This window comes from Bos mutus, chromosome 21 (assembly GCF_027580195.1).
Source record: "Bos mutus isolate GX-2022 chromosome 21, NWIPB_WYAK_1.1, whole genome shotgun sequence".
Lineage (NCBI taxonomy): Eukaryota > Metazoa > Chordata > Mammalia > Artiodactyla > Bovidae > Bos > Bos mutus.
This window is the reverse complement of record NC_091637.1, coordinates 26634730-26742392: the sequence shown is the minus strand read 5'-3', so window position 1 is coordinate 26742392 and position 107663 is coordinate 26634730. Positions and strand designations below refer to the sequence as shown.

The 107663-nt window shown below is 44.2% G+C and overlaps 4 protein-coding genes across 8 annotated transcripts; 2 read left to right on the top strand and 2 right to left on the bottom strand.

Moving 5' to 3' along the window:
* Nucleotides 1-5373: 5373 nt before the first annotated feature.
* On the top strand, nt 5374-44203 carry MTMR10 (myotubularin related protein 10). Its single transcript, XM_005896346.3, has 16 exons — nt 5374-5770; nt 6312-6372; nt 18219-18355; nt 20830-20902; nt 21358-21500; nt 27320-27410; nt 33091-33250; nt 33719-33806; nt 33887-33975; nt 34376-34506; nt 35543-35612; nt 36221-36291; nt 37778-37947; nt 39010-39180; nt 40272-40454; nt 41210-44203. The coding sequence occupies exons 1-16, from the start codon at nt 5711-5713 to the stop codon at nt 41804-41806; spliced, it is 2295 nt and encodes a 764-aa protein (XP_005896408.1). The 5' UTR covers nt 5374-5710; the 3' UTR covers nt 41807-44203.
* On the bottom strand, nt 25162-68022 carry FAN1 (FANCD2 and FANCI associated nuclease 1). 5 transcript variants are annotated; one of them, XM_070358454.1, is made up of 14 exons: nt 67876-68022; nt 65857-67404; nt 63497-63637; nt 62898-63099; nt 58976-59209; nt 57317-57448; nt 54628-54736; nt 53551-53670; nt 51593-51757; nt 51004-51151; nt 49992-50095; nt 49044-49238; nt 48280-48408; nt 25162-25224 (listed from the first exon to the last, which is right to left on the bottom strand). In XM_070358454.1, exons 2-14 carry the CDS (start codon nt 67109-67111, stop codon nt 25177-25179), a joined length of 2982 nt encoding a protein of 993 aa, XP_070214555.1. In that variant the 5' UTR covers nt 67112-67404; nt 67876-68022; the 3' UTR covers nt 25162-25176. The 5 variants fall into 5 exon arrangements, with proteins under 5 accessions (XP_070214555.1, XP_070214553.1, XP_070214554.1 ...); XM_070358452.1 differs by having other exon boundaries at nt 25182-25224; nt 49948-50095; XM_070358453.1 differs by lacking the exon at nt 25162-25224 and adding an exon at nt 45359-45604 and having other exon boundaries at nt 49948-50095.
* Nucleotides 68023-71177: 3155 nt separating this feature from the next.
* Nucleotides 71178-83864, bottom strand: MPHOSPH10 (M-phase phosphoprotein 10). Its single transcript, XM_014478408.2, has 11 exons — nt 83349-83864; nt 80342-81041; nt 79367-79518; nt 78732-78903; nt 76337-76478; nt 75481-75548; nt 74514-74651; nt 73681-73791; nt 73074-73181; nt 71812-72042; nt 71178-71429 (listed from the first exon to the last, which is right to left on the bottom strand). Exons 1-11 carry the CDS (start codon nt 83435-83437, stop codon nt 71280-71282), a joined length of 2061 nt encoding a protein of 686 aa, XP_014333894.2. The 5' UTR covers nt 83438-83864; the 3' UTR covers nt 71178-71279.
* A 147-nt stretch (nt 83865-84011) lies between these two features.
* On the top strand, nt 84012-92168 carry MCEE (methylmalonyl-CoA epimerase). Its single transcript, XM_005896348.3, has 3 exons — nt 84012-84171; nt 88833-89167; nt 91727-92168. Exons 1-3 carry the CDS (start codon nt 84120-84122, stop codon nt 91877-91879), a joined length of 540 nt encoding a protein of 179 aa, XP_005896410.2. The 5' UTR covers nt 84012-84119; the 3' UTR covers nt 91880-92168.
* The last annotated feature ends 15495 nt before the right edge of the window (nt 92169-107663 follow it).

Here is a 107663-nt window from a genome sequence, read left to right as displayed (position 1 = left end):
ATAGCACAGGCAGCTCTGACAGTCATCTTGAAATTGGTCATCAGTGGTCTGACCAGTGTCATCTTGATCATTTTGGGTACAATTAATCTTCAGTCCTGGAGTTGGTTTGTTCCCAGTTCTCAGAATTGTGGCAACTTAGGTCATGAACACAGTCTGGTTGTCATGTATTGATAGTTAACCTCTTCCGCCTCGTGGGGGTTTTAGTACCTGTAAGACAGTTAAAGCATTTGAGCAAGCTCTAGGAGTTAGTGATGGACAGGGAAGCCTGGCATGCTGCAGTCCATGGGGTCACAAAGAGTCAGACACGACTGAGTGACTGAACTGACTGACTGAAGACAGTTCACAGGATATGGCTCAGAGTATTACCTATAGCCCCTGAGGATGAACTAAAGGTCTTTGACTGAGCTTAATGACTAAACTGTTATTATTTTGTCCTGTTTGACTGTTTTCCTTTGCTTCTGAATTTTCTCACTTCTCTGATTAAATATATTCTTTGACTCAAGTTTTTCTACAGGAAAGAGGCAGGTTTAGGGCATGGGAGGTCGGGGAGAAGCAATGTAGGGTCCTTTTCTATTCAGTCTCACAGCTTCTACCATTATGTACCTCTACAGTAGGGTGTGTGTGTGTGTGTGATTATTTTAAAGTGTTAGATCAAGTCATTCTCAACTCAAAGCATCACAAAAGCACCTAAACTTTCAGAACCTATGTGATCTGGCTCGTTGATTTTCTCTGACCTCTTCTCCCACTGGATTAGGCTGCTCTGAACACACCAGGCAGGATCTCAACCCCGGGCATTTGCATGACTCTCTCCTCTTCCTTCTGATTTCCACCTGGCTTGCTCCTTCACTCCCTTCAGTTTCTGTCTGCTCAAATGTCATCTGATCAGAAAGGCTTCCCTGATCACACTCCATCTCCCATTGAAAAAAAAGCCCTCATCCTCTTTCCATATTTTTCAATTCATGGCACTTGTTATACATTAATTTTGTGTATCTTTTCACCTGTAATGAAAGTGCCAGGAAAGTAGAAACTGTCTTCTTAGTGACCCAAGTAGTTTTTAACACAGAGTTAGCAATCAATAGGGCTTCCTTGGTAGCTCAGATGGTAGAGAATCTGCCAGCCAATGCAGGAGACCCAGGTTTGATCCCTGGGTCGGGAAGATACCCTGGAGAAGGGAGTGGCACCCCACTTGCCTGGGAAATCCCACAGACAGAGAAGTCTGGTGGGCTACAGTCCATAGGGTCAAAAAGAGTCAGACATGACTGAGTGAATAAAGCGCATACACATGTAGCAATCAATACAAATTTGGTAACTGACTGAATGAATATATAAATTACCTAGTACATAATAGGTATTCAAAAAGTGTTAAGTGCTTTTTTCTTCCCCTCTTCACAGGGAAAAGGAAATGGTCTGTAGGGAATACCACTATCCCCCACCATTTCTGTTCAGTCACTCAGTCATATTCAACTCTTTGCGACCCCATAGACTGCAGCATGCCAGGCTTCTCTGTCTTTCACTATCTTCTGGAATTTGCTCAAATTCAAGTCCATTGAGTCAATGATGCCATCCGACCTTCTCATCCACTGTCACCCTCTTTTCCTGCCCTCTATCCTCCTATCCTGCACAATAGAAGAACCAATACAAGAAACAGAGTCAGAAAAACAGGAGGACAAAAGAGTGACATTAGAGACAAAGAAGGAGATAGGCAGCTATTTCAAAGGTACGGAGTATCAAGGAGACCAAGACTAGTGCTTGGAATTGCACTGATTCTCCCAAAATTCAGACACTAAAGCTGAAATTCAATGAGTGTATTTGGAGGTAGGAGATACATCTTTGCGAGGTAATTAATGTTAAATGAGTTCATAAAGGCTGGGATCCTAATCCAACAGGATTAATGAATGTCCCTATAAGATGAGGCACCAGGAACAAAATTAGGTCATTTGCAGACGTGGATGGACTTAGGGTCTGTTATAGAGTGAAGTAAGTCAGAAAAACAAACATTGTATATTAATGCATATATGTGGAATCTAGAAAGAAGGTACAGATGAACCCATTGCAGGGCAGGAATAGAGACGCAGACATAGAAAATGGACATGTGGACACAATGGAGGGGTGGGCTGCATTGCGAGGGTAGCACTGACACATATATACTACAATGTGTAAAACAGATAGCTAGTGGGAAGCTGGTGTGTAGCACAGGGAGCTCAACTCAGTGCTCTGTGATGACTTAGGGGGTAGGATGGGGAAGGTGGGAGGGAGGCCCACCTCAACAGGGAGGGGATATATGTAAACATATGGCTGATTTGATTCATGTGCGGCAGAAACTAACACACTGTAAAGCAACTATACCCCCCAATAAAAAATTAACTTGAATAAAGAAGAGGCACCAGAGTGAGTTCTGACACCCTGCACCCACCCACCACCCACCTCCCACCACTCAGCTCTCTTCATTGTCTGCAAGCCCAGAGTGCTCTCACCAGAATTCCATCTTTCCTACTTGATCTTGGGCTTCCCAGCCTCCAGAACTGTGAGAAATAAATTGCTGTTTAAGCCGCCTAGTCTGTGATGTTTTCTTAGGGCAACCCAAACACACTAACACAATTAGGTATCTGAAAAGGTCCTAACATTTAGGGTAGGTCAAGAAAAATCTGGAAATCAGTTTTTCAGTTTTTTAATTGTATGGTCACTTAATAGAGTTGTAGATCCTAAAACTTGTATGGCAAGGCCCAAGTCACAGTAAGCCATTTCAGCATAAAGAAAGATCCATACATTCCTTGCAGAGCGTGTGTGGGAAAACAATCCATTTTGTCCAGTTTTATTAAAGTATAATTGATATATATCACTGCACAAGTTTAAGGTGTACAGTCTAATGATTTGACTCGCATATATTGTAGAATGATTACTGCAGTGAATTTAATTGGCATTCATCATCTTATATGAATACAGTAAAGAGAGAGAAAAAAACATTTTTTCCCCATGTGATGAGAACTCTTAGGATTTACTCCCTTAACTTTCCCATATAACATACGCTACGCTAAGTCACTTTAGTCGTGTCCGACTCTGTGTGACCCCATAGACGGTAGCCCACCAGGCTCCCCCGTCCCTGGGATTCTCCAGGCAAGAACACTGGAGTGGGTTGCCATTTCCTTCTCCAACGCATGAAAGTGAAAAGTGAAAGTGAAGTCGCTCAGTCGCGTCCGACTCTTAGCAACCCCATGGACTGTAGCCTACCAGGCTCCTCCGTCCATGGGATTTTCCAGGCAAGAGTACTGGAGTGGGGTGCCATTGCCTTCTCTGATAACATACAGCAGTATTATATTATTTCCCTAGTACTTACTTTTCTTATAACTGGAAGTTTGCAGCTTTTAACCACCTCTCTCCAGTTCCTCTCTCCCACCTCCTGCCTCTGGGAACCGCAAATATGATCTCTTTTTTCTGAGTTTAGTTTTTTTTTTTTAATCTATTTAATGCAGATGAATCACAGATAATTCATAAAAAGGTGTTAAATGTATGTGTACAGCAGTATCTGTAATACCTATAATTCAATGGACTTGATATTTTAAAGTACAGTTGTAGTACCCAAGCAAAATGGAATCGTATGTCACTTAAACAAGTTAACCAGAAAGATCACTGGGGTTCTGGATCCAAGATAAATTTTTTTTTTAAAAAGGTAAATTTTGAAGTCTTATTTAAATTTTGTTGTTTAGTCGATAAGTCTGTCCAGTTCCTTTCGACTCCATGGACTGTGCCCCATCAGGCTCCTCTCTCCATGGGATTTCCCAGGTAAGAATATCAGAATAGGTAGCACTTTCTTCTCCAGGGGATTGTCCCGACCCAGGGATTGAACCCACATTTCCTGCATCACAGATGGATTCTTTACTACTGACCCACCAGGTTGTTGTTCAGTTGCTAAGTCATGCCCAGCTCTTTGCCATACCAGACTTCCCTGTTCTGCATTATCTCCCTGAGTTTGCTCAAACTAATGTCTATGAAGTCGGTGATGCCATCCAACCATCACATCCTGTCATCACCTTCTCCTCTTGCCCTCAATCTTTTCCAGCATCAGGGTCTTTTCCAATAAGTTGTCTTTTCCCATCAGGGAGCCAAAGTATTAGAACTTCAGCTTCAGCATCAGTCCCTCCAGTGAATATTCTGGGTTGATTTCCTTTAGGATTGACTGATTTGCTGTTCAAGTGACTCTCAAGAGTCTTCTCCTGCACCAAAACTTGAAAGCATCAATTCTTCACGCTCAGCCTTTTTTATGGTCCAACTCTCACATCCAGTACATGACTATTGTAAAAACCATAGCTTTTAATATACAGACATTTGAGCCACAAGGGAAGCCCCTTAAATTTTTTAGTATTTCCATTAGGGACACTTGTCAGAATGATTGTGACTCAGATGGCCTCATTGGAGCTTCCCTATGGCATTAATTATAAAATGCTAGATTAGGGATTTATTCTTTAAAACATAAGAAAAACCTAGTTTCAATTAATAATTTATCAAAATGTAACATCACCAGTCGCCTTCCACCCAAGGCGGCTCCGGTTCGGAAACATGCTAGAGTTCAGAAATGCCCTGGGCTTCATAAGCTGAAGGTAGCTGATTCTTTGCAGCTATTGGGTCCATAGCCTATTTGGTCCAAACAGTTAAGGTCTGCCTCTCGCTGGGCTTTTTGATCATTTATCTGCTCACTGTTATTTTTACACGTGAGGATAGCCAAGAAAAGAAAGGAAGGTAACTTGCTTAATATGGAGTTTGATAAAGAGGGTAGAAGTTAAAGTAAACGGAGGCGTTCAGGTTGCCTGGCAACGTCCTCTGTCAACAGCCTCAGCATTCCACGCAATTCAGCAGGACACCTCAGGCTCATGGCTCCGTGCACGGACAGACACACTGGGTGATGGGAGATGATCTCCCCCACTGTGCACCTTGAAGGCATTGCGCTGACCGTCTGATCCCGGTCACTGCCCGCTGCCCCGGGCCGCCTCCCCGGTGCCCGATCCTCACAGGCTGGCCGCAGACGGCGTGACCGGCAGATCTCGGGCTACAGGATCCCCTTTCCCCGCTCTGGGATCCTCCTGACTACGGAAAACACCGATCGCGCGAGCTGGGGAAGTAGCGAGCGGCGTCCAGGGACCTGTCGTGACCCCCGCCGGCCTCCGTACGTCCCCGTGACCCCCACGGATGGCGTCCGTGACACATGCCGGCCGCCGTACGTCCCCGCGAGCCGCCGTGACCCCCGCGGGTCGCCCCCGTGACCCCAGGCGGCCGCCGTACGTCCCCCTGGCCTCCGTGGACCCTGCCGGCCGCCGTAGGAGCGCCCCCAGCCCCGCCCGGGCCGCGCTCTCAAGATGGCTCCCGGGCCTCACTCCCCCGCGGCGCACTCGCTGAGGGCAGGGCAGCGGCGCTCGGCACAAGCCTCGCATTCCGGCGCCCGCGCAGCCTAGAGGCCGGGAGCGGCCGGCCGCCGGCCCTGCGCGCGCCGTCTCGCGGGGCGGGGCGGGGCGGGGCGCGGCGCCGGGCCCCTTCCGGGGATGGGCCCGGGCTCCTCCCCGCTCGGGCGGGCGCTCCGCCGTGTCCCCGCCCGTCAGCCCGCCCGGCCCGGCTGGCTGCAGACCGAGCCCGGGCAGTCGCACCGGGAGCTCTCAGCCCGCGGGCGTCGGGAGGCGGGTCCCGGGCCGCGACCGGGCCGGACCGAGCAGGCGGCCGCATCATGTTCTCGCTCAAGCCGCCCAGACCCACCTTCAGGTCCTACCTCCTGCCGCCGCCCCAGGTAAACAGCCGTCTCCCCACTGCCGCCCTCTCATCGCGCTTCCGGGGAGCCGCGCGCGGGCCGGCCCGGGAGGCTGTCCCGGACTCCGGACCCCGGCCCCGGATTCCGTTGCGGGGAAGCCACCTTCCAGCGAGCCCCGCCGGCTCGGTGGAAACTTGCAAAACTCCGCCGCAGCCGTTGTCTGCTCGGAGACGGAACCCCAGGGAGCGATCGAACCGGGATTTATTTAGCCCTTTGCCCAGCGGCTGTCCACGCTGTGACCGCCGGCGGGATTGCATCGCCTGCGGGCTTCTGGAGGGAGGGGTCACCTACCTGTTGTAAATGTGAACACCTGGAGGCGCCTCAGGGGGTTGTACAATAGTGCTTTTTAGGTCCGACTCCCAATACCTTCACGAACAGGAGTTTAGTAAAAATATGAAAGAATTTAAGTGGGGGGATACGTGCCTGTCGCGTGTGTCATCACTTAGGAAAAAAATTTGCCTTCTCTCACGGAGTGGGGGCGGAATTTTTATTTTGATTTGTTTTTGCTAATGTGTTTCAGACTGACGATAAGATTAATTCGGAACCGAAAATTAAAAAACTGGAGCCCGTTCTTTTGCCAGGTAAGCATGAGAGTTCTGGCAGATACTTTATTTGACAGATACTGGCCTAAGATTATTTTACCAACAAGTATCATGTGGTTAACTTTACTCATTTACTTTAAACTTTAGCGAGTTAAACATCTAACAACCGTGGAGGGGGGAAAAGTTGGTTAGAACTAAAGGACAGCAACAAAAAGTAATGATTAATTGATGTTTGTCCTTGAAAATTGAAGCATCATAGAAAACTGTCAAGAATGTCATTACCTCATTTTCTTTTTGTCTCCTGAAATGTTCTTTTTTTAAGCACTCATGAATTGCTTAGGTAGTGAGAGGGCACTGCCCTTCATACCCATCTGCAACTTCATGCGTTTGTGGTTAATAGTCAGGTCATTTCAATAGAATGAAAAGCAACTTTTATTATGTCTGAGTCTCTGTACTAATAACAAAGCTTAGTGCACTTTGAATCACTTACTTGGCAATTGTTTTTTTGAAGGTGTCAGCTGGCTGTGTTTGCAAATCTCCTTGTTCCAATTTAGAATGGAGTTTCCCAACAGAGACACTCCAGACATTTTGGGCCTGGTCATTCTTTGTTTTAGGGTTGTCTTGTGCATTGCGTGATGCGTATTCAGCATCATCCCTGGCCTTTACCCCCAGATGCTAGGAGCACCCCCTCCTCTACCTTTTGTGAGAACCAGAATGTCTTGCCAAACTGTTTTGTCAGGGGAGCTCTTAGTGCAAAACTTTCTCCCTTTGGAGAAGCACTGGTGTAGAGCAAAATTGACCTTAAATGACCTTAGAGGTATCACTAAGAATTGATGGTAAATTGTTATATGCTTTAGTTTTAACGCATATAAGATATTTATCTGACTGGTAGTTTGAAGTGTATAGTCATTATATGATAGTTAGGAAAAGTCAGTTGTTTAACTCGATTATTGGGGAAAGTAACCAGGAAAGCCCATTTTAAACCTGAAATGCAATCAAATACCAGTCTGTGTGGCTACTATCAACATTTTAAAATCTCAGTCATTACTTAATGCTAAATCTGGTAAAATGACTAGAGCTCTATAAGTAGTAACTGAACAAATATGGAAACTTTAAATTTTGTGCTGTAAAATTTTAAATGTTAAGTGAAAAGTGAAAGTTGCTCAGTCGTGTCCAACTCTTTGCAACCCCATGGACTATATAGTCCATGGAATTCTCCAGGCCAGAATACTGGAGTGGGTAGCCTTTCCCTTCTCCAGGTGATCTTCCCAACCTAAGGATTGAACGCAGATCTCCCACATTGCAGGCGGATTCTTTACCAGCTGAGCCACAATGTTAAGTAGAACAAACAACTTTAAAACATCAACCTTTGGTAACATGTTACAGATGTTAACTTTTAAAATTGTTTCAACTTAATTATGGAAGTTAGTTTTAAATATTTTCTCTTTATTTTGTTAATGCTTTTTAGCCAAACTGCATGTACTAAATAATCCTTTGCACTTGTCCCCAGAGTGAAGAATAGAATTAATAAGTATTCTTTGCTCCTTGTGCGTGATCTGTTTTGGGTTTAGTCACTCTGGTCTTTTAAATGTCCCTGCAGCAAGCAGTGCTCATCCTGAATGAGAGCCTGTGAGCTACTGAACTTTGGCTCCTTTTGCTCTGACTGAGCAGGCCCTGTTCTTTGATTCCCTGCTTCCAATACTTGATTTGATTTGACACTAATAAACCACATGGTCTTAGCTACAAATGATAGAGCTTGATTTTCAGTAATTAACTTATGTGTTTAAGATATGCTTGTGAATGTGTTGATACATATCAGTAAGCTCTAAGAACTTTGTGTGCTTAGTCACTCAGTCGTGAGCAACTCTTTGTGACCCCATGGACTGTAGCCTGCCAGGCTCCTCTGTCCATGGGCATTTTCCAGGCAAGAATATTGGAGTGGGTTGCCATGCCGTCCTCCAGGAAATCTTCCCAACCCAGGCATCAAACCCAGGTCTCCCGCATTTCAGGCAGATTCTTTACTGTCTGAGCCACCAGGGAAGGCCAAGAATACTGGAGTGGGTAGCCTATCCCTCCTCCAGGGGAACTTCCCAACCTAGGAATCGAACTGGGGTCTCCTGCATTGCAGGAGGATTCTTTACCAGCTGAGTTCAACTAAAAACTGGTTCAGGCACTAAGTCTTGTCCAACTCTTTACGACCCTATGGACTGCAGCACACCAGGCTTCCCTGTCCATCACCAACTCCTGGAGCGTGCTCAAACTCATGTCCGTTGAGTTGATGATGCCATCCAACCATCTCATCCTCTGTTGTCCCCTTCTCCTGCCCTCAGTCTTTCCCAGAATCAGGGTCTTTTCCAATGAGTTGGCTCTTTGCATCAGGTGGCCATAGTATTGGAGCTTCAGCCAGCATCAGTCCATCCAGTGAATATTCAGGGTTGATTTCCTTTAGGATTGAGTGATTTAATCTCCTTGTAGTCCAAGAGACTTACCTTCCTGTTAAAAAGTCAGAGTTTTATGGGGAAGATGGAAACCTGTTTCCTAACTGTCAGTGGTTTACTTGTCTTAGAGATCGCAGCTCAATCTGGATCCTCTTAGCCATGGTAGCGTTTTTTTCTTTGGCTCTGTGTGTGCACACATGATGGCTTGACACCCAGCCTTCTGTCCGCACCTAACCTGTTCTTCTCAGAACACTTAGTCCTAAATTAGCATGTCTTTCGCCCTCCTTCCCCCTCCTGTTCATACCTTCTCCTGGCCTTCCCACACCTCACTAGCTACCCCACCCTGCTTCACCTCTCAGGTTGCATCTCTGACTCCCGCTAGAACCTCTGCGGCTCTGTTTCTGGCCGCCCTGCCCTCCACCTGTGAATCCTGGGAGACACATGGAAAGTAACTGCAGCATTGGTAATCTAAAGACCTGGGCTAGCTTAGGGCTTTTACTAAGAGAGCTTAATAATACAGTTCTAGCCTTCATTATAGTTTAAAAGAGGAAACTTGGCCAAGTCACCTGTGGCTTTGCATAGGCACAAGAAACAAGGAAGTAATTGTTCAGAGATGTAGTATTGGACATTACGCTTTGGCGTGGTGCCTTGGGTTCAAGGATATCCTACTTCAGCTGCCCAAAGTTTGAACTTTTAATTCAATAAGCAGATGAAAATTGGAACACGCAATCAATTGTTTATTTGTGTGTAGTTACCGAGTGCTCTGTTGAACTTAATGAGGCTATACTAAAATGATCTTCAGCTTTTATTAAGCATAGGAAACAGAAGAAACTGACTAGAAATTTAATTTTAGATGGTGGTTTATGTAAATAATTCCCAGCTTGCCCAGTTTATGAAACTCCTTGAGGTGAAGATTGTACCTAATTCAGCTTTGTGGCCCCGATGTCCAGATACATCATTACCTGAATCTCATCCTTAATGCGGAGAAGGCAATGGCAACCCACTGTAGTGTTCTTGCCTGGAGAATCCCAGGGATGGGGGAGCCTGGTGGGCTGCTGTCTATGGGGTCGCACAGAGTTGGACACGACTGAAGGGACTTAGCAGCAGCAGCAGCAGCATCCTTAATGACTGTATTGTGTGTGTAAAATCATGCCAATCTTTTGAAAACGGAGAGTATGAATTTTAAACTGCATGTGTGCTTGTGTATGTGTGTGTGTGTGTGTATGTGTGTGTGTGTTCCAGCGTATATAAGTTGTGTCTGTTTGTTAGCTGCTGGGCTGGCGGATGCCCTCTCTGAGCTCCTCCTGGGAGCCAGGCACCCAGGCTGCAATGATGGGGGAGGAGAGGCATGAATTGCAGCAGGGCTGGGGTGAGTTCCACACAGCCTGTGGACAAGGCCGAAGATGACCTGGGCCAGTGATTCCCAGATTCTCATCAGGGCCTGACTGGCATTATATCTGGATGGAGTTTTTATCCGCCCCTGGTCAAACTGAGATAATGAGGGAAAATGGGGCTTTTTTCCATAAAGCTAAATTGATGTGATTAAAAGGATTGTCCTTTATTCTGAGATTATGTCTTTCCAGCTTCTTTGGTGTAGATATGTTCTTCTGTTAGCAGCTGTCACTTTAATTTTTTTGAGTTTTTAAGTAAGCTCTTGTGTCACTTCCCCAAATTATTTTTGTAGTGTACCTGTTTTGTGGAATTTGAGCTGGAGATCATTCTGTAAAATTATTGTTATGTTAAAGGTGCAGTTTAATGAGCACCCACCCAAAGGCAATGGCACCCCACTCCAGTACTCGTGCCTGGAAAATCCCATGGATGCTGGAGCCTGGTAGGCTGCAGTCTATGGGGTCGCGAAGAGTTGGACACGACTGAGCGACTTCCCTTTCACCCAAAGAACATCTCTTACTTTGTCTGCCTGGAGTCTTTCCACTATTTTCTGAAAAACATACCTTTTCTCTTTTGACAAATTCTCCTTCCACAACTCCATGCAGCCTGGCGTTCTTGTGTGGCCAGTGAGGGTGATACCCCAACCCTAGACTGGCTGGCAGGAGCACAGGTTTGCCTCTGGGTATCTTCAGATGGGCACTTAGGGAAGAGCTCCCTTTTGGTCGTGCTGCCTGTAGCTGAGGCTCCAGAGGACCTGCGCAAAAGAGTGATGTCACATCGAGAACTTCAGAGGCAGAGCACCAAGGTGGGGGAGGGGGGCAGTCTGGTGGTTCCCTTCTCCTTGAAGTCCAGCCGACACCAGAGACAGAATTCTTCTTCTTGCCAAGCCAGTTCCATGCGTGTTTCTGACAGTTTCGATTAAGATCCTTAACTCATACATGATGTAGCCTGCAGGTTGCTCTTCAGAGCCACCCCGTCAAAAAGGCGCCAACTTCTCTTCCTTCGACTGATGAGAAAACTCCACAAGTTGTGGAGGATAAGTAACTTGCCCAGTGATGCCAGCAAGAATAAGGTCAGGGTGATGAGCCGGACTCCAGGCTGTGCCATAACCACTAAGCAGCGGGACCTGTCCGACTGAGCTGCTGACACCAAGTTCCAGATTTATGCTCTAGACTTGGATGTTATCCTAGGGGGAGTGCTCTGGTGAGGTATAAAGAGTTCTATCCTCAGCTCTGCCCTTGCTGGCATGACTGATTTTGAGCCACTTTGACAAGCAGCTTTCAGATGGTTTCAGCTGCCAGTAAAGGGGATGCCTGGGGAGTCAGTGGGCTTCCTGTTGCTGGCCGAGCTGAGCTGAGGCTGGTGAATCACCATCGGTTTCATCGTGGGGGGTGATTGAAAGGAGTGGGGCCTGGTGAGTTCTCTCTCCTCTGTGTCTGAGATGTGGTCTTGTTAAGGATCTGCAGACTGGGAACAAGGAAAGCCTGAAGTGTGTAGCCTTCAGCAGGGAGTGAACTGTGTAGCCGGTGCTGCATGTGTGCTCCCTATAGAGGAGGACCAAGCAGAGAGGGGGTCCTTCCCTGAGCCTCATTCCACTGAGGAGGGGCTTCAGTGGAGGGAGTGGAGGTGGTGGGGGCTCAGAGGAAGGGCACCTGAGCTGGACTGGGGAGGCCTGGGCTTTGGAGAGCACGTGCTCTGTGCACAGGCCAGGGATCAGCTCCACTACCCCTTCTCTCTGCAGTGCCAGCAGCACTTCCACTAGAAGATTAACCAGTAGATCGATAATGAATGTGTGGATTGTCAGAGTCCTTTATAATCAGATCAGAAAAGGGTACAACCTTGGGCCATCCGGAAATGAAAATAGCCATTGTTGGACAGCTGTCTGGTTTACTTGCTTTTTTTTTTTTAAAACATATTCACTGCTTGGACCGTTCATGTATTGCTGTTCTTTGCCTCACTATAGGTATTATTTCCTCTATCGAATTGTGAATCCCTTAAAACAAAGACTGTCTGTTTCAGGTGTCGTTTGTTTTGTTTTGTTGTAGCTAGGATTTAGAGTTCACTGTAGACTGAATTTCATAGTATTTTAATTTTTAGATACCCTGCTCTTGAGAGACAAAGACCTTTACTTGTTCCTCGGAACCATGAGCAGCGTAATGAGCTGCGGTGTCTCCCGTTGGGTCTGTTCCTCACTGGGACAGCCTCCTGAGGATTTGGAGCCGGCCACTCCTTGGCTCCTGCTGCAGGACCTCAGGCCACCTTGGCATTCCTGACCCTGCAGCTCCCGCTCAGAAACTCTTCATGAACTTCCACAAGAAAAGTCCTGCTCAAGCAGGAGACCATCCCAAGTCTTCAATCTCTGTAATTTGCTGACCTCTGCTCTGCTTCCCAATATTGATACCTGTCTCTCTCCAACCCAGATGACTTTTTCCTTATCCAGTCCTTGGTGACTGTGATCACGTGTTCTCTCTGTCTTGACTGTCATCTGCCGTCAAGATTTGCCTCTTCCTGAGGCCTGCCCTGCTGCCCTTCTCCAACCCCCATCATGGGCAGCGCTTGCTGGGTTTGGTGCTTGATTCTGTGCTTGTTTGTGTCGTGTGTGACCCTGTGAGAACCAGGGGCAGCCTCAGATGGCTGGTGCAGAGTTTCAGCTTTCCTTTGTAACTGGTAGGCCACTTTAATTCCAGGACCTGAATTTCTCTGTGGCTCAGGACCCTCAGGTCCTGGCTTTAGTGTTCAAAGTCCCACACCCAGGGATCCTCAGCCCCAGGCCATCTGGAACAGTCACTCACCAGATGTAAGGCCATGGACTGGAGTTTTGCCTTGGGCCTCTGCACATTCCATAGGTTAATTAGCTTCTGTATATAGTGAGGCTTTGTCATAAGCTATTTTTCAAACTAAAATTTATGGGAAAATTATTTTAATTCATCAAATATGTATTGACTTTCTAAACCTGTAAGATATTATGAAAGATAATGTGATATGATTTTTTGGTTCTCAGGGAGTTAAAAGCTTTCCTAGCTGTACCATTTGGAGACTTACTAATTTTAATTATATTTCCTTATTTATCTTTACAGATGAAAAGGTCTTGAGAAAACAAACTTTGATGATTTCTTGATCCCTTACCAGGTTGTAGTAGAACGTCTTGGCCTGTCATCTTCTGGTTCGGATTTTTCTTTGGTGCTTTTCACATACTGCACCGAAGCTCATTTCCTACTTTTTCTTTCCTGCGGCCCCTGTCCTGCGGCCCCTGTAGCTTCCTGCCCGTGGTGTGCTGGCAAGTGCCTGAGGCCGAGGATCCTCCCACATGGCTGGCAGCACTCCGGCCTCCCTCCTCAGGGAAAGCCCAGGAGGACAGTCTCTGGGAAACCATCGAGGTTCTCAGGAGCTTTGAAGCTTTTGTTGTGAGTTTCCTCTTCAAGGTCACTAATTTAAAATGTAGCAAGAACAGTCAGGTGGCTCTTGTGTGTCTGTATCTGACCCCTCTGGGAAGAGGGCTTTGTGTTCCCTATTTCTCTCCTGTCTGTGAGCTGGTTTCCTGGCCTACAACTGCAGGACATGGCTGGCAGCCACTGAGGATAGCTCCTATCCAGGGTCCCCTCTTGTTTATAAAGTGTGAGCAGAAGACTGTTCTGCGAGCAGAGAGCTGGCTGTGTGATCCTTGTACTATAAAGCCTGGTTCTATGTGAACAGAACTTAGTGTTATCAGCTAAGCCTCCAGCCAGGTTAACTTGGCGCTTATTTTATGACGTGCTCACAAGAAGAAGCTCCTACTCTGCATCTCCCCATGAAAGTGCCCTCCTGTTCTTCTACCTCCCTCCTGCCCTCTTGCCTTTTCTGCCAGGGGCGTTTCCACTCCACGCTTGAAAAGTTGTGGCACAGTTTTCCTTGAAGGACCACAGCCCAGCAGATCCCTAGTTTATTTTGTTTGTTTTTTTTTTTTTTGGCTTGTATTGTGTATTTCTTGTCCATTTTCTTTTCTTTGATAGTTTTATTTTAAAGTAAACATTGTAAAAGCGTACAGATAGTTAACACATAGTCTTCACCCAGCATCCCCTAATGTTACTATCTTATAACTTCAATAAATTTAGCTGAACTAAGAAATTAAGCTAATTAGTCAGCCAGGTGACTCAGTGGTAAAGAATCTGCCTGCAATGAGAGAGACGCAGGTTTGATCCCTGGGTCAGGAAGATCCCTTAGAGAAGGAAATGGCAAGCCACTCCATTATTCTGCCCTGGGAAATCCCATGGACAGAGGAGCCTTGCAGGCTATAGTCCATGGGATTGCAAAGAGTTGGACATGACTTAGCAACTAAACAACAAGAAATTAACAGCACTATTAACTAAGCTGCAAGTTTTATTCACATTTCCCTAGTTTTTTTTTTTTTCCCCCACTAATGGCTATTATCTGTTTTAGAGTTCTAGTCAGGACACCATAGTACACTTGGTTATCCTGGCTCCCTAGCCTCAGTCTGTGACCATTTCTCCATCTTTACTGATGGATCATGAATTCTTTCATCTTGGCTCCTATGTCCTTTTGAAATATCCTCTCCTCCTTCTTCTCCTTCTCTCTCCCCCCCTTTCTCTCCCTCTCTCTGTTCCCTGCCCACCCCCCACCTCCACCCCACCCCCCAGCTGTGGCAGACACATCCAAGGGAAGTTGTGAATCTTCAGCACTGCTTAGTGGGCCTCCTGAGCCCCCTGAGGTCACTGCACCATTGCAGGTTCAAAGTGCCTGTCTTCTGACGGGACGTGCCCAAGTGCTTTTTCCAAGCCTCATTTCACTAATGTTAAGAATTGTCACTTAAGTGACTATCTTCTAGCACAGAGCTGGGCAAGCATCTTCTGTGAAGTCCCAGTCAGTGTTTGAGACTTTGCAAGCCATGAGGTCTCTGGTTGCAAGTACTTAGCTCTGCCTTTGTCCTGTGGAAGCAGTCCTGATAGTACACACATGAATGAACATGGCTACATTTCAATAAAACTTTATTTACAAAAACCGGGGGCTGCCTTCTGGGTTGGCCCACCTTGAACCCATTAAAGGCCTTCTGCTCCTTTCATGTTTGTCTCATTTTTGGTGTCTTGGTGAACTGCGTCTATTGTATTTGTGCCCATGGTAGGAGAGTGCAGATGTCATCAGCACGGTTGGCTAGCAGCACTACTGTGGTCATGTGTCCTGTCCCACAGGCCCACCATCTCTTCCTTTCCGTGATCATCCCTGCTCTGCTTCGCAGGATCTTGAAATCCTGTGGTGAGGCTTTTTTTTTTTAAAGCAAACTTTTATCTGAGTATAACATACCCCCAAAATGTGTATGAATTATGTGTGTTAACCAGGTGTGTTTTTGTAGCATTGTTTTGAGACTCTGAGTGAATTGGCTCCTTGAGGAAAGTGGTAGAGCATGAAGTGGTGTGGGCTCTGCTTAGTGAGCCAGGAGTTTGTGTAAAGAGCTCAGTGTTACAGGAGTGCCACCTCGAACTGTCTGAGCTCTCTCTTGGTCCAGGTCACTCATCTGACTCTCTCAGCTGATGAGTTGCTGAGAGAATCACATAGGAAATGACTCTTGTAGTTTTGGGGTTTTTTTTCCCCTCCAGGTTAACTGCCCTCTTATGATTGGTAGCTATGATTTTCTAGTGGAGAGAAAAGGTTGAGCGTTCCTTTGCTAGATTCTGATATGGCATTTGGTAAACATTGTGTCCAGGGGGTTATGGAAGATTTAAATTTTATGTATTTGAGTTATTTGGTGAGAATCAATGTATACTGATGGCTAGCACTTTGAATCTGTAGTTCTGTTTGGTGCCTCCTGCTATGTCTCGATACAGAGCATGTAATTCTGTGTCAGACAGTAAAGAATCAGCCTGCAATGCAGGACACCTGGGTTTGATCCCCGGGTTGGGGAGATCTTCTTAGAGAAGGGAGCAGCTACCCACTCCAATATTCTTGCCTGGAGAATTCTGTGGACAGAGGAGCCTGGCAGTCTGTAGTCCATGGGGTTGCAAAGAGTCAGACATGAATGAGCAACTAATACTTTTCATAAAGAAACAAGTTGAAATCAGAACACTTGTTTGTAAGTTCCAAGTATACTGCTTACTTAAGATCTTGGTCTCTCTCTTGGTCCAGGTCACTCATCTGACTCTCTCAGCTGATGAGTTGCTGAGAGAACCACATAGGAAAACATTGTGAACCTCCCACCAGAGGATTTTGCAGCTCTCTGTGGTGTGGTAGGCGAGCAGGATGGCCTGGGGCAGTTTTCCAAATTTGTGGTTACTGCTAGCACTTATCTCCTGACCCTCTTGGCACATGGCCCTATTACATCACTGGTTTCTGTCTGGTTGGAACCATGCCTACCCCATTTGTGGTGCTGGTCTGGTGAACCCGGAGCAGTGAAATGGTTCATTCACTTGTGTTAGCACTCATTGACTGGGCCCCAGCACCGTGCTCAGTCTTCAGCTCACAGCTACACTGTCAGCAGTGGAGAAAAATCAATCTGTGCTCTGCCTCCAGGGGCATGTGGTCCTGAGGGTGAGACAGGCACTGACTGACTTTATGTAGAGTGTACATCATTGTGCAGTAGCTGTGATCAGGGCTGAGAATTACAAGTAGATGATGCTGTGATTGAGGGAGTTAATCTCTGTAGAGGTTTTTCTCAGGCATTCCTGAGAAAGCGATTGGACTGATGGAGAAGGAAAGAGTATTCCAGGGAATGGGCACAGGGTACGAAGACCCCATGGATGAAAGTAGTCCAGCCCCTGAGAGTGACTAGAAGCCCACTGAGGCTGGAGAGGAGGGAGGGTGTGAGAACAATGTGGGGGCACGAGGGGCCTGGCAGGCCACGTGGAAGAGGCTTATCTGCTTAGAAGGAACAGTTACTCCACTGGTCCAAGCCAAGAATTGGACATGAGCACATTTAAATTTAATCCTCAAGTAAATGTTAGGGTTCTGTTCTTAAAACTTGCCTTGTGCATTTTAAGAATTTTGAAAGTTGTCTTTGCAATTCAAATTTATTTAAGAGAGAAGATTGTTTTGAGACAAGTTGTGCTTTGTGAATTGGTGGGTGTTTGGGTCTTGTCAGCAAACAGTTCTGTCCATCATTGTTAGAGGGTTTAACAGGCAAAGTGGATCAGCACCCTAACCTTTTCACCAAGGACTCTAGACACGGATTACTTAAACATATCCCTGGGTCTGATTGTATTTTAGAACTTGAAGGATTAATGATGACCATGGTTTAAATCAGTTACAGAAAATCACTCTTTTCAAAGAACGTTATAACTTTTGTTTTGGTTTCTTAATTTCTTTTAACTCTTTTAATTCAAAAGTATATTTTAAAGTTTTGTTGCCAACTAAGTTATCATGTGAGTGCAGAGGGAAACTCGATTTGGCTTTGTGGGTTTATTTTAGGTTAAATGGGCTTCCCTGCTGGCTCAAGCAGTATAGAATCTGCCTGCCATGCAGGAGACCCAGGTTTGATCCCTGGGTCTAAAAGATCCCCTGGAGAAGGAAATGGCAACCCACTCCAGTATTCTTGCCTGGAGAAACCTATGGACAGAGGAGCTTGGCAGGCTACAGCCCATGAGGTCGCAGAGTTGGACATGACTGAGCAACTAACATTTTAGGATAAATAGATTGCATTCTTAATCTTGAGATTAACACTGAACTGTTTCTCATCCCTTATGAAAGGAATCGAAGACATGGGCCTTGGAGATCAAGTCACATGTTAATAGAACACAACTATCCCATCAAGTAATACTCTGCAGGAGACTGGGGAGGTCATTTCTTCTCTGGGACGCCTTTCAATAAATAATGAGAGGCAGTGTAGCACAGTAGACAGTGCAGACTCCAGCTCAGCCCCTCTGGTGGAACATCTCAGACCCCAAGGTCTTTGTGCCTCAGGTTCTGTATCTCACAAATGTAGCACAGCGCCCCACTGCGGCTGTTACTGTTGTGGAGTCCTGGCTCAGTGTTTCTTAGTGTCATCAGGAAATTTTCCTTCTAGGTTACACAGCAACTGTTGACATTTTATGGTGTGTTTGTAGTTTGCACAATGATATGTTTCTTTTTGTAAAGGAGAAATTGTTGTAAATGAAGTCAATTTTGTGAGAAAATGCATCGCGTCGGACACAAGCCAGTACGATTTGTGGGGAAAACTGATATGCAGTAACTTCAAAATTTCCTTCATTACGGATGATCCAATGCCATTACAGGTGCGTTTGATTTGTATGCTGTTTAATTGTATCAAGGCTTTATACTCTTATACCTTATACCTGGAGAAGGAAATGGCAACCCACTCCAATATTCTTGCCTGGAAAATCCTGTGGACGGAGGAACCTGGTAAGCTACAGTCCATGGAGTCACAAAAAGTCAGGCACGACTGAGTGACTTCACTTTTATACTCTTAAGCAATACATATTCTTACACAAAGCACAGATATGGAAAAACTACAATAAAATTATTAAGTGAGTAATGTAAGGTTGGATCTCCTTGCAGTTCAAGTGACTTTCAAGAGTCTTCTCCAACACCACAGTTCAAAAGGATCAATTCGTCGCTCAGCTTTCTTTAGAGTCCAACTCTTACATCCGTAAAAGAAAGCTGAGCACCGAAGAATTGATGCTTTTGAACTGTGGTGTTGGAGACTCCGACTCTTGAGAGTCTCTTGGGCTACAAGGAGATCCAACCAATCCGTCCTAAAGAAAATCAGTCTTGAATATTCATTGGAAGGACTGATGCTGAAGCTGAAACTCCAATACTTTGGCCACCTGATGTGAAGAACCAACTCATTGGAAAAGACCCTGATTCTGGGAAAGGTTGAAGGCAGGAGGAGAAGGGGATGACAGAGGATGAGATGGTTGGATGGTGTCACCAACTCACTCAATGGACATGAGTTTGAGCAAGCTCCAGGGGTTGGTGATGGACAGGGAAGCCTGGTGTGCTGCAGTCCATGGAGTTGCAAAGAGTCAGACACGACTGAGATGAACTGAACTGAACTGAATGTAAGGTTAGGAATGTATTACATTAAAATTCAAAGTAAAGTTTAAGGAGAATGTTGAGACGGGTGCAATTAGTGAAATGGTTTTAAGTCACATTGCTATATTTATCCTCTGTGATCTTTGCTTATGTAACCTTTTTAATAAGGGAGCTATTATTTCCTTCTAAATCTTTTAACCTACATATAAAAACAAAGAGATCCTTTTTGACTGGTCATAAAGAGAAAAAAGTATACAGCAAATAATCTCATAAATGCTGCATGTTTTATGTATTTCATAGTATCTTTAACTGGCATTTTTCAAAAGTCAAATTCTTATTTCAAATTTCTAGTAAGAATGAAGAAAAATATTGATAAAGTTTTTCCTTAATAACCTCTTGCTATTTTATTTTCTAACTGGATAAGAGTAGCTCCATATAATTTGAGTTCTCAAAAGTTCAGTCATTTGACTAACTTAATAATTCTGGACTTTTCCTCAATTCTCATTTTCTATTTTGATTTTTAAAGTGTTATATACTTCACCCCCTAGACCTTTATTTGTGATAGTTGTATTTGGATGTAATTCTAAACTTTTGACTGAAGTGTGTAACTATGGATAAGTATATTTCAATCTATTGCAGTGTGTAGGTATATTTAAATTTAAGGCATTTAGAGATACCTACTATGTAGAGACACTAGCTTATTAGACTGTAAACTTGGGTTTTTCCTTTTGTTTTTAGCTTTATTTCTATCTTTGGCCCCAGATTTCACTGTAAATGAGACCAATATACCTGGAAGAGCTTAAATCCAGTACTACTCATAGAAAAAAATTAGCCAGTGCCCCACCAACAGAAGGTTAATCGCATCAGCTATGTCCTTAGTTTGAAAGTGTGTTTAAAAAGTGAGTTTAACAAACAAGCAGTAGTTTGACTAAAGATTTTTATTTCTGGTAGAACTTCTGCTCTAAAATCTCCATTGTGAAAATCAGGCCATGACTTTACCCATTAAAATCTGATGACTTTGAAGGCCCACTTCTTTACTATTTTAGTGACAGTTTTACCTGAACTAGACATGCATGTGTTTGCTGTGAAGTGATTGACAGGATACTGTGACATATCCTATAAGTTATAGTGACACTGTAGTGTGTAATCTGCCCTAATTTTATTGTTTAAAGCGTGGGAGAAAGGTGGAGAGAATGTGATCGAAGCAGGCATGTCATGTCTCTCTTCCTCCCCTGATTCCTACTAGAACACGTTCTGTGCTGCTACAGTGCCAGCACTGTCATAGCTGCTGCTGCTGCTGCTGCTGCTAAGTCGCTTCAGTCGTGTCCGACTCTGTGCGACCCCGTAGATGGCAGCCCACCAGGCTTCCCCATCCCTGGGATTCTCCAGGCAAGAATACTGGAGTGGGTTGCCATTTCCTTCTCCAGTGCATGAAAGTGAAAAGTGAAAGTGAAGTCACTCAGTCGTTCCGACTCCTACCGACCCCATAGACTTGCAGCCTACCAGGTCTCTTCATCCATGGGATTTTCCAGGCAAGAGTACTGGAGTGGGGTGCCATTGCCTTCTCCAACTGTCATAGCTACACACAGGCAAGAGCTTTCTGTTCTTTTCAGAGAGCGTCCTTGCAGCTTATCACACCTAACAGTAAGGCTTGTTATTACCATTGGGAAGTGATTGCTAACAGAATTAACATGAACGTACTTTTTTATTTCAGAAATTCCATTACAGAAACCTCCTACTTGGCGAACATGATGTGCCTTTAACATGTATTGAGCAAATAGTCACACGTATGTATTATTCTTCACTCAGTTGCTAAATTCTCACTTGAAGAATTATATCCCTCAAGTACTTTGGTTGGAATTTTATTTCTGTAGGTTTTTTCCTTTTTTATTTTTATTTTTTGGGTCCCAGGAAAATTAATTAAAAAGTAATCCGTAAATTATTTTAAAATAGAGATATAAAATATATGGCTTTTTATATTTTCTGGTATTTGTCCTCTTTTTAATTAAAACCTTAATCATTAAGTATAGATGGTAGTGATTTTGTGTAAAGAGATATCTTTGGTATCATCAGAAGCAGGGTTAAAACTGACCCCCCAAAGTTCTCAGAATCATATTTGAACAGGAAAGATTCCAGAGAAGCAGTACCCAAGTGGTGGGTGATCTTTCAGTTGTTCTCAGCAAGAGTTTGTTAAAGTATACTAAAGAGTAAGTATCAAGAAAGAAATTTTTTTCCTTTTCAGTAAATGACCACAAGAGGAAGCAGAAAGTTCTGGGTCCAAACCAGAAGCTGAAATTTAATCCAACAGAGTTAATTATTTACTGTAAAGATTTCAGAATTGTCAGATTTCGCTTTGATGAATCCGGTCCTGAAAGTGCCAAAAAGGTAATCCTGTTAAGTTCTGTCACGACTTTTGCACTGTGTTCACCAGTTGCAGTTCCTTATGGAAGTTCTCATTTCTCAGCTGCTCAGTTTTTTTTTTTTTTTAGGGGAAGTTATTAGATGTCTCCTTATGTTAAAGTGAAAGTCAGGAATGTTTCTAGAACTGTTTCCTTGGACTAGTTTATGGCTACTTTAAGCTATTCTCTGGAGAAGGAAATGGCAACCCATTCCTGTACTCTTGCCTGGAAAATTCCATGGACAGAGGAGCCTTGTAAGCTACAGTCCATGGGGTCGCAAAGAGTTGGACACGACTGAGCGACTTCACTTCCTTTCACTTCTAAGCTATTCTACATAATTTTTTTAATCAACTTCTAAAATACAAAAAACTTTCATGTACCTTTTACATTAAGATCATTGCCATCTGGTTTTTTTCTCGTTAAAAAGATTGAAAAGATGATGCTGTATGCTGTATTGTAATTGAGGTTTGGTAAGACTTTTAATTCAGAACCTCAGAGCTTTATTATCAAACTAAAAGCTTGACTGAGGTTACATAAGGTTAGGTAAATATGTAGTTGTAGAGGGGTCTAATATTAGTACAATAAAGAAATTTTAATGAATTTAAATGATATTCCACAGGGGCAACTAAAAGCTAAGGGCTTTTTAATTGCCTTGTTTTTCCCCTGCCTTCCAGGAAATGTTTACTGCAAACTCATGGAGTGAGATTCAAGGGCAGAAATTCCTTCTTTGAGTCCATATTTTGGCTTTAGTAGAGGAGTGAAGCTGGTCCTAAGCAACCTCCCACCTCAGCTAGTCTGTGGTGCAGCAAGTGTAGGATCTACTAACAGAATCTCCAGGGGAGCCTTGCTCTCGTGTACTGAGAATAGAGGAGTGATGAGGGAGTTTTGGGCCACAAGAAATGGGTGCATTTGTTCTCCATGGTCAGTAAACTTAATGCAGTTAATTTTCTGTTGATATCAGTGAGGCTATCGGAAGAATCTTATGGCAGCTGTCTTCATGTACTTTGGTGGGGAGGTGATAAGTTTATTTTTAGAACCAGAGTCAACAGATTCTTTACAGGAGGGCAAACATGAAATGAATATCTGAAGATGCCTGGCCATTGCAGCTCGATTAGGTAGCAGAAGTGGTGGTGGGTCTGTGGCTGACCAGTTTTCAGAGAGAGTGTGTTAAGACCATCTTTCTGCATGCTGCAGGATGGGAAATTCAGCCAGATAACTTTTATGGCTGCTGTTAGCCATTCAGTTCTGCAGTTTGTGATTTTGGCATTTTACTAGTTTGAGGTACCTGTTCTTATGTAGAAAGACCTCAGAATTAATTAGGTGGTAGATTGCATATAAAATAGTTGAACCAAGTTAATTTTTAAAATTCCTCTATAGTTGTTGTTTAATCAAAGCACCAGGAATCTGCTTATGGAAACATTACCTTCAGGATGTATAGCATGTCAAGAGTAGGGACACCATTGGAACTGAGGGAATGGAGTTACAACAGGATTTTTTTTTTTTTTAAGTAAGAAATTGATACAGTGGCCCAACAGTCTTCCAGGAAGTTTACGTTTCTCCCATCCTCTATTCTGTGTTTCAGATGACACTGTGTCAGTCATTGAAAATCATAATTATCTGACTTCTTCTTGCAAGATCTAGGATACTTGTTGCTAAGTATAATTGAGGCAATAAAGCATGAACAAATTAAAATTAAATTTAACAGTACAAAGTAGAAGCATGAAACATATTTCCACATAAATGATTAGTTTCCAAATGAATGAAACAGAAATTCACAATATCCCTTATCTGTTGTTGCTGCTTGCAAGTGCTTCAGGGGCCTCACTGAATAATCTACACAAAACTGACCAGGCGGCTCCAGTTTTTTATGCCCTTTCTGCAGACCAGATTGCTGGCAAAAATCCTTTCCCCACTGTCTTAAAATATAAAAAGCAGTTACCTCACATACAAAAGAAATACTGTTTTTGTCTTTGTATAATCATAAGAGGGGAAATACAGGAAAGAAACATAGGCATTAAGAATATAAATGGAGGGACTTCCCTAGCAGTCCAGTGGTTAAGAGTCCGCACTTCCACTGCAGGGGACTCAGGTTCATCCCTGGTCAGGGACTCACATGCTATGTGGTACGGCCAGAAGAAAAGAATACAAGTGGAGAATTTTTTCCCTGATTTACATATCTTCAAACACAGAGGTTAAATCATGTATGGCTGCCAAAGCTTAATGTCTTCATGAATTTAAAACAAAAATTCTAGTATACTCTTTTATTTCATGTGAAAATTTTCGTTTGAAACTAGGTCACAGTTGGGAAGTTACAGCTTGATTCTACCTCCTGGAAACTTTGAATACTGTTTTCTCTGGAAGTACTCTGATTTTTGTAAATTGTTTTAAAATGACCAAATCCGTGTTCACAGTTCTCTGATGTGTGAACCATTGATAATTTTTGGAAATACAGCAGTTATATTTCTGTTTGAATTACAAAATCTTGAAATGTTAAATTGGTTCACATATTGTTAAATATTGCTCCAAAGCCTTCTGGTAGTCTATTTGTTATTGCCTAAATATCAATCAATAGTATTACAAAAAATTACAATTTCCTACAATAGCCAGGGCAAATGAACTATTTCAGAAGCAGTTTTCAAAGGTGTAGAGTTTTTCTGAAAATTTTTTAATACTTAGGGAGTACATTGTACATTATTCCTAAGATTGGAATAATTGTACATGAAAATGAGACCTACTTTTTTGAGTCTCTTATTACACTCTTAGTGATAGAGCCTAGGAACATGGACGTAGGCTTTTTAGGTAGTGTGTGTGGAAAGGCTGAAGGAAGAGGACTCCTGGCTTTCCTGCTCTTCTCAGAGTGTCCTGCAGTGACAGTGGGAGTGTGACACAGTTGTGTGTGCCTTTGTCTGGGTTCCCAAAGGTAGCCCGGACTGAGGTTACCTGAGCAGAGTCATGTGCACTTGTGGTTACACTGCTCACCAACAGCTTAGATCCAGCTGTGTCTCCTTCCCCCAGAATCAACTGTAGAGCAGGAGATTAAACTGAGTCAGTGTCACAGTATTATTTTTGTAGTCTTCTTTAAATGCGAATGCTTTTAAAGGCTTGTTTCCTAACCTTTGTAAATGTGATGTGCTATTTTTAAGGGCTTTTTAGAAATGGGCTGCGCTGGGTTTTGCCTAGCAGATAGGCTTGGTGGCCATAAAAAACATATTCCATCATCAGTGATCTGTGGATTTCTTTTGTGTAAACACGGCCCCTGACTGCTTTCTAAAGGTCTCAGACAAAGTGATAACTAGTATGATGGGCTTGGAGTACTTCCTGACTACATTAGGAACTCATTCTGTAAACTAGTATTTTCAGTGCAGCTGTTCTGAAGTGCAGAGTGCCCCCAGAAAGTACTAAGGAGATGGCAGAAGTGTGGAGTCTCCTGGGCTTCCTCAGATGTGCACGGAGGCCTTGCCTGGTCTTTACTAAAGAACTAACGTGCTTTCTCCTTCCCTCACTCTATCACCTCACATCTTCTTCCCTGCTCGTTTTACTTTCCCCTTTAGCACTCACACTTGTCTCTTTTACTATAGACTTTCCTGTTGATCTGGTTCAGTGTCTGTCTTCCCCGCTAGAATGTAAGCTCAGGGTGAGCACAGGGTTTGTGTTTGTTTTGTTCATTCTGAGTCCCCAGGGCTTAGGACAGGTGGCTGCTCCGACAGTACCTGTTGAAGGAAGGAGACATGGTGTTTGCCCTGGAGGAATTGAACTTCATAGTAGAAGTAAAACAGAGAACCCGGTATCCTCCTCCTTATTCATGCTAATGACTAGTATGTGAAGCCCTGGAAAGGACCACTTCTTTAACTACAGAGCAAGCTCAGTTAACTACAGAGCACTGACCAGAGATGACAGCTTCAGAGAAAGAGTGGTTGGTTGATCAGTGGGGAAGGGCTTCTTGAACAAAGTGTGGAGAAGGAGGTGGCTGGGACTGAGTCAGACGGACCATATTCAGACAGGTGCTTCCAGACCAGAGACTACTGAGGGATGGGGTGGGAGGTGGGGGTAGGTACAGGAGGGCTGGTAGAGCCTGCCTGATGGGGGAGATTTAATTCAGCATGCAGGTATCTGGTAACTGCAGCAGATAATCCAGAGAACAGAGTCGTTGCTCAAAAGTTCATCTTTAGAAGAGAATCCTTAAGTGTTATTTAATTTTTTTTAGAATATAGGGAAGCCCACAGAGATGCCATAAGGCAGGTATGGCTTAAGATTGTAGCTCTGATAATGCTGAAAAATGGGACGAAAATGCAAAAGAATCTTGAGAAAAGTGCAACAAAGCTTATAAACTAAACACGGTGTCCAGAGGAGTAGGAAGTGACAAGGACTTTTTCAACGTGTAGATTCTGTAGTTTGCTCCTAGAAGAAGTGCTCTAAGGACTGGTGAGCAGGCAGGGGATGGAAATGCAGGTCATTGTCTCCTAAACTTCCCAAGTGGGATGGACTCTCAGAAAAGGCTCTCCCACAGGTGTTAAGAACAGCAAGGTATTTCGTAAGTTTGAAGGAGCCATTATTATTGTCGTTTTTTGTCAAAACTGAAACTAATGATAACCATTCCCCTAGCTTTATGTTTTAATTTAGTAAGACAGGAAGCATTTATTCTGTAGAAGTCTGCTAAAATATATTTCTAACAACTGACACATACTTACCAGTGAATAGAATCTGCATCAGCCCACCACAGACATGGCTAATTTGACAAGGACTAACAATTAACTAAACTTCTTGCTTGCTCACTGTCAAAAGCATATCATTCTGGCTTAATGCTTTTTCTTCTAAAGGATAACTTTTTAAGTAAGATGGTCTGTTGTTCTCTCCTTGCGTCTGTCTTCATTTTCCTCTGTCTGCTCATGTGAGATTGTATTCTCCCATCTCCCGTCACTAGTCCAGGGCTCTGTGAGCTTATTCTGTAAGCTGGAATACCATCCTTCAGTCCAGCAGCAGTTGAGGTTGATCGCAGCCGTATCCCCCGTGTGCAGCTGCTCCTGAGGTTGGGCATGTGCTCGAGTTACCCATCCTCAGTGCAGCCTCGATTTCATCTTCATGGTTCACATGCCCAGACTGAGGCTCCAGGCAATGAGTTGACTTCACACAGGTTCCTGGCAGGTGCTTGGTGGGGCTGGGTTCAAGCCCTGAGCATTGGGTTACAAAGACCATGCTTTTCCCAGCACAGGCAGAGTCTCAACCATTTTACTTACACAGTTGTTTGTTGTTTTTTTTTAATGTATCTCTTTTAACCACCCATGAACTTTTGGGTTTCTTACTAATTTTTATTTTTTGTAAGAAAAAAATTGTAGCTTTTCTGTTTTTAGATTTTTCTGAAATCTAAAATGAGTATGAACATTAAAAGGCATCCCTTATACTGAGCCTTCCGAATTGCTGGTATTAAATAATTATTGTCCATAAAAAATGAAAATTTCTCTTTTTTTTAGGCGTGGATATGTCACTGCCTTTTTTGAGAATGCTTCATTTACTTTCCAAGTTTTGTTTATCTGAGTAAAATTATTTCCCTGTTAAAATTCAGCTCAGCAAACACGTACTGAACACTTAGCGTGTAGTCACTGAAGATTGAACAGTGTCTGGGGGCACAGCAGTGAATGAGGTCCCTGGCCTGAGAGAGCCCATTCCAGCTCTGGGTCAGCAGGAAAACATGGAAACATGTGTCCATAGACCTTGCCTAAGATGATGCTCCCCACACCCAAGGCCTCGTTGTACGTTTCATTTAACCACGTGTGTTGAAATCAATTCTAAATGTAGAATTTTTCCTAGGTATGCCTTGCAATAGCTCATTATTCCCAGCCAACAGACCTCCAGCTACTCTTTGCATTTGAATATGTTGGGAAAAAATACCACAATTCAGGTAAATATGAAAATATTAACTACTGTGACTAACTTTACATTGTCTTAAATTTTATTCTTATGTTTTATGAGAAGCCTCCAAGTACCTGAGCCTTAATGATTGTTCAATTATTACCTTCATAACTATAAGAGAATTAAGCACTCTGTGCTAAAAGAGATAATATTTGTCAGATTATTTCCTTTAAAAGTGAGGAACCTATAAGCAACTGTAACGAAGGCTTATGGGAAGCGTGTCAAGTGTTTTACCTGCAGTCAGTGGCTTGTGTTTCATGATGAAGGAAGATAACTCTCCCTCTCCACCATTAATTGGTAGCTTGAGTTAAAGTAATCTTTTAAGAAAACTGGAGGAAATTAAACGACATCTGAAATTCATAATCTTTTTTGGAAAGGTGATTTCATGCAAAAGCTGAAGTGGCTGAACTCTTTAATGGACTTCATTAAGTCATAATATTGACTTTATAATTATGAATAAGATTCATGAAAGGAAGATGAGCATTCATCCAAAGGACAAAAAACAGTGTATTTTAAACCATTTTTACAAAAGTGAATAGTTCTGTTCACATAGATGTCAGTGATGACACCACCAAAGAAAATTGTAAGTGATCATATAATTCTGAGTTCTTTTATATACAAATGTAATTTTGATCAACCGGTTTCCTTTTTTTAACCTCATAAAAGGCTAGAGGAAAATCAATGAGGTCATGTGTTACTTCATCCCGTCGTAGGTTAGTGACCATCTGTCTATTGCTTGCTGAGTCTCATGCTTGCCCTGTCTTTAAGGGAGCAGGATGACTCAGCTGCATGTTTGTAGTGAAAGGTCCCTTCACCTAGCCAGCATGGTCCTGATGGGGAGCTTGTAAGTTACTAATTTTACTGGCCTTTTACATTTTGTTAGAACATGTATAGTAATCTAAGTAATGTGTGTAATAAAAGTGTATTCCAGTATCATGTTGTAACTGCATTAAGACGCAGGAGCAGCACGTAGCACCCACAGATGCATGTGGTGTCAGTGTACTTCACTGCTTTAGACGATGCTCCTAAACACTGCAGAGATGACAGGTGGAAGTCATAGTTTTTGTCTTATGGTACTGTACTAGAAGAAATCGGATAACAAAATGTTTGTAACTTAATTTTTTGCATCAAAATATAACTGTTTTTAACTTAGGCTTGAACAATACAAATAATTTTTTCATTTCTTAACATAAAGAAAATCCACTTATTGTCTGAAGATGAGGTGCTATAAGTCTGCACTAGGAGGTAGACAGATGGCCCTCTGACCCATCATCAGGCTGCAGATGCAATCCTCAGGGTTAGCCCCAATCACACTCTCACCTCTCCTAGGAGGGCCTTTGATTCCCACGGTTCATGATACAGACCAGCTGCCTTTTTTCTGGTAGGAACGAGTCCAATGTAGGGACCTGCAAGTTCTGCACAGTGTGATGCCTGGAACTCAGCCAGGACAGTGAACTGTCTGATGCATTTGATGACCTGAGGCCTGATTCCCTGACTGCTCACGGTTGTGTCCATCCACTCCTTGTGGGCATGTTTGGGATGTTAATATTTTAAATAGTTTATTCAGTCCATAGCCCTTCTACCACTGGGTTTCCTTATTCCCATCCATCACTTCTGTATCTTCTCACTTGTCGAGAAAGTAATGATTGACGATTAACCTGTAAAATATCTAGGAGCACTTTATATTGCATCCTTCAGACTCCTCCTCCTTGGCAGGCACTTCATACATGTAGTGCTCAGCCAGAGTTCTAGGAAGATTCCTCTTAGGGTAACATCCTTTCATACCCTCCCTGCTGTTGCAGAAGGTACACTGCATCTGTAAGATCAAAGGAGGCCTGAAATTTCCACACACTGCAGTCAGAATCCATTAAACTGTGAGTGGAATACCCAGTAACCCACCCTTGACCTTCAGGATGACACCTTGATTCAGCAGCTGGATTAAAGAAGCTGTTACTACAGGCAGGCAGGCAACAAAGCTGTTCTCACAGCCGGGACGAGCAGCAGGAGGATGTGCCCAGCAGTTATCTAAAAGCCTTTTAGCTGGCCTTAGTCGTTCTGAGGTTTTCTCTTGTGTTCAGCATCACTTGAATACTTCTGGGAGAATTCTGATATTTGGGAAGATGCCCGGCACCTGCGGGTGGGACATCCCTTGGGACAACCCCCACGCTGACACTGTGGGAGGCATAGGCACAAACAGAAACAGTAGTTCTGTTTTTCCTCTTCTAACCTGAAAGCAACCACAAGGATGCTGTTTTCACCAGTCAGTGTATAATTGGACAAATAACGTCCAAAAGATACAGGTCCATCTTTGTTATGAAATTGACAAGAGGTCAGATTGTGCTTCTGGACTAAAGATTGAGAACCCCGGGTTCCTGACAGGCCCAGGGTCAGCAGTTCCACCCTGTGATAGACCCCTGCTTACAGATGGGACAAGAACATCTCGGGGTGCAGTGTAAACTCTGCAAGAAAGTCAAGTCTGTGACGTCGTTTTGTTTTGCAATCTTATCCTCCTTTTATAAGCATTGGATGTTCCTTTAGGTGCTTATTGAAAAACCACTTGCCAGAGAACGAACTCCATTCAGAACTGTAGAAAGTTTTAGTTTGTTGTTTGTCAGTTCTTCTAACATTCACGTGTAGCTGTGAATGGTTGTGACTGGTACTCTGTCTCTGCAGTAGGAATGCGTCAGCCTATACACCAGAATCCCTTTTGGGAGAGCTTTTAAAAGACAGTAACACTGGCGCCACCCAGCCCATGAGGTCTGAATGTTGCATCCGAACCACTTTGTTGACTCAGCTCTCTGGAACTTCTTCATGATCACGGTTCTGTTCTTCCCTTCCTCGCCCTCTGTGTGACCCTGATTTCTGCAGTGTCAATGAAGTGATGGGCTTTGTTTTCCTGTGTTGACTGCTTTATGGTCTTTACTGTTGCTTGAGGCCATTCTGACTATGGAGGGGCTGGTTACATGGAAACTCCAGAGTCTGGGATAAGACCTGTGAACGGTGTCACAGGAGCTAGTGAAGGTCAGGATTGCTCCCTGTCCTGTCCCTGTCAGCTGGCTGAGGACGGCTATCCTGAGACCTAAGTCAGCAACGTCAGGGTGGCTGGCTCTTCTAGAGGACCAACCCAGCCAGCCTTCCCTGGGCACCTGTACACAGGCATGGGCTTCGGGCCTTGGGACTTCCTGGAAAGCATAAAAATTGCCAGACTCGCTAGTGACAGAGTACCTGCTGCACATCCCATAATAAGCTCTCGCTGGAGAAGATGTCGAGTGTCCAAGATCCCTGATCCTGGCGGCTGAGACGTGGACAGTGAGTGTGTTCTCAGCCCAGCTTCCTAGTCTTCGACCTCAGGACACTGAGAAGCATGCAGTCCTGGCTCCCTGCTAGGGCAGAGCTGCTATAGTATTTACAAGCTCCTGGCGAAAGTCCACGGTATTCTTTTAGCTACTCTGTGGTGGTGGTCTCAGTGCTTGGCGGGGACCTCTGTGCGGTGGTGGTAAAGGCAGCATTTCTTTTCTTGGTTTGAATGTGGATGATGTTTGGTGTTTGTTTCTGATAAATAGCCTTTATCGAGTTAAGGAAATCCCCTTTTATTCCTAATTTGCTAAAATTTGCTATTTTTAAAATCACGAGCACGTGTCGAACTCTGTCAAATGTTTTTCTGTTCTTGGAAGGGTTTTCCCCCCTTTAATTTGGTCATATGATGAAATTCTTAGGTTTTCTAACATTGGCTAGCTTGTTGTGGGTTTTGGTGTTTTGGAACACTGAGTAAAGCAGGAATTGCCTGGGAGTTCCATGTGGGTTCTGAGTTCTAGAGCAGTCATGGGTCCCAGCATGTTCCTGTGGCTGTCACTCTTAAGAGCAGGTGCTGAGACGGAGCAGCATGCCAGGATGTGGGCTTAGAAGGAGCATTTTAACTTTTAACAAGCTCTGTTAGAATCATGATCATCATAATTCTGATGCCACTTAAAGGATAAAATCCGAAATTCCTATTCTGGCACCTGAGACCCTTCCTGATCTAGAGTCATGAGTGCTGTCCAGTGGTGGCGTGTCCTGTGCCCTGCACTGTCTAGTAGTGAAGTCACTGGCCGTATGTGGCTGTTGAGCACTGGAATGTGCCTAATGCAGCTGAGGAACTGAATTTAAAATCTAGGTTAAACTTAAATTTCAGTTGAAATGTAAAGAGCATGTGTGGCTGGTGCTTGCTCTTTGGTACAGCATACCTGTGCATCTGGGCATTCTCCAACCTCCCTGCCGCCACCTCTGGCACCCTTACTGCACTTAAGGTAGTTCAGTACTCAATGGTGTACAAATTGGCCACATTTCTTAAGTCCAGCTCTGCCCAGCATGCCCCTCTCCTTTTCATCAGCCACTGGGCAGCGCTTGCTTTGGCTGGTTCCTTAGGACTCTGCTCAGAGCATCTCGGGTCAGAAGCCTTCCTGCCCCACCCAGCCTGTGGCCCCAGCAACAGCGCAGGGCTTCCTGTTTCTCATCACTCACGTCCACCCAGTGCACTGACAAGCACCTTGAAGTAGGGGTGAAATCTTACTCGTTTTTCCATTTTCAGGCCTTAGCCTGTGGTCACATCTCAGAAAATACCTGTTTTACAGCAGGTTTAGTAAGTAGTCCATGGGAACGGGCATGTCATGTTCACTGGATGGAGAAGGGTCTTCACAGCTACAGGGGGATGGGAGTTGGAGAGCACTCGGCAACAAGGGTCAGGGCAGGCCTGCGAGGGCACTTCAAGAGAATGCAGTTGGAGATGTTGGGGCAAGGGCAGCATCCTGAAAGCCTGTTTCTCAGGAAGCGTGTCTTGTGGCAGCAATTGGCTGGGCTGAGTCCAGCTCAAGTAGGGAGAGCCCAGGCTGAGAGGGGTGCCCTGTGTCACCCAGAGTGGACCCTTCTTTCCCTCTGGTCCCTCTGAGGCCCTCCTGAGGCTATGCACATGCTCCTAGCAGGTTGCAGCCACTTCTCAAGTGGAAAGATTCCTTGCTTGGGAAGGTCAGGTCCTGGCCTCTCTAACCCTCCATTGCACTGGCCCTCTAGTGGAGTGTGAGGAGTCCACATGAGCTTATCATCAGAGGAAAGCTGAGTAGAGACCAAGAGTGTCACAGTGAGTCACAGTAGGAAAGGGCTGAGAAGTCAGTAGCCGGCAGATGAAAGGTCCGGACGGCTCAAGAGTGCAGGTGCTGGTGGATGCATTCTCTCTCTAGGCAAAACCAGCAGTGACCTGGGTTCATGCTTCAGACTGGGGCAAGGGGTTAAGAGTGACCACAAACAGTTGAAAGTTGAGGAGGAGATGACTGGAGAGGAAATGTGGAAGCAGCATTGTTCATGCCCTGAGAAGGTAGTCAGTGAATGTAACGGGCAGTGTGTGATGTAGAGTGAGAGTGGTCCAGGTGGCCATGTGAGAGCCTTCTCTAGTGCCGGAAGGCACTGCAGGCAGAGCCAGTGGGTGGACAGGGCGTGGAGGTGCTGCAGGAATGGACGTGGGGGCTGTCCTGAGAGGAGGGTCTGCCTCTTGGCCAGGACAGGTGAGGACAGGCCAGGACAGGTGAGGTGGTCTTGGAGAGACTGGAGACAAACAGGGATGCTACATCACAGTGTGTTGGCGACAGGAGGCAGGAGGGGATTCAGAGCTGGCTTAATACTGTTGCTTTTTCTTGTAGCCAGCAAAGCTAATGGAGCACCCTTGGGAGCTGGGGGCGGCGGCAGCCAGAAGACGCCACTGTTCGAGACGTACTCAGACTGGGACAGGGAGGTGAAGAGGACAGGTGCCTCGGGCTGGAGGGTCTGCTCCATCAACGAGGGCTACATGATCTCCACCTGGTGAGTTCGCTCTGGCAGGGTGCTCACTGCCGGGGCGCTTTTAGGGGTAGTTGTCAGACTCTACCGTCATTGGTAACTGGATGGGAAACAGACAAGAGGGAGAGAGAAGGAGTTGATGCTTCTCGGTAGACTTGAGGGTCAGGTTGGGTTGGTGTGACTGGTGTTTCCTATCCCATAGCCTGTTGAGAGGACCAGGGTAGATTTTTTTTTTAAGAAATTGCATACATGTTTGATTAGTAGTCATTCTAGACAATATTTCAAACGCTTCCTTTGGATTCTTTCTCTGCTATAATATAGCTTTTGGGATAACTGACCACGTCGCATCTGTTTTCGACTGTGTCTAGGCTCATCAGTGTACCCACAGTGCTCACCAGGTGGGGTGCACATTAGTTAAAGTGGGGTCTGCAGAGCATGCTTGTCCCACTGGAAGCCAAGCTCTCACATCATGATTTGTGTTTTCATCTGCAGCCTTCCAGAGTACTTCGTGGTGCCGAGCTCGCTAGCAGATCAAGACCTGAAGGTCTTCTCCCATTCTTTTGTTGGAAGACGGATGCCAGTAAGTGAGGCCTGCTGGGTCTCTCCAATACTGTGTTCCACTTTCCAGCCGGTTAAGTAAAGACCCTGCTTCTCTCCTAGTTCTGGTGCTGGAGCCACTCGAATGGCAGTGCCCTCGTGCGCACAGCCCTCATAAGAGATGTGCTGCAGCAGAGGAAGATTGAGCAGAGGTAAGTGGGCCACCACCCTCAGAGCTTGGGGTATCTTTGTCATTCTAGCTAGAGTCAGAAAGCACCATGTACTTCATACAAGCATTACCACTGTGGAGAGGATATGAACGTATTAAAATTAACTCTCAGGTTATACTAAACGTAGTTTAGTTCTTTGGCATACAAGGATCTTTTGTTGCTGACATCTTGCTGTAGTGTTGCCTCTAAAGAACTTTCAGAGTGCAGTGATTCCCAGGCAAGACACTGCAGAATGAATCAAGTTTTTCTTATAGTTCAATGCGCCTAGGTTTATCAAGTCACACCAACTAAGACGGTGGCATAGTTAGCTCATAGTAGGTGCTCAAAACATATATGTTGAATAAAAGAATGAATAGTGACTCAAAGGTTTTGTCTTTATTAGGATTTGTAATGCAATAACTAAAAGTCATCCACAGAGAAATGATGTCTACAAGTCAGATTTGGACAAGACCTTACCCAACATCCAAGATATTCAGGTGGCTTTTGTAAAACTTAAACAACTGTGTGTTAATGGTAATTTTATTTTTATTATATATATGCATATGTAAACAGTGACTGGGTGATTCTGTGAGGCATTGTATGAGGCATGTCAGGAAAAATGACATTACCTAAAAATTTAGAAATAGTTAATAAGTAGAGGCTCATTGAGATACCTGTACAAATTAATATTATATGAGAATGTCAGAAGCTCTTAGAAAATGAAGTTTAAGTTGCATTTAGTTTTGGAGGAAAAGTGTCTGCTAGTAGAACAGTGTGTAACCTCACAAACAAACAAAGACCCTAATGTGCTGAGTTATGTTTTGAGCCACATGAGAATGTGTGCAGCCTCAGAGTTAGTTCACGTATGTTTGCTGGAGCACATGCTCATGGGGTGCTTCGATGTGCCCCTGGATGGCTGACTCACAGGAAAGGGCCCTTGGTGTGAAGGGTGCGCAGAGAACCCCTCGTCACTGGGTGTGGAGAGGCAGCAGGACTGGAAGGCGAGCTGGGGTGGGAGTGTGTGTTTGGAAACACAGCAACTGTATCTTTCAGCCGTCCAGTCCTCGGGGTGGCTAGGGATGGGGTTTGTGAGCCGAGGGGCTTGAGATGAGCCAGGACAGGCCCTGCCAGGAAGCTGCCCCCTTCCCTGCAGGGGTTGCCACCAAGGCCATGTCAGCCAGGCACTGGCAGCAGGGAGGGATGGGAGGCAGGGAGGGCCAGGCCGGTGGTGAGGAGGCTGGGGAGGGAAGGCCAGAGTCAGGGAAGGCCAGGTCAGCAGCTCTAGGAGGCAGAGGTGGTTGGAGTCTCCGAGATTTCCCCGAAAGAGTCAGAGAGGAGACGGAGGCCTGGGGAGTGCTTGGTTCCATTCCTTATAGAACTGTAGTGCGACCTCTTAAATGTTTTTATTATTAAATGCAAATGTATTACACTTCTTGAAGCCAACTTTTAAGTATTAGAAACTGTGATGTATCATCTAACTCTCAATTGATCATGTTAAGAAGCCCGGAAGTAGTATATTGAATATATATACAAGTGTATAGAATTACATATGTAATTATATTAATTGCAGAACCGTTTGAAGAAACTGAAGAGAAATGGCTGTCTTCACTGGAGAATACACGGTGGTTGGAATATGTAAGGTTTGTACAACTGCTTTCTTTTTCTCCTAACTCTTTATTTTGAAATAATTATATATTCGCAGGAGGTGCAAAAATATTACAGAGCCATGCACTCCTCACCTGCTTCCCAGTGGTAACAGCTCACATAACTGGATGATGGTTGTGGAGCCGAGAAGCTGACAGTGGTGTAAGCTAGGCCCTGTTCAGCATTTATAATCAGGTGTTCTCGTGTGTTTATGTGTGGTTTCATCACATTTGTAGACCCACGTGACCACCAACAGAGTCAGGATGCAGACTGCCCCATCACTACATCTCCCTCCTGCCACCCCTGGAGGGCTGCGCCCCCATCCCCTACAGCTCCACCCCTGCCCCCTGGGAGCCACTCATCTCTTCTTCGTCTCTGTAGTTGGGTGATTTCAAGAAGGTCATGTAAATCAGCAAAGGTTAATGAATTCCCTGATTCAAAAACCAAACTGTATTCATATAAATACTGAAGAAACTCAGAAAGGTTACAGAGACTACAAATGGGTATGGTGAGAGATTAGATTTGCTTGACATCAAGTACTTTAAACAATATATCTGTAATGGAAGTTTAGTTTTTAACATTGTGTTTCCCTTTCTGTTTCCAGGGCATTTCTTAAACATGCAGCAGAACTCGTGTATGTGCTAGAGAGCAAGCGTCTGTCTGTAGTGCTGCAAGGTAACCACTTCTGGCCACTGTGGTCCCTGGGCCACAGTATCTTGGGTGCTGTAGCTTTAGGGTACACTTTGAAATTAAGACATGTAAGTCCTCCAACCTTGTTACCAAAATTGTCTTGGTTATTCTAGGTCCTTTGCATTTCTGTGTAACTTTTAGGATCAGCAAAAAGCCTACTGGGTTTTGGATAGGACTATGTTGAACCAGAGACTGGGAGAATACTGTCTTAACATGGAATCTACCGATCCAGGAAATGAATGTCTCTCCATTTATGTGGGTTTTCTCTCATGTCATGTCAGCTTTATAGTTTTTAGTGTAGAACCCTAGAACTTATTTAGTTAAATCTGTGTTTTATTTTTGATGCTGTTGTGAATAGTTGCTTTTTAAATTTCATTTTCAGATGTATTGTGTACTCATTGTGTATAAAATCCCTACAACCTTACTAAATTAATTCATTAGTTTTAGTAGTGGTTTATGGATTCTTCAGGGGTTTTATTTTACATATGGACACTCATTGTCTGCAAATACAGTTATAGCTTGTTCCTCTCTAGTTTGAAATGCCTTGGATTCCTCTCTCTTGCCTGACTTCTCTGTGTAGAGCTTCCCGGACACTATACAGTAGAAGTGACAGAACAGACATCCTTGTCCTGCTGCCCATCTTAGGAGGAAAGTGTCCAGGATTTCACTGGCAAGAGTGATTTAGTTGTAGGTTTTTGTGGATTCCACTTGTCAGGTTGAATCTCTTCTTAGATTGCTGAGAGTTTTTATCCAGAATAAATGTTGAATTTTAATCAGACAGATGCTTTTTTATATCTAATGAGATGATCACGTAATTTTTGTCCTTTAATTTTTTATTATGGTGTGTTACTTTGTCGGGTGTTAAACCAACCTTGCATTTCTAGGATAAATTCTTGCATTCCTGAGATAATTTGGTTTGTTAATACTTTGTTGATGACGTTACATATAATGGATACTATATGATAGTTTTCTTCTGATTTTTGTGGCTGACTTTGATATCAGAGTATTCCTGGTCTTATTATTAAAGGACATCAGATATGAAAGATGGGAGCGAAGCATTTGCCATCTTGTCAGATGATGGTGGATAGTTCCCTTTCTCTCGTTCACCTCTGAGTCACCCTGTCAAGCTATCAGTGGAAAGATTGTGGGATATTTAATACTGTTGCCAAAACAGGAATAGAATGGACTCTTGGGAGATTTTTACCACAGATCATTGAAATGTAAAAAGAGTGAGGGCTACACTTCTGATATCTAGAAAACATTCATATGTAAAAGTCCATCTCCATTAAACATGAGTGTAAATGATCTGTAGGTAATATTTAGAGTTGCTGGCCTGAATGAAATGTCCTAACAAGGATGATCTCGAAGGCCGCCGCATACAGAACACCAAAGTGTATGCTCTACCTCCCATTCCGTCCTTCTCTGAGCATTCTGCTGTGTACTGAGTGTTGTCTTTCCGTTTCACTGACAGAGGAGGAGGGAAGAGACCTGAGCTGCATCATAGCTTCTCTGGTCCAAGTGATGCTGGACCCCTATTTCAGGACCATCACTGGGTTTCAGAGTCTGATACAGAAGGAGTGGGTCATGGCCGGATATCCATTCCTGGACAGATGCAACCACCTGAAGAGATCGGAGAAGGAGGTAACAAAGCCTTCATGCTTATCATCAGTCCTTCAGCGTGCACAGGGTAAAACCCCGTCATCATGGGGAGAGAGATTCTGTGCAGAAGGGGACAAGGAGGCTTTTAAAACATTGCCTTCACTACATCCTAGCTTCTTAGTCCAAGACTGACCCATGGATTAGAGTTCAAGTTGAGGTGTTTATGAAGACTATCGTAACTGTATGATAGGCAACACTCTAATCTGTTGAGTTTCTCTTAGTTGAAAACTGCTTGAAGAAATGCCAATAATACGGCAGGTCTTCTGTAAGCAGACAATAGGCATGTTAGGTATTTTGGAAAACCAGCTTTGGAGTATCATAATTTCTTAAAATGGGGTACATGTGTTAAGGGAGAGAGGCTGGGGGGCACATGTAAGAGCTGCGAGGCTGGCACGGCCTCGAGTCCTTGTGGGACTGTGAGCCCTGCAGTGTCCCATGTCAGGGAGGCTCCTAAGAGCACTGCTGACTCGCTGTCCCGTGTAACAGTCCCTGCCATCTGAGGAAGCCCCAGCAGTGAATGCTTCCCGTGTTGACTCTGACTCATCAAGACACACTGGGTGGGTGCCGGGGCTGCTGCCAGCTGCTGCATTGAGGGTGTGCCCCAGGACCCCGAGGCCACACGAGCCAGTCTCTGAAACCCAGGAATGTCTCTGGATGCTGACTGCAGGGTCAGCCAAAAGTTGTTACAGAAGCTGCTTTTTGGTTTGGATGTTTTTCGTTTTAAATGTTCTGAAGAACTGTTTCCAGGTTTAGCTTAAACACTTATTTCCCTGTTCCCCCTTCACAGGGCGATTCCCTGCCTCTCTTTCTAGTTCGCCACTTCAGCGTGGTGGACTTGTTGGGCAGAGAGGTGCTGAGACATGTCCCAGGCCAGCCTTGGTTTTAGGGTGCCATGGCCGTCTAGTCTACTCATGTACGCTGAGCTCAGCTTTGGGGCCACGCACACAGGCCTCACTGTCTACTAATCTCTCCATCATGTCAGTGAGAAGTTTGGGGGTAGACATGGGCCCTGCGGGTAATCTCATTTCCTTGTGTGTATGCCAGGCTCCTGTGTTCCTGCTCTTCCTGGACACCACGTGGCAGCTGCTGGAGCAGTGCCCAGCGGCCTTCGAGTTCTCTGAGACTTACCTGGCGGTGCTGCACGACAGCACCCGTGTGGCCCTGTTCGGCACCTTCCTGTTCAACTCTCCACACCAGCGTGTGCAACAGAGCACGGTGAGCACCCACCATGGCAATGTGCAGTAGCTGTGTTCCTATTAAACTGTCTCAGTTATGAATACCATTTTAAGCTGTAATTTCAGATGAATAACAGTCCAGGAACTTGAACCTGTTGCATTTGTATGAGTGCGCATTCTAGGTCTTTTTCTCTGACATTTATTGAAAGATGCAGCTTATTTTAACCACCGTAAATATACTTTTGTATTTATACGTTCACGTTTGAGCTGTCTGAATGGGTAATTGGTAAGATCCTGTTTGAAAACATTTATTTCCTAGGACAGTAGAATAAAAGGGGTATAAAGCAAATGACTTTTCTTTGGGAATTCTATGGGGAAGGAATTTGAGAGGAAACATAGGCATGATGCAAGACTGGAACTCTCACTGGGCACTGCTTCCCGAGTGTCCTCAGACCCTGATGCCATGGGGCAAGTCACTTTTACGTAGGCCTGTCAGCTTCCAGTCCCAGCTCTTAACCCAGAGGAAGAACCATGACTAGGGAGGGACTTGAAACCAGCTTCTGGTTGCCCTGGTGGAGCCTTCTGGAACCACGAGTTCTGTCTTATCCATGTCTGGAGCAGTGGGTGTAGCCACAGAGGCTGCAGTGCCCAGAAGGACGCTCTCATGGGTCTTCAGGAAAGACTGCAAGAGGGGCTGCCTTCACAGTGAGCTGTGGTCATAGCCAGGGCTGGGACTCTGCTGAGTCTTGAGTTCCTCATCTGTGAAGCTGCTGCCTCAAACCAGCAGCTGAGCGTCCTGAAGACGCATGCTGTTCAAGACTGGGTGTGAGCGTGTAAGGGGAGGGTTTGTTCAGGCCACTGCTCCAGGGTGAGCTCCCTCCACGAGTTCACACTCATGAACATGCTCACTGCCCAGGGGCCCCCTCCTCCTCATGCAAGGGCCATGCCCTCCTCGTGCCGGGTGCCAGCAACGTCTGGGGAGCAGAGTGTGCTGCTCCAGAGGGGTGGGAATCGCCCTCATTCAGAAAATTTCACTCGTATAACGATGAACAATTCATCAAAAAGGAAGTTACCAAGAGAAAATCTTGAGTTTGGCATTTTTCACAAATGTTCAAATATTTTATTTTGCAGGAATTTGCTATAAGCAAAAATATCCAGCTGGGTGATGAGAAGGGTTTAAAATTCCCCTCCGTTTGGGACTGGTCTCTCCAGTTTACACCAAAGGATCGTACCCTTTTCCACAACCCCTTCTACATTGGAAAGAGCACGCCCTGTGTGCAGAATGGTTCTGTGAAGTCCTTTAAAAGGACAAAGGTAAACTACAAAAACGCACTAATGGTGGAAACCTGGTGTTGGCACACACATAACCAAAAACATCTTTTTCAGAACAGGGTATTGAAAGTCCAGGCACGTCCCATGACAGCATTGCTAATGCAGGTTTGAGGGGTCATTTGCTTTGTTTCTTTTATGGCTGTGCCGTGCAGCTCAGGAGATCTTAGTTCCCTAACCAGGGATTAAACCTGTACCCTTGGCAATGAGTGGGAGGAGTCTTAGCCAAAGTTTTTTTCATTATCATTATATTTGTGATGGTGATCTGTGACCAGTGATCTCTGATGTCACTATTGCAGAAAGATTACAACTCGCTTAGGTCTCAGATGAGGGTTAGCATTTTTAGCAGTAAAGTATTTAAGGTGTACACATTTTGTCTTTTTAGACATAATGCTGTTGCACACTTAATAAATTACCATATACTGGAAACATAACTTATATGTGCCGGGAAACCAAAAACCTGGTGTGACTTGCTTTATCGCGAATCCACTGTCTCCCAGAGGTCTGCCTATGACGGAGAGAATATATCAGCTCCACCCTCATACAGGCCACAGCCTGGCAAAGTCAAGGCCCAAGTGTCCAACTCCAGTGGAGGAGGACTGGAGCAAGTATTACCAAGGGAGGGACAAAATGTCCTTTAAGGTTGAAATTCTACCTGAGTGTATGTTCACCATCACACTTTTATCATCTCTCTGAAAGGGGAAGCTCCAGGAGAATAATGCTAGAATCTCTCTGTACAGAAAAGCTACAGCTCCACACTGAGAGGAATGCCAGCCTCCTTAAAGAATGGCATCATCAGTGAGGAGGAGTTACGGCCAAGGAGAAACTCACTAATCCTGCAGGTGAAGCCAGCGCCTCTAGAAACGAGGGACAGCCAGGACTGGGGCGCGGAGCGGTTCTTCCAAGAACGGGCCTCCAGGCCGGCCGACCTGCATGGGACCATCCTGCCACATCTCTCAGGGGCGCACATCAAGCTGTGGAAACTCTGCTACTTCCGCTGGGTCCCCGAGGCCCAGATCCAGCACGGGGGCTTCATTACGGCCTTCCACAAGCTCTCACTGCTGGCCGATGAGGTGGATGTCTTGAGCAGAGCGCTCCGACAGCCCCGGGGTGGCCCCATGCCAGCCCCCGGCCCCGAGCTGGCCCCAAGCAGGCTGTACTTCTGTGCCGGCGGCCCACACGATGCCCCAGGCACGCCGGACTTCCTCTCGTCCTCCTTCCCCTTCTCCCCGGTGGGCAATCTGTGCAGGCGGAGCATTTCGGGGACACCGCTGAGCAAGTTTCTCAGTGGGGCCAAGATATGGCTATCCACTGAGACCCTCGCCAATGAAGACTGACCATCCTGAGGGACGAGCGGGACTGCCGATCCATGTGGGGCCAAGATATGGCTGTCCACTGAGACCCTCAAACGTGGAGACCAAGGGGGTCTTCCTGCACGTCCTGAGGGGTGAGCAGAACTGCTGCCCTAGAGGTCGGACACACTCATCATTTATCTGTAACAACTGAAATTTGCACTAATTCTTAAAAACATGTTGAATTATGTTTTCTTCACAGTTTTTTAAAAGACAGGCCTAACTTTTGTTATTTATGTTCTCTCTCTGTCATGCTGGGTCAGGCTCGTTTTTAGGTCATTTGCAGGCAGACATTCCCATGATTTTATTACTGTGATCAGATTAATCAGGTTTTGTGTGTGGCATCTGTCTTTCTAACCACCTACTAAAGCTTCCCTGATCCTTGGTCGGATTAGCAGCCCAAGCAGCAACCATCAGGGGAGTCAAGAACTAGTGTCTGGTGTATTTTCAAGAAGCATCCAGAAGACCCCAGTGGGTAGTCATGGGTATATGTGCATTTTTCTGGTCACTTTCATTATCTCTAGTTGAACTCACCTGAGAGTTGTGTGTTCCCACACTGTAATTTGTTTTAGATTGCTGTCTGGGACCGTAGATCACTGTGTTTTAAAATCATGAGTTTGCTTAGGGCTAACTTTAAAATGATGTGCACTGTTGACTTCAAAAGCATTTGCTGTAGATAATATAATTAAACTTAGAAGTGCCTTCGATTATTAACTATTAAGATATGAATAGCACAGAGTAAAACAATTTGAGTTAGGATATCAGAGTCCCATCACACATCAGAAGGAGGCTAGTCATGAAGCCTCCAGCTGAGAGTCACCTGGACACCCCAGGTCTGGGGGTCGGAGGGGAGCAGAGCCAGCACTGGCAGTATTACTGAGACCCAGCCACTCTGGGCACCTGCCCATGGAAAGGGGTGGTGAGCTCCCGAGTCAGGTCACCTGCAGGGAAGGACAGAGTGCCTGGCACTTGGGGAGGAAGGGCAGGTGAGTAGAGGTGGACTTCTCTCAGGGTATTGCCATTGTAACCAAGAGCGCTTGCCCTGCCCTGCCTGTGACAGCAGTGCTGAGGAGCCGGACGAAGACAGGTGTGCTCTTGTCTGAGCTCCTGATGGCAGGTGCTATGCCGGTTAGAGCCACCACAGCCTTCACTTTTGGGAAAAGATGGATGTTTGAAATATAGCTGTCATATCGTTGTCTTAAACTGCCATCTTATGCTTTTCAAAAAATGTTTTAAAGTGTGCAGTTAGATTATGTCCTTTTCTAAAACAGGTTTTTTTCAAAACAGTGCTTTACTTTCATATGTAACAAACAGGTATTTCTGTTTGAATTACTTGCCTTTAAAAAATTGTTGGATAATGTCTCTGGATTTAAAAGGATGGAAGTTCCTATGCAGTGTCTAAGGAAGTCCATCTTGTGGATAAACCCAGTGTTTCTCCCAACCTGCCTAGAAAATAAGGGCTTTTTTAGTTATATAAGTTTATATAAGTAGCACTGTTGCCACAAGGACTTTTATAGTCCTTGACTGGAACCAGCTCCAGCCCCCTGAAAACCCCAAATCCCATCTTGCCACTGAAAGTGTAACAGTTCTTCCCCATTTTTCATTAGGCTGCTTTTTAATTATTACAAATTGTCCTAATTTGTTACTGTTTTTTCGGGTTGAGCATTTATTTCTCTATAGCTTTCTTCCCTATCACATTTATTTCAACCGTTGTAGTAAATGTTTTTAACTTGCAAGTTTTAAAATGATTAGGTACTCTTAATGCTGTTTTAAAGTAGAAAATATGCATATTTTTGTATGATAATCAAATGTAAAATACAGTATTTTATTTTTGCTGAACAGTTGTTATATCATGATTATTGTGCCACAGTTTATCGTGCATAATATGAACAACAACTATCCTAGCATTAAGTCCTGGCCCCTGCAGAGCCACCGGCCCCGTTGCTGGCCGAGGATGTGGGGACACGGTCTGAGGGCAGCACCGGACATGGATGCCCAGCTTCTGCTGACAGGGCCACACGGGCAGACTCTCGGATCGGACTTCAAGGTGTAAAGTGTCTCACTGTTGTTCGTGATGGAAACCAACTTTAAAACCAAAAGTGTCTAACTTTATTTAAGAAAGTATATTAATTTGTGCTAACAGAGGGTGAAAACTGTTCAACACGTACTTCAACAAACTCTTCTTGCTATAGCAGTAACCTCAAGTAGCTGAAACTTGATTTTGAAAGAAAATGAAAACCTTTGTGCCTAAAATTGATTGTGACTTGCATTAAAGTAGGATGGGCAGGAAGGTGAGAGATTCTGTTTTCCAGCAGTGATGAATGTGAAGGAAGTGCTGAGTGCTAATAAAATGTCCATAGAAATGGTTGCCTTTGTTATTGATGTGAGAGGTGGGATGTTCTCTTCTAGCTGTGCTTGTGTCTCATCCCTGCTGCTCTGCCTGCTCTAAACCTCAGTTCACAACTGGCTGTCATCACAGCCATGGGGGTTCATGGACCAGGCCCTAACTCGGCCTTGCACTGTATACATTAAAAAGCCGGTGAGTGATATTTCCTTAAGAAGATCAGGGATCAGGTCTGTGGGAGCAGGATCCTGGCCAAGCTGCCCAGGCCTCCCATCCTGACCAGTCCCTTCCTGTGTCCATCCCCTCCCCACCCTGCCCAGGGCTCTGCACACCTTGGAGACACTGCAGGTTGGTTCCACATAACCACAGTAAAGTGAGTGTCATCACAGTCTGCAAGTCATGTGAATTTTCTGGTTTCTGAGTACATGTAAAAGTAATGCTTCCAGTACACTATAGTCTGTTAAACGTGCATTATATCTAGAAGTGTACAAACCTTTAAATATTTTAAAATACTTTGCTGCTGAAATATACTAACCATCATCTGAACCTTCTGCAAGTCAAACCATAACAAATATAATAACAGAGAAGTCTGAAATCTGTGAGAATCACTGGAATGCGACTGAGACCCAAAGTGAGCACTGCTGGAAGGATGGTGCTGACAGACCTGCTCGACCCAGGGCTGCTCCAGACCTTGCATCTGCACTAAACAGTAGTGCTAAAGCGCGTTCTGCCAGTGTGTTCTCACATTAAAGCAAGTTCTGCCAGTGTGGGAGACTGCCTCAGTCATCGGGGACATACCCAAGGGTCAAGACAGAAAGGGACAGCTAAATGCCTTTGGTAGCAAGTGTCCCTCTCCATGGTGATAGGCCCAAAAGGCACTTGATGACAATGTGTTTCTTAATTCTTAAAGAAATCAGAGAAATCAGAAAACATATATAAATTCAAGAATCTAATATATTTTTTAGAAAGAAACATTGTGTATGCTGCTTTCATAAAAGACTGAAAGCTGTGAATCATCTTGTTTTGCAGTTTTCCAGTTTTCTGTAAATATAACTTAATAACATAATGCATCCAGCTCCTGAAATAGCCACGAAGGTTCTGACCTTTTTGGAAGTTCTTTACTAATGTGTGGGATTGGTAAGTGTCCTGAAGCCAATCACTGAGGTTGGTGATACAGACACTGTACGATGATGAATCCTTAAGGTGCCAGGTTTATTATGACAATAACAAAACCAAAATTAAATAGGATGTAGTGACATTCTACGCTCTAATGGTCTTAGATGCCTCCGAGCCCTCGGCTCTCAGTCGGGACCCCTGCTCCTGGCCCCGACTGCAGCCACGTGGCAAACCTCCACATCCGCCCCCAGCCGGCGCAGCTCATCCAGCCAGATCATCTGCTTCTGCGACAGCCGGTCGTGGGGTCCCTTCACTTCCACCAGCTGGGAGACAGAAGGGCTATTCAGGTGGGCTGTGGCAGTTCCCACTAAGGACCATTTATTTAGAAGGCTTGCCCAGCTGCACTGCTGTACTTACATGTCTGTAACAACTAAACATGTACATATGAATTCAGTGAGAAAGTCCCCTATTCTTAGAAACCAGACTGTCCTCCACAGAGAATTAGGAAATGGATTCATACGTAATATGGCAGCTGAAATAGTTTTCCAGCACACACAGCACTGTTACTCTCCTGCTCAGCACCCCTCAATCACTTTTTTGTTGTGTCTGCAATTAGACCCAAGCTCCTTGCCAGGACCCACAAAACCGTGTGGCCTGGTGTCTTCCCCGTGCAAGCCAGGGCCCTTGCCCATGCTTGCCAGTCCTACCACCTAGGACATGTCTCCCTGCTCTTCACGTGTCTGACACCTTCCCCCTCAATGCTCAGCTCAGATTCATTTCTAGAAGGGTCCTTCCCTTTCCTGTGCACTTGTTTACGATGTGTGTCGTAAGATAAAACTGCTCACCACACATCAGCTCCATGGAACCAGAACTGCGTCAGTGTTGTCTACCACAGAGCACCAAAATTCAAAACACAGTGATGGAGACTACCAACATGAACTACAAAAGTTTTTTTTTTTTTTAATTAATAAAGCATTTCCACAGCCTAACAGGAGTTAGAGAGATCTTAATAGAGATCCCAAAGGGCAGAACAGAGAGAAAAAAATATTTGAAGAGATAATGGCTAAAAAATTTTTCAAAGTTGATGGAAATTATAAACCCAAAGATCCAAGAAGCTCGGTGAACTCCCAAGTACAGACCCCTAAAGAACACGACTCTAAGAAACATAAATTGCATATAAGTTTGGAAAAAAAAAAAAAGGCAGGGCAGGGGGATCTAATAAAGCAGCCAGAATTGTCAAAAGCCAGAGGGGAGAGACTACAGACTTCTCACTAGAAACAATACAAGCTAGATGACAGTGGACAAATATTTTAAGGCATTGAAAAAAGAATCCTTTGCCTGCTGCTGCTGCTGCTAAGTCGCTTCAGTCGTGTCCAACTCTGTGCGACCCCATAGACGGCAGCCCACCAGGCTCCCCCGTCCCTGGGATTCTCCAGGCAAGAACACTGGAGTGGGTTGCCATTTCCTTCTCCAGTGCATGAAAGTGAATAGTGAAAGTGAAGGACTGCAGCCTACCAGGCTCCTCTGTCCATGGAATTTTCCAGGCACAAGTACTGGAGTGGGGTGCCAATTCTTTGCCTAGGAAAAACTATCTTTCAAAAATGAAAACTTAAAGTCTTAAAATATATAAAACCTAAATAATTCATTATTAGCACACTTCCATTGCAAGAAATGTGAAAGGAAGTTCTGTCAGGAAGAGAATGATAGTTCATGGAAATCTGAATCTATATAAAGGAATAACCATTAGAATTTGTATCTATATGAGTAACTATAAAGGCTCATTAGTCCACTGTAGAAAGCAAAATAATGTGTTCTAGGGTTTATAACATGTCAAGGCATAATGTATGAACACGGCACAAGGGCTGAGAGAGGAGATATACTGTTGTAGGGTTCTTTATATTCTATGTGGACTGGTACAACATCACTTGAAAATAGGTAAGTTTAAGTACACACTGTAAACACAACTCCAACCACTTAAAACACATGAAGAGTCAGAGCTAACAAGCCAACAGAGGATAAAATGCAACCTCAGACAAAATGAAGAACTGAGACAAAAAACAAATGAAAGGTTTAAAGCCAGATATGAATAATCACATTAAATGTAATATTCCAAATACTAACAAATTAAGAGCACAGGCTGTCAGATTAGATTAAAAGTAAGACCCATATATATGCTGCCTACAGAATATAAGAAACTCATATAAAAACAAGTTTAGAGACATGAAAATCCTAAGTTTATATGTTGAATAATAAAGCTTCACAATATATATAAAGCAGACATTGACAAAACCAAAAGGAAAAATACCCAAATCCACAACTGTAGTGAGAAGTGTCACATGACACCAGAAACATGACCCAGAGAGAACAGATGAGCTGGACTTTATCAAAACTTAATACTTCAACTGTTCAATACACTATTTAGACAATGAAAAGTCAAGTCACACACTGAATGAAATGTATCTGATAAAGAACCTGTACCATAATTTTTCTTTTCATCTCAAAATTCAGTAGTTTAAGAAAACCACTAGCCTGTGACAGGCAGGATGAGACCAGGTAAGGAAAGGGTGGCGGCCAGCCTACAGCACGTAAGCAGGCACTCACTCTCGGAGCTTAGAAAAATCACCCCCAGCCATCCCGGCCCCTTGGTGCTCACACCTGCAGAGTCCCTGCCCTTGCCCTGCTTCCAACAGTGGACACAGCGCAAGCAATGGTTTGTCGCTGCCAGCTCAGCTGATAAAAAGAGACTGACTTCCGTCCTGCTTACAGCCTGGCCCTTCTCCCACACCTGCTCGGATGAAATAGGCTGCCGCATGGGGAGAGGCCCAGGTGTCAGCACCGTGGACGCCTCTACCAGCAGCCACTGAACAATCCTAGCCCTCAGTCCAGCAGCTCTTGAGGGATTCAATCTTGTCAATCACCAAGCAAGAAATGCCTGGATTGTGGCCTTTAAGTTGATCATAAAATTACAAACATGACTTTCTGCTCTAGCTCAACTGACCTTGACGTGATGACTCTGGGAGCTCCACACAACCAGGTCAGGGAGGCCCCCTCGGCAGTGCCGGAAGTCCATGGCCAGGCGGCGGCACACGCCACTGAGGATGGAGCCCCCCAGGCAGGACACAAGATCCTGGACAGAAGATACAGGGACGGTCAGCCCTCCCCTGGGATGGAGACCCTGGAGCCCCCAGTGATGGTGAGACGGGGGAGACCCCATGTGTCAATTCAGTAGAGATGGGTCCTAGGACACCAAGCGCCCTTCTGCCCCTGGTGCTGGCACCCCAGCCTCTGGGGATGCGTTCTCCATGGTCAGTTACCAAGCTTTCACCCAGTCGGGAACATCCAAGGAGCAGCTAAGAAGAGAGGATTTGGGGTGAGCACTTAGGATGCAACAGCGGCCCATGGAGGCCACTGGTCACAGGACAGGGAGAGTGTCCTCCCTCCAGGGGCCACAGGCCAGGCCAAGGGGGCTGCCAACCAAACAGGCCGAAGGCATAACTGGGGCTTGTTCACGCTTGGGACTGTCCCTTCAGGAACAGAGGCCTGTGGGCAGGGGTACGACAAGCACATGCACAGACACACATGTATGCATGTGCTTGCATATATACATGAACAGGTATAACATACACACAGGTACATGGGTGTGTGCATACATACAGGCACACATATATGTGAATGTGTGCATACTTGTCTTTTGTTACAATTGCCAAAAGGAAACCCACATTGGAGGCACTTCCTGAGCGAACCCCCGCTGCAGACTCTCACCTGGGCTTGCTGCAGAGAAGAGAAGCGATCCCAGCTGACCAGGGAGGACACCCTGCCTTCCTGGGCCTGCCACACAGCTGCCACCCAGGCCCGCAAGCTCTCCTCGGGGGCGCTGTGGATCTGCTGCAGCCGGGCTTCCATGGCTGATGCCCTGCTCTCGAAGAAACTGTCTGTGCAGAGGTCCAGCGGGGCCGCCTGTGTGCAGGGAGAACCAGCTCACACTAAGCCTGGGAGGCTGGGGTCATCAGAGGAGCCAATGCCCATCAAATCTGGAAACTGACCACTCTGATGAAGTGGACTCAGGCTTTTTCTCAAAAGATATATAAAAATCACCCAAGTAACCTGATATAAAAGCAATTTATGACACTGATTTTTTAGAGAACTAATTTGCAAAGACAAGTACAATTTGCTAAAAGAGTTCTTAGGTTAAACTGGTGGAGCTCTTGGACTTTCCAGGTGGTGCCGTAGTAAAGAATCCACCTGCCAATGCAGGAAACACAGGTTCAATCCCTGGGTCAGGAAGATCCCCGGAAGGAAAGAATGGCAATAGATGCCAGTATTCTTGCCTGGAAAATTCCATGGCAGGTTACAGTCGATGGGGATGCAGAGAGTCGGACAGGACTGAGCGACTGAACATGCACACACAGTGGAGCTCTTAGCAGACATGTATGACAAAGCACATGAGTGTACATGGGCCCCACCAGGGTGAAGCCGAAGACACTGACACGAAAAGTTTCAAGAGGAATGATTCCAGTAAAGTAGCTTACATTTTAAATTCTATGAATCAGATTTAAAAATTAAAAGCCATTCTTACAGTGAAATTAGCACTAGGATCCAGAAGAGTATAACTGGGGGCAGGTTTCCGGGGCAGTAACCTCAGGGTCCCAGGGTGGGAGTGACTCACGTGTATGTGCAGAGGCTCTGCAGCCTGAACGTGGCCAGGGTTACCTGATAGGCATTTCTGAAGGCATCTGGCACCCCGTCCATGAAGATGATGTCCCACAGCAGGAGGCCAAACAGGGTGCTGAAGGTGGACCCCTCCCCATGGATCCCTGAGACAAGGCACACACGAGAAAAATCCATCTCTTCTGCTCTCCAAAGACACCATCATATCCTACTGCCAGCTCAAGTTGAAGAAACTAGCAAAAATATTTTAGATTCAAAGACAAAGGCTGTTTTCATGCCATTCCCTGCTCATTTTCTTAACATTAGATTGCTTATATACAGAAGCCTTGCTTAAGGATGAAAGTCTTAGTAGTTATGACAAAATTCAAATGCATGTTTCAGAGTGGAAAAACCTAAGGGACATGTTTAAAAACAAACAGGAGGTCTGACGGGGGAGGGTGGGCGCCCAGGAGCCTTTGCCTCTGACCCCATTCGCCTCCTTCCACAGCACTCCTCTGCCTCGACCTGGACACCACACAGTGCCGGGGTTTAGGACTCGGGGTTTTACAGAAAACTTCCACATCAGAGACCACCCAGTCCAGACCCCCTATCCCCACCCCACATCCAGACTATAAGATGGGGTGGTGACCTCAGAGAGGCCCAGCCCAGTTCCAGGCCGTGTGAACAGTGAAGCAGGGTCGCCAGGGCTGGGGCCGCTCCCAGTGGGTCCCTCATGGCCCTTTGGCACACCTGATGCCCCCACCCGAGACCCCGGTGCTCCTCCACACACTACAGTACCTCTGAGCGGCTGGCTATGGGCAGCATCTTGTGGTCCTCTCCAATCCTGTCCACCTGCCTGACCCAAGATCTCTAAGAGCAATCCAGCCACCCTTGCTCCTCATGTCCCTACCAGAACACGCCACCCTCATGGTGGCAGGTGTGAACACTGGACATGAGGAAGCACACGGCCCTGATGAACTGGGGTGATAAAATTCTCTCCTGTGCCCTCTAGGGCCTCCCACAGGGACAGGATAGAGTGACGACACCCCCCAGCGTGGCCACATGGCCCAGTTACCCTGGTCAAAGCCGCAGTGTCTATAATGGGCCAGTGCCAGCTCCTCCACAGAGCACAGGACAGTGGCAGGGGAGGCCCCCCCAGCCTCCAGCACGAAGACAGACTTCCCTGATCCACGCTGTGGGCACAGCCGGCCTGTGACGGTCACCTGGGTGGGTGGGGGGTGAGGAACAGCTGTTAGCCCCACTCCTGCTCCAGCCCTGAAGCCCCAAACAAACTCTCCTCTGCCCTCGAAAGGCCACCTGTCCTTAGTGCAGCACCGGGTTGGTCTTGAGGATGTGGGCAGGTCATCGCCTGGTGCCCAGGAGCGCTGCTCTGAGCTGCTCTTCAGGGTCCTGACTGGGCTGCGGGCAGGAGGCCTGGCAGGGTTGTGAGCTGCTGACTCAGGGGTAGAGTCACAGCCCCTGCTGACCAGGCCTCTTTGACACCTCGATGCCAGGCTGAGGTCGGAACAAGGCTGGGTCACTGCCCACAGCAAACCAGAGGGCTTTCTGAGTCTATGAGAAATGTGTGCTGGAAACCACTCTAAGGCTGCGTTCAGGAAAAACCCCTGAAATGCACCCACAGTGCCCCCAGGATATTCACGCACATGTCTGACGTCCTCCACAGTGACCTCTGGGAGCTGGCGGAGGAGATGCACGTACTTCTGGCTGCTGGGAGAGGCACGCAGGCGTGCGGCCCTTTGGTACAGTGCCAGGCGGTGGCCTGTCCGGACATGAGGATCCGCCAGGCCTGCAGCGATGCACTGGACAGCCTGTGGAGAGCATGGCACTGTCAGTGTTAGTAAGGCCCAGGCAGCGGCACCCCCATTTCATGGGATGGAAACCCCACCATCAATTAATCATTCCTTTTGCTAATTAGCAGTAGACAGAGCCACCCTCCAGGGACAAGGACATTATTCCTGTACATCTCACACAGACACCTTCAACGCATAGATGGAGCACAGACCCTGAGGCAAAGGTGTGGGGCAGGAGCAGTCATGTTCCCAACACCACGTCCTGGTCACACGTGTGGACACACTGCCTCAGGAGACAGAGGAGACTGGGGATAGAGACCTGGGGTAGGGATGCTCGGGGCCCCAAGGGGTGCTCAGGCCAACTGCAAAATTATATGTGGATTTTTGACCATGTGGGGGTGGGGGGGTGGTCAGAACCTCTAACCTCTGAGTTAGTCTAGGGTCAGCTATATAATTAATGCCACTGAACTATATACCTAGAGGTGATTAAAATGGCAAGGTTTTTTTTTGTTGTTGTTATATATAATTACTGCAATAAATAAAAAGTAACAAGAACAAAAAAGCCCAGAAGTCAGTGAAGATCAGACCATCAGAGTGTAGCGGCCTAGAGGAATCCAGCAGAGAGAATGAGGCCCTGCTGGCTGCCCTGCAGCCCTAACGGAGCCGGGCTGGCTGTAGGGAGGGGTAGCCTTGGGCTCAGCCTGGCCAGACTGACTGCTGGGTAACTGCGGACATGAGCCTCTGCTAGGCTGGCTGTTGCCTGCCCTGGAAACTGACATACAGAGGGAAGGAATGGTGACAAAATCACAGGTTATGAGTGGCCAGGAAGACCTCTAGGAAAAGGCTAAAAAAAAAAACAACGCTCTATCAACGTCAAAAATAACCTCTGAGCATTAATGAATAGTCCTCTCAGCAGACCTGAATGACGGGAAAGTCTATAAACTCCTCTGAAGTTTTATTTCAGGGAGAGAGAGAGGCAGTGTGCACACGCCCTCTGTCCACACTAGGTGGGGGCCAGCAGGGGCCTCTCCTGACGCTGGGCAGGGAGCACCATGCCCACCTCCAGGAGAACAGTTTTCTCTGGCTCGAAACACTTGAGGGGACAAGGCGCCTTTTAGTTTCAGGGAGTAAATGGAGCGTGTCATCGTCCAGGCCCAGAGTCAACTTTTCCAACCCTCTATCACTGGATTCATGTGACCTGCCACTAGAAGAATAAAAGCTCCCAGGGCAGCAGTGCCCTCCGCTGGACAGAGACACGGGGTAAGTGGGACAGGGGACCACAGGCGGCCACACAGAGGGCTACAGTTGCTGCCTCGTGAGGCCCTGCCCTGCTGGCCACAGTGGCTGGCAGCCGACAGTGTTCTCAGACTCAAAGTCCCTACCAGAGAGGGCAGCGCCCAGACGGGATGGTGGCCACCCTGTAGAGCCAGACGCCACGTCTTCACCCGTCTTTCTACCAGGAGGCCCTGGGCAGTGAGTGAGTAAAATCACTGTTTCCAAACCAGAGAGCGCACCTGTGTGAGGTGAGGGACACCTAACTCTCCAGCTCCTGACATGATCCACCTGCTGAACCCACGGTCACCCTGTGCTCACACCCCTATTTGTGGGGTTGGCAGAACACAGAGAAAGAGGGATATGTAAGAAATCAATGCTTTAAATCAACTATAGTCCAATATAAAATATAAACTTAAAAAGAAAGAAAGAAATCAACGCCCTAACAACATTTAGACTCTTAAGGTATTAACAGTTTGCTTTACTGTTTAAATGTATGCGAAGCTGAAGAAAGGTTGGTGGCCCTAGCAGCTACGTACCGGCTCCAGGCGCTTCAGGTGCTGGTGTAAGTTAAGGGCCAGCCGGTCCCACCACCGGCCCCTGCTGTCGGAACAGTACACGTCCTGGGACAACAGATTTTCAAGCTCCTTCACGGCTTCCTACACCAGCAACAAGAAGGGAAGTGCATTAGACTCCTGCACGCTAAGGCCGCTGTTACACTGAGTTGCCAGGAAAACTGGCAAAGGATATCAGCATCCTTGGCACTCTAAAATAAGGCCCAGGACCTGGGACTGCCAGGAGGGGGCCCTGGGACATCCCCCGAGAGTGGCCTGAGCTCCAGAGGCACGCCCACTTCTCAGCAGGGCCCCTGCCACCTCATGTGGATGCAGCTGTGACACCGCATGGCACTCTCTGTGCACCAGGTCAGCAGCACAGGCCACACGGGGCCAGGCTCTAGGCAGGAGCAGCAGCTGGGCTGCAGGTCCACATGCTCCTGGGAACCCAGCTGGCCACACGGCCAAAGGTGCGAGGAATCGGGGAGGGGGCTGGAGAGGTATGAGGCAGGGTCTCCACCCAAAGACCCCACCTCAACAGGCGGACGTTGTGGTCCATGTTCATAGCTCATGTCTCATGCTCATCTTTTGTGGTTCCTGAATCTCTCTGAAGAATCTAATGATTCTCCTGAGAAAAATGCACAAACCCCAGAGATGCACCTGCAGGTACACAGACTCTGCTGAAGCCAGTCCCACGGAGCTGCCCAGGGTCCATGGACCCAGGTGAGGAAGCCCAGCTCTAGCACAGCCTCTTTGTAAGACACTGAGTTTCAATACAGAAGTGTCTGCACAGCAGAAGCTGAGCCCAGCAACCTCACAGCTCTGAGTATGAGCAGGGGCATGACCAGAGCCCTCACTCCTGATTGTAGGTTATTTCCAGACTTAGGTTGTAGGTTACTGTCCGTGACTGCTGTCCTGGGAACTTGAGCAGAGGTGAGGCTTTCACCTCAGGGATGTGGGGAGACCCTCCCCATCACACAGGGGCTCTGACAGCAGCTCAGTTCAGCAGACCACATTGGTGGGAGAAGTCAAGAGCCAGGGGCAGAGGGCTGGTGCACTCACCTCGTACAGGTGAAGTCTCTGCAGTATTTCAACGTTTCGGGACAAAATCCTCGTGTAAACCCACCCAACAGTAAAACACCGGAGGAAGAGTGGTAAATTCTCGTGGTACCTAAAACGAAGATGTCCACCAGCAGTTTAGTGGTTCGGTGTGTTTACTGTAAGACAATCCTAAGAGGTGATTTAGAAAAGGCAGAGGAACCAGAGATCAAATTGCCAACATCCGTTGGACCATAGAAAAAGCAAGGGAATTCCAGAAAAACATCTACTTTTGCTTCATTGACTACACTTTTGCTACATTGACTGTGTGGATCACAACAAACTGTGGAAAATTCTTAATAGATGGGAATACCAGACCACCTTACCTGCCTCTTGAGAAATCTGTATGCAGGTCAAGAAGCAACAGTTAGAACCAGATGTGGAACAACAGACTAGTTCCAAATTGTGAAAGGAGTATGTCAAGCCTGTATATTGTCACCCTGCTTATTTAACTTATATGCAGAGTACATCATGTGAAATGCTGGGCTGGATGAAGCAGAAGTTGGAATCAAGACTGCCAGGAGAAATATCAATAACCTCAGATACACAGATGACATCACCCTTATGGCAGAAAGTGAAGAAGAACTAAAGAACCTCTTGATGAAACTGAAAGAGGAGAGTGAAAAAGTTGGCTTAAAGCTCAACATTGAAAGAACGAAGATCATGGCATCTGGTTCCATCACTTCATGGCAAATAGATGGGGAAACAATGGAAACAGTGAGAGACTTTATTTTCTTGGGTTCCAAAACCACTGCAGATGGTGACTGCAGCCATGAAATTAAAGGACGCTTGCTCTTTGGAAGAAAAGCTATGACCAACCTAGGCAGCATATTGAAAAGCAGAGATGTTACTTTCCCAACAAAGGTCTGTCTAGTCAAAGCTATGGTTCTTCCAGTAGTCATGTGCGGGTGTGAGAGTTGGATCATAAAGAAAGCTGAGTGCTGAAGATTCAATGCTTTTGAACTGTGGTGTTGGAGAAGACTCTTGAGAGTCCCTTGGACTGCAAGGAGATCCAACCAGTCAATCTTAAAGGAAATCAGTCCTGAATATTCATCGGAAGGACTGATGCTGAAGCTGAAGCTCCAATACTTTGGCCACCTGATAGGAAGAACTGACACAGTGGAAAAGACCCTGATGCTGCGCAAGATTGAAAGCAAAAGGAGAAGGGGACAACAGAGACTGAGATGGTTGGATGGCATCGCTGACTCAATGGACATGAGTTTGAGCAAGCTCCTGGAGCTGGTGATGGACAGGGAAGCCTGGTGTGCTGCAGTCCATGGGGTTGCAAAGAGTCAGACACGGTTAAGCGACTGAACTGAACTGAACTGAAGAGGTGACAAAGCAGACTGAATTTCTTTCTTCTAAGAAGATACATTCTGAACACTGCCTGTCGTGTGCAGTTTTTTACACCACAAATATATGTTCTCATGGCCACCTGCTTGAAGTCACCAGATGGCAATGTGAAATGAGAGCCAGAGGTCAGCAGACGCCAGCCCCCAGGCCAGACTCAGGGCCTCCACCTGATTTTAATACAAGTCCAGTGTGGTTTCCATGTTTATAAATAGCTAAAAGAAGTCAAAAGGAGAAAAACCGTGTGGCACGTGAAAATTACAAGAAACACATTTTGGTGTCGGAGAACACACCTGCACTGGGCCAGTCCTGCCCATTCACTGGCAGAGCCTGACCGCTGCCCCACTGGGCCTCCACGCAAGAGGCTACTGACCTCTGTCTTACAGGAACCCAACTTCCCGGCCATGAGGTCTTATCTTTTTTTTTAAACCAAGAAAATCATCCATTAACTTGTTTTAACCATTTGTTTTCCTGTTTAGTCTGAGAAATGTTTACACATTTGCCCAATTACTTAAGAAAATCCCCCAGGGTCCATGCACATCACGGGCTAACACTCATTGTACACACTAGTTGTCTGCTTCCTACAAAGGCCTGTAAGTAAATGCCTCACTCTATCTAAATTACTCCCAAACAAAACACAGAGAAAATATTCAGTTGTTTTTCTTAACAGTAAAGGCTATTTTCTTAGCTATGGTTTTTAAGTTTGTATTACTTCTGTGTAGACTTTTGTCCTAAATGTTTTTCTGAAAGAGATATCCAATACTACTAATTTTTCTTATCACTTTGTACTAAGGAAGGAAAAAGTTTCTTAACCCTATGAAACACGTTGAACATTTATTAAACCAAAAAGAATGAAGGATCATGTGCTGTGTACTCTGAACTCTTGAAGTAAATGTTCAATTTAATTTTCTTTTTTTTTTTTTTAAGGTATGATTCATTTTCTTGTTCAAAACAACAGCTCCTGGAATTTCCACCAGAAGACAGCATCTGTCCTGCGGCCAGGCTTCCCCCAGGGTTGTAATTCAGCTGACCAAACCCCAGATGGGCCAGTGCCCCTGCAGGTGGCAAGCCATTGTCTGCCACAGACAGACCGGGGGTATAAAAATCACCCCAAACTTTCAGACACTCCCTGCTACTCACCCAATACTTTTGACTCCATGCAAAGTGAGGAGGAAGTTCAACTACACACGCTGGCCTCACCACGGAACAAAAGGAGCATGTTCCTCATGAAAAAGATGATCTTACGCAGTTAGAACAACTAGGTCAGTCGGTAACCCTCACAGGCACCAGAGAACCACCTCACCTCAGGGACGGGTGGTCTTTCAGTCCATCCCAGTCCTGCTTTGCACACCGAGCGAGCTCCCTAGCCTCCTCCCAGGCCCCGCTGGCCATCGCCGTGGAGATGTCATTCAGCGTGTGCGCGGCCACCGCATACCTGAGGGGGGACAGGCGGGATACCACGACATTCAGGTTTCAGGGCGGGATGAGCACTGACGTACAGAACCTCACATCCCCACATCCCACCCAACACATTCAGATCTGCTTTTGAAAACACAAGGGTTACATTTTATCTCAGGATTCATTTGACTATTACTCCACGAATAGCCTAGAAGTGTTCATACAGGCCTCCCAGCCAGAAAGATGAAGACACACAACCTTACCATCACATCACATGTCCCATTACATGATGCAACACTGACCAGCTCTTCCTCCCTGACCTCTGGTGCCTACTCACTCAGTCATCCATTCAACAATCTGGGAGCAACTATGACAACATGTAACCAATCTCAGGATTATACGGAAGTGTAGGTTTGGTCATTTACTCACTAAGTCAGAGATGGCCAGAGGGATACTGCCCAAGCTAAGAGAATTATTTGGGATTTTCAAAAACAACTTCAGGGACAGTATCTGGGAGATGGCGATGCTGAAATGTTCTGAACTTATGTAACTGAAGACAGACAGCTTCTCGGCATGTCTTTAGATATCAAAACAAAGACATGGGCCCCATAGTTCTGTAACACCGAGTGCACAGTCACTGTGCTCTGGACTCACCCTTGAGAGAAAAGCACACTCTAGCACTGTGTGCAGAAACTGTCAAATAAGCGAAAAACAGAATCCTCTAAGTGTAAAGATTTGCTCATACACGCTTCCATCTAGCTCTCTTTTAATACTCAACTGGACAGCTCTAAGGCAATGAAAAGTGGAATTGGAGAAAACATTCTAATTAGAAGATCTGACTGAAAAAGTTATTCCTACTGAATACAAATAAGATATTGACCTTCCTAATAACTAAGGCAAAATGGGCTAAAATCAGTTTATATTGACTCTATTTTGATCCAATCATTTCAATAGCTTATTTTTTAAAGCACATACTAGACAACACTTAAACATCTTTCCTAAAATCAAATATCAGAAACCATTTCAGCTAACTTTGAATCATAAACCTGCAACATCTACGCAATTTTTTTTTTAATCAAAATCCACTTTTGCTTAGCACTGGCTAAATCCATGGATCAAGACAGATTCATGAAAACTTCTATTGTCTGCATGATTCTGGTATATGGTCCACAAGTTAGTTATTAGCTTTATTTTAAGCATCATTACCAGGAAGATATTCAGCCTTGTTCATGCCAACAACATACTCACAAGGCAGGTTTGTTCAAATGTCTATATTTAAAAAATGCTCCCCCTGCTAAAGCTATTTGGGAATATAAACCAGGGGAAAACTGTGTAGCTCTAACTCAAAACTCATGAGTTTTGGCAGCCTTAATCATACTGCATTTCTACATTCTCCTCACAGTCCTAGAAAAGTATACAAGTGAGTAAAAAACTAAACAGGAAGCAAAAACTTAAAAAATGGTTTTGAGCAATGTTTCTCTTGTGGATGGCAAAAAACAATAATAGATCCTTCTGCATAAATTTAAAAATACACAGATGTTACAGTGAGCAACCACTCTCTTACCTAATGAGATCATCCCTGTCCTGGAAGATCGGGGTCTTTCGATTGACGGTGTACCTGGGGAACTCCAAGCGGCCCAGGTTGACCAGCAGCACAGTGGAGAGCTGACCCTGGCCCCCACAGGCGGCCTCCTCATCTTCCACCATGTCGCTCAATGAGAAGAGCAGCAGGGCCCGGGAAAATACCGCCCGAGGGCCTCGAGAGACTCTCAGGGAACGTCCCGCCACATCTTTAGCTCTGAAAAATACACAGTATAGAAGAGACTTGCTGGTCTGTAAGCATTTGGACATCAGATTTTATAGATTATTTCAAGCTAAACAGCATTCATTATTCCAAGCCTGAAGCAAACCTCTGGCCTCTGGCTGTGTGATGTTAAAGCATTAGTTAACCTCTCTGGAGCTCAGAGCCCCACCTTGGAACACGGTGAAGATTCAATGAAATTAAACCTGCAGACGACTTCACATAGTGTTTGCCTCAATAAAAGAGCAGGGTAAGGTTTACGCTGGTCCCAAACATGTGAAATACCAGAGAAACACAAAGTGTTACCTGTTTGACATTAGCAACTCTCAATTCTTGACTCCAGGGACAATTTAGATTAAATAACAGATATTTATTTATTTAAAATAACTTGATTTCTTTATTTATGGCAGTGCTGGGTCTTTGTTGCTGTGTGCAGGCTTTTCTCTAGTTGCAGCAAGTGGGCACTACACTCTAGTTGTGCTGCGCAGGCTTCTCATTACAGTGGTTTCTCTTGTTGCAGGGCACAGGCTCTAGGGTGAGTGGGCTCAGTAGTTGCAGCTCCTGGGCTCTAGAGCACAGGCTCAATAGTTGTGGCACACAGGCTTAGTTGCCGGCAGCATGTGGGATCCTCCCAGACCAGGGATTGAAACCACATCTCCTACATTGGCAGATGGATTCTTTACCACTGAGCCACCAGGGAAGCCCCACAGGTATTTATTTAGAATGTCATTATCAAAGGCTCTTGGTCAGGCAGCAGGTCACAATCAAGGCTTTCTGGCTCTAACAACCTGGACACCATGCACAACAGGGTTTCTCTATTGACATCTGGGCCGTGAATTCTTTTCTGGGGGCTGAGGTAGGGGCAAGGTGCCCATTCTGTGCATTAGATGATGCTCAGCTGTGTTCCTAGCCTCTACTCACTAAATGTCAGTGGCACCTACTACCCACCTCAGTCACAACAAGAATGCCTCCAGATGATGCCAGGCATGCCTGGAGGTCAAGGTCCCCCAGTGAGAGCTGGAGTCTAGTGGAGGACCTCACCCTTCCTAACCAGCCCAGAAGCTATGAAACCAAAAACTAAGCTGGCTCCCTGGGGTGTCCAGAGATCAATGCCCCCAGCACAGTTTCAAAGACACAGGGATAGGGTTCCCACCTCACCACCATCTACATGAGGACCACACAGCCACAGAGCCTGACAGCACCCCCAGCCTTCCACCCCACGCAGAGTCTCGAGCATGTCCAGTGGACTGGGACTCCAAGTTGCAGAAGGAAACATTCAGTGTGACTAAACACATAGCCACTATCCAGAAGGATTCAGAGAGTGCAAATAAGGATGCTTTTTCTGCAGAGGAAGGTAACCAGGTATTACCTTCATGTGGAGCCATCAGAGACTCAGGTTCCACTCCTGGGCTCCACAGCTTAATGAAGAAATAAAGGACACTGTCCGTCGATAGACAAAGTGATAAAGGTGTGCTATGTAATGGAGTATTAGCCATAAAAAAAGAATTCTTCCATTTTTAACAATGTGGAGGGATCTAGAGAGTTTTACCCTTAGTAAAACAAGTCAAAGACAAATACTACATGTTATCACTTCTTTGTGGACTCTCAAAAACAAAACAAATGAATGTATATAACAAAAGAGAAATAAATTCACAGCTAGAAAAAATAAACTAGTGGTTATCAGCAAGGAGAAGGAAGCAGGGAGAGGTGACACAGATAGAAGAGTAAGAGAGATGAACTACCCTATATGAAATAGATAAGCAACAAGGACATACTGCACAGCACAGGGAAATACAGTCATCATTTTGTAATAAACTTGAAGGGAGTATAATCTGTACAAATACTGAGTCACTATGCTGCAGAGCTGAAACTAATATGTCAACTATACTTCAATTAAAAAAGCTTTTAAAGGATAGTGATTTTAGTAAAAAACTAAAATAGTCTTAACGGGCTTCCCTGGTGGCTCAGTGGTTAAGAATCCGCCTGCCAATGAAGGAGACACAGGTTTGATCCCTGCTCCAGGAAGATCCTACATGCCACCGAGCAGCTAAGCCCATCCGCCATTAACTGAGCCTGTGCTCTAGAGCCTGGGAGCTGCAACTACTGAAGCCCGTGCTCCACAGCAAGAGAAGCCACTGCAATGAGGAGCCCTCACACCACAATCAGAGCAGCCCTGCTCACCGCAGCTGGAGAGAAGTCTGCACAGCAGTGAAGACCCAGCACAGCCGAAAATAAATAAAGTTATATATATTAAAAAATAGTCCTAAGATTCTCATTTTTCTATAATTCTCATGTCAGTGATAAAAAATGTTCATCTTAATTCTTCCATTTCTGTTCCTACATGCTCAGTGCTTACACTAAGAAACAGCTAATTTAGTATTCACTTACTTTTTAAAATATTATATACATGAATACCATGAAATACTTAAGAAATAAAATTAAAGACTTAGAAGACATTTAACCACAGGGATGAGGATCTTATACCCATAAGTCAATTAACTATAAATACATAATCTAGTTAAATACTTTTGGAAAATCTACAGTATAAACTTTTTGAAGTGTTGACAGTCACATTTTTCTTAATAATGTATGCCTTATTTATACCTGTGTTTTACTAAGATTAATATTTGTAGTATCTTCCCAATAAGGATGGGCTCTTGGCACGTTAACAGCTCAAAGTTACACACATACACACATATTATATAAAATAACAATGATGTTGCTTTAAACTGTTTGCCAAAAGCATTATCTCATCTCGTTTTCAACAACTCTGAAAAATGGATTCCCAGACTAAGGTTGATATAGTTATACTTTAGACATAACATGGGCATAAGAAATAAATTCTGAGATTTTTATGATCTTTCCCAACCTGAAACTGTTCAGGAGCTTTTATAAGGACAAAAGAAACCATCCACAGCTTCTGGTAAATTTTTATGTTTCAACTCAAGAGAAATTGCATATTATTGCTGACAGATTATGTTTCAATAAAAAGTCTACTGAAATTAAAATTTGGCTGGACAGTTCATGTTTAACTCTTGTTAAGGAGAGTAGTTAAAACTGCATTTTTCTTGAGTAATAAAATACTAGAATATGCCAAGGGCCCAGTGCCTCTAACCTCTTGCCTCTTGGTTTTTCTTGTCCTTGAAATCAGTGTGGTATGACAAGAATTACAAAAGCTAACCCAAGAAAGAATCCAGACCTGATCATTAAGGTTCTCTGCCTTTTCAGTCTGGCAGCAATTGAAAAACAATCACAATCTGGAAACACGTACCATCCGTTTTAAGACCTTAATATGTGCTGTGTGTGTGTGTGTGTGTGTGTGTGTGTGTGTGTTAGTCGTTCAGTCATGTCCAGCTCTTTGTGACCCCCATGGACTGTAGCCTGCAGGCTCCTCTACCATGGAATTCTCCAGGTATGAATACCAGAGTGATTTGCCACTTCTTTTTCCAGAGGATCTTCCTGACCCAGGGATGGAACCCAGGCCTCTTGCATTGCAGGCAGATTCTTTACCACTGAGCCACTACAGAAGCCCAACCAACAACTCAAATGTTCTTACTGTAACAAGTTCCTTCGCTGTTCACCTGAAACTACCACAACATTGTTAACTGACCACACCCCAATGCAAAATGTTTTTGGTGTTAATAAATAAATAAATAAAATGATTTTAAAAAAAGAGCCACAAAACCTTTTCAGGATCACTGCGCCAATGCCAGGCTGGTTCCGGCCCCAAGTACAGACTGAAGGCTGCTTGGCTAATCTGAGGAACGCGTCCACCAGCTGCTGCTTCTGCCCATGGGCACTCGCCAGGTGGAAGGTCTTTGCCAGGGCTTTCAGTTCTGGAGCAGAAAGAAGCTCCAGCACCTCAGGGAGCTCCTGCAACTCAGATTCTGAAATATTAAAAAAAAAAAAAAAGTACTTTAAATAAGTTTATTATTTTCCAGTTTTTATTGATACTTTAAGAAGAAAAACTTATTTGTTGTCCTAAGATTAACAACTCAATTTAGGGATTTCCCTGGTGGTTCAGTGGTTAACTCTGAGCTCCCAGTGCAGGTGGCCTGGGTTTGATCCCTCATCAGGGAACAAAGATCTTACATGCCACAACAAAGACCCAACACAGCCAAATAAATTTTTTAAAAAACAACCAAAAAAACCAATTTAAAAGATGCACACACAGTCACTATTTCTCAGCACCAATCAGGAGATGACATGAAACTAGCACCACCCTCATTTTCCAGAAACTCCCTTCACCGTGTTTCCACTTTGGTTCCCCTGGACAAACCGTACCTGTCTGCAGGAAGCCTGCATGTGTCAGCTCTCCAACCACGGGGGTTAAGTCAGCAGAGATCTCTTCATAGTCCAGTTTGTTCACCTTAATCCAGCTGAATTTACGTTGAAAAAGTCTTACGTATAACTTCTGACCATTGGCTGTGACAAAGTTAAGATCATCAGTGAAAAACATTCTATTTCTTCTCGAAAACCACATACGCTATTACTCCCTTTTGTAAACCAAAGTGAGTAAAACATGCTGTTACAAATACACATAGGCTGACTCAACTGATCTTCCAAGAATATCATTTTCTTCCTTTGGAAGACAGAACTTATTTCAAATACAAAGTCCCATAGGAATGTCTCCTTGGCCTGCGTGCAGGACAGGAGGAGCAAGAGGACACACAGCATTTGTGACAGTCTTTGGAAGTAAGGCTCCCTCTTCTCTTCTGTTATGAAAAGTGGGAGTGAGGGCCAGTAACACCATCCTCCCAAAGCCAGTGAAAAGATTAAAGAGATGAGTGTATAAACCATTCCAAGTTGGTAATAATAACTAGCCATTTAAAAACCTAAAGGACTTCCTTGGTGGTCCAGTGGTTAAGAATCTGCCCATCCACTGCAGGGTCCCTAGTCAAGGAACTAAGATCCCACATGCTTGTGTGGTACGGCCAAAATTAAATAAATAAAATTAAACACAGAAATAATACCATCTATTTAAATATATATATATATCTTAAAAATAATAAAAAATAAAAGTGTAAGATCCAGGCTCCCCACTTTCTAACCAACATTTCTAGTCCCTCAAGAGAAACACACCCTGCCCCCCTCACTGAGAGTTCCAGTTATTCTGTTCTCTGCTTTTGGTTTCATATGCAATATTCTATTTTAGGCTGAAAATCATCTAAAAAGGATTTTTCAAAAAAAGTCTGGCTTTGGTAGAATGGCCATTTCTAACTCAGTGATCTCCACCAAGCTATTTAATTAACCTGGTCTCAAGTTTTCCTATTACCCAAATTATCTTTCAGTTTCCAACTCTAGAGTGGTCTTGGGACGTCCCTGGCCATCCAGTGGTTAGGAATCAGCTCTCCCAATGCAGGAGGCACTGATTCCATCTTTAGTCAGGGAACTAAGATCCTGTATGCTGCATGGTGTGGCCAAAAATTTAGAAAATAAAATGATATGACCTTATTTATTAAATTTTCTACAGTTATTTCCCTTTTCTCTTGAAAGAGGCAAAATCGATTCACAGTAGCTATTTTCACAACAGAGACACTAAAGATGATTCTCTGTGGAGGGCAGCCCGTAAGAATCTGCAGAGCTTACACTAGGAAACTGTTCCTACTTCTCAATCACACCACAGCCTAGGGTTACTAACTACTTCAATAAACACTCGTACACCAACCAAAGATCTGTGACCACCCTGGACACAAGAGTCGATGGGGTGTCACTCACACAAGCAGGGCCACAGTTACACTGTGAACATAAAACTGAATTTCTTCTTTTACCCGTTATTGGTAAAGGATTTCTTTTTTGTAACTGGACAGGGAGTCAGACCTACTACTATTACTAGTGGTCAGCATGGCCCCCAAGGAAGCTTTTCCTGCTTGAGAGGGACTCATGTGCACATAGCCATCAAGGTCCTTTGGATGAGCAGCTGATGGCGGGTGGAGATGGGGCAGGGGGGAGTGCGGAGCTCTTGCTCTAAACCTGTGCTATTTGCTTTGAGCCACATAGCTGGCTGCCAAGGAATTTACGTATGTTTTTAAATGTACCAATTTATAAAATTAAAAAAGCAAAAAAATTAATGTACCAATTTAGCTTGAAAGCTACCATTTCCTGCAAACCTTTACTTTAAAAGGCAGAGTCCAGGCAACTAAAATGTTATTGGAGAAAAAAAATATGCCTCAGTATCCCTTGGTTTGTTCATTTGCCTGTATTTTATTTTCATTTTTGAGGAAATGGCCCGCAAAAACAACAAATCCACCAAATACAGCAGCAAGCTTGATTACATGCCTGAAATGCAAGGTATGCTTTTCTAAGTCACACTATTCTTTTCCCCCTAATCTGGGAAACGCTGTTTTACAACCATCAAATATACATATAAATGACAAACAACTGCTTCCATTACAAGCCAAGTACAGTTTATAAGGATGACAGTGCAGAAGCAGGCATCACCTGGCCCCAAATCTTATCTCTTTTTAAAGGCACATTGTTGTTGAGCTGAACACCATCACTGGCTCTGAGTCCCCTGAGTACTCCCAGGGGGCTCCCCAAACCACTATTCCTCAGTGTCATCAGGTTTCTGCCTATCACATCCCAGACCAACTCAGGGCAGCAAATGGCAAACAAAGCCTCGAAAGCAAACAGGCTCAAGATACCTGATAACTGATGAAATTTAGTTACAATGCCCTTCTCATGTTCATCAAAGAGCATCCTGTCTTCTTCATTCTCGAACACGGCTTTCAGTACCACCAGGAAACTCCGAAGGTAGTAAGGATGGTCTGGCAGTTCGGGACTTGTGACCCAGGACACATCACAGCTTGACCTCTTCTCCAAAGGCATCTGATGAGTGATTTCATCCTCTAAGCCACTGTCAGGTTCTGAAGGAAGAGTTTGGCTGTTGGTCTGTATAGAAGCACCAAGTGTGGAACTCGGAGGTTTTGCCTCCCGATGTGAGCCCTGATTTGTCACTTCTGAAACAATAGTCATTTTCACCTCTTCAGAATGACCTGTCTCACATTTTTCAGTAACTTCACCATCTACTCCTTTGATACTCTCCTGCTTCGCAAGATGGTCCTCAGAAGCAGGCTTTCTATGCCCGAGAATTAAATCTGATGAAAACAACAGAGGCGCATCACCTGTGCAGGTGGGGGTTAGGGCTGATTGCTCACATTCCTGGGCAGCTGTCTGGCCTTCAGCTTCCTCCACCTTAGTGCCTTCCACTGTATGTGCTGGAGCACTCAGCTCCTCCTGAGAATCACCAGTAAACACATTCTCCTTTTGAGAGCTGTTCTCCAAAAGTGGATCCTGGCCCTCCACCTCCAAATGCTGATCAACCAGGCTCTTAACCCTTGTGCATGAGGACCTCTGTAGACTCTGATTAGTGAACTCCTCATTCTGATTCAGGGATCTTTTAGCCTTTATGTATCTTCTGGACAATTTAGAGGACAGGCTTCCCAGAGAAATGACTTTCACATTATGATGTCTCAGCTCGTCTTGATTTCTGCACACCGAGTCACCTTTACTTTTAAAGTAGGGGCTGGTCTGCTGTTTTTTGCCCATTTTTGCTGAATCACTTTGGCCAGGGGTTAAATTTATCGTTGATGGTGACGACCTCTCCGGCGTTATATCTTCTAAGGCAATATTGGTCAAATCTATGGTGGGCACGTTTGAACTTAAGCTGACGTGCCTGGGGCCACCTGGAGTCACGTCATCGTGGTCAGCACACATTTCATCAAGGTGCCGGTTCAGGTCATATCTTGGCACCATCTTACTACAAACAGGGCAGGCAAGTTTAGCAGGGGGTGCATTGTTAAAAAACGAAATAATAGAGTTAGATTCATTTTTTTTAGTTTTGCTGCTTGATAAACTTGTACGAGGCCTTTTTTTGGAGGATTTGCCTACAGACATCATGAATATTGTTAGGAAAGCTGGGTGGGGACTTCCCTGGTGTCCAGTGGTTTGGATTCTGTACTTGCACTGCAAGGGGCCCAGGTTCGATCCCTGGTCTGGGAACTGGGAGCCCCTGCATGCCCCAATGGGCAGCCAAGGAAAAAAAAAAAGCAAAGTTGAGTGTTTGTTTCAAGTAGTAAAACACAAAGTAAGACCTGGGAAAGATACCAGTGGTTTACTTTTACTTCCCTGATTCGAAATCATAAAAAATGGGATCCTATTGGACTTCATTTTATTCATTTAGTTTCTTCTTCCTATGAAACAAAACATGTGGATTAAGAACATATTTATGAATTCAACAACAGAGGCGAGAAACGATCAACGATAGTATCTCAAGGGATGGGGCCTTGAATAGATTCTGGCCTTGGAAAGAAAAGCCCAAGGCCATCCTCCGGCTGTCCATGCGACCCCAAGGTGTCCCTCAGCCGCGGGGATAAGTTCTAAGACTCCTCTGTAAGATCTAAATCAGCCACCCTAAAAAGGGACATCTAACTACGCGAGGTCTTCGTTTAAAAACGCCGCACGAGTAACTTCTCCGGGGCAGAGCACGCCTATCCCTACCGCACAGGCCTGTAATGAGAAGGGCCGCCGGGAGTCGCGGGCATCTGTCCACCCTCCGCCCCGCCTCCCCGCGATCCCGCAGCTCCGGCCGCCGAACCTCCTGAGGCTAAAGCTCTGCCAGGCCAGCCCTCCCCTGGGATCGTGTGCGCACCTGGGATACGCACCTGGGAGGTGCACCTGGGGCTCCGCCGCCAGCCCGGCCGCCCTCCTCCCTCCCTCCCTTCTGTCTCCTGCCGGCGCCAGCAGCCAACGCTCCTCTTACAGCCCGCAACCCAGGCCCTACAGCCACGCGCCTCCTACGGGTTACGCGCGCCAGGCATTCCCTGCCGATTCCCGAGGGCTCGGCCGTCACAGACTAGGCCAGCGGAGGTTCGAGCAATCAATCGGCCTTCCCTCTCACCTTCAAGGCATCCAACGGTTCAGGGAGGCTGAGCCAGAGGAGGTCCGCCCTCCTGTCTTTCACAACCTGGCGGAGGCGGGCGGGCTGGAAGGTGGGTAAATTGCTGTTCTTAGAGCATGCGGTGACCTAGGAAGCCGCCTCCTGGGAGGAAACACAGGCGAAGAGTCCACTTGGCCAGCAAGCGTGTGCTGAGGTTCCTGGAAGAGATGCTGTTTGCTGCCGGATGCAAGAGATGCCAAAACCTCAGGAGCACAGGAGTCCAGGGCCATACCACCTTGAACTGAACGCACCCCATCTCATCAAGAGCAAAATAGTAGATCAACAAGGACCTACTGTGTAGCACGGGGAACTATATTTAATATCTTGAGATACCCTACAATACACGAACACACATATATCTGTATCTATAAATCACTTTGCTCTTCACCTGAAATATTGTAAATCAACTATACTTCAATTAAAAAAGGTAAAAGAATAAATGTATTGATAGGTAATAGGGAATGGTGAGTTTGCATATTTTTTACATTAAAATGTAGTTTGTAAATGTAGTTCTTCTTTGTCCTAATAGTTTAATATAATGAGATTACTTAATTTAACATAATGGCTATGTGTAACAACAACAAAATTACTGAAAGTTTATCAGCCAGCCCTTGAGTGCAGATATCCTTATGGCAGAAAGTGAAGAAGAACTAGAGCCTCTTGATGAAAGTGAAAGGGGAGAGTGAAAAAGTTGGCTTAAAGCTCAACATTCAGAAAACTAAGATCATGGCATCCGGTCCCATCAATTCATGGCAAATAGATGGGGAAACAGTGGCTGACTTTATTTTGGGGGGCTCCAAAATCACTGCAGATGGTGATTGCAGCCATGAAATTAAAAGACGCTTACTCCTTGGAAGGAAAGTTATGACCAACCTAGACAGCATATTAAAAAGTAGAGACATTGCCAACAAAGGTCCATCTAGTCAAGGCTATGCTTTTTCCAGAAGTCGTGTATGGATGTGAGAGTTGGACTGTGAAGAAAGCTGAGCGCCGAACTGTTTTTGAACTGCTTTTGAACTGTGGTGTTGGAGAAGACTCTTGAGAGTCCCTTGGACTTCAAGGAGATCCAACCAGTCCATCCTAAAGGAGATCAGTCCTGGGTGTTCATTGGAAGGACTGATGTTGAAGCCGAAACTCAAGTACTTTGGCCATCTGATGCGAAGAGCTGACTCATTTGAAAAGACCCTGATGCTGGGAAAGATTGAGGGCAGGAGAAGGGGACAACAGAGGATGAGATGGTTGGATGGCATCACTGACTCAATGGACATGGGTTTGGGTAGACTCTGGCAGTTGGTAATAGACAGGGAGGTCTGGCGTGCTGCGATTTATGGGGTCGCAAAGAGTCGGACACAACTGAGTGACTGAACTGAACTGAACTGAGTGCTGATATCAGCTGGTTCCAATACCCCAAGGGACCCAAATGGAAACTTTCTGAGGATGGGGTGCCTGTCTGTGGTCCCTTACCCCTGCCTACAGCAGCAGCCAGCACTGTGTGATTACTCCATAAATGTGTGCTGAATGAATGCATGAATAAATGTACAGAGAAAAGGGACTTGAACAGGGAATTCACTGACAAATTGAATGGCATTGAGTGCCAACCTCATGCCTGGTAAAGTCCTTGGTGCTGTGAACAGAACAAAGAATGCAGAAATGAGGGGGGGGGGGAATCCTGCCTTTGTGGCAAATACATTCTGATGAAGGAAGATAGGGAAAAAACAAAAATATACATAAATTAGAGTTTAAAAGGCAAGTACAGATTAAATGAAATTCCTGTTTTCTGGCAAGATGAGAAAAATTTAAACATGTCTTTCCCAGTTTGGGCTTCTGCATTAGTGTTGTGTGTTCTGTATCAGCATTAATCAGACCTCCTTTTTAATCTTATCAAGGGTCACAAGTCCTTAGGAGATAAGCTTCCTTTTCAATCATGATGGTCCATGACCCACTTCCCTTTCATTCATAAATCTAGATGTGTAAACTGTCAATAATACAGCATTCAATGTACAGATCTGTGTCTCAAAACCGTATGTAATTATGCCTTGACCTCTAACAGGCAACAGTTGTCAGAGGGGAAGGAGGCAGGAATTCCCTCTTTAGTGCAGCTTTTCCTACCAGGAAGGAGACCAAGAGTAAACCTCCCATAAATTCCCTCTCTGGGGGCATTTTATGGCTATGAAGATGGGAAGACCCCTGGCAGCTGAATTTGCAAACATTATCACAAACTTATCTCCCATTTGTTCTTCTAGACACCTACCTGCTTTTCTTTTCCCTGACAAGTTAGGTGTATAAATCTCTAACCATTTACCCAGCTGCTTCTTTTGTAAAACTACAATACATGAATACTTTCTCCTGTTAATCTGTCTTCTATTGACAGTTTAATTCACAGCCCTCAGGGATTAAACCTACGAGGGTAAAGTTTTTCCTCTACAGCAAAAACTCTAGATGGCTCTTTCAAGAGGTTTAGTCATGAAGAGCAGAGAGGAGAGGCAGAACTGAGGGTTAAGAGTGTTGTTACTAAATAAATGCTGGAGAGGGTATGGAGAAAATGGAACCCTCCTACACTGCTCATTGCTGCGTCAGCGTCAGCTTTGTTCTCATTCTCTACTTCCAAAAGGGTCATGTGAGGCCCTAACAGATGAAAGACAGTCTTCCTTGGATAGGAGGTCAAGACAGGGAGCAGCATGGTGGTCATGGAAGGCTCCAGTGGCCACCGGTCTGCCCTCCCAACACACTCACTTCTCTCCTAGCCACATCACTGGCCTCCTCCCACCTGAATGGGGATGGGACTCCCCAGCCTTCACAAGCCTCTGCTCACGCAACATGAGATCACTTCCCAAGGAGAAGGATGTAAGATACATTCATGGAAACCCCACTGTCCTGTGGAAGGATGGCAGGGCAGTGGGAGAAAACCAAGGCCCCCTCAAGACACGTGAGGACCTCTGCTGTGGGTAGCTGGCTGTGACATGGTGCTGGACAGAGAGGTCCCCCCACACACCCAGAGGAAGGCTTGCTATTCTCAAACGTCTGTAGTCTGTGTGAAGAAAAGTTCTCAAAAATTTTATTACAAAACTGAACCATGACAGAATATAAGCTTACACATGTAAATAGTATTTACATTATATGCAAAATATATTACAGCTTTAATTTATGAACCGATATATCCTGGTTTTTCTTCTTTTTCTTCTCGGTTTTCTTTGCATTGCTGATTTGCATTTTCACTTGATCTTGTAATTTAGAAAAGAATGCCTGAGATGATTTTAAGGCTTTGTCTTTACCTTCATCCTGCAATTAGAAATAACATAAGGTCATGCTGTAAGGTATTATGCTTAAAGATGAACAAAAACAAATGACTACAACAGGGCATCACAGTGTAAATGTGGAAAAGAACTAGACAGAATTATGAGAGCCTGCGCCAATTAGAGCAGAAGTATTATACACATTTTATACGACTACAGTGGTCTCACAACGTCAGGTGACCATCAGCCCCTGCACTTGAAATCCAAGGTTTGGGCTGTAACACAGCCAGTGCCCACAGAGGCCTCTTCCCTCCCCTCCCATCCCTTTCCCTCTGTGGGTGAGCTTGGTCACTAGATGCCCAGGTCACCTAAAGTGTGCCACTGGCCCTGTATTCAAGCCCCCTGACACCTCTCCTCCCCGTCCTCACCTTTAGCAGAGAGGCTTTTCCTGTCTTGGTCAGCTGTTTCAGCTTCTCAGAGGCTACTGCTTTGGTGTATCTCCCTGCCTGGTCTGGGTTATTCTTTTCAAGAAGTCTTCTCCGCTTTTCTTTCTCCTTTATTTTCAAATGCTTTTGATATTTCTTTTTCCTCCTTTCTCGTTTCTTGTCTGTAGCTGTTTTCTCAGCAGCTGTTTTTATATCTCCAGCTTTATTTTTCTCCTATTGAAAAACCACCAACAACACACTCATTAATCTAATCTAATGACTTCGGAAACTGTAAGAGAAGCAACTGCATGAACTGTGGCCCACGTGTGAGAAGCAGCCTGACCCGACCCAGGCTGAGGGGCTCTGACCACTCAGCGATGTAAGACCTGGGAAGCACTATAAGACCCGGGAAGCACTGTAAGACCCGCGACGTGTGCTCTGCATACTCCTTCACAAAGGTGGCCTGGAGAGCATGGGTGTCAGCCTTCCCCTCTTGGAGAAGCAGGCAGACCCCATCCTGGGTTCCAGGGACCTGCCTACGGCTGCCCAGCTCTGAGCCGTTGAGGGCAGGAAATCTAGATGGTGAAGGTCCACTTCCTCCCTTTTCTCCTCTACTCCAGCCCAGCCTAGGGTAGGAGGCAGAGGCTCTGAAGGGTGGGTGTGGGTGGAGCAAAGCAAGTAAGCACAAAAATGGAGGGCTCTGCTGCCAGGCTGCTGGGGAGATGAGGCCCTGCCAGACATCAGTCCACCTGGCAGAAACCATCACCCCCGCGCCAGGCGAGGGCTCCCAAGTACACAAGGCAGGGGTGTCCTGTGTGTGGTGGGTATGTCTAGCTCTTCCTAGACCCACACACTCTGTTCTAGACCATGGTTCCAGGACTGATAAGCCTCACATGGATACAACAAAAGGGGGAAATGCTAATATCAAAGCACTGCTAAATACATGCAGTTTGTTTCAAGTCTAACATCTTAGCTAACATCTAACAACCTCAAACTTCTAATATTCAACCTGAATTATAACAAGATACCGATGCTAGATATTTGTAATCAGCATTTACAATATTTCTCAAACCTACATCTCATAATAATACATGATTATAGAAAACTCGTATTTGAATATTCTATAATATTACTAATTTGATTATAGGTGGGAACTGCTGAGATATGTCAGAATAAACACTACAAGCTCAAAGAAAACTATTTAAATGGAGATCTGACTATAAACGACCAATTTATAAACAGACACTTCGACACTGGCTTCTTACCTTGACCTCCTCTGGGGCCAGGAGGGCTGCGTCACTGACACTCACGGGGGCAACCTCCTCCATGGTGACAGCAGGCAGATTTGATACCACTTTAATTTCTGGAACAGGCTAGAAAAGAGACAACATGTTTGATAGGAAGTCAGAAGTGGTCCTCATGTAAAACACTTAAATCGTGAACCTAAAGAAGTATAACATACTTCACGGAGATTATTTAAAATGTGAGATGTGAGGTCTGTTGGCTGAGCTAGTGGACATGAAGGATCTAACCCGACAGGTAGCAGGCACTGATGAATGCCAGGTACAGACACCACCCACACCCCCAAGTCCATCACACAGTGAAAACACAACCAGAGACCAGACAGGGAGAAGGGTGGGAGAGGAAGAGAGCCTGTGGCTAAGACTGAGGGTCTGGTAGGGACCGCCAAGGAGATGGAAGTCAGACTGGACCAGCTGGGGGGGTCCAGATCCGTCCTGGGACCAGACACGAGCCTTCCCCATGGGAGGCCCAACCTGTGGTTCATGGGAAACCCTGCAGGTGTGCATCTGAACCCAAACAAACAGCCAGTCTCTCATCTGTCATCTACTCCCTGAGATGTCACACACTTACTGGCTTGGGGATGAAGTGGAAGTTTGAGAGCGCATCCAACTTTAAGAAGAGGGAGTCCATCATCTTCTGGATTTCTACATGCTCTGGATTTTCTTCCTCTGCTGTTTTTTGCTGAGGAAATCAGTTCAACATCATCAGACTAAAGCGGCGACACAGGACAGAACACTCAAGGCATCACCAGTTTCTCATCGTCAGGCTTCAGCTCCAAAGACACTTCTCAAGGTAAGGTCACTGTTGCAACCGAACTGCTAACATTTAGAACTTACAATTTTGTGCCCTTAATAGTTAGGCATTGTTGGTGGGAATGTAAAATGGTGCAATCACAGTAGGAAGATGTCTGGCTGTGCCTCCAAAAGTTAAACAGAGCATCACCATAGGACCTGGCAGCCCCACGTTTATGTATATGCCCAAAAGAATTAAAGGAGGTACTCATACACTTATTTAAGTACATATACATGTATGTCCACGGACACACTATTCACGAAAGGCAGAAACAGCCCAAATACTCATCAACTGTTGAAACTGGATCCATAAATTGTGGCACACATACAACAGAGTATTATTCAGCTGTAATAATTGCTGGAAAGTTAATAATTAGCTGTGAGAGTACCAGGGGACCAAGAGTGACTGCAAACCACCCCTAGCCAGTGATACTCCATGGGAGCACTACAGCCCTTCTGCTCTTACAGCCACACTGCCTCACACTACACAATGTCACCCCAGCTCAGGACTTCTGTCTCTCACACCTCTCAAGCAGTAGGTAGAACCCACAGAACTCGTTCTCTACATCTCCTCCCTGAATGGCAATGGCTTTGCCATAGTGGCCTCCTCACCTGGTTGAGTTTGATGTACTCCTGTTCGTAAATTTCAGCAAGGCTCAATTTACTCTTTTCGTGGTCCAGTGTTAAACGCTTTTTATACTCAAATGCATCCTCTTTAGGCTTTTCTTTGCGTACGACATCATCCCAAGCCTGAAACAGGAAAGGCACATGGAACATAAATTGACTGACAAAATCTGTAACTTCTTTCTAGGGTCCCTTAGGCCTCTTCCTCTGGAATACCGATTATCATTACAGAGTAAGCAAACTGCAGCCAAAAGAAAGGCGTTTTCTCAAAGCAGAGAGTGCATCACTCAAGTGTCCTTTTTTGTTTTAAATGCTGGTTACCAATTTGAATTCCACAGCTCCCCATGGTGGTTTGTCCAACAGTCAAGACAAGAGTTTGCTTCATTTCAAAGGAAAAGATCCTCTGTGTATCATACCCATCCCTCAAACCCTTCCTATTTTAAGCATACACATCTTACAAAGTCATCTCTTGCTATACATGCCTCATGCCCAAATTTTACTCTAAGTTTACAAAATAAGATCAGTTTTTAAACAAAAACTCTTTGGTAGGTTTTACACACTTGAAACCTAGACCCTTCATATGTCACACTAGACACGGTGCCTGGACCAAGGGTCCTGGGTGTGAGCATGTCAAGCCCGACCCCAGTCACCCTCCAGAGCTTCATCGCACACCACACGAAAGGTTAGCAAGGATGGGAGGTTGCGGGGGATGGCAGGGGCTCTGGCTACTTTGTTCTCCTCAGGAAGGACACCCTTCTTTCTGGGGTGCTAGCAAGGACAGTATCTCATACAACAAAGGTCAAGGATACCTTTGAGGTAGACTTAGGGCTTTTAAACAAAAACTTGATAGGAACAAATATTCTAGGAAAAGAGAGTGCTACTCCTACTCCCAAAATATTCTATTTCTAAAAATGTCAGTGAACTTTGAATTAAGTTAAATTTCATTCTTACTGACCTGATCTTTTATCCTCTGCTTAATGATATCCTCTAGTTGGAGAGTGGTTTCCTCTGTGATCACAGGTGCTAAAGGATACAGAACGTGTACTGTTAGGTAGATAGAAATGAACCCATAGTTTTGTGAATTCTTGGGCCACCCCACACCTCCCGTATCAGAAATGGGGGAAAGGGACACTAATGTGTGTGTTAGCTAACCTTTCTGCAATTGCTCCCTGCAATTTGAGAACCACAAAGCTACAAAGTACACACAGTGATAAGTGCTAACACTTTTAACCTGTGCACCTGGGGATGCACTCCTTTTTGCACTAAATACAATGAAAATTCATTCTGATGTAATGGGTACAAGAAAGAATTCAATGAGATGGTCAAAGATTTTGGCTGGAGTGACAATTTAATCACTGGACAGTAACAGCAGGCACTGTAAACAGATCAGCAGCAGGACTCTAATTATGGGTGACACATTCGGCATTACCAGTACAGTAGTAATTCTTGGATGGATCAGTGGCGTTGTGGCTGTACAGGAGAATGTTCTAGTTCTCATAAAATAGTAAAAGTACTCGGGACCAAAGTGTCATGATCCTGGGTACTTACTTTCAAATGACTCGGGGGGAAAAAAGCACACACACACACAGCCACACATGAACAGGGGGAGAAAGCAAACACGGCCAAAGGTTAACAATCGGCAGACCCAGGAGAATGGCACACATTTGTCCACCGTACTAGTTTTCAACTTTTCTGTATGTTTGCAAGTTTTTAAAATAAAAAGTTTGGGGGGAAGAAATATTACTCCTAATCTATGAAAACCACCGAAAAGGGTACGTGAACACCCGTGGAAGCCCAGTGGGCACACGCACCCATGCGCACGGCATGGTCGAAGTGCAGGGTCTCTTCCAGGAGGCTGTTCTCGGGCCGCTTCTGCGCTGTCACTTCTCCTTGAAGCTGCCAAGGTTTCTTCTCCAACAACTCTTTTTCCAAAGATGCAATTTTTTCATTCATCTGAGCAAGAGACAGAAAGAGTTACCACACGTTTGGAAATAGAATTAAGACATACAGGTGAGTAAAAGCAACTAATACTTTTACTAGGGGGAGAGCAAGAAATGCATTGTTCCTGAATAAAATCCCGCTTTGTCTTTGCATGTTTTTAAGGATGGCAGTTGTGACTTCTACTCCTATCTGGAGGTAGGATAAGGAGCTGTAAATGACCTCTTTCCCGCACTCGTTTGAAATGTTATGTTTACTATTTACTCACTTCTCCCAGAAGCATTTGGGTGTATTTCTGGGCTCTGTTCTAGTGAAACTGACCTATTTTATTTATTCACAAACCACTATCAACTTAATTATTAAGCATTCCAAGACTAAGTAATTTTTTATTAGGGCATCAGTATCTGATGGAGCCTAACGCTTGACTCCAGGCTTCCCAGGTGGCTCAGTGGTAAAGAATCCACCTGTCAGTCCCTGAGTTGAGAAGATCCCCTGGAGAAGGAAATGGTAACCCACTCCACCATTCTTGCCTGGGAAATGCCATGAACAGAGGAGCCTGGCGGGCTGCAGTCCATGGGGTGGCAAAAGAGTCACACACAACTGAGCACATATATACTACCCCCTTGATCCACACCCACAATCCAAATTATCTCTAATGTCTAAAGAGGTGGCATCTATAATGACTTCATGGTGTATAAGATGACAGTATTTTCAGCAACCTTACCAAATTATTTTTCCTAATAGCTTTCCAGTTCACCTGTTTGGTTTTTCTAGTTCTCTCTCCAAATATGAAAGCTTTCATTGCAGTTTTCTCATCTCTTATTAGTGTTTTCTTTCATAGTTGCCCTGGCTGAGTAACACTTCTATAAGAATCTTAAGTAACAGTGGAAATAGTAATAGTGGTAATGGAAATAAGTCTTATTCTTGATTTTAAAGGGATGTTTCTAGAATTCTACCATTAAGCAGGATGGCAGATTTTGGCTAGATACGCTTATATTTTGCTAGAAATGAAAAAAAAATTAGGAATGAATATTGAATTTTACTAAATGTATATGGAGGTGACTATGTGATTTTTCTCCTTAACCTAACTTGATTTCCTAATCCTGAATCAAGAGGATGAGGCCTACACAGCTGTGGTAGCGTTACTCTTTCATTGCACTATTTTGCATTTCCACATCACTATTCACAAGTGAGACTATGCATGTTTCAATGTTACCTGTCAGGTTGGGGTATTCGTGTAATCATTCGTGTCTTCACAAGAAGACAATTTGGAAGCTTTACTCTTCATATGTGGGAACTGATCAAACAGTACTAAATTATACACTTCCTGAAGGCCTGATACAATTCCCCAGTAAACTAAACCCACTTGCAATGTAGGGAGGGAAGGTCACTAACCCAAGGACAAGTTTCTTATTTTCTTTCACTTTTTTTTCCTTAAAGACTTTCTCTTCAGGGAACAATGCGATAATAATACATTTAACTCAGATTTTCTTTTTAAAATAATGCTCTTGATATCCTTGGTATCTTTGGTTATTTACTTATTCTCATTTCAAGTTGTGTGATATAATTTTAAGACATTTTAAGATAAAGCCCAATGTCTGGAGCCAGGCTATATCTATTATTTTCAAACAACATTTTGTTTGTCTGACAGCATGTCATAAGGAAATAATTTTTATCAACTTTGGAAAATGTGTTTGAATGTATTAATTAGAATTCCGGCTGCATGGCACCTCACTGCTGCTGCTGCTGCTAAGTCACGTCAGTCATGTCCGACTCTGTGCGACCTAATGGACTGCAGCCTACCAGGCTCTTCCATCCATGGGATTTTCCAGGGAAGAGTACTGGAGTGGGTTGCCATTGCCTTCTCCAACGGCACCTCACAGATACAAGCAGTTGAAGCGATTACCAGGAGAGGCTCATAGGACAGCCAGTTAGGAAAAAACCTGTCTCAGATATAAAGACAGCAAGGACAGAGAAACAAGTTTTACACATGGACTCCATACTGAAAGCCACAGGTTGGGAAATGCAGCACTGAATTTTGTAAATTGCCTGCTTCCCACACGGTTATTTCTATGCACTGCCACAGAGAGCAACAAGATTTTTTTTTTTAAAGGATAATTAGGTGTACCATCAAAAAAAAAAAAAAAAAAAAAAAACCTCCTGCCATACACACACACACACAAAACCAGGGCACATGCGTTAGTAGTCTGAGTTTGACAGTCACTGTTAAACATAATTTAAAAATCCCTTAAATTTCCTAATTATTACCTTTTCTTGTCTTTTTTCAAAAGAGGATTTGACTTCATCAGAGTCTTTCTGTACATTTAAGATATTTGTATCTTCAGTGTCCTCATCATTGGGCAGAGCAAAGGTCACTCTTTTCAAGGTTTCTTTATGTTGTTTACTGTCTCCACTTTCTTCAAGGTCATCATCTTCATCCCTATGAGACCAAAACATTTATGAAAGGAAACATACCAGTTTTCATTAGAAAATCAAAAAGAAACAAGCTTAGCAGATAAACTTTTTTGTAGACAATGCAATTAAATATTCAGAACTTCCAGTATTTAGGTAAAATAGAACAAAGTGTCCAATATATAGAAAACAAATTATTCATCAATCTATGATACAGACTTATCTCACCTAAGTAACAACAGGGTATTTTTATTGGCACAGAAAACATATCAGAGCTCCTGGTAAGGAAGGTCTGCCTGCTACTGCCAGTCACACTGATTTACACTAGGTCGTTTCTGACGTCCCTTCAAATTTGGTGACTTCCTCTGGCTATTCTGAGACTGTCTGACTTTAGAGAATCCCACTTCTTAGGACAATCACATCTGATGACTAGTAGTACACAGATGAATCGGCAGCTCCAGCTTACAGTGTAAAGGACTCAAAATACTCACGTCTCAGAAATGCTTTCTTCTCCTTCAGCAATCTCTTCCTCTTCATTTGAAGCCAGTTCATTCCCATCATCCTGGACACTTGCTACGTCTTCATCACTTTCAACTGGATCAAAGAAATCTTTGTATTTCAGGTTTCTGGAACTTTTACCTGACTAAAACAAAAATACTTTGAAAACCTTAAATCAAGGATAGAAAAATACATTAAATCACACATAAATGTGTATGCATACTGTGTAGGGGAAGTCGGCAACTAATAACACTACTACAAAACCCTAAAACTATTGGACCACAGCAAACTGAACAGAAGCACAGATTCATTTATAACTGGTAGGACAGAGCACCACATTCTTCTCTCCAAATCTTCTAACTACAAGTATTTCCAAAACATCCCTGACTATATAAAGTATACAAATATCTTCTTTCATTCTTATTCTTAGTGCTTGGTGAACATCCATGTTTGAGGGAAAATTCTGAATCTTCGTAACATGTGTGACTGTGGTTCTGAAGCTACAAAGGAGTGTTTCATGATAAGGAAATGATGGCTTTGGTTTAATTTCTCCAGTCCCTTTCTTTTTTTTAAAAAACTGATCTAAATATTTCACTGATCCCCTGGTGAATTTTGAAGTATTTAACCCTCTTCTGGAGAAGGCAATGGCACCCCACTCCAGTACTCTTGCCTGGAAAATCCCATGGATGGAGGAGCCTGGTGGGCTGCAGTCCATGGGGTTGGACACAACTGAGGGACTTCACTTTCACTTTTCACTTTCATGCATTGGAGAAGGAAATGGCAACCCACTCCAGTGTTCTTGCCTGGAGAATCCCAGGGACAGGGGAGCCTGCTGGGCTGCTGTCTATGGGGTTGCACAGAGTCAGACATGACTGAAGTGACTTAGCAGCAACCCTCTTCTGGAGAAACAGAAACCCATCTCATGTGATGAGGCAGAAAGAACACTCTGTCCTCTCCGCAAATTTTACCTTAAGATCCTGGCCTCCAAACAGTCCTCCTTCATCTTCATCGGAATCCACATCTTCAAAAAAATCAATATCATCTTCCTCTTGGTCATCTCTTTGTTCCTCTTCTTTTTCCATGTTTTCTAAAAAGGTCTCCATCTCAGAGAGCTTGAAGAATTTATCATCTACTATGGACTTTTCTGTTGGTTTCCTAGGCACTCTGCTTTGCACCTTGCTCTGACGTTCTAGTTTGCTGATATCAAAATCAAGATCAGAGTCCTCATCGCTGAAATCTGGGCTTTTCCTCAGATCCAATTTGCTTGAGTTTTTGGCTCTCTCCTCTGCTTCAGGATCATCAGCACTCAGGTCTGACACTTCCACCTCCTCTGCTTCCTCCACCTCCTCCTCCTCTAAATCTTGTTCCAGGTCCTCCTGGTCAGCAGCCTCCAGCTCCATCACATCCTCTTCACACTCCTGCTCTTCACTCTCTGGGAGAAGACTGATGTCTTCATCTTCAATGGTTTCACTAACTGCACTCTGGAAGTGCTGTAAAATTGGTTCATTTTGCAGTTCCAACTGTTGCCAAATCTGCTCATCATCGAAATTATTTATCATCAATTTTTTTAAAGGACTCCCATGTTTCCTGTCATTCTCTAGTACTTTATTAAAGTCATAAAGTACTTTTGTTAAAGAAGTAAACTTTGATGCCAGTTCATCTTGAATGCTGTTAAGAGGCAGGGAGAAGGCGTTAAATGAGATTTATAATTATAGTTAACAAGTTCACAGCACTCAGAAATGAAACGAAAAAAAAGGGCCAACTCTTGTGCAAAATCAAATTTTTAAAAAGTTGAAGTACTGCTTTACAATATTATATTAGTTTCAGTGATTCAGTATTTTTATTAATTATACTCCATTAAGTTATTAGAAGCTAATGGCCAAGATCGTTCCATTGCCATACAATATATCCTTGTTGCTCATCTAGTTTACACATGGTAGTTGGTATCTCTTAATCTCACACTCCTATTTCATCTTCCGCCCCGCCCCCCCGCCCCCAGCAACCACTTTTTGGTTCTGTATATTTGTGAGTCTGTTTCTGTTCTGCTATATACAGTCATCTATATTTCTTTAAAAATTCCACATGTAAATGATAACATACAGCATTTGTCTTTTTATGACTGACTGCAACAGGCATAATATTCTCTAGGTCCTTCCAGGCTGCGGCACATGGCAGGATGAAATCTTCATTTTAAATATAGATTCTGGCCCCCAAGAGTGTACTGTCTTGCCCAAGAATTGCATTAGTATATAAAAGGTGACAACCCAGTATCTCTGAATCTGTTAGATTTCAGGCAGGGAACCCATTACAGACCTCTTTGCCTAGAGATAAAGAGTGAATCTTCTGGATGAGGAAATGGCAACCCACTCCAGTACTCTTGCCTGGAGTCCCATGGACTCCCATGTAACTGGCGGGTTACAGTCCATAGAGTCATAAAAGAGTCAGATACGACTGAGCATGCATGGAGTGTATCTTAGCCTTAAATGCTCAACTCTGCTATATCACAGGCCACTCCATTCAGTCAGTCCACCTGCTGTGGCAAGAGTGGTCACCGAATAGCTGCGACATCTGAGCTGATACCTATCTGTAAGATGACAGTCTGACAAAAAATCTGGAGACACATATTTCAGGTAGAAGAAACAGCAAGAACAAATTTCCTAAGACAGAAATGAAGCTGGTGAATCTGAGGAGCAGAAAGGCCAGCTTGGCTTGAGTGTGGTGAAGGAGGCAGAAGGGAAGGTTAGAGAGCTGGGTGGGAGCCAGATCATGCAGGCCTCAGAGACAAGAGGCTGTCATTTTCATAAGTGAAGGTTTGGGGTACTTCCCTGGTGGTCCATTTGCTAAGACTCCACATTTCCAATATACAGGGCCTGGGTTTGATCCCTGGTCAGGGAACTGATCCCACATGCTGCAACTAAGAATTCACATGTAGCAACTAAAGATCCCGAGTGCTGCAACTAAGACCTGGTGCAGCCAAATAAACAAGTAAATATTAAAAGTAAATAAATGAAACAGTACAAATATTTTAAAATCTTAAAAAAAAAAAGTAAAGATTTTAAAGCAGAGAAGCAAAATGACCTGACTTATGCTTGGAAAGATGGCCTGCCAAGAAGAAGGAATGAAATGAAGGTGATCAGGAGGCTGACGCAGACAAAGGATGCACAACTGTGCTAGGATCAGAGCTGCAGAAATGGTGAGAAATAGTCAAATTCGGAATACTGTTTGGAGATGTAACTGACAGGATTTGCTAATGAACTGGATGTAGAATTGAGAAAAAGGAAGACACTGAGGAAGCGGCTTGGTTTGCGTCTGAAAACCTGTAAAGATACAATGTGATAGGGAAGGCAGGTGGAGAGGATGGGGAAAGGATCTCAGGGAAGGCAGAGGATAGGAAGCAAACAGAGCAACAGTTCATTTTGGACAGACTGAATCTAAGATGCTAGGTGTACGGCTTTAGTTGGCTGTGAGCCTGGAGTTCAAGGGAAAGGTCGGGCTTGAAATACAAGATCTCTATATAGTCTTCGAACAAAAACACCAAGAGCTCGTGCTGGGAAGAGAGATTAAAGACAATTCTAATTTTCAACAGGCTCAGTCGGGGGTTGGATAGATAAGCAAGTTAGTACTTTCAATAAAGTCTGATGTTGAGTAAGTAAGCACTGGGTGCTCTGGGAACAGATGGAAGAAAGAGCACGCCACCCGGTGTGTCTGTGTGAAGGGTGAGAGCATGAAGACCTCGAGACTGTAATAACCCAGGTTAGTTTGAGTTCAGCAGCACAGAACTGTGGTTCTGTGGGAGACCCACAGAACATAGCTCTTAACTATCTAAAGAAGTGTGACAGGCCAGGGGAGCGCAAACTACCTGAATCGTAAGGAAAAGAGCTCTCCCCTTCTCCTAATCTGGAGCTTGCCGGGAGCCCGCAGCCCGCGCCCACGCGAGTCCTGCGCCGCACCAGAGCCCGGAATCTGGGCACTTACGTGAGGAAGCACTCTGGGCTGTCGGTGGCTTTACCGACCTCCCTCAGGCACCGCTCCAGGGTCCGCCGACGCCAGGCTGGCCGGGCCATGGCTAACTGCCGCTCGGTACACAGCGCCGCATGCAAAGGAAGTGAGCCACCGCCCGGAAACCAGGCCGCAAAGATTCGCCTCCGCGCGGCTGAAGCCAGGAAACGAAGGTTCCGCGGCACACAGGTTCCGGACCCACCTCCAGCCTCAGCCAATGACGGCCCGAGAACTTTAACCGGATTGCGTAGGGGGGCGGGGCTGGAAACCGAAAGTCGCCTTTGGTCAGCTCGATGAAATTTCTCCAAACTTTTTGTTTTGTATTCCTGAGGGGCCCACAGGAGGTGTCGCGTCCTCCTTTTAAGTTTCTGCTTTAGAAACACTCGGTGACTTCAGTACGCTGTGCTGTAAAACAGAGGGCCTGCTCCCCTGCACGCGCGCACACACACACACACACACACACACACACACACACACACACACACACACACGCCGCACACTCGCCAGACCCGAGCTTCTTTTGCCCCGCCCCTCGGAGCTTTTGTTCGGCTCTTAGTCTCGTCTACTCCGCCCTTTCAGTCTCCCGCCCCGCCCCTAGCCAGGTTGTCCCGCCCTTCCGGGCTCTCACCCCGCCCCTAGCCTCGTTTGCTCCGCCCTTTCGGCCTCTCGCACCGCCCCTAACACGAGTGTCCAGCCCCCTGCCGCACAGTCGCCCCTCCCACGGAACTGCAAGTCTGGAATTAGCAGATGCTTCCCAAGATGGCACGAGTGCTGAAGGTGGCGGCCGCGAGCGCCGCAGGTGAATACTCCGGGATCGGGGCTGTCCGAGGAGGGGGGGCTCGCGGGAAGGGAGGCCGGGGCGTGAAAAGGCCGCGTGTGGTCAGCACACCTGGGTCTGCTGCGGTCTGCCCCCGAGGCACGTTCCTTGGCTGTTGTCAGCGCCTTTAGAGCTTCCCAGGGACGCGTCGGGTTAGCCTGGGGATTTCCTTCTGTGTTTGCTTCCCTGGTGGCTCAGAGGTTAAAGTGTCCGCCTGCAATGCGGGAGACCTGGGTTCAATCCCTGGGTCGGGAAGATCCCCTGGAGAAGGAAATGGCAACCCACTACAGTATTCTTGCCTGGAGAATCCCATGGACAGAGGAGCCTGGTGGGCTACAGTGCACGGGGTCGCAGAGTCGGACACGACTGAGCGACTTCACTTTCACTTTCTTTCAAACTTTGCGTTTGACGGTCAGCAATTCTCTGTGTGGTCCCGGAGGCGGGGTCGTTCGGCTAAGGGACAGCCAGGCCGAGCCAGACGAAAATGTGGTAAATGGCAGAGGGACAGTGAGAGACGGGGGAGGAACCAGAAGAAGCACTGAAAACGCAGGCTGAACTCCCGGTCCACTCTGGAAGGTCAGTTGTGTAAAGAATATGGAAGGTGTGTGCCTTCTTCCCACGTACCCTAAGATATTCGCGATCTTGTTTAAAGCCAGGGAAGAAAGCAGCAGACGAATGTGGAAGGTTTCTTGAGTTCTCTATACCACCATTAAAAAAGAAACAAAACCTCTCAAGTTCTCTGACATCCCAGTTCATCTACTTTCTCCTCTTTTTTTTTTTCCTTCATCCTTCATCAGGGGTAGCTATTTCTCTTAATCTGAAATTCCCTGATGGGAACGAGTTACCAAGTGGTGATATCTCAGAGTTACTCCTGAACATACGTGACAAATACTTAAGCTGAGCACCTTCAAAAAGTGTTCAAGGGCATGAACCCTAAATAATGTTAGGTTTCTCTCGTAGAAAATGCTGTCTTGAAACTTACAGTTGAAGTCCTTTAAAGCCCCGTCTCTAACTGAACAAGTACTTTATTGATCACTGTTTTTGGCTCCCAGGTGGCTCAGTGGTGAAGAATCTGCCTGCCAAGCAGGAGACGCAGATTCCATCCCTGGGTTCGGAAGATCCCCTGGAGAAGAAAAGGGCAACCCGCTCCAGTATTCTTGCCTGGAGAATTCTGTGGACAGAGGAGCCTGGCGGGCTGCAGTCTATGGGGTTGCAAAGAGTCGGACACGACTTACTTAGCGTCTAAACAACAACAACATAGTCTTTCTTACAGTCAGAAAATGTCTTACACATCTATCATTGCAAGTCACCAAATCTAAGAGATGAGCCCTATACAAAGTGCACTGTAATAGTTGTAACTGTTTCAGCCCTGGATCAGTTTATTTATTTTTTTTTTTCCATGGTAAACATTTTATTTTTCTACCTTAGTTGCTTATGGGGGTAAAAATAAAACGTCATTAGGGAGAAGCACAGATGAACTATTTATGGAGATGAGGAAAATTCACAATGGCTTGAACGTCTGTGAGCTAAGTATACTAGCACAAGTTCACTAAAGCAAAGCAATTCATAGCAGAACAAAACAAGCAGGAAAAAAAAAAGCCATACAGATTTTGAAAAATAGCATCTATGAAAAAGTCTATGGGAAAATAAAAGGAAATTAACCAATGATGACATCAAGCATCTTTAATGAGATGAGCCAAACTGCACACGTTGGGCCTAAAGGATGTGTGTGCATGCTTGTTGCTAAATTGTGTCTGACTCTTTGCGACCCCATGGGGCCCGCCAGGCTCCTCTGTCCGTGGGATTCTCCAGGCAAGAATACCGGAGTGGGTTGCCATTGCCTTCTCCCCTGGATCAGTTTAAAGAGGTGATATATACATGAAAAAATACTTACAAAACAGTCATCTCATCTCTTAGAAAGCTATTTCTTAGAAAATAGATATTATTCATAGGATTTACCCTAACAATATTAGAAACTGAGAATCAAAGAATGGTAAAGAAGGACTTCCCTGGTAGTCCAGTGGTTAAGTCTTCATGCTCCCAATGCACGGGTCATGAGTTTGATTCCTAGTTGGGGAACTAGCATCCCACATGCCACACAGCTCAGCTAAAAAAAATGGTACATAATGTTAGTAGAATGGGAAAATTAAACATCATGGTTGAACAATATCAACTTTGTTGTCAGACAGACCTGGACTTGAGACCCAGCTTTGCCACTCAGGGTGACCTGGAAGAAAATCAGACCAGTTTTTTTTTTTTTTCTCCCCCCTCTAAGTGGGAAGATTATTAAAGTACTCTCTTGAACTATGACTATTCTCTCTAATTTATGGCCATCAAAACTAATAGGCAGATCTGGACCACCTCACGGTGCACTCCTGTTTCAGAATTTGTGATCACCATTTGCTTAGGCAAGATTGTGTGGTAGTATTGTTGCATAACTCTAATGTTAAGATAACCTGTAGGTCTTTATTGGGAGAAAGGTCAAATCAGCGAGGTGTTAAATCATGGGATCTGTCCGGGTGAAAGATCCCAGCGGTGTGGAGAAGGCGTAGAGACTGGGCCATTTCTGCACTCTGACCGATGATTTTCTTGGTTGTTAGCATTTTTAAAATTCACTGTGCCCTTCATATGGCTCCTTGGTCTCCACAGAACCCTGCTTGCCACTGAACCAGCAGTCACTGTGTGTCATTAACAATAAGAATGGCCAAATTTATTGTTTGCCAGTTATATATGTCTTGCGCTAGTAGTATATTTACATCAAATACCTAATTTTTACAAGACACTAGCAAGGCAGATATTTAGCAGGTAGGACCAGTATTTTTTTTTAAACTAAAATAAAAGAGAAAAGATTAGAACACATCCCATCTAGTAAGGATTAGGTATTCTTTTTATGAAATTTGCTTTAAATGGTATATTTATGTGTGTACTGGCTTGGAGCACAATTGAATTTCATGGTGATACACTGAGTCCAAAGAACTGGAGTCTCCAAGGAGAACACGAGCACCAGTTGGGACAGTGTGTGGAGAAGACACAGAGCAAGATGACGTCAGTAGTGGATGTCTGTCCCCCATGGCCAGCAGGTCTATCTCCCTGTGGCTAGGGCAGAACGCTTTGCCTGTACACACTCCCCTTTGCCACAGTGCCACAGTACAAGGAACCTTGTCCCCTCCCTGCGGAGGACAGGTGTGACTGTCACACTTTAAGCAGAAACAAAGGAGTAGTCATTGATCCTGAGTGAGGGAGAGGCCCCACAAGGTAAGAGTGACTCAGGCTGTGGGCTCTGTGTCACTTGGTGAAGCATTCAAGGCCCAGGCCCCTCCCCTTGAGGCTGAGGAAACTGCCTTCCCGACAAGAAAGACCATACAGTCCTCAATCAAATCAAATGGTGCCACTTTAATTTCCCTGTTAATCAAAAATTTTAGTAAAGGGAAATTATTAATAATTTTAGGTTAGCCGAAGCTCTGTGATACTAGGTACTATTTAAAGTGTTTTTCATTAAAAACTAACAACTCTTTGTTTAAGTTATGTGTTCTTGGGATTTCCCTGGTGGTCCAGTGGCTAAGACTCCAAGCTTCCAATGCAAAGAGCTCAGGTTTGAACCCTGGTCTGGGAACTAGATCTCACATGCTGCAACTATGAAAGGTCCCGCATGCTATAACTAAGACCTGGTGCAGCCTAATAAATAAAAATAAAATGCATGTTCTTCAATTTGCTATTTCATACTTGTTTATTAAGTGGTATAGTTTTGCAAGATTATATTTAGACCTCATACTTACATGTGATTTTCATTCTTGTGGGGAGTCCAGCTCTTAAAGTCCAGTGTTTGGGGAAGAACACATTGCAGGCTGCTTCTATTTCCAGATGCAAATTTTCTTCACATTTAGAGGCATTTCTGCTTCTAGTCTTTCAAAATTATAAAAAGAACAATTAAACTCACTCAGAGAAAGTTCTCATAGATTTAAGTACCCTCTTGATCTTTGCCTGTTTTTTCCCCTAATGAGATATTTTCTTTAGTTGATAATCATCCAAATAAAGTACACATTAAAAGGTACTTATAGTTATGACTTTCATTAACTTACTACAGAATATAAGACAAAAAAATTGGTTGTAGGTAGAGAAGAAAATTCCTTGCTCTCATCATTAAATGCATGTCATTTCACTGTTACATTCAAACTTATGCTTTATGAAATACAGAGAGTAACAAATGAATGTTTGTGATATGCAGCTTTCCTTTAAGTGTTATTGGTAAATATAAATTATTATGAAAAATGTCACCCTTTGTCCTGAATCTAAAAAGCACAGAAGGGAATTCCCTGGTGTCCCAGTGGTTAGGACTCTGTGCTTTCACTGCCAAGACTGTGAGTTCAGTCCCCAGTTAGGGAACTAAGATCCCAAAAGCCGCATGGTGCAGCCAAAAACAAAGCAACGGTGAATAAAAAGTTCAGAATTAGCCTTTTAATTCCAGACAGTTATTTCAGAGCAAGATGAATAATTCTGATGTACGTTTTTCATTTATCTCCTCTGATTTAATTTCCCTAATTAAAAAGAATGAGTAAATAATTTTTACATGTATTTTTAAAAATTAATTTTAGAAAAACATCAATTCTCAAAAGAGGGATGTCAATGGCAGTTCAATTTTTCAGGGCTTTTCCCCAGACTTCGGACTCCAGTTTCAACAGTAAGAACTTCCGCGTCACTGTCCTCACATCCAGGGGCTGGCCCTGTATGGAACCTCGGTCGACTCAACCATGTTGCAGTTGCAGTGCCAGACTTGGAAAAGGCCAGAGCATTTTACAAAAATGTTCTGGGGGCTGAGGTGGGTGAGCCGGTCCCTCTTCCAGAGCATGGAGTGTCCGTCGTTTTTGTCAACCTGGGAAACACCAAGATGGAGCTGCTGCACCCACTGGGAAGTGACAGTCCAATTGCAGGATTCCTAAAGAAAAACAAGGCTGGAGGGATGCACCATGTCTGCATTGAGGTATTTAGTTACTTTAATCCTTGGTGTTGTAAATTTCTCTTTTAAAATGTCTTTTATGTTTTTTAAATTTCTTCAATTTGGTTTGATCTCCTTGCAGTCCATGGGACTCTCAAGAGTCTTTTCTAGCATCCAGGTTCGAATGCATCAATTCTTCAGCATTCAGCCTTCTTTATGGTCCAACTCTCATGTCTGTACATGACTACTGGAAAAAATCATAGTAATATTGGTCCTCTTCAAAGATGGATCGATAGATATAGTCTCTTTCCCTCTAGAAGACTGCAAATCATAATGAAAATATGTCTCACTGAAGTTTGGATTTAACTGTCACTATCCACTGAAGTTGGAGAAGGCGATGGCACCCCACTCCAGTACTCTTGCCTGGAAAATCCCATGGATGGAGGAGCCTGGTGGGCTGCAGTCCACGAGGTCTCGAAGAGTCAGACACGACTGAGCGACTTCACTTCCACTTTTCACTTTCATGCATTGGAGAAGGAAATGGCAGCCCACTCTAGTGTTCTTGCCTGGAGAATCCCAGGGACGGGGGAGCCTGGTGGGCTGCTGTCTATGGGGTCGCACAGAGTCGGACACAACTGAAGCGACTTAGCAGCAGCAGCAGCATCCACTGAAGTTGGCCAAAACAGGTTTGCGTTCTTGCTATGGTATTTACTGATCATGTGCACCTTCTGTGCAGTAGGAATACACTGTTTTCCTTGTCACAAGGCAATTAGAAGAAGCAAGTGACAAGACTTTATAAAGTAAGAATTTCCATATACATGCTAAGTATTATAATTATTTTCTACCTTTAAAATTTTAATAACTTGACCTGTATTACAAAGGCAATACATATTCAATTACCGACTGTGATTTCTCACATCTTCTCAGTTGCATCTGCTAACAATTTCTGGGGAAAAAAAATGTTAGACAAGAACAGTCTCTTTAGAGAGGCTTTATCCATAAATGTTCATGTTCTGAAAACTTGCTTTTGGAATATCAGCAGTATTAATTATGCTTTGATTTACATTATTTTGGTAGGATAGGTCTCTTGATTTTAAAAATGACATAATTAATAGTTAGGCTTCATTCTCAGTCCAGGAAAGAGGGGGTTTGGATTCCAGCGTGAACACAAGTATTTATTCAGTTCACATTGCAAACATATTAGAGAACCTACTGCATATCCTCCACCGAGTGCTTGTGTTCAGAAAGAATGTACTCTGTTTGAAGAAATTATAGTTTATTTTTAGTAACATTTGGTATCCTCATCCATTGTTCAACCAGTTTTAAAAGGCAGTATGTAATCCTTGGCTCTTTGAAAATAAGTCTGTATAAATGTGAAATTTGTTAAGTCTATATTTGTTTACATGGATGTTATCCTCTCTGGGGCTTTGTATTTTTTTTAATTGTTTGTGAAGCTGTTAGATCATTAAACTCCAGGGTGATGTAGAACTGCCTCAGAATGTAGGGATTCTTACTATCCTTTTCTATCTACTTACTGGGTTCCCAGTCTAGGAGGATGACTTTCTAAGACAGGTACGTGTTAAGTCGCTCAATTGCATCTGACTCTTTGTGACCCTATGGACTGTAGTCCTCCAGGACCCTCTGTCCATGACATTCTCCAGGCAAGAATGCTGGAGTAGGTTGTCATGTCCTTCTCCAGGGGATCTTCCTGGACGCAAGGATCAAACCTGTGTCTCTTATGTCTCCTGCATTGGCAGGTGGGTTCTTTATGCTAACACCACCTGAGAAGCCCTCAGAAATGAGAAAAACCACTCTTCCATCAAGTATTTAGAAACACATTTGATCCTTTCTAGACTACCAATAAATATGAAGAAAATAGAAATGGCTTAGAAGAGATTTGCAAAATTATACATGTCTGGATTTTTCAAGAATGGTGAAAGATATTTTGGTGACAGTTTAATAGTGATTTTCATGTATATGAAGTTCTGATCTCAAAAGTAATAACCGGTTATTTCCTTGGTAGTCCAGTGGTTAAGAATCCACACTTCCAGTGCAAGGGGCACAGGTTTGATCCCTGGTCATGGGACTAAAATCCCACATGTCATACTGCATGGCCAAAATAAAAGTAATAATCAGACAGTTTGGCAGATGGGCGGTTTGGAGATCAGGGAGGCACTCATATCTGTTGAATACCTTCTACAAACTGTGCTCAGAGCTTCTCATCTGTTATCTCATTTTGAACTCTTAGCTATATATATGGTGGACCTCATCTCTCTCTTGTAAATGAGGAAGCCAAGACTCTTAGGAAAAATAACTTGTGAAGAATCATCAATAGTGCTGCAACAAGAACATGCCATGAAGTGAAGCAGACATCATTTAGGTCCTAAGGAGAAATGTTTACTAATGGAGAAAATGCTTAAGCACTATGGTTGCTCACCTAGGAAAATTTAGCAAACTCTCATTTTTGTGATGGTTAAAGAATGGTTCTGCCCAAAGGCAGAGGAGTTAGACACACGTTTGCAAAGTTTCTTCTATGTCTTACGATACTATAGTTTGGTATTTTTATGATCTCAGATGTGTTCTTGTTTATTTCCTTTTCTCAAGGTGGATAATATAAATGTGGCTGTGATGGATTTGAAAGAAAAGAAGATTCGTATTTTAAGTGAAGAGGCCAAAATAGGAGCACATGGAAAACCAGTGATCTTTCTCCATCCTAGTGACTGTGGTGGAGTCCTTGTGGAATTGGAGCAAGCCTAATGAATAATTCACAAGAAACTGATCACCCTGAAAAAGCCTTATCACAGGGTGCTTCAACATCGAGTCTTTCACTGCTTCTGTCACTTAGAAGTCAGAACTAAATTACAGAAAGAGATTTTTTTAATTACATGTGTGTATATACATGGATACACACACAAAATATTTGCTGATTATGTTGGATTCTTTTTTCTTGATTTGGAGAAAACTTTGACTACTGAATACTTCTGGAATATTATTAAAGTCATATTCAGAGAAATAAATTATTCCTGTTCTGAAATGGGGTTGAGTACAGTGTGTCTGCTGTGTGTAAAGAGGGGCAGGATGGAGGCATAGAGAACACCTGACAGCCACATGGCTATATATCTGGGACAAAGGGCTTTCTAAGGATGTTTTAGAGAATTTTTTTAGAGCAAACTGTTTAAGGATTAAGTGTTGACCTCAGAATTTTTGTTCTTCTGTAGCAGTGCATGTTCACAGGCTCTTTATTTTGGGGGCTAGTGCTAGATTATAAACAGGAAGTTTTGTGGCAAACTTGGTGCCTAATCTAGTGGGTACATAGATAGGTGATTTTTTTTTTTAGTCAGTAGACATAGAAAATTAAAAATATCAAAGGAATATTTCATCCAAAGATGGGCACAGTAAAGTACAGAAGTGATAATGACCTAATAGAAGCAGAAGAGATCAAGAAGAGATAGAAAGAATACACTGAAGAACTGTACAAAAAAGATCTTAATGACCCCCGATAACCACAATGGTGTAGTCTCTCACTCAGAACCAGTCATCCTAGATTGTGAATTCAGAGCCAGTCATCCTGGATTGTAAAGTCGACAAGTGGGCCTTAGGAAGCACTAAGCACTTTATTTTTAGCCAATAAAGCTTAGTGGAGGGGATAAAATTCCAGCAGTTATTTAGAATCCTAAAGCATGCTATTAAAGTACTGCACTCAAAATGTCAGCAAATTTGGAAAACGTGGCAGTGGCCACAGGATTGGGAAAGGTTAATCCTCATCCCAGTCCCCAAGAAGGTCAGTACTAAAGAATGTTCAAAACCACCAGACAATTGTACTCATCTCCCATGCTAGTAAGGTTATGCTCAAAACCCTCCAAACTAGGCTTCAGCATTATGTGAAGAACATCCAAATATTCAAGCTAGATTTAGAAAAGGCAGAGGAACCAGAGATCAAATTGCCAACATTCGCTGGATCATAGAGAAAGCAAGGGAATTCCAGAAAAACGTCTACTTATGTTTCATTGACTATGCTAAAGCCTTTGACTGTGTGGATCACAACAAACTGTGGAAAACTCTTATTTAAAGAGATGGGAATACCAGACTATCTTACCTGTCTCCACATACAGAGAAACCTGTATGCGGGTCAAGAGCCAACAGTTAGAACCTTGTATGAAACAACTGACTGGTTCAGGACTGAGAAAGGAGTACGGCAAGGCTGTTTTTGTTGTCACCCTGTTTATTTAACTTATGTGCAGAGCACATCATGAGAAATGCAAGGCTGGATGAGTTATAAGCTGAAATCAAGATTGCCAGGAAAAATTTCAACAACTTCAGGTATGTGGATGATACCACTCTAATGGCAGGAAGCAAAGAGGAACTAAAGACCCTCCTGATGAGGGCAAAGGAGGACAGTGAAAAAGCCGGCTTAAAACTCAACATTAAAAACACTAAGACCATGGTATCCAGTCCCATCACTTCATGGCAAATAGAAGGGGAAAAGGTGTAAGCAGTGACAGATTTCCTCTTGTTGGGCTCTGAAATCTCTGTGGATGGTGACTGCAGCCATGAAATTAGAAGCCTATTGCTTCTTGGCAGGAAAGCGATGACAAACCTAGACAGTGTGTTAAAAAACAAAGACATCACTTTACCAACAAAGGTCTGTATAGTTAAGGCTATGGTATTTCCAGTAGTCATGTACAGATGTGAGAACTAGACAATAAAGAAGGCAGAGCACTGAAGAACTGATGTTTTTGAATTGTGGTTCTGGAGAAGACTCTTGAGAGTCCCTTGGACAGCAAGGAGATCAAACCTGAACATTCACTGGAAGGACTGTTGCTGAAGCTGAAGTTCCATTACTTTGGCCACCTGATGTGAAGAGCCAACTCATTGGAAAAGACCCTGATGCTGGGAAATATCAAAGGCGAAAAGAGAAGGGGCGACTGTAGAAGAGATGGTTAGAGAGCATCACCGACTCAGTGGACATGAGTCTGAGCAAACTCAGTGTTCCTGAAAATTACATTATTTAATTTTCTTCTGGCAGAGTTATATTCCATTGTGTACATGGGTCTCTTTTTCTTTATCCATTTATCTCCCCACTGACAATATGTTTACTTCCATTTTTTGGCTATTGTAAAGTGTAGTCCAGTGCAAACTCGGTTGCATGTGCGTTTCAAAATGTTGTCTTCTTTTCAAATATTCCTTGGAGTGCTTCTGCAGGATCTTATAGTAGCTTTATTTTTATTTTTTTAAGGCAGTTCCATTTTCATCTCTGTACTATTTTTATCTTTTACCTGCTACAAGCAACATAAATGGGTTCCATTGTCTCTGCATTTTCACTGTTTCTTCTCTGCAGAATGTTCACAATGGCCTTTCACATTGGTGCAGAGTGATCCCTCATTATACTCTTGACTCACACATCTCTCATAGATCACGATGTTCAGCAACTTGGGTTTTTTTTTAAAACAGTGTGACGAGAATTTACAGTTGAAAGTATTTTTCTTGAAAGTCTGCCAACTTTTAACTTGTTTTGATGGGATTCCCTTGAAAATTTTTTAAGGTCATGTAAAAGACGCTTACTCCTTGGAAGGAAAGTTATGACCAACCTAGATAGCATATTCAAAAGCAGAGACATCACTTTGCCAGCAAAGGTTCATCTAGTCAAGGCTATGGTTTTTTCTGTGGTCATGTATGGATGTGAGAGTTGGACTGTGAAGAAGGCTGAGTGCCGAAGAATTGATGCTTTTGAACTGTGGTGTTGGAGAAGACTCTTGAGAGTCCCTTGGACTGTAAGGAGATCCAACCAGTCCATTCTGAAGGAGATCAGCCCTGGGATTTCTTTGGAAGGAATGATGCTAAAGCTGAAACTCCAATACTTTGGCCACCTCATGCGAAGAGTTGACTCATTGGAAAAGACTCTGGTGCTGGGAGGGATTGGGGGCAAGAGGAGAAGGGGATGACAGAGGATGAGATGGCTGGATGGCATCACTGACTCGATGGACGTGAGTCTCAGTGAACTCCAGGAGTTGGTGATGGACAGGGAGGCCTGGCGTGCTGCAATTCATGGGGTCACAAAGAGTCGGACATGACTGAGCGACTGATCTGATCTGATCTGATCTGATCATTTAGATCCCAGCACTGCTTGTGAGTATGAAGTAACTTAGAGCAATAGTTTTAGGTTGCTGTTTTGAAAAATGGACACAAGGCAGAGGAACACCTTCATGCCCAAGTTTTGTTACTATGGGATCCAAGGCCGGAGTTATAGTCTTAGAGCCCAATTGTAAACTAGAGTGGAATATGTGAGAAGAAGCCACCCAAACTTGGGTCTCTAATACTTTTGTTTCCCCTAATATGTATTTTTAATTGGACTAAAAATGACTTACAAGGTTATGTTATAGATGTACAAAATCTTGTTCAGTTATACTTATTTCTGTATCTATTCATCTTTTGTGTTTTTTATCATGTAGGTTATTACAGTGTGTTTAGTCCAACACACTTTCTCAAGTAGGCCCATGTTGATCACTTATTTTTTATGTATTTGTGGGTATGAGTTATTTCCTCCCTCCTAATTTATGCCTTTTTTCCCACCATTACCCATGGGTTACCATAAGTTTATTGCCTAAGACTGTTTCTTATTTCACACATCAATAAGCGCATAGTACTGAAGTGCCTTAGCATGCACGCATGCTATGAGTACCTATTCCCAGTACATGATATCATATAATAATTCTCTCTCTCCATCTAACTGACTTTACCTAATGATATTACCTCTAGATTTATCTGTGTCCCTGCAGTTGGCATTATCTCATTTTTTAAGTCAGAACCATATTTCTTTGCATGTATGTATTCCTTTTTCTTTATCCATTCATCTGTCCATGTACATTTGCTTACTTCCATATCTGGGCTGTTTTGTGAACTGCTGCAGTGTGTGCTTATGTGCACGAGTTTTCTAAAATCTGGTTTTCTCCTCATACACTCTCAGCAGTTGGACTGCCAGATTATAGGGTCTGTCTGTCTCAGCTGTTAAAAATGCACATCTACATATGTCATCCAATGAACATTACCAATATACATTCACCAGCACTATCTAAGGGTCTTTTTTCTTCACCGGACTCTCGCATTCTTTGTCTCTAAAATTTTTGAGAGTGATCTTTTGGACTTCTCTATGGCCATACATTGTTGTCATTTTGATTGTCCTGTGTCTAATTATTCACCTGAGAACCTTTTCCTGTGCTTTCTTAAGAAAAACTTAGAGACTGTATTTACCTCTTGGTATTTTCTTCTGATAGTTTGACCTTTTTTTGCATCTTTTATTCTTTAGCTCTGGAGACTTCTTGATATCAAGTGTCATTTAAAGCCCAGCAATTTTTGTGAATATTAAGTATTCAGAAGTGAAACCTTTAAGGTTGCTGCTGTGGGGAACTGTCAGAAGACTGCAGGACATCCTTATGCCCAAAGGTGGTGACCCTGCCAGTGAAAATTTTAGACAGTTTTAATTGGGGTCTGCACAATATTCTGGGCTTCTCTGGTGGCTCAGACAGTAAAGAATATGCCTGGAATGCAGGAGACCTGGGCTTAATCTCTGAGTCTGGAAGATCCCCTGGAGAAGGGAATGGCTACCTACTCCAAGATTTCTGCTTGGAGAATCCCATGGACAGATGAACCTGGAGGGTTACAGTCCATGGGAGTCACAAAGAGTTGGACACGACTAAGCAACTAACACTTCAGACAATATTCTGGCATGTACTCAAACCAACACCCAAAGGTTTATTTTAACGATGTGGTTTGCCTACCAGTAGCGTGGGAACGTTCCATTTTCTCCAGTCCCTGTTACCCTGGTATGACATCTCAAAACTAAAAAACTCTTGTTGATAGGAATATCAATTTCATTTTAGCTCAGTTTGAACAGAGAAGCAAAAATATCAGGGGTGAGATGTATGAAGAGAATAACATGGAAACTTACAATACCATATGTAAAACAGCCAATGGGAAATTGCTGTGTGATTCAGGGAACTCAAACAGGGTCTTTCTAACAACCTAGAGGGGTGGGATGCAGAGGGAGGTAGGAGGGAGGTTCAAGAGGGAGGTGATATCGCAGCACTGTTTATAATAGCCAGGACATGGAAGCAACCTAGATGTCCATCAGCAGATGAATGGATAAGAAAGCTGTGGTATATATACACAATGGAGTATTACTCAGCCATTAAAAAGAATACATGTGAGTCAGTTCTAATGAGGTGGATGAAACTGGAGCCTATTATACAGAGTGAAGTAAGCCAGAAGGAAAAACACCAATACAGTATACTAACGCATATATATGGAATTTAGAAAGATGGTAACAATAACCCTGTGTACAAGACAGCAAAAGAGACAGTGATGTATAGAACAGTCTTATGGACTCTGTGGGAGAGGGAGAGGGTGGGAAGATTTGGGAGAATGGCATTGAAACATGTAAAATATCATGTATGAAACGAGATGCCAGTCCAGGTTCGATGCACGATACTGGATGCTTGGGGTTAGTGCACTGGGATGACCCAGAGGGATGGTATGGGGAGGGAGGAGGGAGGAGGGTTCAGGATGGGGAACACATGTATACCTGTGGTGGATTCATTTTGATATTTGGCAAAACTAATACAATTATGTAAAGTTTAAAAATTAAATAAAATTTAAAAAAAAAAAGAGGGAGGGGACATCTGAGTACCTATGGCTGATTCATGTTGATAGTTGACAGAAAACAACGAAATTCTGTACGGCAATTATCCATCAATTAAAAAATAAATAAAATTTAACAAAATCAGGAGGCATATTTGTTCAGGTTTCTTCAGGAGGAAAATGAAACTATTAGAACACAAAGTACATGCAGCTTATGGGCTCTTTGAGTCAGTATTTTTTGCAGAAAATTTTATTTTTTTCAAATGTGACCTTTCATTCATATAACAACAAATAACAGAATTAGAAGAAACTAATTTCAAATGATGGCTTGTTTCTACCCAGAAAATCTGAATACAAAGGAACCAATGAGAAGTGCAATGATTAGGGCCAAGCTTTTAAGAATATTTTAGGTTTGCAAATCATGAACAGTATGAAAAGGCAAAATGATAGGATACTGAAAGAGGAACTCCCCAGGTCGGTAGGTGCCCAATATGCTACTGGAGATCAGTGGAGAAATAACTCCAGAAAGAATGAAGGGATGGAGCCAAAGCAAAAACAATACCCAGCTGTGGATGTGACTGGTGATAGAAGCAAGGTCCAATGCTATAAAGAGCAATATTGCATAGGAACCTGGAATGTCAGGTCCATGAATCAAGACAAATTGGAAATGGTCAAACAAGAGATGGCAAGAGTGAATGTCGACATTATAGGAATCAGTGAACTAAAATGGACTGGAATGGGTGAATTTAACTCAAATGACCATTATATCTACTACTGTGGGCAGGAATCCCTCAGAAGAAATGGAGTAGCCATCATGGTCAACAAAAAAGTCCGAAATGCAGTACTTGGATGCAATCTCAAAAACAACAGAATGATCTCTGTTCATTTCCAAGGCAAACCATTCAATATCACAGTAATCCAAGTCTATGCCCCAACCAGTAACGCTGAAAAAGCTGAAGTTGAACGGTTCTATGAAGACCTACAAGACCTTTAGAACTAACACCCAAAAAAGATGTCCTTTTCATTACAGGGGATTGGAATGCAAAAGTAGGAAGTCAAGAAACACCTGGAGTAACAGGCAAATTTGGCCTTGGAATACGGAATGAAGCAGGGCAAAGACTAATAGAGTTTTGCCAAGAGAACGCACTAGTCATAGCAAACACCCTCTTCCAACAACACAAGAGAAGACTCTACACATGGACATCACCAGATAGTCAACACCAAAATCAGATTGATTATATTCTTTGCAGCCAAAGATGGAGAAGCTCTATACAGTCAGCAAAAACAAGACTGTGGCTCAGATCATGAACTCCTTATTGCCAAATTCAGACTTAAATTGAAGAAAGTAGGGAAACCACTAGACCATTCAGGTATGACCTAAATCAAATCCCTTATGATTATACAGTGGAAGTCAGAAATAGATTTAAGGGCCTAGATCTGATAGATAGAGTACCTGATGAACTATGGAATGAGGTTCATGACATTGTACAGAGACAGGGATCAAGACCACCCCTGTGGAAAAGAAATGCAAAAAAGCAAAATGGCTGTCTGAGGAGGCCTTACAAATAGCTGTGAAAAGAAGAGAAGTGAAAAGCAAAGGAGAAAAGGAAAGATATAAACATCTGAATGCAGAGTTCCAAAGAATAGCAAGAAGAGATAAGAAAGCCTTCCTCAGTGATCAATGTAAAGAAATAGAGGAAAACAACAGAATGGGAAAGACTAGAGATCTCTTCAAGAAAATTAGAGATACCAAGGGAACATTTCATGCAAAGATGGGCTCGATAAAGGACAGAAATGGTATGGACCTAACAGAAGCAGAAGATATTAAGAAGAGCTGGAAAGAATACACAGAACTGTACAAAAAAGATCTTCACGACTCAGATAATCACAATGGTGTGATCACCGACCTAGAGCCAGACATCCTGGAATGTGAAGTCAAGTGGGCCTTAGAAAGCATCACTATGAACCAAGCTAATGGAGGTGATGGAATTCCAGTTGAGCTATTTCAAATCCTGAAAGATGATGCTGTGAAAGTGCTGCACTCAATATGCCAGCAAATTTGGAAAACTCAGCAGTGGCCACAGGACTGGAAAAGGTCAGTTTTCATTCCAATCCCAAAGAAAGGCAATGCCAAAGAATGCTCAAACTACCGCACAATTGCACTCATCTCACACGCTAGTAAAGTAATGCTCAAAATTCTCCAAGCCAGGCTTCAGCAATATGTGAACCGTGAACTTCCTGATGTTCAAGCTGGTTTTAGAAAAGGCAGAGGAACCAGAGATCAAATTGCCAATATCTGCTGGATCATGGAAAAAACAAGAGAGTTCCAGAAAAACATCTATTTCTGTTTTATTGACTATGCCAAAGCCTTTGACTATGTGGATCACAATAAACTGTGGAAAATTCTGAAAGAGATGGGAATACCAGACCACCTGATCTGCCTCTTGAGAAATTTGTATGTAGGTCAGGAAGCACTCCAGGAGTTGGTGATGGACAGGGGAGGCCTGGCGTGCTGCAATTCATGGGGTCACAAAGAGTCGGACATGACTGAGCGACTGATCTGATCTGATCTGATCTGATCATTTAGATCCCAGCACTGCTTGTGAGTATGAAGTAACTTAGAGCAATAGTTTTAGGTTGCTGTTTTGAAAAATGGACACAAGGCAGAGGAACACCTTCATGCCCAAGTTTTGTTACTATGGGATCCAAGGCGGAGTTATAGTCTTAGAGCCCAATTGTAAACTAGAGTGGAATATGTGAGAGAAGCCACCCAAACTTGGGTCTCTAATACTTTGTTTCCCTAATATGTATTTTTAATTGGACTAAAAATGACTTACAAGGTTATGTTATAGATGTACAAAATCTTGTTCAGTTATACTTATTTCTGTATCTATTCATCTTTTGTGTTTTTTATCATGTAGGTTATTACAGTGTGTTTAGTCCAACACACTTTCTCAAGTAGGCCCATGTTGATCACTTATTTTTTATGTATTTGTGGGTATGAGTTATTTCCTCCCTCCTAATTTATGCCTTTTTTCCCACCATTACCCATGGGTTACCATAAGTTTATTGCCTAAGACTGTTTCTTATTTCACACATCAATAAGCGCATAGTACTGAAGTGCCTTAGCATGCACGCATGCTATGAGTACCTATTCCCAGTACATGATATCATATAATAATTCTCTCTCTCCATCTAACTGACTTTACCTAATGATATTACCTCTAGATTTATCTGTGTCCCTGCAGTTGGCATTATCTCATTTTTTTAAGTCAGAACCATATTTCTTTGCATGTATGTATTCCTTTTTCTTTATCCATTCATCTGTCCATGTACATTTGCTTACTTCCATATCTGGGCTGTTTTGTGAACTGCTGCAGTGTGTGCTTATGTGCACGAGTTTTCTAAAATCTGGTTTTCTCCTCATACACTCTCAGCAGTTGGACTGCCAGATTATAGGGTCTGTCTGTCTCAGCTGTTAAAAATGCACATCTACATATGTCATCCAATGAACATTACCAATATACATTCACCAGCACTATCTAAGGGTCTTTTTTCTTCACCGGACTCTCGCATTCTTTGTCTCTAAAATTTTTGAGAGTGATCTTTTGGACTTCTCTATGGCCATACATTGTTGTCATTTTGATTGTCCTGTGTCTAATTATTCACCTGAGAACCTTTTCCTGTGCTTTCTTAAGAAAAACTTAGAGACTGTATTTACCTCTTTGGTATTTTCTTCTGATAGTTTGACCTTTTTTTGCATCTTTTATTCTTTAGCTCTGGAGACTTCTTGATATCAAGTGTCATTTAAAGCCCAGCAATTTTGTGAATATTAAGTATTCAGAAGTGAAACCTTTAAGGTTGCTGCTGTGGGGAACTGTCAGAAGACTGCAGGACATCCTTATGCCCAAAGGTGGTGACCCTGCCAGTGAAAATTTTAGACAGTTTTAATTGGGGTCTGCACAATATTCTGGGCTTCTCTGGTGGCTCAGACAGTAAAGAATATGCCTGGAATGCAGGAGACCTGGGCTTAATCTCTGAGTCTGGAAGATCCCCTGGAGAAGGGAATGGCTACCTACTCCAAGATTTCTGCTTGGAGAATCCCATGGACAGATGAACCTGGAGGGTTACAGTCCATGGGAGTCACAAAGAGTTGGACACGACTAAGCAACTAACACTTCAGACAATATTCTGGCATGTACTCAAACCAACACCCAAAGGTTTATTTTAACGATGTGGTTTGCCTACCAGTAGCGTGGGAACGTTCCATTTTCTCCAGTCCCTGTTACCCTGGTATGACATCTCAAAACTAAAAAACTCTTGTTGATAGGAATATCAATTTCATTTTAGCTCAGTTTGAACAGAGAAGCAAAAATATCAGGGGTGAGATGTATGAAGAGAATAACATGGAAACTTACAATACCATATGTAAAACAGCCAATGGGAAATTGCTGTGTGATTCAGGGAACTCAAACAGGGTCTTTCTAACAACCTAGAGGGGTGGGATGCAGAGGAGGTAGGAGGGAGGTTCAAGAGGAGGTGATATCGCAGCACTGTTTATAATAGCCAGGACATGGAAGCAACCTAGATGTCCATCAGCAGATGAATGGATAAGAAAGCTGTGGTATATATACACAATGGAGTATTACTCAGCCATTAAAAAGAATACATGTGAGTCAGTTCTAATGAGGTGGATGAAACTGGAGCCTATTATACAGAGTGAAGTAAGCCAGAAGGAAAACACCAATACAGTATACTAACGCATATATATGGAATTTAGAAAGATGGTAACAATAACCCTGTGTACAAGACAGCAAAAGAGACAGTGATGTATAGAACAGTCTTATGGACTCTGTGGGAGAGGGAGAGGGTGGGAAGATTTGGGAGAATGGCATTGAAACATGTAAAATATCATGTATGAAACGAGATGCCAGTCCAGGTTCGATGCACGATACTGGATGCTTGGGGTTAGTGCACTGGGATGACCCAGAGGGATGGTATGGGGAGGGAGGAGGGAGGAGGGTTCAGGATGGGGAACACATGTATACCTGTGGTGGATTCATTTTGATATTTGGCAAAACTAATACAATTATGTAAAGTTTAAAAATTAAATAAAATTTAAAAAAAAAAAGAGGGAGGGGACATCTGAGTACCTATGGCTGATTCATGTTGATAGTTGACAGAAAACAACGAAATTCTGTACGGCAATTATCCATCAATTAAAAAATAAATAAAATTTAACAAAATCAGGAGGCATATTTGTTCAGGTTTCTTCAGGGAGGAAAATGAAACTATTAGAACACAAAGTACATGCAGCTTATGGGCTCTTTGAGTCAGTATTTTTTGCAGAAAAATTCTTATTTTTTTTCAAATGTGACCTTTCATTCATATAACAACAAATAACAGAATTAGAAGAAACTAATTTCAAATGATGGCTTGTTTCTACCCAGAAAATCTGAATACAAAGGAACCAATGAGAAGTGCAATGATTAGGGCCAAGCTTTTAAGAATATTTTAGGTTTGCAAATCATGAACAGTATGAAAAGGCAAAATGATAGGATACTGAAAGAGGAACTCCCCAGGTCGGTAGGTGCCCAATATGCTACTGGAGATCAGTGGAGAAATAACTCCAGAAAGAATGAAGGGATGGAGCCAAAGCAAAAACAATACCCAGCTGTGGATGTGACTGGTGATAGAAGCAAGGTCCAATGCTATAAAGAGCAATATTGCATAGGAACCTGGAATGTCAGGTCCATGAATCAAGACAAATTGGAAATGGTCAAACAAGAGATGGCAAGAGTGAATGTCGACATTATAGGAATCAGTGAACTAAAATGGACTGGAATGGGTGAATTTAACTCAAATGACCATTATATCTACTACTGTGGGCAGGAATCCCTCAGAAGAAATGGAGTAGCCATCATGGTCAACAAAAAAGTCCGAAATGCAGTACTTGGATGCAATCTCAAAAACAACAGAATGATCTCTGTTCATTTCCAAGGCAAACCATTCAATATCACAGTAATCCAAGTCTATGCCCCAACCAGTAACGCTGAAAAAGCTGAAGTTGAACGGTTCTATGAAGACCTACAAGACCTTTAGAACTAACACCCAAAAAAGATGTCCTTTTCATTACAGGGGATTGGAATGCAAAAGTAGGAAGTCAAGAAACACCTGGAGTAACAGGCAAATTTGGCCTTGGAATACGGAATGAAGCAGGGCAAAGACTAATAGAGTTTTGCCAAGAGAACGCACTAGTCATAGCAAACACCCTCTTCCAACAACACAAGAGAAGACTCTACACATGGACATCACCAGATAGTCAACACCAAAATCAGATTGATTATATTCTTTGCAGCCAAAGATGGAGAAGCTCTATACAGTCAGCAAAAACAAGACTGTGGCTCAGATCATGAACTCCTTATTGCCAAATTCAGACTTAAATTGAAGAAAGTAGGGAAAACCACTAGACCATTCAGGTATGACCTAAATCAAATCCCTTATGATTATACAGTGGAAGTCAGAAATAGATTTAAGGGCCTAGATCTGATAGATAGAGTACCTGATGAACTATGGAATGAGGTTCATGACATTGTACAGGAGACAGGGATCAAGACCACCCCTGTGGAAAAGAAATGCAAAAAAGCAAAATGGCTGTCTGAGGAGGCCTTACAAATAGCTGTGAAAAGAAGAGAAGTGAAAAGCAAAGGAGAAAAGGAAAGATATAAACATCTGAATGCAGAGTTCCAAAGAATAGCAAGAAGAGATAAGAAAGCCTTCCTCAGTGATCAATGTAAAGAAATAGAGGAAAACAACAGAATGGGAAAGACTAGAGATCTCTTCAAGAAAATTAGAGATACCAAGGGAACATTTCATGCAAAGATGGGCTCGATAAAGGACAGAAATGGTATGGACCTAACAGAAGCAGAAGATATTAAGAAGAGCTGGAAAGAATACACAGAACTGTACAAAAAAGATCTTCACGACTCAGATAATCACAATGGTGTGATCACCGACCTAGAGCCAGACATCCTGGAATGTGAAGTCAAGTGGGCCTTAGAAAGCATCACTATGAACCAAGCTAATGGAGGTGATGGAATTCCAGTTGAGCTATTTCAAATCCTGAAAGATGATGCTGTGAAAGTGCTGCACTCAATATGCCAGCAAATTTGGAAAACTCAGCAGTGGCCACAGGACTGGAAAAGGTCAGTTTTCATTCCAATCCCAAAGAAAGGCAATGCCAAAGAATGCTCAAACTACCGCACAATTGCACTCATCTCACACGCTAGTAAAGTAATGCTCAAAATTCTCCAAGCCAGGCTTCAGCAATATGTGAACCGTGAACTTCCTGATGTTCAAGCTGGTTTTAGAAAAGGCAGAGGAACCAGAGATCAAATTGCCAATATCTGCTGGATCATGGAAAAAGCAAGAGAGTTCCAGAAAAACATCTATTTCTGTTTTATTGACTATGCCAAAGCCTTTGACTATGTGGATCACAATAAACTGTGGAAAATTCTGAAAGAGATGGGAATACCAGACCACCTGATCTGCCTCTTGAGAAATTTGTATGTAGGTCAGGAAGCAACAGTTAGAACTGGACATGGAACAACAGACTGGTTCCAAATAGGAAAAGGAGTTCGTCAAGGCTGTAGATTGTCACCCTGCTTATTTAACTTATATGCAGAGTACATCATGAGAAACACTGGACTGGAAGAAACACAAGCTGGAATCAAGATTGCTGGGAGAAATATCAATAACCTCAGATATGCAGATGACACCACCCTTATGGCAGAAAGTGAAGGGGAACTAAAAAGCCTCTTGATGAAAGTGAAAGAGGAGAGTGAAAAAGTTGGCTTAAAGCTCAACATTCAGAAAACGAAGATCATGGCATCTAGTCCCATTACTTCATGGGAAATAGATGGGTAAACAGTGGAAACAGTGTCAGACTTTATTTTGGGGGGCTCCAAAATCACTGCAGATGGTGATTGCAGCCATGAAATTAAAAGACACTTACTCCTTGGAAGGAAATTTATGACCAACCTAGACAACATATTCAAAAGCAGAGACATTACTTTGCCAACAAAGGTCCATCTAGTCAAGGCTATGGTTTTCTCTGTGGTCATGTATGGATGTGAGAGTTGGACTGTGAAGAAGGCTGAGCGCTGAAGAATTGATGCTTTTGAACTGTGGTGTTGGAGAAGACTCTTAAGAATCCCTTGGACTGCAAGGAGATCCAACCAGTCCATTCTGAAGGAGATCAGCCCTTGAATTTCTTTGGAAGGAATGATGCTAAAGCTGAAACTCCAGTACTTTGGCCACCTCATGCGAAGAATTGACTCATTGGAAAAGACTCTGATGCTGGGAGGGATTGGGGGCAGGAGGAGAAGGGGACGACAGAGGATGAGATGGCTGGATGGCATCACTGACTCGATGGACGTGAGTCTGAGTGAACTCCGGGAGTTGGTGATGGACAGGGAGGCCTGGCGTGCTGCAATTCATGGGGTCGCCAAGAGTCGGACACGACTGAGCGACTGAACTGAACTGATGTTTGCAATTTCAACAATATATTTTTATTCTGACGAAGAATATACTTTTCCAGAGGCTTCTAGTGTGGTCGCCTCCTACTGGAAGCCTGGGATGCTGGAATCAGGTCACTTCCTGTCTGTCTTTACAGGACACTGGGCTGCACTCTAAGAAATTCCTGGATCTCCCCTGGATTCTGACCATCATGTGGCTAGAGAAATTGGTAATGTTGTTTTGCCTATTGAGATGTTTAATGACAAGATTCTTTCAGTTTCCTGATGTGGGTGAAGTGTGGAGCCGAGTGATGATTTCTTCTTCAAGAAATGTACATCCTAGCTCCCACATGAGGGTGATCCCCCGTCCAACGATGAGAGACCCTGCATGTGTGTGACCTGTGCCTCCTGGGAGACCAGCCCTAAACTAGTTTGAACCTGACCAAGTTCCATCTACATGGTAGATTTAGACCTCTCTAAGTCTACACTGACGATGTTGAGACTTGACCATGCACTTTTTACAATGAGGACATTTAATCCTGACTGTTCTGTGTGTGCTGGGACATGGAGACCCAGGTGGAGGCCTGGCCTGGCCTCTGTCTGGAAACTCCGCGCCTGCATCTGAGCGTCAGTGCTCAGATGTCTGGGGTCTGCGGCCGGGGTGGGCCTCTCTGGGAACCGTGCTCTCCTCTGAGTGGGCCTCCCTGGCCCTCCCGGGGGTCAGTGCTGCGGTCAGGCTCCTAGTCTGTCCCCTGCCAGGTTCATTTCCCTGGGGCTCCTGGAGACCCCTCAGGTGGGCTACCTGGTAATCATTTCAATTTTCCAGCACATTCAAGTTCAGTAGGGAGGCAGATTCACCTGGCGAATTGATTCCAGGGCACAGGGATTGGCCATAAAGCCAATGGGCAGCAGGTGAGGTTGCTGCTGTGATCTCCTTCCAGTTGACTCTCTACTCTGAAGAGAACAGACCTGCCCTACGTTTTTCAGCCCAGATCTCCTATTTTCTCAGCACCTCAGCGGGACAAGAAAGAGCCTGCCAGAACCGAGGTACTGTGTTCACCTCTAGCATGAGCATTCAAACCAGCAAAAAATCACACAGAACCAAAGTGAAAACAGGAGGGGCCTGACTTCTCAGGGACAATTGAGGGGAGAGGAGATGGTCCCTACACTTCTTTCTAGGGTCCTAGGAGGCCCCAGAGACCTGGCTTGTTTACACATTAGGGGTCCACTGACCACAGCCATGGTGTCCTAACCAAGGGGATGTGTGACCCCAGGTTGGGGGACTAGGCACTGTGTGAGCCTCATTCCATTTGCATGGGTCAGGATTATATGTATGGGGAGACCACACACACACACAACTAAGAAAAAGGAAGAATACACGAGAGCTTCAC

What these genes read in the sequence shown, in the direction of transcription:
- MTMR10 (XM_005896346.3), top strand. Translation starts at nt 5,711, where the DNA reads ATGTTCTCGCTCAAGCCGCCCAGACCCACCTTCAGGTCCTACCTCCTG. An exon ending in TAAACAACTGTGTGTTAATG is followed by an intron (nt 34,507 to 35,542) that starts GTAATTTTATTT and finishes TATTAATTGCAG; the next exon opens with AACCGTTTGAAGAAACTGAA. An exon ending in AGCGTGTGCAACAGAGCACG is followed by an intron (nt 39,181 to 40,271) that starts GTGAGCACCCAC and finishes TTTATTTTGCAG; the next exon opens with GAATTTGCTATAAGCAAAAA.
- FAN1 (XM_005896347.3), bottom strand. Translation starts at nt 67,111, where the DNA reads ATGATGTCTGTAGGCAAATCCTCCAAAAAAAGGCCTCGTACAAGTTTA. An exon ending in GACAGGGATGATCTCATTAG is followed by an intron (nt 57,449 to 58,975) that starts GTAAGAGAGTGG and finishes GTCCCCCCTCAG; the next exon opens with GTATGCGGTGGCCGCGCACA. An exon ending in AAAGACCACCCGTCCCTGAG is followed by an intron (nt 54,737 to 57,316) that starts GTGAGGTGGTTC and finishes TCTTCGTTTTAG; the next exon opens with GTACCACGAGAATTTACCAC.
- MPHOSPH10 (XM_014478408.2), bottom strand. Translation starts at nt 83,437, where the DNA reads ATGGCCCGGCCAGCCTGGCGTCGGCGGACCCTGGAGCGGTGCCTGAGG. An exon ending in AGCAGAGGATAAAAGATCAG is followed by an intron (nt 74,652 to 75,480) that starts GTCAGTAAGAAT and finishes TTCCTGTTTCAG; the next exon opens with GCTTGGGATGATGTCGTACG. An exon ending in GAAAAGCCTCTCTGCTAAAG is followed by an intron (nt 71,430 to 71,811) that starts GTGAGGACGGGG and finishes TTCTAATTGCAG; the next exon opens with GATGAAGGTAAAGACAAAGC.
- MCEE (XM_005896348.3), top strand. Translation starts at nt 84,120, where the DNA reads ATGCTTCCCAAGATGGCACGAGTGCTGAAGGTGGCGGCCGCGAGCGCC. An exon ending in GGCGGCCGCGAGCGCCGCAG is followed by an intron (nt 84,172 to 88,832) that starts GTGAATACTCCG and finishes TCAATTTTTCAG; the next exon opens with GGCTTTTCCCCAGACTTCGG. An exon ending in TGCACCATGTCTGCATTGAG is followed by an intron (nt 89,168 to 91,726) that starts GTATTTAGTTAC and finishes CCTTTTCTCAAG; the next exon opens with GTGGATAATATAAATGTGGC.